At 40.0% G+C, this 125,312-nt stretch overlaps 1 protein-coding gene across 2 annotated transcripts; it reads left to right on the top strand.

Annotated features, from left to right (window-relative positions):
• Window positions 1-23,056: 23,056 nt before the first annotated feature.
• LRRC8C (leucine rich repeat containing 8 VRAC subunit C) lies at window positions 23,057-97,621 on the top strand. Of its 2 annotated transcripts, XM_057713691.1 has the most exons (3): window positions 23,057-23,246; window positions 67,387-67,528; window positions 95,168-97,621. In XM_057713691.1, the coding sequence occupies exons 2-3, from the start codon at window positions 67,391-67,393 to the stop codon at window positions 97,439-97,441; spliced, it is 2,412 nt and encodes an 803-aa protein (XP_057569674.1). In that variant the 5' UTR covers window positions 23,057-23,246; window positions 67,387-67,390; the 3' UTR covers window positions 97,442-97,621. The 2 variants fall into 2 exon arrangements, with proteins under 2 accessions (XP_057569674.1, XP_057569675.1); XM_057713692.1 differs by lacking the exons at window positions 23,057-23,246; window positions 67,387-67,528 and adding an exon at window positions 83,185-83,237.
• Window positions 97,622-125,312: the final 27,691 nt, after the last annotated feature.

Below are 125,312 nucleotides of genomic sequence, written 5' to 3'. Positions count from 1 at the left end.
GGAAGAGACGATGACTTACCAAGTGACTTTGCACCATCACATTAGCTGCTTTTTATACTCTTCTAGAAGATAAAAGAAACTGACCTGTCTCCCTTTTTCTTTCTGGTGGTCCCCCAGCTTAGGAAAGAGCGCCCACAGAGAATTTTTTTTTTTTTTTTTGCAAGACTGGAAATGAGCCAGATGGCTTGGGTGCTGCCTCAGTGAATCAGCAGAGGCCCCGGCTGAGCCCCTGACCAGAGGGGCTGCAGGAAATCAGCTTCTCGGGGTGAGCTGTGGCTCAGGAGTTTGGAGATGCTGAGGATGCCTGAGGCCAGCTCATAGTGGGAGAGAATCTGGCGTCCTTGTGACTTCTAGGATTCGGCATCGACCCTTGCTGTTGCCATTTCCAGTGTGATCTGCGGATTCCAGCGTGCTCAGGGTCCCCGTCTAACAGAGCCTAATGAGAGGGCGAGCTTAGGTGTTCCCTGGGGTGCCTTCCAACTCCAGTATTCTGATCTACATAAGATACTCAGTGAGTGGGAAGTGATCAGGGTTAATACTGAGTAATTTTCTTAAGAGCTTGAGCATGTCACACATTTATTTTTTAGCTTTTTAAATGACTCACTTTTATGGCATATGAACAAGTCTTTTATTCACTTAAGAACCTAAAGCATCATAGCAGGTGAAGGAGGATGGGATGGTTTTAAAGGGTTGCTCTGCCAAGCCTCCCATCAGGAGAGCCAGGTGTGCGGTGAAGAGGAGTCATGTAGGGCAGGTACTCCAAGCTCTTGGGCTTCAAAGCATGAAATCTGAGGCTGATCCATCACCACTGATATGCAGCCCAGAGTCTAACCTGGGGCCAACAGATGCCCCCAAGTTTTCAGTTCTTTGGTGTCTGTTTCATGAGGCTCTGGACCTAAGTGTTTCATCAGCTAACAGGCTCCCAGTTGGAGAGACACACCTCCAGGCTTGGGTGCACTGAGAGATGTCGGCTCCTCCCTGCATTTAGGGTAGAGCCCCAGTGGGGTGCCAGCTCCAAGGGCAGACTCATCAAGGTGATCTGACCCATGGTGGGCAGTCCTGGAGCTGTGTGCTGTATACCTGCTTTGTGCTCTTGTGCCCAGCTCAGGATTGCTCCGGGCCTAGATGTGGGCTCTGCTCTGTCTGGAAGTGGAGAAAGCAAGCCCATTGTCTTGGACAGAGCTGGGCTCTCAGCCGGCTGCCGGGAAGTCTCTCAGCTGCGCCTTGGGTTAGAATCTTATCTCTACCAGTAAGATTTGGGTAACCTTATCTCTCTCAGCATCAGTTTCCTCATCTGTAAAATGTCGACTCCATTCCACAAATATTCAGTACCTGCTCCTACCAGGTGCTGCCTTGTGTACTGAGGATACAGTGAGATCAATGGGGACAAGAAAAGAGGGTCCCGCACTCATGGAAACAAACCTCCCTCCATCTCAGGAGGATCCCAGGCGATTACATACAATGCTCTGCATCCTGTCTGACCCAAGTGTGTTCTCACTACGTTAGCTCTAATGACTTTTCTTCCAAAGAAAAGAATTTAGAAAATCTTTTAAAATGTGCTTTTCCCCACCTCAGTCTTTACACATGTATTTCTTTCTGCCTGGAAGGCTCTTCCATGCTCCATTTGTCTAACTAACTCAGGTTCATCCATTTCTCAGGTTAAATGGTCACTTCCTCAGGGTAGCAGCTGCCTGACCACATCCACGTTTAGTGTCCCCCATTGTGCATCCTCATGACAACTGGCACTCTACTTTGAGACAGCCATTACCTTGGTAACTACTACGTGTTTAACGTCTGTGTTCCTGACTAGACTGTTAACCTGGTGTGGACAGCAGCCGTGGCTACCTAAGGCACCAGGCTTTGAGATTCCCTGTGAATATCTGAGCATCAGACTGCCGGACATGTGAAGGGGATGTCCTCCTCCAAATAACAAAAGTGCATCAGACCAGGAAAAGGAGAATCTGATCCTTCAGGAGCACACGGGCCCTTTCTTTCCTCCCTCTTTTCTCTCATCTAATTTGAAGAGGAGGGACAGCCAAGAGATGGCTGAGAAAAACTGGCCATGCCCTGGGCAGCACCCACATCTCCCTGGAAACCATCAGGTAACCGAGTTACGGTGCAAAGGAAGGTATGTTGGGTTCCCCATTGGTAACAAGCATTTATCCACCACCACTCAGGGCACCACTAAGAAAAGGGCAGTCAGAGCCTTCTTGGAGACCATGTGCCACAGTCATACTCTTGTCTGTTCTCCCACAGCCAGGCAGCATGATTAAAGGAAGAAGTCTTGTCTCTTAAAACTGTAGAGAGAAGTAGGTTGAGAAAATGAAATCCGAGGCCATGTGACTGGAATGATGTCAGCAGCAGAAATGTAACCATGTTGACTTTTTCCTCTGTCCCACAGGACCAAAGAAGCCCCTCCCCCCCCACCCCCACCCTGCGCTTCCGTACCTTGAGAACCAGACACAGTCATGCACATGTGACTCACTGGAAATGCTCATGTTCTTGCCCTTTGGTGCACTGCGGGATTTAACAAAGCAGCAGTGTGACCTGACCCCAGTGGTTTGCTTTCGGCCAGAATCCAAATCCTCGGGGCAGTGCTGGAGTTCCCACGTGCATTCCTATAGGCCCACCACAGGGAACGGCGTGGCAGTCCTCTGTGCCAGGCCTTTCCAAACCTCCATGCCTTTGCCCACGCTGTCCTTTCAATCAGAGGTCCCTTCCTTCAATATAAATTTGGAAGATTGTCTGTCTATCTACCTGCTTACCTACCTGTCAAACCTTCATTCATTCTTTAAGACTAAGACAAAATATTTTGTCTCTGACCACCTTCCTTCCCCCGAGTGGAGTTCAGTGGTTTCATTCCTAACCTTTATAACAACACAGTGAAGGTATTTATAGATTTCCTCCTCGCTAAATTGACAGCAGAAACCAAATCTTGTTCATCTATATATCCCCTTCAGCTAGTACGGTGCCTAGCACGTTGTAGGTACAGAATGAGTGAAAAGCAGAAAGCCAGGCATTGGCAAACCTCATCCCAGGGCCAGTGGGTCAGCCAGAAAAACCTAAGGACAAGCACACGTGCCAAAAACTTCTAGTGGGTATTTTTGTGGACAGACTGTGAAAACAATGTCGTCAAAGGCTGTGGGCAAGTAAACAGCATGAGGAAGTATCAACAGAACTTTTGGGTACATGATTTGAGGGTATAATGGGTATGATGAGGTTACAGTATGCAAATCTTATGCTCATTCTACAGATGAGAGAGAACTGAGGCTTGAGAAAGTTAAATGTTTTACAAAGACACACACGGTTAGTAAACAAAAAATCTGGTTTAGGATCCAGACCTGATTTCAGAATTTGTGTTCTTATATACTATGCAAAAACTCAACCAAATCTGCAAAAACCACCTTGAACTAGCATCCTTGAGGTCTTCAGAGAACATTCTCCCAGCTTGTTAAGTGACTCCAGAATGTCTCTAACCCTGACTAGGCCCATTTCAGTTTCCTTTTCAGTAAAATGAGGAGCATTGAGCTAGGTGACTGTAAGGCCAGTTTTAGGCTTTGAGATGTAATGATTCTCTCTGGAATAAAAATGGACTTCCTAACCTGGAAATCAGCGTGGTCAAAACATAAACACACTCAAAAACTTTCATGGGTTGCAATCGTGACTCCAAAACACAACAAAAGCTACAAAATATTATCTTAAGTATTATCTTAAAGGTCTAGTTATTCTTCCCAAATGGGCACTTAAAATATGCTCAGGCACTAAAGTATGACTGTTGAATTCACAGAAAGCATCTGTTTATCTGAATAGTCATACTTGAGTCACAGCAAAGCTTTCATTCACTCTCCATGGCTTAGGGCCTTTATTCTACCCATAATTCTGTATCATACTGAAAGTTAGTCCAGCATTGTACTACCCGGACGTGTGGCACCCCAGCCCATCACATAAGTCTCCATCAGACATACATGCACTTCACTGCCTTCAGCCTGAATTTTAGGGTAAAGAGCGTCTGAAAATGTCTGTGTGGTTCAGAATGAACTCTGAAATGAAAAGTTCCCACCCAAACCACTGAATAACATCCTGCTGTTTTCATCAGATCTATGCAGTCACTCCTTTGATTTGGCTTTCATTTGGAATGATCTGTTCGATGCCATTTTTCTGAAACATTCAGAACAAGATACAATCTCATTATGGTCAGCTACATAGAGTGGACCTTTCAGAGCATAAAGAAACATCTGTCCTCCATCTGCGGTGCCTAAAAAATAGGACTTTCAATAGAGTACATTGTGGGACTCTCATGATTTTAAAGGGCAAGCATTTCTGACTAAAATCTCCATAAATATGTCTAACAGAATATTTTCATCTTACATACGGTTTTTTCAAAGAGCATTTCAAAGGCCACTAGTGCATAGCATTTACTAAGAACATAATCTTTAGGTTCAACCAGACCTTGTTCAAATACTTGTTCTGTCATGTAGTAGCTGTGTGATCCTGGAAAGTGACTTAATTTTGATAATTTTAGGTTTTCTCAGGGATGTAAAATAGAATAATTGTACCTGCCCCTGGAGACAATATTTTAAAAGAGAACGACACATAGTAGGGCACTAAATAAACATGGGTTGTCATTCCTGCTTCACCATCGCTGTTGTTAATACTCGGGGCAGAGTGGCAGCTGAAAGAACACAGGATTTGGAGTTAGAAGACCTGAATCTGCACCCCATTGCTGCCACTTACTAGTTGGGTGACCTTGGGGAAATCACCAAATCTCAACACAGCTTCCTCTTCTGTAAAACAAGGAAAATAAAAACTAACTTACCAATAACATCTGTGAGGTGCAAATGAAGTGATTTATGTGAAATTTCTTTGCCAACTGCCAAACTCTGTATGCATGCGTTATTTTGTCATTGTTAATATTATGGGCTGAATGTAAATGTCCCCCCGGCAGAATGCGTATGTTGAAACCCTAACCCCCAGTGGGTTGATGTCAGGAGGTGGGGCCTTGGGCAGTAATTAGATTTAGGTGAGGTCATGAGGGTGGAGCCTCCACCATGGGATTAGCGTCCTTGTAAGATGGGAGAGTCTGGAGCTCTCTCTCCCTCTCCCCATCTTAATTCAGCTGTCTGCAAGCCAGGAAGAGGGCCCTCACCAAGAACTGAACTGGCGACATGTTGACCTTGGACTTCCAGCATCTGGAACTATGAGAAGGACTTGTCTGTTGTTTAAGCCTAGTCTGTGGTATTTTGTTACAGCAGCTCAAACAGACTAAGACAATACCACCACCAGAACTGAAGAACACGTCTAATTTTTTTTCAGGAATTTTTGTTTACAAAAATCTTGGTTATGTGCTCAAGTGATGATAACTGACTTCCATTTAGCCTCTGAAGTGAAGATTCTGGGGCTGGACTAAGGCTGCACTGAGGGTAGACTGTCTTCCCCAACAAAACGTCACCATCATTGGGTGCTTGTCTTAGAGCTGACCTCTGTGAACATTTAAAGTCCACAGGTCTGAAGAGGTGCTGAGGCAGAGAAGGGTTGTTGACTATGGCCTCTGCCTATTGCACATTGTTTTTGATGTTATAGTTGTTAGGTTTTTCAGATCTCACCTCCCACCCCCTCCCTGCATTTAAAACAACTGGCAATCCAGCCCCTCCCCACCCTCCTGGGTACCTGACCCCTTTGTCCTCCCCCTAGGGTGGAAGTCCTTGGGCTTGAGGCTTTGAAACCACCCAGACTTAAGTCTGAAGCCTGCCTCCCCAACTTTCTAGCTGTGCTATCTTGGGCAAGTCACTTAAGCTTTCCACACCTCCATTTTCTCATCTGCAAAGTGGGAGAGAATAACTGGTTGGGAAAATTCAATAAGACAGTACATTTAAAATTCTTAGAGCCACATCTGTCAGACAGGGTCACTCATCAGCTTCACCCTCCTTCCTTGAGCTCTCGTCTTACCCCCTGCTTGCTTCTTTTACCTGATTATTGACACCTCTCTGGGGCACCAGACACCTTTGGTGAGATGATCACCAACAGAGTCAGTAGTTATTGTGTCCTTGGGGAAACACTAATCAATACTGTATCTCAGTAAAAACAATAGACTCTATTGAATACATTAGCTGATTGAATATTTGAAAGGGTGTGTGCAAACTTCGATATTCACAATGTCTCCGGTGGATACACACACACGCAAAATGGTAACACTGTATACCCTTTTCTCTGTGTATCTTTTTGTATTTTCTTTTAATTTTGCATCATGTGCATGTAATATCTATTTAAACTTACTTTAAAAATGTCAGTGATGTTGGGATACGTTCTTGACTTAGATACTCTAGAAAGGGTTCTCCCATACCTTGAAAGTTAGCATAGACTCCAAAATTTTCTAATACAGGGAGGGGAATATTGTGGTTCTTGAAGCTGAAAACTACTGTCTAATAACCTGTTAAAGGCTAGAAGAAGAGAGTCTAATCCTGTGGTCTCTTTGCTGTAGAACATCTGTAATCTCTCTTGTCAAGATTTGTAAAGTAACCATTTGTCACCCATAATAGCAGTAATGTGTATGGAGAGTTTACTGTGTCAAGCACAGTTATGCGTACATTTCACACACTACCTCAAGTTAATTTTCACAACAATCTTGTGAATCACATCATTCTTATTCATATTTTACATAGTAGAAATTTGAGGCTCAGAGAGTTTCCTAACTAGCAAGTGACAGAGCTGAGATTCAAACTTGTTAGAGGCTTTTTAATGTTTCTTTTTTATTATTATTTATTGGATAAATTTAAGGTGATCTTTATCACATTACATACTTACAGTACAGTATTATTGTCTATATTCATTATACTGTACATTAGATCTCTATGGCAAATTACAAGTTTCTATCCTTAAACACCATCAATCTTACCCTCCCACCCCCAATCCTCTAACCTCCATTTTATTTTGGGTTTTGTTTGTTTTTCTTTGTTTTTATAGGTCAAACCTGTCGTAGGTTATGATAAAGGGGCATTGGATTGTTTTAAGGATTAAGTTTATTAATACATTTAAAGTGCTTAGGATAGGATTCCTTGTAGTATTCCTCCCCATTAACTGCCAACAGGAACGTTCTGGAGTCAGTAAGGAATTTTGTAAGTTAGAAACATGAGCCAGTCAGCAAAAGTACATGAAGTCATTTTTATAAACAAATATAACGTAAGGTCTCACTTATTCTGTGAGCTCTGTTTTTCAAGATAGTTTTCCCTTTGCTTTTATTTTGTATGCCTGCCATTTCCTAGAAGATCTCCTGCCACAGAGTTTGTTATTTGTGCCCTCCTCCAGCATTTTTATGCTTTTTCATCACAGAGACTTTCAACATAAAATCAGGCAAAGATAATATTTTTAAATGTAGCCATTAGGATGACCACCCACACAAGCAGAAGTTTTGCGATTGGATCTTCCTTCGTGGTTCTGATTGGGTTGTATTTCTACCTGTGGGAGGTAAGAACAGGTGAAGCAGGAGACTTGCAGGGCAAATTGCTGTTCCAAGTGGTTAAGGCATAAAGACAGTTTGAGATCCTGTTTTCCACGTGTACAGGAATAGCAACCACATAACTGCTTGCTATATAAAGCCAAGGAACAAGTAATATCTCAGCCTGACTGACAAAATACACCACGTTTCTGCAGTCAAATGCCAGGCTCACAAAAATATAAAGCAAGAGAGGAAAATCCCTCCCTTTTGCCACCAGAACTACTCTGTCCAGTATGTAGCCACTAAGCTCTTGAAATGGGGCGACTTTGAATTGAAATGTTGTATAGGTATAAAATATATGCCAGATTTCAAAAAATTAGTGAAAAACAATAAAACATACCAATATTTTTATATTGATTACATGTTGAAAGGATACATTTTGAATATTTGGGGTTAAATAATGTAAGTAAAATCAATGTCATTGCTTTCTTTTTATTTTTAAAAATGTGGATACGAGAAAACTTAGAATCACCTGTGTGGCTTGCATTGTATTTCTACTTGGTAGAACTGCTCTGGATTGAAGTCTTAACTTTACTCTGACCTGACCCTTAAGTCTCCAGTACCCTAGAACCATCACTATATAAATTGACTAAATTCAAATCTAGAAACAGGTAAATTTATTGTGCACATATTAAGAATACAAAGATTAATAACACAGAGTTCTTGTCCTTAGATAAAGAAAGTTTCATTGGGTCCTACTTGAACCAGGCCCTGGGCATCCTTGTAAGCTAGATATAATTCCCACTGCACAACTCAACTCCACCTTCACAGTCTTCTCTATTTGGGGGCCCAGAAAGCTTCTCCAAACTGATATGTGCACAGGCATTTTCCTCCCCACAATCTTCTCGACACCTTTAGTCATAAATACCCTCTTTCCAACTCTAGCCTGTGTGTCAGTCCACTCAAGCTGCTATAACAGAACACCGTAGACTGGGTGGCCACACTGGACTTCTTGCTATTCCTCAACAACAGCAGGCAATCTTCATTTCAAGACCTCCACCCAAACGCTCCTCCTCCGATATCCATATCCACATGGCCCATTCTCACACCTCCTTCAAGCCTTTCCCCAGCTGCCGCCTCTCCAGGGAACACTTCCTTGACCCATATATTTTAAATTCGCAATTGCCCATCCCCGAACTCTCCCTTCCCTTGCTTTATTTTGCTCCATCACCCTTATCACCAGCTAACATATTATGCCTTCTACCCATTTGTTTTATTGTTCATCTCCCTACAATAGAACCTAAACTCCACAAAGGTAGGGACCCTGTTTTACTCACTGCCATCTTCCCAGTTCTTAGAACAGTGCCTGCCACAAAATATATAGATGTTCAATAAATAGTCAGTATTTGTTAAATGATGGAATGAAATTCTCAGAGGAGGAGAACGAGGCACAGAGAAGCTCAGCTGTAACCTAAGGTCACAGGACTAACGTGCAAGGGTCAGAATTAGAACTCAGCCGGTGCTCATTTCACTCCCTGAAACTGGTTCAGCGGCTGAAAGGAGGCTCTCCCTCCAACCACAAGAGCGGCCGGCTGTGCCGTGCTGCTGGGGAAGCGCACACCAAGGTTCAAATGCAAATCCTGCTAGAATGACTGAGCTGAAACAGAACCAGGTCTTTTGGCAGCACTGTTGACAGTCTCGGAGATTAAGGAAAGTCATTTGAAGGCATATGCTGAAGCTTTCCAGTTTGAAGACTGGCTTTAACTATTTTTCTTTCAGCTGTAGCTTTCTGGGATGATGAATGTACCATATGTCTGTATCTCCAGGTTCCCATACAAATTAGGAAACTAAAAATGCCCGATGATTAAAACAGACTTCTGCTTGTTTCCATGGGAAATCAACTGCTGCGAAACCTTAGGAAATGGGAGGGAGCCTGTTCAGCTCGAGGTGCTGTCTGGGAGTGGCTGCACTCTGCCTGCTGCCCAGGCTCCAGTCCAGTCCGTTCACAATTTCAGACAGGTGAGGTGCTGTCCTAGGCTGCCTGCCCTGCTGGTGGCCAAGTGCCACCACGAAGATCAGTGTGTCTTGTCCGACTCCTTTGTGCCAGTGCCGAGCCCCCAGCCTCATCCTCCCAGCATGGTTTCAGCATGTGTTGAGCCCACTAGCAGGTCTTCTGGTGGACAGAGAGATGCACCCATAGGGATTCTTGTTTGCAGACTCACTGCTGGCTACTCACGAGTAGGCAGAGTTAATTCGGGGAAGAGGGGGGAATGTTCTAAACACAGCAAGGGGCCCTGGGCAGCTGTGCCGAGGATGTCTCTAGGAGGCTGTGATGATTTCTTGTTGCCACCTGCCCCAGATTTAGCACCAATTTGCCTAAAAGAGAGAATGCTGAGGGAAAAGTCTGCAAAAGAAGATTTCAGTATTGCTTGCCAGTGGCAATCTTTGACTTGTCTGGGGAAAACTGACTCAGGTGCTTACTCTAGCCTAAGCTGAGGGTTGATTAAACCACCTCCACCACTCTTTTCCAACCCCCAGGCAAGTTGAGGATGGAAAAATAGCCTTTCTCTGCTTTCCTAACCCATAGTGTAACTCAGGCATGCCAGGATGAGGCCCAAAGCTCGAAACTGGGCAGTAAAGTTGAGGGTAGAGTTTAAATTTGGATCCAGACAGCTTACTAACTTACTAGCTGGGAGACCTCAGGGAGCTCAGAGCCATAGTTTGAGTGTCTGTGAAGTGGAGATGACAATACCTCCTCCTGAGCAAGGTTACCAGGATGAAACAAGCTAACAAGTAAAAGCACTCGCATTGAGCCTGGTAGGCAATATGTGCTGAGTGCCTGTGGCTTCTCTCTTTCTTTCCCTCTGTTGCTATGTTTTACTGCCAAAATTTGGGACAGATAGCTTGGTGAGCAGTAAAGAGGCCCTCCCTCCTGCCATAACTATTATGACCAGCACTAGCAGCTCGATTCTTCTCAGAATTACTACTGGGGATGCAGACAGTACAGAGGATTCCAAATCCTTGCACATAACATCCCTATTTACTTGCAACTCATCAGCCAGGCTTGTTTGTCTTGCCTAGGTGGAATGTTTCTCAGAGACACTAAGTGGAAAAGGACACTTATGTTGTTTTCTGCCAAAATAAACCATTGGTAGGACCTTGTGGAATTAAGACCACAGATCACAATGCATTCCAAATGCCTTGCCCGAGGCTAGTCAAAATATTTTGACTCCTCTTGTCTTTAAATGACTCACAGGCATGATTCCTTACCATGAAGCCATCCTAACAGGTTCCACGTAAGCCAGATTAGAGGAAGCCGTGTTATCATTTTGTGGTCCTGGGGAGGCTTTTAGTAAATCAATTTTTCCATTACAGCTACGACGTACAAAATCATGCCCTGGTGACTTGATCTATTTCTGTAGATTTCCAGTAATAGCTTCTCAATACTGTCAGCTCTGTTTCTACCCCAACCCAGTTCTGACACTGACTACCCAGAGATGGCACAGATGCCAGAGGTTAAGGAGAAAGTCCTCCACAGGACTGCCCCCACTTCAGATGCCAGCCATGAGTCTTGGGAGGTTGCTAGGCCACCCACTCTTCTGCCAAACTGGCTACAAATTTGGGGGTTCCATGACTCCCTCCATTTTGAAAATTCACTAGAATGACTCAGAGAGCTCAATGATTACAACTTTATTGGATACAACCAAGAGCAGCCAAATGAGATGCATAGAATGAGGTCTAGGAGAGAACACAGAGCTTCGGTGTCCTCCCCCCATGGAGTTAGGGCATGTCATTCTCCAGGCACGTCTATGAAATGATTAACCAGGAAGCTCCACTGAGCTCCAGTGTCCAGGGTTTCATTACGTAGACATAATTGATTAAATCATTGGCCTCATGATTGAACTCAATCTCCAGGTACCCACAATCCCAGAGGTCAGGCTGGTCCAAAGCTCCAACTCTAACTACATGGTTGGTCCTTCTATGTCCAGCCCTCATCCTGAACCTATCTAGAGGGCCAGATGAGTCACCTCATTAACTTAACAAAGACACTTCATCACTCAGGAAATTCCAAAGGTTTCAGAAGCTCTGTACCGGGAATATACAAATACCAAATATATTCTTTATTATACTACAGTCTCATTATTTACAAACCATCAGGGCTTTGAGTTTAAGCTTTTTCCTTTGGGCAGCGGAGAGTCACTTAAAGCGTGGAGGGTGGTCTGGCTGAAGTTAAAATGGGAAAATTGGGAAAGCAGCAGTAGCCGCTGGGTAGCCACGAAGTGGTGAGACCTAACTGGGGGAGCAGACGTGGAAATGGAAAGGGAAGAAAGGGAGGCGTTGAGAGAGATTTTGAAGGAAGCTTTCAACTTATCATCTAAAGTTTTGTCTCCATTACAAGAGACTACACAATGGACTGAGAAGTTAGAATGACCTGCAGAGTTCAACTGTCTTCTAAAGATACCCAAGTATTGACAAAGTGGCTCCTCTGTATTAAGGAACTTCGTATTCTAAACATTAAAAATTCAACTAACATTAAAGATCTTAATGCTTTACCTCTTGAACAAATTTCAGGACCCCTGTCCTGATCTTTAATGCCAGATTCCCATTTGTTCTTCTGAACAAAAAACGTGGACTCCCCTTGTCTTCAAATGGAAGACTTGTTTCTGTTTTCAAATGGATATTGTCTGTTTTTACCTTTCAAAGCCTTTTGAAATTTTTTCACTTCTAAGTTCAAGGTCTTTCCTCTCCTTGTAGATCACAAATTCATGATGTACCCCTGTATAAATCATGTATAAAAGAGAACCCATAATATTGTTGTGTAAAAAACTAGCTATTTCTTCCTGCACACAGATTTCAGTAAACAATAAAAGCAATATTTCAAAATTCTCAGTGTGTACTTTTTCCCACATTAATTATTAAAACAGATATGAATCACTACAGTCACTCATAGCTGCAGAAGTTCTGCAACATGACAGATATTTTAGATAAGAATTTTTCAAAAAATAATTTAATGGATTTAAATTTGGGGGCAAAGAGAAATGAACATTTTAATGTATCATGGGTGATATGTTACACTGAAATAGAAATGAAACAGTAAAAATTATATGTAGTTTACTCAGGCAATAAGCTCTCATTGTGCTTACTTTAAAAGTTTTGTATTATATATCAAGCTATAAGAAGTTGACTTTTAAAAAATTGGCAACTGGCAACTCTTCATGTTTGTCAATGAAGTACTTTAAAAAAAAAACTTGAAGGAAAGACTCCTCCTTTGACACTATATTAAAATAATTAAGTGAACAAGTCATTTTTGAACCTCACCTATGTGGGAAACGGAAAAAAATGTAAAGTGTCAAAAAAGAAGATGTAATTAGCTGTTGAATATTAATAAAAGTTAACATTTATTGCATGTTTACAATGTGTCAGGCACTGTGCTAATCTAATCATCACAGTCACACTATAAATACTGTAATTATCCCCATTAAACTATGCCTGAAGCTCAGAGAGGTTAAGCAGCTTATTCAAGTTCTCACAGCTATGGAAGATAAAAAGATGATTCATTACTGTAAGAGTTTACAGAAAAGAATGTTTTTTAAAACACTTTATGGAGACAGAATTTAAATAGGACATTTTAAAAGGCTGATGCAATTTGGAGGAGCGTGGAGAGATGAGAAAAGAGAAATGAGAGAAAACAGAAGGTAGTGTGAAGACTTGTACAAAATTAAGGTGGTAGCAAAGAGTTACAAAGTCATGTGCCAATGGGATGAGAGTGTCCCCGCAGAGCAAACAACTGCAACACTTATGAAGGTGATTTGGCCAAAAAATGTTTGGTCCATAGGCATTCATATCAGTTACAAAAACACACACAATGCAGGTTAAAATCCAGATAAATTCAAATCCTTTTAGGTAAGGAATTATACTACTTTCGTGCAGCTACTTGCGGTCTCGCATAGATCAAGAGATGAAACCATACTTGTGTTGAGGGAAGTCATTGAGAAGACATCAGTCACCACTGGTTTGACCTGCAAGCTGGACCTGAGCAGTTGGAGGCACCCCATTCCCTCCTGTCCTTGGGATATGTGCTCCACTTGCTTCCCCCACTTCCAGAAGCTGCCCCAAGGATGAAGCCTTGAAATAATAATGTGGTGATGAGACTATCTAGACTGTGTACGTGATTGAACCCAGTTAAGGCCTCTGTATAAACTTGTAAGATTCTGATAAGATTCTGGTGAGCAGGGGCAGAAATCTATTTGTCCTGCATCTGCCCAAAATGAGCCTTGTAAGTAAATCCCCTTATTAAACCTGCCACCTACCAATCTGGAGTTGTCTGCCTCTTTTCTTCCGTCTCTCCTTGCCCTCCCAGTAAGGGAGTCAACATCAGATTACACCAGGGAAGTTCCCAAGGAGCTTTGTGAACCATCAACTCACTCCTCTTAAACCTGTAGATTCACTCCAGATTTGAGAAGCAGAAACTTCTTGCAGTCCTTGACAGAAAGAGAAAAATACTGACCAATCCCCACAAAAGTCATTCAGTAAAGATCACGATGACTCCTGCGTTTTCTTGTGAAAATGGTGGCAGGAGATGCAGTAGCGCATCTTGTTCTTGCAGCTGAAATTTGTGCCATACCATTTGTCTTCATTAGCCAGACGCTGAACAGATCCAGCATCGCAGAGCGTTTTATGTGAAACCTTCCTATCACAAATTTTCGGAAATCATTTTGGAGTTTCAGAGGCTGGCCAGCAATCTACAAATGCTGTATATTAAATGACCTCATCATTCTAAGCAGTAGCCAAGATTTTTAAAATTCCTTTCCCTTTAAATCACTCAGAAGTCCCCTACTATTGCCTACCTCCACGCTCCTTGGGAGATTAGCTGGGATAAGCTGCCAGTCTGATCTGAGGAAAAGCATTGTGATGTGACGTGATTGTTCGCCTAGACAGGGTCACAATGTGCTCATTTGGGGACTGTGGCAACCATGGGCGATTTGGGGACTGGCAGTAGCACCACTCCTAATCATGAAAAGTTAAAGCTTGCCCAAGTAAACAACTGGTAACTTTAAAAATATTGTTGCTTTTTCCCCCTTCTCTGGATACAGACTGAAACACTAACACTCAACATCTATTACATATTTGTTTTAGGTTATTAAAAGATTTCTCAAATGCATCTTGTGTCAGGAGTTTGAGATCCGTCAAAATGGAACATTTCAAGGTGGCTTAATTGGAATGTCTCCCTGCTCAAAATGAGCTACACAGTATCTCCCTTCTCAGTCAACATGGGCTGATGATGGACATAATTCATCCTTAATGGTCCTGAACTAATTCATCATGGAGAAATGAAGAACAAAACACTATATCTGGGAAGATAATCTAAAGATAAAACTCTAAAGAAGCAAGGAAATTGATGTTTATTTCCCTTAAGCATTACATTACCTGCCTGTGTCCCCAGGTTCCCCATCTGTGAAATGGGGTCAGTGATAGTACCTACCTCATAGTGTTGTTACATGGATTAAATGAAATAATATGTGTAAGATGCTTTAAACCCTGCCTGGCAGAGAGCACTCAACAAATGTTAATTTACTACCCTATTTGTGGCATTCACATCACTGTAGCAAGTTATCAGACTACCTCTTAAAAATTCCAGACCAGGTTGCTCACAAACCAATTACTGTTATATTCTAAAGTCCCTGAAACACTTTTGATCAGAAATATTTGTTTCAAAGCAACTAATCAAAAGCATTATCACAAAACACATAATTTTGAGTTCTGGTTTAGCTAATGAAATCAGCAGCTAATATGAAATGCCATTAGATAAGATGTAAATAGACTGTTGTAGGGAGTATCTCACAAGCTGAAAAATGTTGTTGACATTCAAGAAATCTGGATGTTTTCAGTTTCTTAAATGCAATCACTGTTGTTTTCATGTTATGGTAAAATGGTCCTCCCTTTGGCCACATGAAGCAATTTGTCTTATCCAAACTCTAGTTTTTTCCTTTATCTACATTGCTTTTGGAAGAAATCAGTGCAGTTAACTCAGAAGTATTCCCTCCCACCCTAACACACACACATTCTTATTCATTCTTTACTGTAAGACGGTACTTCCTTTTCATTGAAGATTAATTTTTAAATTCCTTTAAAATAAGATAGAACATATATCTTCTAATCATTTTAATGAAATATTATCATGGACAGAAATTCATGGTGCTTTTCCTTGATATCCCATAATCAGAGCACATCATCTCTGTCAGCCCTCTACTGAACGTTCCTCAGAAACAGGACTGGGCAGCTATAAATGTTACAACAGGCCTAGAGGAGCATTCATAGCAAAGTGTGTTCACAACACCAGGCAGGCAGGGACAACACCTAAGGTTGTGAAGTTATTCCACCAATGTCCAATTCACAGGGAGGAAAAAGCCAGTTACTGTCCAGGACTGTGAAAGACCTGAGACTTTATTATTTACAAGCTAAAAAATCAGCCTGTCCCAGTTTCTTGGATGCTGGTAGAACACATGAAACTCCTGGATCAGAGATGGGAAAAAGTTCCTTCCTCACAGCAACAGCAGTAGCCAGAAGTACCAGCATTTTTAATGTGTCTGTTCTTTGAGCTCCAACATATTAACAGTAGGTTGTGTTATAGAAGAAGAACCATGAGCTTAGCAAATGTGAACCCTTTATAACGAGTGCCCATCCTTTGCTCTGGAGAGAGATATTATCTCTATTATACTGGACAGTAAGTATGCTTGCCCTTTGCTCCAGAGGGAGACATTATCACTATCTTCAAAGGCTGTTCACTATAGAAATATCTTTGAAAATCTAGTCTGGAAGAAAGCGCTGTTAGTGTCTTGCTCACAAGATGTGCAAAAATTCTAGAGATCCATGGAGAGTTGTCTCCCAGTGGTCACTGATAAACTATTCTATGCTATCCCTTTGAGTGAGCAGAATGGATGTGTTTGCCTTGTACCACTTTCAACTATTTCTAAAAGGATGTCAAAGAACCTAGAGGCCAGTACAAACATGTAAAGGCAAGGGAATATTCTTCAGTGTAAAGGAACAAGGCTACACTATTACCAGTGAGAATGGGGGCTCTTTGTCCTATTAAAAATTACAGGCACTCTATTAACGGCTGTTCGTAAGGAAAATGCCTGCAGATTGCATCTATCAAGAGGGCTCATCTTCGTAGGCATTCATTAAATTAGTTAATAGGGCCTATAATTCCCTTCTCTTTTGAAAGGGGGAAAATCTTATGAAGGTTCTGAAGTCTTTAACTCTAGAATAGCATTTCAAATATTCTGTTCTGAGAGATTTGATTCTTCTTGGAATGTTGATATATATGACAAAGTAAATAGTTCCATGGTAAATGAAGTTAGAGAAATGCTAGGTTCAGCAAAGTCAACAAGTATGTTTAATGCAGGACTTCTCAGAGCCCCAAGCATGTTGATATGCACTGTGAATCTCCAAGAGGAATATAGTATTCCCCAAATGACTTTTTGACCACAGACCCCTATTTCTCAGCATACTCAAAGGTTCTACAGAATGCTACTTGGAAATGCTTCAGTAGAGGAATCACTCTATCTCACTGGCAATGGATGGTAGAAGACAGATGTGCTTTGGGAAGATCTTGCCTGACTGGTCTGCCCCGCTCTAGACATATTTCCCACAGATAGAAGCAATGGAGGCCTTCCTGCATCTTTGATTAGATGTTGGTGATTATATTCACAACTACCTGAAATCTAGGGAGAATAAATATGTACCATTTTAGGATCAATGTGAAAAGTTCTAGCGCTAAACAAGTCCTAAAAAATCACCTATTCCAACCCCTTCATTTCAGATAAAGAGACTGAGGATCCAAAGATATTAAGAGACTTGTCCTAAGTCACAAAGTTAGTCAATGACAGAACCACACCTGGAATCCAGGTCTCATTAATCCCAGGTTATACTCTTTCCATTACTAGCAATGACCATAAAGGATCATTATCATTGATACTGAGAAGGCAAACCAGGCTGTCTTGTTTCTTGTTTTTTTTTTTCCCAGAGGTAAACAACACGAGTAAATTCAGGAAATTCATTAATGAACTCCCAAAAGGCTCAAGAAAATGTATCTTGTGTCAGTATGGGTGCAACTTTAAGAAGAGAACATCCAGGCATGGTTGTAGCATCTTCTGAGTAAACAAAGCACCGTCCATGATACTCTTCCAAAGAGAGAGTCATGTTTATGTGAGTAACAAGACCGTCTTCAATTTCACTACCCTGATAAGGTGTCTTGAGCCATGGATCTTCATGCCTCAGAGAGAGAGAAAGAACAGCTGTTTAGTCAAAGGAAAGAAGCAATTCTTCAGGCCTGAAATTAGGTGCCTTGTCAGGGCTGATATCACTGAAATTTGAAGCAAGTAGATGTTAAACTGTGATCTGAGATGTTCTAAGGTACATTCTACATGCATAATATGATATGGTGTTAAGTGAAGCCTGAAAATGTTGAGTCCTGGGGAAAAAATGAGTTACCTTTCTTAGGAGGTAAATCCTAATATATTTTGTTTAATAAATAAGTTCTAAACGCTTTGTGTTTCGTTACCTCTAGAATAATTTACTTCATGGTGAGAGCCAGTCATTTGTAGATTTGATTAATGAGTTAATACATGTAAAGTCCTAAGATCAGTGGCTGTACATGATTAATAAGTAGTATCAAGCAAATATTATTTAGTAATGCAGTTATAGTAGTGATATTTGGGTACAAAAAGTCACTCCTGAGAATGTCAAACTTGTTTTTTACTTTAAACTTACACTACATATCTATCATGTGAAAGTTATTTATCCTTGGCTCATATAAACAATAATTCTAAGAATGAGGCTCTCTGCCTGGTATATTTCCTATTGTCTAAACTCAGAACCACAGACACTTCATGATCTTTCATTGTTTGCTTTCAGTCATAAAATGCTTTTCAACTAAAGAGTAAGATGTAAAATCACCCCAGGAAGGCACATTTAGGATATGAGTGCGCTATTGAGGAAAGCACAATGAAAACAATTTCAAAAACTATGGAAAAAGTACATCATTAACCTCACCAATATACTTGATGGATTCAGTTTAAAAATAAATATTCCTTTTCCCTGTGATTGAATAGTGGTTAAGCCTGAGAACTCTGAAATTAGACTCACCTGAGTCCAAATCCTAACTCTGCCACTCGGTCACGTGACCTTTGGCTAGTTACTTGATTACAAAGTGCCCCAGTTTTCTCCTCTCTCAATAGCAGAAAATAACACTGCCTACTAGTGGATGGCCACAGCAACTAAATGAGACAATACATACAAAGCTAGTACTTAGCACATCGCGTGTATCTAGTAAGTGCTTATTCATTATTATTATTTCCAAAGACTATCTCCCAGTTTAGTGGTACCAACCACTTCCGTCTTGTGTGTGTGTATGTGTGCATGCACACATACATGCGTGTGTGTTGAGGGAGGTGTATAAATTATACTGGGCTGGTTTTAGAAGAATTTGACCCAAAGTTTTCTAGAATCGTATTTTTAAGTCCTCAGCAACACCACCCTCTCCTCTGGCACAAATTCTGCTGGCATTTTAGGGTCAAGACCACATTTGACTACATTACCTCTTGGGCAACTTCCGGCTCGCAGGACATTTTCTAGGGAAGGTTTTCCCTGTCCTAGCATTTTTATTGGCATAGAGTCAAGGATTTCAAAACTGTTGCTAAAAGTGCTAAAAGTGGGTTTTATCTTGCAGCTATTAATTCAGAAAGTGCTAATGATTGCAACAGTGTTAACAGCTGAAACTTAAAACAACCATGATTCCTGTTAGCTCAGGATCCTTCCCACAAAGCTCAGAAAAGGTCTGGGGAGCAGATGTGCACAGAGTGGGTAGAGAATGCTGGGTAAGGTTCTTGCTGGTGGTTTTGGTTTAGAATTTAGATTTTACTTTCACTATTACTGGGCAGGATCAACTGACATCACATACAAAACAAAACAAGCATAGCAGGTTAGTCTTAAAAATTAAGCCTAGCATTGAAAAATCAAGATTTAAGTAGATACATTTTCATAACACATAATTTTACTATAAACTATGAACAAAAGGGTTCAGGTTTTAAAGCCTGCAGTACAATACAAATTATACTGAAAGTCAGAACCAGTACAAGAAATTGAAATATTTTTAAGCTTGTTCTTTTGAAATTTAATGCCAGACTCTCTGCTAGGTGTTGTTGTAGAGATGAATATATAGTAGTGAAGCAAAACGTAAACAGATAAATGCAGGATACCAGTAAGTGCTGAAACAGAGGTTCAAAAATAAGTGCTGTGGGAGCACAAGGAAGAGAGATTTACACTTGGCTGGAGCCTGCAGAGCTCCACAGAGAAGGTGACTTTTGAAATATGCCTTCGAGGAATGATATACCCCTGCCTGCTTTTTCTTATAGCTAACAAGAGAATGCAATATAATCACCATTTCCATACAATCCACCAGAGCGATTGCACATATTCTTTCTAAGCCTCACTAGAGTGTTAAAAAGAAGGTACTGCTATTCTAATAGACAGATGGGGAAACTGGGGTTCAAAGATTAAGAAGCTCAGGGTCACACAGCTAGTGAGTGGTGGATGTAGGATTTGAGCCCAGATCTACATCATTCCAAACTCCTAACCATGGTCGTGCATTGCCCAGAAAGGTCTATTTCTGCTCCCTATTGTCAACAGTACATGGTTAACTTGTAACTATGTGGAGTCTAAGTGTGGGAACTCACTCTGGAAACCCATCTGGAATGTCAAATTTTGGCCTAAAGAATTGGGTATTGGGACTTCCCTGGTGGCACAGTGGTTAAGAATCTGCCTGCCAATGCAGGGGACACAGGTTCGATCCCTGATCTGGGAAGATCTCACATGCTGAGGAGCAACTAAGCCCGTGCACCACAACTACTGAGCCCATGAGCCATAACTACTGAAGCCCGTGCACCTGGAGCCTGTGCTCCACAAGATAAGCCACCTCGCTGAGAAGCCTGTGTACCACAATAAAAAGTAGTCCCCACTTGCCTCAACTACAGAAAGCCTGCACACAGCAACAAAGATCCAACACTGCCAAAATTAAATAAATAAATAATAAAATAAATTTAAAAAAAAGAAAAGAATTGGGTATTAAGTGAAAGATCAAGATGGTGGCTCTGGCCCACAGTGCCCTCTCCTTTCTCTGAACTTCAACCACATTTAGTTAAAAACGATTTTTGATTCAAACGCATGCCAGATATCCTCTCTCATACTTCTATGAATGGTCCACCATTCATAGAAGTTGGCTGATTGATTGCTGATTCACCTACTGTTTTACAGAGGGCTTGACAAGTGTGTGTGTTGATTTTGGTTAGGTTGACTGAAGTAAGGTGACTAGACGTAAGTCTTACATTCTGTAAAATAAGAAAAAGAGACGAACGCAGTACAACACAGCAGCTTTCAGACTAGTGCCTCAGACTTTAGTGTGCATGGGAATCACCTGACTACACACAGAACTGTCCGGTTCACCCTACTAGAAAGCAGGCACAGAGCAGACAAAAGCATTGCAATTAAGCAACTGTGGGGGATGGGGTGGGGGAACTCAACTTGCAGGGATTCAAATCCATCTCCAAACCTCACTGCTGTTTCTGGTCATTTTGTTCTCAGGGCAATGAACTGTAGTAAATACAACAGCTACCATTTACTGAGCACTTATAAAGTGTTTGGCCCTGTTCTTAGTGATTTAAGCATGTTATTTCTCACAGCACCCTATAGTACTATACTTATATTGCTGATGGGAAAAAAAGTAGCAGTAACGTCCTTACATTTACACAGGAAGAGTAGGGATTTTCTCCTGGTTCACCTGAGTCCAAAGTCTAGGACTGTGGTTCCTTGCCACTGGGTAGTGAGGGAGCATTGCAGGGATGCCTAAGCTTGAGCTTAGGGTGCCAGTGGCACAAGAATAAAGTCCTCCACAGGACATATGTGCCCTTAGTCCTCACCTCACTGAGCGTTTAAATTCAGATAAGGCATTTAAGAGCTGGAACTACCTCAGCTAGTACCTGGTGGCTGGCAAGGTACTCAATACTTTTAGCAAATTGCTAGTCGGCCTTTGTCTGTTCCCTAGGAATCTTCCAGGAATTTTTCCACCAGCTATCTAGGAGGATGGCCCCACTCTAGAATTTTGCGTTGATCTAGGTTAATTAAGGCTAGTGTTTGGGTCATCTCCTAACGCCTAGGAGGGTTTAAGGTTGTCTTCTGGGAAAGACACCCAACAACAGTATTGGAATTGGAAAAAGTGTAGGAGTTTGACAGGGAAGCGTGGAAAAATCAGTTTAAAAGCCGAAGAGAACAACTTTTGGACAAATTTTAATTTTGGCTTGGAAATAAACATGGGTAAAAGGAGGTGCCTGCTTTCTCAAGGCTTGCTGTGTAAGAACCAACCAACTAGTGAAAGAGGATTCGTTGTCTATAAATTCCTCTGTTGGCATACATCCGTCTCTTCCTGAATGCCAGGACAAGGCAATAGTTTAATTGTCGGTGCTTTTAGAAAAGGCCCTATTGGTAAGGCATCCCAGAAGACCCTATATTACTTAGTAATCTTGTCTATACATTTTTCCACTGGACAGACTTTCCATACAGTTAACTGTCAGCTTTCAAGAAGGCAGAGTTCGCTTTTCATCCAGAAACTGGGTAGGGGAAGGTGGAGAAGAAAATGGTTGGAATCAATTTAAAAAAAAAAAAAAAAAAAGGAAAAAAAAAAATAAAAGGAAAACCCCTCCCTCATACTCTTTAAACAACAGGTGGTTTTGACGTGCCTGGTCAACTCCTTCGTGCACAGCAGGAAATTGTAGGCGGAGCATTCAATTTCACTGTCCCTGGAACTTGCGGCAGAGAGATCCAGACGCCCGGTTGTTAGGGTCTGGGAACTTGGGGGCACCTACTGGACAGCAAGCTGAGGTGTCAAGCGACCGGCTCATGGGCTTTATGTTCCAGAAAAACTGGTTTTTGCCTTTGTCCTCTGTCTCCTTCGATGCGTCCCACCACCCCTTCCCACCGTTCTGTTCTTCTGTGCGGGGAGGATGATAATGAGCAGGGATTATCTCTATCCTGACCCGGGTCCTTCCGAGGAGTTCCCAGAAGGGCTATTTTTAGTGGTAGCTGCTCCCCTCTAACTTACCCCGGGGAGGAGCTGCGGTTGTGGAGCGGGCGGCGAGCGCGCAGGGAAGCCTCGGGTTTTCCGCGCATTGTTAGGGATGGGGGAAGGTATCAGCCCCGGCCGATTCCCCCGGCGCTGGCCGCCAGGTGGGCGTCTCAGAGGCCGAGGTGGCCGCGGCGGGAAGCGGCGGGAGGTCTCCTTCCGTGTTCTGAAAGAAGCCCCCGGCGGCCGGCGGCAGCCCTCGGCGGCCTGCCCGGGCGCGGGGTGGTCTCCGCGGGGGAGGAAGTTCCCGGGCCCGGCGGCCTGCGTCACAGCGGGCTGGGACCGCGGAGCCGAGCGGCGGGCGGCGCGGCGACCCCGGGGCCGGGCGCTGGGCGGCGCTGGCTGCCGCTGGCCCGACTGCTCGCGGGGCGGCGCTGGAGGCGGCCCCGTCCGTGGCCGGGGAGGCGGAGGGGCGGAGGGCTGCGGGGCTGGGGCGTTAGCTGCGTCCCGGCTTGGAGCCCGCGAAGAGGACTAGGAGGAAGGCGCCGCCGTGGCCGCGGCCGCAGTGCTCCGGGCGCGACGAACCATGAGCAGCGGCCCCGCGAGCGACCCCGCTGTCGCTGGCCGCCGCTGAGCCCGGCCGGGGGACGGCTCGCCGCTCCCCAGCACCCTCCGCAGCCGGCACCCTCGCGCCCAGAGGTAAGGGCGGGGACCGCCGAGGGATGGGATGGAGAGGGACGGCCCGCCGAGGACCTAGCTCGGTCCGCTAGGTGCGCTGGAGCCACGACTCGCCCCGCCTCGTTCGCCTCCCTGCCTTCCCCCGGCTCTCGGGCGGGCGGAGTGTAGTCGCCTGCCCAGCGTGTGGTCCCTGGAGCTATCCGCTGCTGGGGCTCGGGGGCTCGCCAACCCCTACCCCACCCATCCCACGGCAGCCCCAGCGCGGGGCGAGAGACCCCAGCCTGACGCCAAGCGCAGCGCGGCAGGTTCTGCGGACTTGGGGGGATGGGGCTGGGGGACCAGGAGAAAACGGGGCCACGCTGGGGCGATCGTCGTGCCTTTCTACCTTAAAAAACCCACGAGACCCTAGGGCCTGCCCCTTCTGGTCTGCTCTTGCCTTGCCACCCCCGAGCCCCTGAAGTTGGCACTTTTGGGGAGAGAGAGGAATTAGAAGGTCTCCGAAGGGAACGAGAGCGCGATGTCTGCTCCCCAGCCGAACCCTAGGGCAGAGAGGGTTTCGCCGGATCGCGCGGGCCCCAGAAGCCAGGTGTCTAGGCCGGCGATTGAGGCCAGGACCGCTGCCTTCGACCCAAACCCAGGCTCGCTGGTCTTTCCCTTTCCGGCTGGTTCTCAGCGACGAGATGGTTAGGGATGGAGTTAGCAACTCAGCAACCTTCGGATGTGCTCTGTAGACGCTAATTCCTTTCTTCTCTCCCTCCGCCAGTTCTTCCCTCCCCCACCCACGCCTGCCGGTGTACATCAGATTCCAGTCCCTTCAAAACCTCGCTCTGTACCTAGCTTTGAACGCCACGGACACCTAGCCCACCTCCCAGGATGGATATTTCAGAGGGTTAGGGCCAAACTTCACTTTCAAATTCTTTTTAAGCATTTTAAACTGGCAGTAAACCAGTTAGGAAACACTTTCAAGTCCCCATCCACCTTAAAGTAGAAAGTAAGAACCAATTAACCTGTGTGGGAGTGCCGGCTTGGGCAGAGGGAGGCTTGAGTGATTATTTCATGCAGCCTTATGGGAGAGGAATAGGTAAAGGAAATGGCAGCTCTGTTTTAGTCACACACTTCTTACAAGCCATCGATAGTTTTAAAAATGTAGCCTTAACCAACGGTCGCATTTCCGGACAGGTACGTAGTGGTTTCCTAAGGCATACGTAAGGCTTCTTCATGGACACGTCATTAAAATACCATCCAGATGAGAGATGAGGATAAGTGGTCTTAACCCTACTGGCACAATACTGCAAAATCGCCAGAGCCAAGCAGCTTTATGTGTTTTTACATTCTCTGTTTTTTTAACGATTTATGTAAACCCCAAAAGTAAGCCAAACTTCACAAAATTTGCTCAGATTCATAAGCCATGTGTTGGGTGTGTGGACATAGATAACAGGTTAGATGTATACAACTCTAATCTGTGATATTTGCATCTCTTGTGACTTGCGTAAATAGGGATGTGACCCTGATTTGCTTTACTTTGGACTGATCAAATACTCTCTTTAGGTCAGCTTGTTTGCTTTTGAGGGAGAGGTGAGGAGCAGCTTTGCAAGGATGGATGTTTTTTGTGGTTCACATAATAGATTGACCACTGATAAGGCCCACTAACCCAACAACCATATCAGAGATAGCAAGCATGTTTAACAACTTTCTTATTAATAAAATTATCACAGCCTTTGTTAATGGTACGAATCTTTTATTTCTCACATTGACAAGGCACTTACCTAATGAAGTGTGTTTTTAGAAGGGAATGCTTTTAGTGAAAATAAAAAGTATTAGGAACTGCAAAAGAAAAGAATGAATAGTTTTCCACTTATAGGAAGTTTATCCTTTAAAAAAACACAAAGTTAGCAATATTTTTAACTTCTAAGGTATCTAATTTTTACCAAATTTTTAATGATTCTTAATAGTCTGTAGTATTTTTAAGTCATAGTCACCAGTAACTTTATACTAAAGCCCAAGTTTAAAAAGAAATAGAGTGGAAATGCATACCTATTTTGCCAAGTGTTGTGTTAATAATTTAACATGGCACATCGCTATAATACAGTCTAGTTGCTGTAGGTGCCTCACACTCATTATCTCCGAATCTGACAACAAACCCTTAAGGTAGACGGCCGTTCACATTTCACCAAAGAAAGAAGCTCAGAGTTTGTGACTTACCCAAGACCATACAGCTAAGTTAATGCCTGAATGAAGCCAAGCCTCTAGTCTTTTTTTTTTAATTGGGGTATAATTGATTTACAATATTGTGTTAGTTTCAGGTGTACAGCAAAGTGAATCTGTTATACAAATACATATATCCAAAGCCTCTAGTCTTAATGATTTACTCTTTTGTTATCCAAAGCTGCCTGTTTTTTTCTTTCCCCTACATAAATTTATTGTTATCTTACTGTAATGACTGTATGAGGAAATGGAGATCAAGGAAGTAAAGTCACCTGTCCAGGGTTTTCCATGTAACTAGTATATAGCAGAATTCAAATTTGGACTCAGGGCCATCTGTTTCCCAAATCCCTGTTCTTGCCACTGATCTCTATTAAATGACTGATTTAGAGCTTAACCCAATGAACATTTCACTCCTTCTCATCAGCTATTCTCGTCCACGTGATAATGATGGCCTTCTGGGCTGCAACACACTCCCAAAGACTTTATACTCAATCCCTGGAGTGCTGTCTGTATCTCCAGCCCCAGAACACTCATGAAAGCATATTGCAACCAGTGAGGTGACATTATTATGCAGGTATCCTTGAATTCACTTAATTTCTCTTAAAATATAAATCCTTCTAGATTGGCATGGGGTAAAGGGCATGGCCCCCAAGTAGGAAAAGCTGGTGTAAATTTTGGCTCTACTGCACAGCATCAACACCAGTGAATGCACATTAGTGAGTTTCTCTGAGCCCCAGTTTCTTTGTGTGTAATGGGGTTACCAGCCTACCTAGCTGGATGGTTGTGTGGATGAAATGTAACAATGCATATGAAGGACAGCTCCTGTCACCTAGTAGGTGCTTAATAAATGGTAGGTGTTATTGTATTCTAGCACTGATCAAAATTTCTGCTTTATTTTATATTTGTATATTTTATACATATACAGCTATTAGTACTGTCAGTGATTCACTCTTGTATAAAGACCTTATCTGGTTTTTAGCATCTTTAACTTTTGAGTCACATCCTTTTTTTGTAGTCTTGACTAATAAATATTTACTCACCTTATGCAGTTTTTCCTTTGCTCACTCTGCACATACTTTAGAATATTAGCAGCCGTATTTCAATGGGATGGAATTTGTATTTTTTGGCAAATGCACTGTTCTGTTTTCTGCATCTCCTGATATCTCAGCCTTGCTTATCACTCAGAGCGCCATGGCAATCCTAGTATCTCCCCACCACATACCTCACCCCTTACTGAGCCTCTGCCAGCGGAAATTCTGTGTCTCCTTCGAGGCCCAGCCTAAATGCTACCTCCTTCCTGAGCCCATAGACCTTCATTTTCTATCTTTTGTTAGTTCACTCAGACCGTATGTACTCCTAATGCTTTTTACATTTTTATGTTTGCCCAGGTAATATCCTATATTTCTTTATATTCTTTGCTTCAAATAAATATAGATGGTTTCAATTTCCAGAATGAAAGATGAGTCATATGTTCAGAGAGAAATCCCTGCGATAATTAGGAGAGACACCCAAATCATTTGTCCTGTTACATGATTATTAGTCGCACCTTCCTCTTTATTCTGAGATTTGTTCGCCCCAGCCTTCTTCACCCGTTTAACTGGCATTATATTCACTGGAACGCCATAGTTCTTAAAAGCCTTGGCCATTAGGTACCATGTAAGATAGCTATGTTTCCTTAATAAATTGCTACCATAGTGGTATAATAACCTCAGTAGGTTGTCAACATATTGAACACATCAACAGTATTTGAGTAGTTTGGCATTTTAGATGGGGCAATGGTCCAGATGGATTTCTTTAACTAGGACTATAATTTACCTGAGGGAAAGGAATGCAGGTTCCCCCTGCTATCTGCAAGCAGAGTTCCTATGAAAACTTAACGTAAGCTAAAATAGTGTAAAGTGAAGAAGCAGTTACCTTAAGATGCACCTTGCTAATGGACGCACAAAGTAAAAATGGGGCTTGATGCTGAGATGCTGAGTGTAACTCCTGGGGAAGGAGCTTGGCGGGACCATGTGCTGCTGCTCTGGGTGCACGTTGCCTCTGTGTTTCTGCTCACTGCAGAACCAACGCTGAACACTATTTTTGCCTTTTGCCTTTTCTCATGAGAGCAAACGTCCTCTCTGGTTTTGGTTAGTGAAAACAGTTACTGATGTGGGTCTTTCGTAAAAGTGATATGGGGTAAAGGGAACTTTTGAAAAGTGGGGATACCTGTACCTGCCTTAGAGAGAAGGTTGAGGTAATAAGCAAGGAGGATTTCAAACCCCTTTGGTTGAAAATAGGACTAATCATGGCACAGTATGGAGGGTACAAACAGAAGTGATCTTCATTAGAGAATTAGCACAGGGAAAAGACCCAGATAGTCTCACCACAAGACTATAGTGTGTTTATATATGTATGTGTGTGTGTATATATGTGTGTATATATCTATAGTATGATATATACATATATAGTGAGATATACATATAGTGTGTGATATACTATATATGTAGTGTGCTATATACATAAATACATATATATGTGATATATACATATATCACACTATAAATAGCAATAATAATAAATAATAGTACTGAGGCCTGCGAGATATGGGTCATTCCTGGACTATGGAAATAGGAAAGAGACAGTGGTGTCAAGGTGGGCAAGAGAGGAGAGAAACTAGTGTGGCCTCAAACATCTAGAACATGAATATACTCCCATTTGCTTCCAGCACTGGCACAAAAGGGCCAGAGGGTAATCTCAGAACTTTGCTTACGGTAGATAGTTAGGCAGGTATACTGAAAATTTCCTAAATATATTAAAAGGTACAGAATAACTGAACTCATTTCCAGTATCAGGCATGAAACAAAAAAATAACCTGGGCTATCTATTTAGAAGTGTAACACACTGTTGCAATTTCTGGGAGTGAATTTTGGGTCCTTTCCTAGTGTTGCGTGGATGTCCTTTTAATATATGATTCTGTAGTCTGTGAATGGCAGTTCATAGAGACATGGTAACATTTAGAAAATGAAGAGACTTAAGAAAAGAAAAGACAAAATTGGCAAAATTCAAAAACCAATTTTAAGAAAAAATGTTTCAAAGCTTCAAGAAACAAATGAAAGTGTTCCAGATGACCAAAGTATTTGAGGTCAAAGGCATCCAGGAGAACTATAGGTTCTTTAAAGGACCCTTCTAAAAACTCAGAAGAACCAAAGCTCTGCACATACTGGAAAGGGATGGGACAGAAGAGCAAGGAGGAAAGTTAGTCTAGCTAAACCCAAACACTGCCTGAAGGCTGGAAGCACAAGAGAGAATGACATCCATAGCAAAGCATTTCTCAATCTTTAGTTCATTACTGCCCTCCCTCCAGAGTTTTTTTTTTAGATACATTTGTAATGCCACAGATACACTGTATACCCATTTACATACTGTGGCCTAACCTGAAGATTCGTTTACCCTGCCCCACAGACCCAGTTTTTGACAGGGACAAGATTGCCCCCCTATTGAGAACACATGGTAGAGCATGATTCTAGATTATGTTTGAAAATCACAAAAGAGCCATATGGAACTAAAAGACCTGAAGAACAGTATATACAAATACATTTTTTTTTCCTTTATAAAGAAGCATACTTTATTGGCTCTTAAGCCGAAATATATTTGTAAACTGTGTCTTCCAATTGTCCCAGTTTCATCTTGGCAAAATTATTAAATGTGTTGTTACCTTCCAAAGCCACTTCTGCCTGTGATCTTTTGTGTCTGGGTTGGGAAGCCCTCCCCAAACTTTAAATGCTTAACATCTTTTATTTACTTACTTCTATTATGCTGGGGAGGCTCTGATACTAAACATTCATTCTTGTGACTGGTCAATTATACATGACTATAAATTAGGTTGTCATTACATTTTACAGCAGTTATTTATTATTATGAAACACTATGTTCCCTATCAAAGAGATTTTAACTCATAACAAGTAGATATTTAGGGGTGGGGGTGGGGCTTATGAAGTCACTCTCAGCTTTTTCACCTTCAGTTCTTTGCTCCTGTTCCCTAGGGAGCGTAAGCCTGGGCTTCTGATGTGGAATCTCAGAGCTGTGAGGGGTAGAGGAACTTGGTTTCTTTATATTTCACCTTCTTTCAGCACTTGGAGACTGTCAGTGTTTGCATGCTTCTTCTCCCACAACAACTCATCCTCTTCTTCAGATTTTATTTTCACCATATTGTTCTTTTCCCTCTCCTTTCCCCTCAAACCTCCAGAAATATCTTTGTTTTTCAACATCTTTTCTCTCTGTTTGATTTTTGGAGGTGCACTGAAAGTCCCATGGGGGCGGAGGCCACATAGGCCATATCTGTCTTGCTCACTTCTGTATCCACAGCACCTGTACAGCACCAGGGACAGAGCTGCTCAGGAAACAGTTGTGGAATAAATACTTAATGATACATTTTACAGTAAGTTTCTAACCTACCATCTTAAAGTGCATCCAGTTCCCTTTCTATTATTTTAAATTCTAGAAATGAAATTTGAGAGTATAATTAGAAGTTATTCTTCTTAATAGGGTCATGAAATATGTATACAGAAATATTTCTATGTGTAATTGGAAGTTTGGAGTACTATATAAAATATGAAGTCAGAACATCAAAACAAATCCTAGATAAAAGTCACTAAATAAGCTAAATAGATGAAAACTTGTGGGTCCTGTGTTCTCCCTGTGTATATGAAGAACTCGTCAAATCAATAAAAATTACTAACTACTCTTTTTCAAATACTTTAGAGATTTATAAAAATTAGGAACAGGTTCAAATATCATTTTTTAATGGGAAAGATATAACATTAACTTCTGGAAAAATACAATGGGGGATTATTTAGCTAATAACACCTTGATTTTTGTTTATTTTTTATTTTTTATTTTTTTAAGAACTTTTATTGAGATACAGTTAACAGACAATAAACAGCATATATTTAGAGTGTACAATTTGGTATCCCAATCTCCCAATTCATCCCCCCCCAACCCTCCCCGCTTTCCCCACTTGGTGTCCATGTGTTTGTTCTCTACACCTGTGTCTCTATTTCTGCCTTGCATTTCCTCTTTCATAGTTGTTAGCATTTGCCTTATGTATTGAGATGTTCCTATATTGGGTGCATATATATTTATAATTGTTATCTCTTCTTCTTGGATGGATCCCTTGATCTTTATGTAATGTCCTTTCTTGTCTCTTGTAACATTTTTTATTTTAAAGTCTTTTATCTGATATAAGTATCACTACTCCAGCTTTCTTTTGATTTTCATTTGCATGGAATATCTTTTTCCATCCCCTCACTTTCAGTCTGTATGTGTCGCTAGGTCTGAAATGGGTCTCTTGTAGACAGCATATATATGGGTCTTGTTTTTGTATCCATTCAGCCAGTTGGTGCATTTAGTCCATTTACATTCAAGGTAATTATCGATATGTGTGTTCCTATTACCATTTTCTTAATTGTTTTGTTTTTGTTTCTGTAGGTCCTTTTCTTCTCTTATGTTTCCCACTTAGAGAAGTTCCTTTAGCATTTGTCATAGGGCTGGTTTGATGGTGCTGAATTCTCTTACCTGTTGCTTGTCTGTAAAGCTTTTGATTTCTCTGTCAAATCTGAATGAGATCCTTGCTGGGTAGAGTATTCTTGGTTGTAGGTTCTTCCCTTTCATCACTTGAAATATATCATGCCACTCCCTTCTGGCTTGCAGAGTTTCTGTTGAGAAATCAGCTGTTACCCTTATGGGAGTTCCCTTGTATGTGATTTGTCGTTTTTCCCTTGTTGCTTTTAATAACCTTTCTCTGTCTTTAATTTTTGTCAGTTTGAGTACTATATGTCTTGGCGTGTTTCTCCTTGGATTTATCCTGCCTGGGACTCTCTGCACTTCATGGACTTAGGTAGCTATTTCCTTTCCCATGTTAGGGAAGTTTTCAACTAGAATCTCTTCCAGTATTTTCTCAGGTCCTTTCTCTCTCTCGTCTCCTTCTGGGACACCTATAATGTGAATGTTGGTGCGTTTAACATTGTCCCAGAGGTCTCTTAGGCTGTCTTCAGTTCTTTTCATTCTTTTTTCCTTATTCTTTTCTGCATCAGTGATGATCACCATTCTGTCTTCCAGGTCACTTATTCGCCCTTCTGCCTCAGTTAATCTGCTATTGGTTCCTTCTAGTGTATTTTTCATTTCAGTTATTGTGTTGCATATCTCTGTTTGTTTGCTCTTTAATTCTTCTAGGTCTTTGGTAAACTTTTCAATCTTTGCATCCAGTCTTTTTTCAAAGTCCTGGATCATCTTCACTATCATTTTTCTGAATTCTTTTTCCAGAAGAGTGCCTATCTCCTCTTCATTTAGCTGTTTTTCTGGGTTTTTATCCTGTCCCTTCATCTGGTACAAAGTCCTCTGCTTTTTCATTTTCTCTTTCTTTCTGTGGCTGTGGTTTTCAGTTCCACAAGACGGAATACTGCTGATACTGCTTGATACTGCTGTCTGCCCTCTTGTGGAGGAAGCTATCTAGGAGGCTTGTGGGTGCTTCCTGACGGGAGGGACTAATGGTGGGTAGGGCTGGGTGGGCGGAGCTCAGTAAGACTTTAATCTGATTTGGTGGGTGGAGCTCAGTAAAACTTTAATCTGCTTGTCTGCTAATGGGTGGGGCTGTGTTCCCACCTTGTTGGTTGTTTGGCCTGAGGCTACCTAGCACTGGAGCCCACAGGCTCTTTGGTGGGGCTAATGGCAGACTCTGGGAAGGCTCACACCAATGAGCACTTCCCAGAACCCCTGCTGCCAGTGCCCCCATCTCCTCGGTGAGCCACAGCTGCCCCCCACCTCTGCAGGCAACCCTCCAACACCAGCAGGTAGGTCTGGTTCAGTCTCCTATGGGGTCACTGCTCCTTCTCCCTGGGTCCTGGTGAGCACATTTTTTTGTGTGCCCTCCAAGAGTGGAGTCGCTGTTTCCCCCAGTCCTGTGGAGGTCCTGCAATCAAATCCCACTGGTGTTCAGAGTCTGATTCTCTGGGGATTTCACCTCCCATTGCTGGACTCCCAGGTTGGGAAGCCTGACGTGGGGCTTAGAATCCTCACTTTAGTGGGTGGACTTCTGCAGTATAACTGTTCTCCAGTTTGTGAGTCACCCACCCAGCATTTATGGGATTTGATTTTAACTCGATTGCACCCCTCCTACTGTCTCATTGAGGCTTCTCCTTTGTCTCTGGATGTGGGGTGTCTCTTTTGGTGAGTTCCAGTGTCTTTCTGTCGATGATTATTCAGCAGTTAGTTGTAATTCTGGTGCTCTTGCAAGAGGGCGTGAACACCTTGATTTTTAAAAATAACTATGAGGATAGCTTCATTAGGAAAACATCGTCAAGCTAATTTGTATTATCTCCCTTGAAATTAGCAAGCTCCAGGATAATGTTCTTAAAGTCAGCAAAGTTAGGAAATACTGTACATCACACAAAAAAGCTTTTCAGGTTAATGCACAGCTATGTGGGTCCCTGTAACCAGAAAATGGTTACAGTTGAGGATCTAGCAGCTGGAGGTGTGTCTCAGGTTTGGATCTGTGTTGAGAGTTTAAGCATTTTATTTAAGGATCTGGATAACATAACATATTATATTTCTGTGAGTGGCTCCATGGTGGATAGAGAAGTACAGTGTTGAATCGAGGATTGGAAATGAGCTTGGCAAAATAAAATAAAAATGAAAGGAAATAGTCAAAACTGAGCAATGAAATTCATTTAGGGAAAGTATAGAATTATACCTTGAAGAAAAATAAATAAACCAGCCATACAAATATACTAGATTTTTGTTTGTTTTGTTATGTTCATTTTTGTATCACCAGTATTGAGAACAGTAGCTAATATGTAAGCAAAGGATCAGTAAATATTTGCTGAATGAATACATGAATGAAATGGAAGATGGAGAAAGACTAGCTACATGCCATTAGGGCAAAAGTAAAATTAATCCTAAGGAGGTGGTGATAGATAACTAGTAGACTAGTTAGAAATGGACAAATCTTTTTATGAGTATGTGTTAAAGTTTTATTTTAGTCTTATATATAAGAGAAAAGATTTCTGGTAGGTCAGTTTCAAAATTCATCCCAACTAGGGACATTTTATAGGCATAGTGGATGTTTAGATATCATAGGTTAGATTAAAAAATGTGGGTTCAGGACTTCTCTTGTGGCGCAGTGGTTTAGGATCCCCTTGCCAATGCAGGGGACAAGGGTTCAAACCCTGGTGCAGGAAGATCCCACATGCTGTGGAGCAACTAAGCCCATGAGCCATAACTACTGAGCCTGCACTCTAGAGCCCATGAGCCACAACTATTGAGCCCATGTGCTGCAGCTGCTGAAGCCCGTGCACCTAGAGCTCATGTTCCACAAGAGAAGCCACCTCAATGAGAAGCCCATGCACCACAACGAAGCGTAGCCCAAGCTCACCACAACTAGAAAAAGCCCAAGCACAGCAACAAAGACACAACTCAGCCAATTAATTAATTTTTTAAAATGTGGGTTCAAGGTCATTAGACTCTTGCCTAACAGTTGACAGTTAACTGATTAGCTCTTTAGCTGGTTTCAAAGGACAAGTCTTATTCTCATTCAGTGTTATAGAGGAGGCTAGCCAGTGCAATAAGGATGAAAAAAATTAAAGACATAGTGATTGGAAAGGAAGAAGTAAAAGTATGTCTCTTTACAGACTTTGTGTTTGAAATCAGGATTCTATATCCCAAGGAATCTACAGAACAACAACTAAAGATAAATGCCGCATTAATCGCTAATTGACATGTGGGTATTTAAAACTTACAAACAAAATCTTTGAAGTAAATCTGTTGACAGTGACTGTTTCAGTCAGCCCTTGTACCTGAACTTGAAGATGATTTTACTTATTCTGAAAGGGTATTTAATAACATAATCACATTAATAGCATTTTGTCTAACTTTTTTTTTTGCTTGACAGCTTTCCCCATAATGTGACTGCAGTGAGTAGAACAGCCTACTGTTGACCTAATTAAGGAATTTAAGGAGCAAATCAATTAAAACTAATTATTTCCAGCATCTCTTTTACTTATGAGTGCCACATCCTGGATTATAGAAGAGGGAGCACACCTTTGGTGCTACCTAGAGGCTGTCTAGTGTGTCTCAAACATGTTTTGAATATTAAAAAAATGCTCCTTTTTTATTGCTCCAAATTTGAAACAATCTCAAAGCAACATTTTAATATATTGTCAGATAAGAATATAGATGCCCAGTGATAAGGCCATATTGGTGGCTGACATTAACTACAACTAAGAAAGTGTTTAAGAAAGCTCAGAATTTTAATTTCTCTAGAGGCCAGGAATCTCTTATTCTGCTTCTTTGTTTTTAGCTGTTTATAATTTTGAAATATCAAAAAGCAGCACAAAAGCAGGAAAGCTAATTGTCCCTTCTGAAAGAACGCATTTGGTTTGGGTGAGTGAAAAAATATCTTTTGTCAACTAGGTAGAATATATGGTAAGTAAATAATTTTACAGCTTCATATTGAGAAAAAATTTTTTTCCTTAGTTACCAGTTATCTATTCTATTAAGCTAATTAAAAAATAATTTTATCTCCTATGTTACTTATCATATAAATTGCATAAGTTAATAAAATTGTGGATGACAGTATTTAATGTGTTACACTTCAGTTTTTCAGATAAAATTAATTTTATAAAGCATGTTATATGACAGTGATTATAGTATTTAAATGTTACAAAGAACAAATTGTGTATAGATATGATACATAGGTTAAAACTATCATGTGATAGTATTTGCCAAAGGTTATTCATTAATTATCTAATTATAATATTAGTCCCAGGTCTTAATATTAATTGGCTTTAATTACAATTTACATTGCCACTGAAAAATGATATAATCACAGTTTATATTAAAAATGTATCAGGGAAATATGACATTCCACTGTTTCACATTACTGCAGGAGTACACAACCATTAAATAAATTGGCACTAGTTATAATTCAGTGGTGTTGAACATATCTGCAAAGACAAATTTTTAGTGTAAATAACAATCTGGGGAGCAGTCTCTCAGAACTATCTGAGGTGCTGTGTCCTTGGTTTTATCTGCCAAATAAAACATAATTCTCAACAACAACAAAAAAATGATCTAACCTATGAGAAATATAAAGAAGTTAGTAACTTCCAGTTAAATAGGCATCCTATCAGAGTACAGATCAGTCATGCATGAACTAAAATACATTTTAACAGCTTTATTGAGATGTAACCTACCTTTTATAACATTTATTTGTCTAAAGTATACAATTCAGAGGTTTTTAGAGTTACTACAGAATTGTGCAGCCATTACCATAAACCTGTTTTATAACATTTTCATCACCCCCCAAAAAAGTCTGTACCTGTTAGCTATCACCCCCCACCATACCCCCACTTCTTCTCTCAAGCTCTAGGCAGTCCCTAATCTAGCCTCTGTCCCTATAGATTTGCCTATTCTGGACATTCCATGTAAATGGTATCATATAACATGTAGTCTTTTGTGACTGGCTTCTCTCACTTAGCATATATTTAACATTCATCCAAGTTGTAGCATGCATCATTACACCATTCCTTTTGATTGCCAAATAATATTCCACTATATGGGTATACCATATTTTCTTTTTCCATTCACCTGGAAAAAAATGGACATTCAGGTTGTTTCCATCAATTGATGCACATTCAGGTTGTTCCCACTTTGGAGCTATGAGGAGTAATGCTCCTGTGAACATTCATATACAAGTTTTTGTGTGGACATATGCTTTCATTTCTCTTGGATTGGTACATGTAGAGCTGGAATTGCTGGGTCATCTGGTGCCTCTGTGTTTAACATTTTGATATAAACATGGTACAATTTTTTCATCATCTCCCAAACTAGAATAAAATCAGGGCTAAGACATTTAGCTGTCTTTTTAATGAAATTTAACAAAAGAGTTTAATTTATCCAGGTACTCATTATCAGCAATGTCAATTGAACTTTGAATTTTATATAATTCAGTCACCGTTTGCAAGGTACTATTAAAGCACTACTAAATCTCTTTGAATTAAAAGTTCTGATTGAGAAATATAGAAAGAGCTGCTGAAGGCTGAGCAGAAGGCTGTTTGCGTATTTTTTAGTTCCTTATCCTTAGTGACCTGGATACCACCCATTACCTCCAAACTTCCCTTCTGTGCTGCATTTTTCTTCCTCCTGTTGTGGGACAGTGGTGAATATTTTTCGTATTCCCTTATTCTAGATATATGTTTATTATCTCCTGCTTGGAATATGTGAATTCATTCGAGTTTTAACAGTCTTGTTAATTTCCCTCTGGAAAGAGGGAAAAGCACTTTTAAAAGTAAAACACCTTTCATTGGTGAACATTCTTTCAGGCACTACTCTTTTGCCCAGGATGGTGATAGAGGGACTATCTTTTTAAATGGTAGATTCTATCTGTTTTGGTCTTTTAGAACTATTCTTTTAATTCACTATCAGACCAAGACCTGGCAGAAATTTCCTTTAATTCTTTCCTACACACCCTTATGAAATCATCCAGGCAGATTTCCCCTTCTCCCTTCATTTCAAAATGAATCTGTTTAAGGAGGTGTTTTTCTAGCACACAAAGGACAAACTCCTGTGACCACTTAACCTTCATTCTTAAAGGTATTCGAAGCAAGGGAGAAGCTATAGGTCTGGTAGGTGCCCAAAGAACTCACTGACCACAAAAAAGCAGAACACTATAGATAACCACTTACAGAAACAGGCAAATATACATAAAACCTCTGAACCAATTCCTACATACAGTTTTTTTTAACAGTTCGACAAATGCAAATATAAGTGCAGATATATATAGAAACAAACCCTCTGTAAGCAAAACACAAGATAAGATTTCTGTGAATGTTGTCAAGGGATAGTTTTCAAAATGTTAAACATGACTAAAATGAATATAGAATGAACATGTCAAAGATTTATTCAACTCCTTAATGAAGGAGCTGGCAAGATGGCAAAACGCTTGGTTTAAAGAGCATTCCAGGAACTATTTTAAAAATGTTAGAATAACATTGCTAGATTAGATACAAAACTAGGTAATGTCCTTCAGGGCAATAAAAACCATATGTTTTGGGTTTTTATTTTCTACCAAACAATAATCTACAAGTCTGGAATGTAATCATTAGTAATTAGCAAGTCAAAATAAAAAGTATATTTCCCTAAATTATCCTTGGGTAGGCCATTTAAACAGTTCTTCAAGGTAATAGTAAAAGGATATTCTGCCCTCCCTTTGCCTCAGTTACAAGTTTTAGATACTTTTTTCCCTAACAATGCTCATCCTAAACTTTCTTTTTAAGGGCTTTGGTTTTTCTTAGTATAATAACAGACATTTGGCCATGGAATGTGTCAAATTCAAAACGCTGGTCATGGAAGTTCTCAGATTTAAAATATGGGATGGAAACTTTGGGTTCTACACTTGACTCCCCTTCTTGGGAGTTCTTTATGTCATTCAGATATCAAAATAGCGCTCTGATCTCATCCTGGGGAGGAGTTCTGCTTTAACTCCAACCCCAAGTTTAACCAATTCTTATGGCCCAGACTGCTCTCCGAGCTCTCAACTTAGATAGTAAATCACCACAAGCCCAGTAGAACAGGAATCCTTTCAGACGGCCACTAGACTTTGACATTCAAGGGCTCAAATTGCCATAGATCAGCAAACAATTCCAGGCTCAGGAAGAGAAGCAAGGGATCTCAACAGGATATATGCCTTGATCCAGGGGCTGCTTTTTTGAGGTAAGCAAATCTCCATGGGACCTCCAAGAACAATTACAACAACAAAAAATTGGCAAACTGTGGCCAGCGTAGTTTGGGTGTGCCATCTGTTTTTGTATGGTCCACTAGCTGAGATTGGTTTTTACATTTTTGAAGGGTTGTTTAAAAAAATTTAAAGAATACGCAACATAGACCGGATGTGACCTATAAGGCCTAAGTATTTACGATTTCTCCTTCTATACAATAAGTTTACTGATCCCTGCATTTAAAAAAAAAAAAAAAAAAGACAACTTTGTTGTTAGCATGTATCAAAGAATTACAACAGATTTCCTGTTTAAAAAAAAAAAGCTCTCTAGTAGGCTAATTCAAAGATTTGCTCTTGGTAGGGACATTTTATAGGAAAAGAAAATGGTTAGAAAACTTAGATTCAACATCAAAAGAAAATAATATTTGGTTAAAGGCTACTGAATTCTTGGTTGACAGCTTATCAACTGCTTGGGTGGTAATTAATTCCTCAGAATTTCTTAATGTCATTAAAGTTCATGAGAATCAATTAAGAAAGCATTACATCAGGAATGTTAATTTCTTTCTGGGAGGAAGTTACAAGTTATATTACACAAACAGATTTGGAACAATTTTTCTTCTATAAGGCAATGTATTAGTATATATCAAAAGCATATGGTAGGTTATAATAAAAGAGAAGTAGACTGTAGGATTCTTTTGACCCCATGCTATTACAGTTTAATTTACACACATAAATAGGAAGGTGAAAAACTTGGAAAAGAGTCAGAAGACCATCACAAAGAGGTTTAGAGCGTTGAAATCTGAATCTGTTTGGAAAAATGCAGGGAACTGGGATATTTCAGCTAAGATGAGGAAGACGAGAAGAAACTTAATAATTACTTCCAGTGGTGTGAAGGGATCTCCAACTGAATCTAAAGAGTGATTACATATCTCTTCTGAAAGGAGACAGAAGTTTAACTTGCAGCATAAAGATTTAAAAAGAATTTTCTGACACCAAGTCATCAGGCTTTCCACAAATATTCATAGAGGCTGGGTCTTTGGTTTCAAAAATTGAGTAGAGTTAGGGCTCTCTGCCCTGGGTTGAGTATGGTTTTGCCTGAAGTTGTAGCCAGATAATCCCTTGAGATCAGCCATGTGTTTTTAGTTCAAGACCACACTGGGTGTAAACCACCACCAGATCTGCTCTCCTTCGAAGAGATTAAAAGACAGCCACTATCCTTCAGGACACACTCTGTGACAGGAGGGGTAGGGTAAACAAATATATATGTGGCAAAGATAAGGGGTAGCACTGCCAGAGAAGAGCAGGGAAGTATTCGCAAGTATTTAAATATCTGGAAAGAGAAACAATAAAAAATATGGCTCATAAGGCAAAGACCTGGAGGAAGGGAGGGAGCCATGCATAGGAGGAGAGAGAGATCGCCAAGAGAAGGGAACAGCAAATACAAAGGTATATCCCTGGCATGATGCAGCAACAGCAAGAGAGCCAGTGTGGTGGAAGGCACTGAGCAAGGGGAGAGTAGTAGTTATTAGAGAGGGTGCTGTAGGCTCCTGAAGTGTCTTGTCCTCCTCTGCTCTGAGTCAAGTGAGGAGCCATTAGAAGGTTCTGAGCAAATGAAGGTCATAATATGACTTGAATTTTAAAAGCATCACTCTGGCTGCAGTGTAGAGAAGCCATTAGGCAAACTTTTTGGCCTCAGGGCCTTTGTAATTTTAAAAAATTGTTGAAGACTCCCAAAGAGCTTTATGTGGGTTATATTTGTAGATATTTACCATATTAGAAATTTAAAACTAAGTATTAATTTATTTTAAAATAATAAGAAAACATGTTAACACAATTAACATAATTTTACGAAAATAACTATATTTCCTCCCAAAGAAAGACGGTGATATTGTTTTTTGTTTGTTTGCTTTCTTTTTGACTGCATTGGGTCCTCGTTGCTGCATGAGGGCTTTCTCTAGTTGTGGCGAGCAGTGTCTACAGCACAAGCTTCTCAGTGTGGTGGCTTTCACTTGCTGAGGAACATGGGGTCTAGGCACATGGGTTTCAGTAGTTGCAGCATGTGAGCTCAGTAATTGTGGCTCGAGGGCTCTAGAGCACAGGCTCAGTAGTTGCGGTGCACAGGCTTAGTTGCTTCACGGCATGTGGGATCTTCCTAGACCAGGGACTGAACCCATGTCTCCTGCATTGGCAGGCAGATTCTTAACTGCTGCATCACCAGGGAAGTCCCAACACTGTTTAAAATTTTACACATTTCTTTAATGCCTGGTACTCAGTCTGTTCACAAATATCATATAGCCTCCAGAAAACTCCTCTGTATACTTACCAGAGAATTTGAGTTAAAAAGGCAAATCATGTGTAGTATTCTTATGAAAATAGTTTAGACCTCACTGATTTTCTAAAAAGGCACACTTTGAGGAAAAAATGGTAGAGACTAGACTATAGGAGACAAGGATGGAAGCCTGGAGACTAGTTATGAACCTGTTGTAATAAACCACATGAGACATGCTGGTGATTGGGGATGTAGCAGTATAATTAATGAGAAATAGTCAGATTCTGGATATATTTTAAAAGTTGAGCCTCTAGGCTTTGCTGACAGAATAGACGTGGGTGCAAGATAAAAAGGTCAAAATTAACTCCAAGCTTTTAAACCAGAGGAACTGTAATGTAGAAGATCGTGGGAATAGCAGATTTGGGGTTGAAATGAAGAATTCTGTTTTGGACTTAGTAATTTTGAAATGTCTGTTCAATATCTAATTGTAAATGTCAAGTCAGCAGCTGGATATATGTCTGGAATTCAAGGGAGGAACTTTTTATTGCCTTTACATCCCTCAGTACTTTTAAAAGAAAGAATGCATGAAGGTGAGTTTTCTGAGTCTTTCAGTGTCTGAAATATATTATTTATTCTGCTGTCAGATTTGAAAGTTATTTTGGCTGGGTATTGAACTCTAAATTGACAGCTACATTCACTAGGGACTTTAAAGGCTTTTTAAAAAAACTTTTCTAGCATCCAGTATTGTTATTGAGAAGTCTAACACTGTTCTGATTTTTGTTTCTTCGTATATGCCCTCTAACCCCCTTTATCCCCCAGAAGCTTTCAGGATCGTCTCTTTATCCTTGATGCTCTGACACCTCATGATGGTATGGTTATTCCTCATGCTGGACACTTTGGTCATCCTGTTTCAAAATATTGAGTCTCATATTCTGCAAGTTGAGAAAATTTTCTTGCAGTATTTTCTGTGTAATTTCTCTACTCACTTTCTCTTTATAATCTTTATGAAATTTTTGTTTTTCAGATATGGGATCTGGAATCTGTATATCTATTTTTTCTTCCCCATTTGCCTTTTTGTTCTACTTCAAGATAAATTTTCTGAACATTATAATCTAACCCTGATGTTGACAAGTTAATTATTTTTAATTTCCAAGCTTTTTTTGATAATATTTGTGGACACAATATTTTCTGCTAGCTCTTTAAGAATATTAATTCTGGTTTAGAGGGGTTTTTTTTTTTGATGTGATTTACTCTTGTCTTTTTATGTTTCTCCTGCTTTAGGTTTGTGTGTGTGTTCATTTGCTCCTTTGATTGTGTATTTGTCTTCTTTATATCTCTCTCAGGGTGGAGGCATTCCCTAAGTAGCTGGTAATTTATAGTTGTCTTCTCATTTCATAATGAAGCATAGAAAGCTGGGAGTTCTGTGCAAATTGTAGAATTTTTCCACTAAAGAGCTTCACAATAGGTTGTCCAGGTGGTAAGTGACCTTTTTTGGGATGACTTCCACTTGGATGTCATGTTCCTGGATTACAACTCCTAGCATCTCTTTGCCTTCCAGGATCATGTCTAAGTCATCTTTATCCTCCATGCAACCCAATAGTGTGTGTATATATGGACACATAGACATGTGGCTCTGTTTCATAAACCTAAAAGCACAGAGCAGTAGGACTTGTATCATATAGTATAGTCAGAAGTGGAGTTAGGTCTAGAACCTTGGACTTGTAGTCAAATGTCCTTTCTACAACTAATGCACCTCCTACTTTCCATCAGAGCCTCTCTCAAGATAGAAGAGATTTTCTGTTTATTTCAGGAACCTGGAATAGAGCTAGAAGCATTCTGTTTGAAGCACCAAATTTCATTTACTATCTTGTATTTTAACTTTAAAAAGCACATAAAATCATGTCCCTGTTGGTTTCAGTATAACACTTTTAATCCAAAATCTTTGAGGAAAGTCTATGTACCTGGAAAATGCACATGTATATCTTATGGCTTCTCATGCTCTCCCCCAGCCTGGGCATTCACCTACTCCAGTGTGAGCACCGCCACGTCTCTAAGAGTTAAGAGTTCAAATGCTGTCAGAGATACCCTCCGCTTCCTCCTAGTAGTGGCTTAAACAAGTAAAGACTTTTTTTCTTATATGAGTAGGTACGTGATCATGTGGGTCTATAATGGCAAGGGTTCAGCCTCCTTAGGTCTTGATGTCCACCATTGCTATCATGTATCCCTTGCTGGTCTGACTGAAGATGATTAATACTAAGCCTACATCCCAGCTCAGAATGAGGAGGAGGGTATGTTGAGGGCAAGCTCCTTTCCTTTAAGGACACAACTCAGAGTTGAATATATCTTTTCTATTTCACTGGCTAGGACTAAGTCATATGGTCACACCTGCCTGCAAGGGGGCTGGAACAGGCACTTATCAATTATCATGTAAAAAGGAGACACTGGATACCAGGAGACAGTAAGTGATCTCTCCTACCATGGCGTTGCCATCTTATAGCTCAGGCCACAAAGAGCACAGGGCCATGGTAGCACCTTGCAAGGAAGATTCAACATGAAGACCCTTTCAGTGACTACTCCTGGAGATGGTGACTCAGCTTCCAGAAAGTCTCTCTTAAGGGGAACTGTCAGTCCTGCAGCTGCAGCTGCTGGCCATCCTTTAGACACCAGAAAGGCAGCGATGTTCTTGGATGGCAGCAGTCAGAGGAACAGCCTTTCTACGGTGGTGTGATTTTCATGCTGGCGGGTCTAACCACCTGAAGGTGGGGGGTGGGGATGGGTACTTGTTCTTAGGAACTGCTCCGTTGGCCTTTTCTTTACTGGTCTTAGCTATTGAGGCTTCCTTAAAACTTTGGGTCATCTCCACAGATGCTAGGTGCTGGGGACCCTTCAGGAGCCACCTAGTCAGGAATGGGGCGGAGTGGGTAGGTGGGGGGGTCTAACAGATTTGCATATCTTGGACCTCTAGATTTCCAGATATCTAGTTCAAGAATTGGGGTAGATTGGCTTTTTCATAGAGTTTTGTTTCAGTATATCCATGCAGCAAAGACAGGTAAAACATATAATTAGAGGCAGTTGATTTGCAGAAACTGGCCTGTCTTGAGGTAAGGGGGAAAATTACCAAATGTTTTAAAGAAGACACCACAATTTGGGGGTACTTTTAGGCATATTCCATGAACGGTCGATACAGAGAAACATACAGTAAATGGAATTTTCAGAATCCAGAAGCTTCCCAGGAGAGAAACCCGGCTAATACTTTCTTAATTAAATAATGATAATTGTCCTATTTACTGCCAAGCCCTTTTCTAAGTGTGCATAATTTATAGAGGTTGCTACAGAGCTAGATTTCAAACCCAGGTCTTTCTGGCTGTAAAATTTGCATTGTAACCACTGCATTATGTTGAACAAAATGATAAGTAGCGATAATTTACTTCTATTTTTACTTTCTAGATTAATGTGGCTGCTTAGGACTAAACTTAGAGTTCTCAGAATACAGATGTTCAGTGAGGTAATATATACCCATAAGGCAATAACAGGAATATTTTTATTAGTTTTACTCTTGGCGTATATTGCTTTGGACTGAGGATTTCATATCAGCCTAAATGTATGAAACTGGAATCAATTCATAGAGAATTTGTACAAATTACCCTGAAGTTTTGTATTAAAATGCTACTAACATCTTGTCAGTGTCATAAGAAGGAACACCCCCACCTTTATGAATGGTTTTGCCTAGTAAGCTCAGTCAAAAGTGGCCATTGTGGTTTGGAAGAAAGATGCTTAGTATGATGACACTGTTTCTGCAGAATTTTCAGATCTGTTCTTCAATAGAAGGGAAGAGAATTTTAGACCCAATCTGGAACCATGCGCAAAAGACCATATCACACTAGAATATTTGATATGCCAAAACAAGAGTGTTTTAGGTGAGACAACAAGGTCTGTTGTTCATGTCAAGCAGCAGACATATTTATAGAGACTAAGGAATGTGAGTATCTGACTGAGAGCATCTTTACGTTCACTCAGCTATATTGAGATTTTTATTAAATTGAAATATGCCATGCTTTTAAAAAGACCCCTTGTGCCTCATGCATATAAGAGCAGAATAGGTCCCTTATATGAGGAGACCACAAATCTTGAAAACAGTGGTGTTCCTTGATGTTCTTTGGCCGCACAACTGTTTGCTTTAACTAGCGTTTCTGGTAATGGAATTGCTTGAGTCTCAGAATTCGTTTGCTTAGAATTTTGTGTTTCTGCCAGACCTCTTCCTGTTGACATATTCAAACTGAATCAAAATTATTTGTGTGACATCATAAGCAGTGTAAGTATAGCATTTGAAAACAGTCTAAGGCCCTGATATATTAATTAATCTATTTGGGTGTGTTTGCTTGGAAACCTGGAATGAAGCCTGTTTCAAAATATATTTGTTTTTAGACTATAATCCGAGAAAGAGTTAGAAATTTTTTAACCTGTATGAAATTTTAAAAGAGTCATTCCCAATCTCTCAACATCTCATACTCCAGCTAAGTCATTTATTTAGTGTGAGTGGGGAAAGTAGCAGAAACACTATCCTTTAAAAACAGCTGTGTCCTCCTTCTGAGAAAGATTAAGCCTAAGCACATCAGTATTTTTATATTGGAATCACCCATGAAGAAGATTAAAGAAATCTTCATTATCTTTCCGAAACTAAGCATTTGATATAAAAATTGAACCTGTGTGTTATCTTTCATTATCAAGTAATAAACTATAAGTTTTCTATTAAAAATATGGATGTACAACAGGAAAATGAACTAGCTGTACTCCCACTTAGCTATTGAATGCGGTTATTATTATCTAAAGTTATTAAGTGCTTGACCAAGAGACTGAAGAACTAAGAGATTTAAAGCCAAAATGTTAGGAGCCAACACCAATGGAAAAGCAAACAGAAAATTAAAGGATAACATCTCTTAATATGTTATATTCTGAATATAATATGAATTTAAAACAAAGCATCTCTGATATTATAGTGTAAGTTAATAGGACATTTTATGTAGTAACACTCCCAGTTTTTAAGAAACGTTCTGTAGAGTAAGGGAAAACACCCTTTCCTGCTAATTCCTAAATTAAATCAAGAAGAAATTCAATTTTCAATTCTGCTGTCCGTGAAATGTTAGGTTTAGTGACTTAGAATAATTGGCTCTAAAAACAGATCACCTTGGTTGTATCCAGGCTTCTTTACTTACTGCTGTGTAAGCCCAGGAAGGACTTGTAACCTTCCAAAGTCTCAGTTTCTTCCATAAGGGTACCTGGAGCCTAGGGATGTTTGGGGATTAGATAATATGATACACGTGACGTGCCCGACACTGTCTAGGCACATAGTAAACCTTAACCCATGTTGTGATGGAGATGGGATTTTTCTTTATTCATAAAGAGATCTTTGCTGGTAAGATCCACACTCACTGTTATTCTAAAATAAAACGCCTTTAAAGTAAAAATGGACCCCATCAGAACTACAGTTCTAGTGTTGGAAGCATCAGAAAATGTCCTGGAGGGGTAGATCACTGCTGTGCCTGTGGAGTTCCTTGTCATTACTCCTCAGACAACGAGGTCAGAGGCTGGGAGAGCCAAAATGAGCAAGGCAGCGTCTGCCCTCACAGAACTTACAGTGTGGGAGGGGAGATAGACGCGTGTATAAATAACCCAGGGGAGTGAAGGAGTGAACAGAGCAGGTAGGGAGAGTGTTGATCTTGGACTGCATATGAAAACACTCAGCCACAGGCTTCCAAAATAGGACCCTGCAGTTAGGGTCATGGCCCCATCAAATGTTACCCTAGAAGCATGCTCTTCCCCGCAGTCTTGATGTGGTGATCCGGGGACAGGTGAGGTACCTATTAACTAAAGACATGATATGAAAATATGAGTTCCTAGAGTATTGAAATCATTTTAAGTGAGTGAACTCTGCTTTGGTAGCTCAGATAAAGCTCCGGTTTTTCCTTAAGACCTCACCTGGTTCATAGGTTTACTTTTTAATCACAAAAAGAGGAAGTAAGAGGTTTCTAGGGAAACAGAGCTCAACCTCAGCTGCATGTTGGAATCACCTGGGCACCTTTTAAAGAAGAAACTTCACGCCTGGGGTGTGTTCTGATTTAACTGGACCTGGTCATTAGTATTTTTTAAACTTTCCAGCTGATTCCACATATTGAGAGCCATCACTGTATGTACCCTGGGTTTCATTTCCCCCAGGATTTTTCTAATAAATTTCAGGAGCCTGGCTCAGCCCAGATTCTGTTTTCCAATGGATAATTCCTAATTTAATATCAGTCCGTGTGTTTTCCCTTTGGAAGCACATGGCACTCTCTGCTGTGTCGGTAAGTGATGTTGGCTTCTGGGGAAATACTTATCTTAGGCTCCGTCCGAGCAGAGCAGCAGGGGCCTTTCTCAGCTAGCACTCCGCCTCCAGAGAGCAAGTCTCACCCATTTGTCGTATCTCCATGGCATGACCAACCCACGGGTTTTGTTCTAGAACCATCTATTGAGTCGTTTAACAACAGGATCTTCCTGTCTACCCTAAATCTCTCATGCCCCAGTTTGAGGCCTGTTTTTACATCTGAAATCAAAGCACTCTGTATTTGGTACCTTAGTCTATCCATTTACTTCTAGGCTCTTGAATCATCTGTTAGATTTATATATTCCTTTGTTTATCTCAATTTAGGTAACATGTCTGTATAAATTCTGTTGCTACTGCTTCATTCTTTCAATCAAAAAATAACTATTGAATGACAGATATGGGCCAGACACTCTCCTGGACATTGGGGACAAAATAGTGTCCAAATCTGACAAAAATTCCTGCCTTCATGGGACTTATGGTCAAGAGGGAGGAGACGAGAAGTACGTAAGTAACTAAGACGTGTGGTATGTTCAAAGGTGCTAAATGCTATGGAGAAAAATAAGGCAGGGCAGGAAGAAAGGGAGTGCTGGGGCTGGGCTGGGGTTGTAATATATTAAATCAGCTTTGCTGTATTATCCACGTGCGAGCTGGTGAAGGCTTGGACCAGAGTGGTAGTGACAGAAACGGTGAAAAGTAGTTGGAATCTGGGTAAGTGTCATCAAAGCCTAAAGAAGGCAAAGGGTTGAGCCTGCAGGTATCAGGAAGAGGGGCATTCCAGGCGGAGGGTACTGCAAATGCAAAGGCCCTGGGGCAGGAGTGAACCTGGGATGTTGAAGGAACTACAGGAAAGAGCAATGTGGCTGGAGCAAGGCAGAGTGAAGGAGGCTATGACGTTGGTGCTGACGGTGGGGAGAGTGCAGATTACATAGGGCCTAGTAAGATTTTTGTAAACATTTTGGCTCTTTCTGAGTGAGATGGAGTTATTAGAGGGTTTTGAGCACAGGAGAAACCCAGTATTTGAATAGGAGCCATTCTGGCCGCACAGTTGAGACAAATCTATATGGGTCAGTGGTAGAAGCAGGGAGACCGGTTGTGAGGCTACTGCAGTAATCTAGCTGAGAGATAATGATGATGGCTTAGACCAGGGTAATAGCAATAGAGCTGAGTTGGAGATATTGAAATCTGGATGTATTTTTGATGGTAGAACTTGTTACTCTTAAATAAGTGTCTATCTCATATTTTTCCACATTCCTCTTGAAAGATGGAACTCAAACTCCAGTAAAGGACTGAGTAATGCTAGTTATAGCAAAAGGTTGACTTGCAAACTCTTGATTACCACCAATTCAGTGTCATGTTTTTTTACAGAACAATGGTAGCTTCACCATAGCTTCCCATATCTTGAGTCTCCCTTTTTCCTGCACTTATGCTTTGCTGGTTATTTGTCAGTGAGACTTCTGACCCAAACTATCAATGATCACTCTTTCCTGCTGTTGCTTACTAAGTACCTGTCCTTCCTCCTTCTTGCAGCCTTTACCTTATTCTACGGTAGGTCCCTGGAAGGTGATTTAGGCAGGCGATGGGAGTAAAGAATATGATACTGCTACCATTATTATATGGGAGCCCACGGTTCAAAATAAATCAAGCTGAGAACACCTCTTTTCCCACTCTTCTCCTATCTTCCCTCTCCCAACTCCCTGAACAAGGCAGAGAAAGATTTTCCTTTTCAGCTTCCACATAAATCTCCCAGGTGGCCTTTTATGCCTTCTTTGCTTCTCCTCTGCCCCAAAGCAGAGTGTGGGTATCATGAGGAAATGCAGAGTGTTGCAGAAAAAATCTGGTGGTTCTCTTCTTCAATGCGAAGTGCCCCTAACTCTAAATTCGGGTATTCATGGAAATATTGCTGTTATACAGGCATACCTCGGAGATGTTGTGGGTTTGATTCCAGACCACCGCAATAAAGCACATATCACAATAAAGTGAGTCACACCAATTTTTTGGTTTCCCAGTGCATATAAAAGTTATGTCTATACTATACTGTAGTCTATTAAATGTGTAATAGCGTTATATCTAAAAAACAATGTACATACCTTAGTTTTACAATATCTTATTGCTAAAAAATGTTATCCAGGCACTGTTCTGCACACTGGGAGGTACGAGTGAACAAAACAAAGTCCCTGTTTCTTATGAAACGTACCTTATAGTGCAGGAGACAGACATAAACACAAGTAAACAAGTAAACGCATATGTAGTACATCTGATAAAGTTAATGCTGTCGATAAAACTCAGGAGAATGAAAAAATGGAATGCTGGGATAGTGTGCCACTGGTGGTGACAAATTAGTATTAATATTTTAAAGAGGGTCATCAGAGACAATGTTATATTAACATATTAATGATATTATGACATTTTCCCAGTAACCTAAAGGAAGTGAGAGAGTAATTCAATCCCACATCTGGTGGGAAAACACTCCTTGCTGCAGGAAGTCCTTAGGTAGTTTTTTTCTGTCTGTATATTTCAAAAGTGACTTCATGCTGTGCCATGGCTTTAATCACTTCCTATACCCTGATGACCCCCAAATTTATATTTCCAGCCCAGATCTTTCTTAACTCTAGCCTGGTATATCCAGCTGTTTCTGGAGTCCCTTCACTTGGATGTCTAATAGATGTCTCATTTTTAACATGTCTCTAACCCAACTCCTCATCCCCCCCACCGCAAACCTGCTCTGTTGTTTCCTTCTCTCTTCGGAAAATGTCATCTCTATCCTTTCTGTTGCTCAAGTCAAAAATCTTGGTGTTATTAGCTTCTCTCTCAAACCCTACATCTGATCCATCAGATATGTCATGAGTTACTTATATTGGGGGAAACTAGAAAAGGAGGAAACTTGGGGAGTTGGGATGAAGAAATTGAGGTTAAATATAATTAGAAAGCAGAGCAGTAATAGAAGGATTTGCAGGTGGTATTCAATGATATGAAGAAAATTGAAGCTAAGGGAACATGTGTCATAGAACTTAGGTTGACATGAAATCACATCATAAATCAGATTCCCCCAAAAGAGCTACAGTTTCAGAGTGGTCCACATGTTTGGATATGTCAAGAATTAGTTGGCAGAACTAAGGCTGTAACCCCATGGATTGGGAAGTGACTTTAGGTACCCATGGGAATTTTTTACATAAAGTGCACCAAATGCATTTTCTGTCCCCTGCTTCTGGAAACATTGTGAGACCTGAATTGGGATGCAAGAAATTCAGAATCATAATTTTTAGAAAGACAGCAAACGCTGGAGCCATTTTTTTAGAAAAATGAATCCTCTTTCTGGGCATATCTGCAATAAAACAAAACATTTTGCTGAAACATCAAGAAAGGGAGGTCTGATAATTTTTTAGGGGCAAGAGATGGTTAATAGCTGAGTGTCTTGACCAAATTAACTTGAATAAGAACAATGAAAAGGAAGTAAGTAGCCACTGTCCTTCTGTTTTAGTTTGGTATATGTTTCCCGGTATTGAAATTCTCAGCACAGAAGGTGCTTGCTGTTTTGCTGCACTGAGTTCCTGAAAGTCACATGTAGATCCCCCTAAAGGAGATTGGAACAATGTGAAACTGGGGTATTGCGTTCTCCACCCAAGGGTTTACCATCAAATGAGTAATAGGTGTAACCAATAGTGTAACATAAAAGACCTTCTGTGGTTCTGGTAAAATTCGGTTTCTCTAGCTATTTACGACAGAGGTATAAAGTGCCATACCAGTTACTCCCTTGTGGAGAGAAGCTGCGTCCTTTATAAACTTTAAAAAGATCTTTCCTCAGATTGGATTTCTATCTCAGTGCCAGATTTTAGGCTACAGTGTGCAAATCACAAATTCGATTGCCCTGAATTCAGTCCTCAGATAGGTAACTCCCCAAATAGGCATTTTTGCCAATGGATGACCGGGCTGAATTTCCCACAAAGGAGGTTGTTAAAGACTGAAATAATTCCTCTCATGGAGTGGAATGAGTTTGAGCCTTGGAATCTGAGAGAGCGGAGTGGGAATTTAGCCGTGCCATTCACAGGCTTTGTAACCTTGGAGAAATCATTTCATCACTCCCGCACAGCTCTTCTTTTGAAGAGCTAAGGTAGTACCTACCTCGTGGGTTTCATGTGGAAGCTCAACAGATAACTTGTTTAATGCCTAGTATTTAGTAGGCATCATAATATTAAATGTTCTTTGTTATACCTTTCCTCTCCCCTTTAACAAACATGATCTTTCAAAGTTTGTTTCTTTTGTTTTATAAAGAATTATTTTTAGTGTGATACCTCAAGTTAGAGCTGAAGGCCTGAAACACCAAGGAATTCTTATTCTGAATAGTAAACTCCCTATCGTACTTATCAAATTGGATTGTTACTCTATTGATAATATTAGTAATTGTCATTTCTGAGTGCTAATTTCCTGCCTAGTATAGCAACTAGTGCTTGCCACAATTACCTCTTAAACACTATCCAGAAACCATGTGAAGGAAGATACCATCCTTTTCCTCATTTTAAAAATGAGGAAACAGAAGGGTTGAATAACCTGTTCGTGGTCACCCAGTTCACACGTGGCAGAGCCAGGATTCAGACCTGGGCACTTTGACTTCAGTGCCATGCCCTGAGTACTGTAATACTAGAGTAATCCTTGAATACTCCAGTACTACATTGATATGAATGCCTCTTCTTGCCTTAATCACCAGGGACATAACTCCTCCAAAAAAGTAGAGATTGGGCATGGAAAATGTAACCTATGCCTTCTGTTTTTCTTTCATTTGCTTTTTCCTATAATAAAACTAGAGCTCTAGACTGAGTAGAGATTCTACACCATTTGGGGAAAAATAAGTGGGTGAAAATAATACACTAAGCTGAACTTTTGAAATCATTTATGATCACGTCACTGAAGAAAGTCTCATTTGATCCCTGCATACCTTTTGCCTTCCCCCTATTTAATTCTGTGAGTTAAAAGAAAAGAAAGGTACAGATTGTTTATTAGATCAGCTTAGTCTTCATTACTGTGCTTCTACTCCCTGGGATATTTTCTTTCTTTAATCCATTTACATGTTTTTTGCCTGTTGCCATGGTAAAGCTCATTCCATGATGTGAGAGATCTTAGTGCCAAAGAAGGCTTTTCTAATGTTAAATCCTGCATTTTCACTTCCACATTTTATCTTGGTGTTACTAGGGCAACCCAAATAATTTCATTTTCTCTTTGAAGTTGATACCTTTTAAAGCTGTTATACCCTCATGCTGACTCATTCATGTTCTTACCATTTTTTTTCTAGTTTAATTCCTGCAGCTACTTTCTTTACACACACGTTTTTCTGTTCTTCTATAGTCATAATAACTGAGGTACTGTGGTGTAGTGGCTAAGTATTTGGGGGATTACAAATCCCATTGAGGACTAGAAAAGAGCTATGGACTTTCTCACCAGAAAAAAAAATGCCAGTTTAAGAAAAAAGGATGAATATACAATGGGCAAAGGATTGTCTCTTTAATAAATGGTGTTGGGAAAACTGGACAACCACATGCAAAAGAATGAAACTGGAACACTATCATATACCATACACAAAAATCAATTCAAAGTGAGTTAAATACCTGAACATAAGACCTGAAACCATAAAACTCCTAGAAGAAAATATAGGGGGTAAGATCATTGACATCAGTCTTAGCAGTGAGTTCTTGATACCCAAAGCAAAGGCAACAAAAGCAAAAATAAACAGGTGGGATTACATCAAACTAAAAACTTCTGTACAGCAAAGGAAACCATCAACAAAATGAAAAGGCAACATATGGTATGGGATAAATTTTTTACAAATCATATATCTGATAAGTGGTTAATATCCAAAAAAAAAAAAAAAATACTCATACAACTCAATAGAAAAAAAAAAAAAAAAAACCTCAAACAACCCAATTTTTAAAAATAGGCAGAGGATTTGAATAGATATTTTTTCAAAGAAGACATACAAATTGCCAACAAGCACATGAAAATGTGCTCAACATCACTAATCATCAGGGAAATGCAAATCAATGGCTATCATCAAAGACAAGAAAGAACAAAATGTTGGTGAGGATATGGAAAAAGGGGAACCCTTGTGCACTGTTGCTAGCAATGAAAATTGGTGTAGCCACTATAGAAAACAATATGGAGTTTCCTCAAAAATTAAAAATAGAACTACCATATGACCCAGCAATTCCACTTCTGGGTATTTATCCAAAGAAAACAAAGACACTAACTGGAAAAGATGTCTGTACCCCCATGTTCATTGTAGCACTGTTTACAACAGCCAAAACGTAGAAGCAACCTAAGTGTCCTTCGATGGATGAATGGAAAAAGTAAATGTGGTATCTATATACAGTGGAATATTATTCAGTCATAATCCTAGCATTTTCAACAACATAGATGGACCTTGAAGGCATTATGCTAAGCGAAATAAGTGAGACAGAGAAAGACAAATACTATGTGATCTCACTTATGTGTAGAGTCTTAAAAAAAAAAACAAAAAACTGAGCTCATAGATACAGAGAACAGACTGGTGGTTACCAGAGGCGAGGTGGGGGGGGGGGGGGCGGTGGGGAGTAGCTGAAATGGGTGAAGGTGGTTGAAAGGTACAAACTTCCAGTTATGAGATAAATGAACTCTGGGGATATAATGGATAACATGATGACTACAGTTAACAATACTATATTGTTTATTTGAAAGTTGCTAAGAGAGTAGATCTTAAAAGTTCTCTCATCACAAGAAAAAAATTTGTAACTATGTGTGGTGATGTATGTTAACTAAATTTGCTCTGGTAATCATTTCACAATATATAATATATCAAATCATTATGTTGTACAGCTAAAAATAATACAAAGTTGTATATCAATTTATCTCAATTACAAAGAAAATGGATGAAAATATTGAATAGTCTCTCTTATCCAAATTTATTTGGTTCTGGGTTTTGAATAGCAAGTTGGAAGAGTTTGTATAGCAAAAAGTCTATCCCAGTCTATTCCAGTTCAGATTGTGAAAGTTAAGGTACCTTTTTATTTCCATTTTTATTTTTATTTCATCCCACGATAATTTCATGCTCGTTTTTATCTCTCTGTCCTTCTCTGACAGGTCTCTTGGCAAACTACTTGCAGCAGTTAAATGGCTAGTTGGTGTGTTTCTTTCCTAAGGCTGGTCTGGCTCACATAAACCCTTTGGGTTTGAATCCATACAAAGAGCTGAGGAGCAAAAAGAAGGGATAACACATTTTGAGTCTCCTTGTTTATAGATCTGTTGCCTACATACTTTACTGTCTTTTCTTATTTATCCCCTGTACTTGACACAGAGTGGTTTGATAACAAATGTTGAAAGAGGGAGAATGGGAGCGATGGAGGAAAAAAGGAAGGAAAAGAGGAAGAGAGAAATGAAGGGAAGAAGGTTCTACCCAAGGGAGGAAAGGAGGGGAAGAAAAGTAAAACAGAGTAAAGGAGACTCTCCTCTGACTAAAGACTGAATTTCCTGTGTGTAACTCAGCAGTCAGTTCCGAAGGAGGAATTCCAGACAGGTTCTGAGTGAGATGACTACTCTGCAGGCTGGTAAACATTTGGATGGATGAGCCTTTGGTCCTCATAGCTGCCACCTTAGAAAAAGACTCCTGGTGAGTCCTGGTGACTTTTTGCCCTTTCAGTCTAAGAACATGTAACTTGGAGCCACCTCTTCTCATGGAATCTGAACCAGCTCAGGCTACCACTACCCTCATGTCTCCAGAGATAGAAAATGTCAAGTCCAATCCTATCGAACAAACAGAAACAATACCTTTCTAATGAGTGATGGGGGGCAAAATGATACATCTCAAAGGGGGAACCAAAAGCCGTCACATTGCAGACCTTTCATTCTGCGCCGAATGTTCTCCTGGCCCTGGCCTCCAACTTTACCAAAGTGACTGTTCCTACCTGTACTTCCTGTTTTCATGCAGATGTCACTTCCTAAACCCCCAGTAGCTCAGGTAGCTCAGTATAATACCAGAGTATCTGAAACTTCCACTTCATTGTACCTGTCACAGTTGTGATTAAATGGTCATTATTTACTATCTGTCTTTCCACCATGATGTAAGATTCATAAGGACAGGGGTTATGTCTGTTTTAATCATTGGTATATCCACATTAGTGAGCTCCATACCTTGCAGATAAAAGCTACTCTAATACTTGTAGAAAGAATGAATAAAGCTGCCAGACACCGTGGTAGGTGCTAGGGATATAAAGCTTTTCAAAGGCACTGCATCTATCCTTTAAAAACTTTGTACCTCTGGGGTAGGTATCTCTAATAATATATCCCTCTCTCAGCCTCCAGAAAGGAAAGACCAAGGATGAATCAAGATTCTGTGGCTTTCTACAATTCATTTCTCTAAATCCCACTTCTTTCCCATAAGAATTTCACCAATTTTCATATCTAAGAACATTGAGTAGAAATGAACGAACTTATCTTCTCACCAATTTTTCTTCCTTTGTTGAGTAGATATTTGTTTTTCCAGAAACAATTTTAATTTATGAGTGTGTAACCATTTTTTAGGGCACTGAAACATTAGTCTATTAAGTTTTTAACATGGGTCGTCTGAAAATAGGATTAAACATTACAGGACAAGTAAAAACAAATTCCCACAGTTGTTCCATAAACTTTGTCTTTTCCTTTGGCCCTAGGCCATCCAAAAGATCATTCACTCATTCGTAAATCCCATTTTACTTCAGAACTTGGAAAGATCTCTCATCTTTGAAATGTTTGACTTTTAAAAATAATGTTTTACTTGTTTCTTCCTCACTTTCTCCTTCTAAATCTGTTTTTAAATGAATGTCTGTGACCTTTCTACACAGTTTTTCAGTATTTGTGATTAGTAATTGAAATCTCCGAATTTAATAACTCTTGAATCAGTTTTGTTCCTTTCAGGTATCCTCAATCTACCTTTTCATCCTACTGATGAAGTTGTTTCAACAAAAACGCTTTAGATAATTAGATGTCACCATCAAGTGAATATATTGCTGGGCTTCAGTATCTTGTTTTCTAGGTCTTTGAACCATTTAAAAATACATTTGGCAGGGTTCAATATCTTTGAAATAGTTTTCTCAGGAAGACCTCATCTGGCCCCAAGCCATCTTTCTTACTAATAATAGCAATGCAATAAACAATTTCAAAATACTACACAGTTTGTCTATAAAGATGGCACTGTTTTGGGTCTTATTCCAAGTTAGCTGTTGGGCTCTTAATTTTTCCCTCTATTTTATTTTTGCTGACAAAGTATTCAAATTAATAATTCTGAGATCTCACACTTGGAACTGTTTTTGGAACTGTTCTTGAAACTTTGTTTTTAATGAATTATTTATTTGTTCGATGAATATATATTGAGCACCAGTTATATGCCAAGACTGTTAGGTGTTGGCAAAACAATGGAGACCAACATTCATCCAGAAACCATACAAATGAATGGAAAATGGTGTCTACGACAGAGGCCACCAAGAGAGATCCACAGTGCTGTGAAAACCTGCAGTGCTGGATTTGACCTAGTCAGGGAGATCAAGGATGGCTTCCCTGAATAAGTAGTACTAGAGCCAAGCTCTGCAGGATGCATAGGAGTCTGAAAAGTGAGGAGAGATTAAAAGAACATTCCTATTGTAGGGTTAGCACCACAAAGTCTTGTTACTATTGCTTGTATCTCCTTTGTAGTGACTTTTCGAGAGCCCCAGGGATCGCTCGACCTTTGCAGTCATGTAATGTGTATCACCAAGTTTCACTATTTCCTTTTTTTTGGGGGGGGAGGGGGGAATAGGGGTTTTTATGTGTTTTGTTTTTGGTAAAAAGTATATCATCTTCATAAACAGGTGTGTTTTAATGAATTGATTTATATTTTTCCAAGTATTTTTTTTCATTTAGATTTTTGGCACAGGCTGGGTCTGAGAGGCAAGTAGCCATAGACCGTATTTCCCTAGAATCTTCATACACAGGTGCTTCTTATGCCCCTTGTCAGCTTCTAGGATGTGAGACTCTAGGAGAATTGAACATCATGTTAGATTTTATTTACCCTTGCTGTGAAAAGTAAGAGTTGGAAGAGGGAACTCATACAATGTCTAACTTGGAAAAGATGGGCCATTAAATCAATATGTTAACTTTAGAGCCAAACCCAACAAATATTTTTCTTTTAGGCACAAAGCCTTGCAATCAATATTTACTGGCTGGATGGACAAAAACCTAATATTCCAATTTTCAGGTGTGTTCATGTCCGTTTTAATATTCTAACAGTAAAATTCTTGTCATTGTAGATTTTCTCCTGTAGTTTTTGTTTTTGTTTTTGTTTTTCTTGGAGGATGGAGGATCTGAACTTCTTCCTTCCATCATGAATTTTACTGAGCACAGCCAACAGAAAAGACAAACCAAGAGCTAACTTCTTGAGAACAACCTTCTTGAAAAGCCCCAAAGAGTTTTATTCAACATTTAATATTTTTCTGCTATTGACAACCCTACCGTGGTCCCTGATCTTAAAAGGGAAACTGTGAATGGTAGATTCTTATACAGATGAGTTTACTAAAAAGGACTATAAAAATGGTAGTACTATACATCCATTAGTCTTTCAATCCTCACTCTAAGCACTGATCTCTTGTTTCCTGAGGAGTGTTACTTTGTTTCCTACTGTATTTAACATGCCTGGAAACTAAAACTTTACCCCATTAAAAGAAAAAGCTTAGTGGCAAAGTTTTGATAACAAGTTGTTTTAGCATCCCTGTCACTCTTTAGGTTGGTGCTCTGTTTTTATACATACCAGTCTATCTATGTGTATGAAAAGGTGTTTGTAAAACACACCAAACTTTCTGCTGGAACAGAAAAGGCAACTTTCCCCCCATAGAATCATCAGGAATTCAATTCAACAAACTATTGAGCGTTTCAGGCCCCAGAGCAAGCAGTATGAAATAAAAGGTGACCCCTGCCTTTTCAGACTACTTCATTTTGTGAAAAATAAACAAAAAACCTTTTAGTTTTAATGTCCTGGAAGGCAGGAATGATCCTGCCTTCTCCACCTCCATCTCCTCCCTGGCCCTTCCTTAGAAAGAAGGTTGTCTTCCAGGTAGATGGCTTCTGGCTTTAAATTTTCTGGCCTGCACTGTATATTCATGATGTGTCAGCTGCTTAGAACTATTGTGCTTTCTTTGTTCAAGGAGGAAAACTGGACTGGAGATAAACCTCAGTCTTTTTTTTGTCCACTGAAAGAAGAAATAAATCATCTTCATACCAATCATTACAGATTTACTCAATTGAAATCTAGACTTGGTTTTTGGATGTGAAGAGTGATAAGAACTGAAACCTTGTCTAAATCACATTTGAATGATATCAAGCATTTAAGGGGAAACATAGTCTTTTCAAGGGTTTAGAATCCTATGGAGTGGGGGTGGTGGGTTAAGTATACACTAACTCCTGGAAAAATGACTATTCCTGGTTTAAAGGAGGTAGAAACAGTGTAGAATGAAGAGGTGACCAAGAAGACCAGTAGGGTTCAGAGAGCTGAAGCCTTATTTCTCAGAGACACTTGATGTATTTAGAATGACAGAGGTAGGGGAAGGAATGAGTAACATTTGATGATAATCTTTTATGGTCAGGTTTTAAGAAACTTAGATCATAATTTCGCCTCATTTTCGAAAAGATTTCTGAGTTTAAATTTACTTAAAATATATAGAATGAGCATTAAATAATTATTAGTGTCATATAGATGAAGCTCTTTGACAAAAATTCCAAAGGAATCAAGATCTCACCAAGATTTATAAATGCAGTATTCCAAACAATTATATTGTAAATAAGACTTTTGTGTTTGGATCTGTTTTCTGTCACTTGTTTCTTAATAGAGTAATGTTCTGATAAAGGAGTCACGAACTGTGGCCATAGGGTACAGGCTGGTGCCTAAGAATGTGTCATTGATTGACACGTCCTCTTTACAACTAGTGGCAGATATTGTACATTAAAATTTCAATGACCTCTGCAGGACATGGAAGCAACATAAATGCCCATCAACAGATGAATGAATAAAGAAGATGTGGCACATATATACAATGGAATATTACTCAGTCATAAAAAGGAATGAAATTGAGTTATTTGTAGTGAGGTGGATGAACCTAGAGTCTATCATACAGAGTGAAGTAAGCCAGAAAGAGAAAAACAAATACCATATGCTAATGGATATATATGGAATCTAAGAAAATGGTGCTGATGAACCCAGTGGCAGGGCAAGAATAAAGATGCAGATGTAGAGAACTGACTTGAGGACATGGGGCGGGGTCGGGGGAGGTATGGAGTGGAAGCTGGAATGAAGTGAGAGAGTAGCATTGACATATATACACTACCAAATGTAAAATAGATAGCTAGTGGGAAGCTGCTGTATAACACAGGGAGATCAACTCGATGAAGGGTGATGACTTAGAGGGCTGGGATAGGCAGAGTGGGAAGGAGTCGTGGGAGGGAGGGTATATGGGGATATATGTATAAATACAGCTGATTCACTTTGTTGTACAGCAGAAACTGACACAACAGTGTAAAGCAATTATACTCCAATAAAGAGCTAAAAAAAATTTTTTCAATGATGCTTAAGTTTGAAATTATGTTATTCCTGACTCTTGTCCTCTTATCAAACAGTCTCTTCAGTAGTGGATGTTCTTTAAATGATCACTATTTACAATGTGAAGCTATGTGGTATTCCCTTATTTACTGTAGTATCAAACTATAACAGAGGATAATAACATAATAGAAGAATTTGGTCTTTACTACAAAATGCTCAATTGGGTGTGTATATCTGTGTGTGACTGTGTGTATCTGTGTGACTGTGTGTGTATGTTTAGGCCTCTTTGAATTTAACAAATATGTTTTAAGGGTGTATTCTAAGGCATTGTGCTATTTTCTAGAAGATACAAAGATAAACAAGATATAAATTCCTGCCCTCAACCTCTTTAAATGAAAACAACGGCCTCTTTAAATGCACCATTGGCACCAGAAACAATAATTCAAACACATGTGCAAAGAAGATCAGTTATAATTCATGCTTTTATAGGAATTTCTTTAATGAACATTCTCCTAGTACACAGGGATGAGGCAGGCACTTTGTGTATTTTGTTCACTTCCATTCCACCAGCACCTAGCATGGTGCCTGGCATATCTTAAACATTATATTTTTTATGTACATTTTAATATATATTTTAATATATATTTATTATAATTCTATATTTATAGCAAATGTATGAGTAAATGAATTATGCTTGTGAGAGAAAAATCAGCTACTGATAATAGGACATAACAAATTTTTAGTGAATTAAAAGCTTATGACTATGCTGAAGATAACTATGGAAACTGGTATGTACAGCAACAGTCTTGAGATGTATGGCCTGAAGCACAGTGGTTAAAGGGGTTTTCTTTAAGTGTGGGAAGGGTATAATGAGAAAGAGGTATTATATCTTTATCGAGTAAGAGAGAACTAAAATTGCCAAGTAGGAGTGATTTTTGCTCCCCACCACTCTTAGAAAAACAGGTTAAGCTCGTTTTGAGTACTTTCCAAATAATGTGATTGGGCCATTAATTTAAGACATGACACAATGGAAATATCCAAGGAGATGACAGTACAGAAGTGTCCATTGGGTTCCAAGTTCAAAACTTGCCTCATGATTCCTTCTGAGTCTAAAGTTCTCATTTATGGGACTATAAGAGCACTATAGCTTAAGAATCATTGAAATGCATTAATAATAGTTTATTTTTCATTTTATATTTTCAAAGAGGGACATAAAAAGAGAAATTCTATTTAAACCACTTGTTTCTTAGTATATTTTAGATTCTTTACGTTCAGATCAGCATGGTGTCGTATTAACTAAGAGTTGTAGGGTAATAGGTAAGATTTGATTAGAAGTCAAGGCTTACCACTAGCTGTGTTCCTTGGGCAAGTTACCTAATCTATCTTGGCTCAAGTTTTTCACTCATAAAACAAGAGTTAAGGAGTGGATGACTTCTAAAAGTGCCTTTCCGGTTCTGAAGTGTTATAACCCATTTATGAGTTTCTTTAAATATATTTCTATAGAACCATGTAATTATGGTCTTTAGTGGATTTTTCTAAAAATCTTTGTCATATACACCACAACTACAGAGTAAAACACAATCCAGTCATGCTCTCCTAAGAAAGAAAGATATCATTTTTATAAAATGAGAAAATTTGGCTTTTTGTCCTGTTTTTTATGTCCATATTTGCACTTCTAGATGACAAGTAATTTGTTTTATAATTGATGTTTTGAGCATATTCTGTTGACTTTATTTTGAGTGGCACCACTGAGAAGAACCCATAAATAAATCATGATATTTCCACGCTCTTCCTCTTTTGCACTCCTTCTCTGCACTGGCCTCGGCTGTGCCAATGTCCCGGCTCTGCGTTGTGGGATCTTCCTCCCACGACATTACTCAGACACATGCTTTGCTTTCATAATCATTATTTCCAAAACGAAAGGCAGTTGCACCCCCTATCTTTATTAAAACTATTAGGTATTCACTAATTTATTCAGAAAATATTGAGTGCCTACTATATGCTGAGCATTATTTTCTAGGTATTGGGACACATCAATATACAAAATAAAATTGAAAAGAAAATTCCTGTCATCATGAAACTTACATTCTTTTAGGGGCGACAGACAAAACATTAAGGAGTATAATTATTTTTTGACAAATTGGATGTGGACTGTAAGAGCTGAAGACTCAAGGATGACTCCAAAAATTGTGGTCTAAGCAACTGGAAAGGTGGAGTTGCCATCAAGGGAGGAAAGTTGCCAGAGGAACAAGGCTTTGCCAGGGATGGGAGAGGTGGGGATTAGGGAACTGGAGTTGGTTTGGGACATAGTGAGTTTAATGTATCTACTGGAGGTCCAGATGGGGATGTCAAGTAGGCAGTTGGGTCCACCCTTTAAAGCATCCTGCGCACAGGGGAGTAAATGAGTTAGGGAGGAGAACTGGACCGAAGACTAAGCACTAGGCGTAGCAAAGTCAGAGGTCAGGGAGAAGATGAGGGAACAGTCAAGGAATTAAAGAAGGAACAGCATGGAAAACGGGAGGAAGACCTAAAGCCTGTAGCATCCTAAAAGCCAAGTAAAGAATGGTCATTTTATGTCAAATACTGCAGATAGAGCAGGTAAGAGGGCTGAGAATTGACCATTCGATTTAGCCACGTAGATGAATAATACATGTGGGTTTCTTTCCTTTAGAATTCACATTTGATGTGCTCAGGAATTATTGAATTTTTAAACTCATTTTTGTAAGGGGCCACTCACTATGTCACTGATGTGATTACTATTATCACTCGGAATTGGCCCTTGTTTCCTTGGGCCGTATTTGATGGTACTGTCTAAAGGTGATGCCATTTTCCAGCTGCCAGAAAAATGTGGGACAAAGCACTGGTAGCTGTATATCACCTGATAGCCATTGGAGGACAGTGTTAGCAATCAGATTTGAATCACAGTAGAATATATTTGATATTCTTGAAGTCGTGGGTTCATAAAGAGAACAGCATTTGTCCTGTGTAATTAATTCTGGAGAAGATATTAAAATTCTCCTGAGAGGGGGAGGAAGACAGACTGCTTCAGGAAAAGCTAAATAAATGAAAGAAATGAGAAGCTCTGGGTTTGCAACTTTTACCAATATTCTTTACCAAAGGATTATATGATGTGATATTTTTGAGAGGTAGTTTTATAGACAATAAAGCCATTAAAATGACCTTTGGTAATAAGTATTTTTAATAAAAGTAATGCAAATGGATTTCTGCAGAAGGATACAGAGGCAAATATATAACATAATGTAAAAGTTGATGTGTTTTTAATGAGGATACCAGAAACTTTTGATTTAATTTGAAATGCCATGTTCCCAAAGACATCATTAGATAAGCTAAAATCTTACATAATAGGTTGGAAATTGGAGTTGGAAGAAATAGAAAGAGAACCATTTATATTTCTAAAATAGAAAAGAATTTTAAATATAAATAAAAATTATCCTGATTGATCCTTAGGGGGAAAAACTGTGTAAACTCAGCATTTATTTCAGAAGTGGCAGCTTCAGCTTGAAATCATAATTCTTGAAATGGTCACAAATCGTTTGGAAACTACGATAGTGAAAGAGAAATTGTGTCACTGTAATGCATAATTTTAAGAGGTGCTGAACTTCGTGAAAGAAGACAAACTTTTTTCAATTAACCAAATCCAAGGTTCATCCACCCTCTCTTTAGTTTTAGAGGTTTTTAGTCAACTTCTCCTTTACTTCCTCCCTCCCCCCCCCCTTTTTTTTGGCATAAAAAGTAATTCCAAGGATTAAATCTCTGCTGGTTATTGGCTTTGAGCCTTTTGGTATGTTAAAACAATAAAGTCTGTGTGTGTGTGTATATTATACATGTGTCTATATACATTTATATGTAGTATGTATGTACATACGTGGAAGGGCACATACATGCACCCGCACATACACACACTTACCCGAAAGAGGTTAGATACATTAAGAGTAGAGTTGTAACACTAAAAGTCTGTTTCATCTTGACCGTTTCTCTGACAATCCATCTTAACTAGGCTGTACCAATTATTAGGAAGCAGTAGATAATACTTAAGTTTCTTAGATTCCTCAGTTTGTCTTTATTTTCCATATCAAGAGAATGATGCCAGTGAAGCAACTCAGCCAAGGTCTTGGAGAATCTCACTATTATGAGTACCCAGGCCTCTGTGTTTTCAAGGCGAGCCATAGATATAGGAAAGAACAGTGAGCCTCTACCTCAGTGGTTCTCAAAGTGTGGTTCATACCGGTCATCTAAACATTTTTAGGGGGGCCCACAAGATCAAAACTAATTTTTAATGCTAAGATGTTTTTTGCCTTTTTCACTGATGGTACAGAAGCAATGGTGGGTAAGTCATCCTAGAGTGAATCAAGATAGAGGCATCAAATTCTACTGTATTCTCAATGGCACACATTTACAATTTAAAAGAAAAAGAAGCCGGTTTCATCTAGTGTCCTCATTGAATCGTTAAAAATTATTATTTTAATAGATCTCGACCCTTGACTACGTATTGTAATAATACACGGTGTGATGAAAGGGAAGAATACACAAAGTACTTCTGAGTTCCAAGTACAGCGGGAATCTCAAGGGAAATCTTTGAGTTGAAAATTGAATTAGCCACTTTATCAAAATGTACCATTTTTAATTGAATAAAACAACTGATTGTTCAGACTTGAGTATATGGACGATACTTTCTCAAAATGAAGTGAGCTTGACATTTCAAGGAGAACAACTGATAATATTTGCTGCCACATGTAAAATTCAAATTTTCAAGTGATGATTAGAATTTTGGAAAATTTGTGTGCACCACCATGAGTTTGACAGCTTCCAATTACTTAAAATATTGTCTGATGAAAGCAGTAGTGATATTAATTAATTTGATTTTTAAGTATAATTTGTCAGCATTTGGAGGATCTGCATAACTAAGTGATCAGTATTTTCCAGATGACCAATGCATGTTGTTACCAAATCAGGCATGGATAAATGATCCATTTAAAGTGCAAGATAGATGGATGAGTTTTAATATCAAGGAGTTTGAAAAGTTCATTGATACAGTTTTCAGTTTCCATGCTGCAATTAACCAAGTTAGTTTGACATATTAGCCAAAGTTAATATCCAAAATTATATGCAAATCTGTTAAGATACTCCTTCCTTTTCTAACTGCATATATGTTTGATTCATCAATTTCTATCAAAACAGCATATCTCTACATCAGAGAGGGGGAAGGAGAAGCTGGGACAAAGTGAAAGAGTAGCATCGACATTTATACACTACCAAATATAAAATGGATAACTAGTGGGAAGCAACTGCATAACACAGGGAGATCAACTCGATGATGGGTGATGACCTAGAGGGGTGGAATGGGGAGGGTGGGAGGGAGGCTCAAGAGGGAGGGGATATGGGGATATAAGTATAAATACAGCTGATTGGCTTTGTTGTACAGTGGAAACTGGCACAACAGTGTAAAGCTCTTATACTCCAATAAAGATCGAAAGGAAAAAAACACAGCATATCACAGCAGATTGAATGAAGAAGCATATGAGAATCCAGCTATATCTATTAAGCCAGCTGTTAAATAGATTTGCAAAAATGTAAAACACTACCGTTACTGTCATTAATTGTTTTTGTTTTGGAGAATACAGTTATTTTTATAACATAATTTAACTTGTAACTTATTTATTACAAACATACTATTTTTAAGTGAGTTAACATATATTATTGAAATTTCTTGGTTTTAATTTCTAATGTGGTAAGTATTGATAGGTATCACCAAAATAAAAAGTGCTCTTTGAGGTCCTCCTCACTACATTTTAGAACAAGAAGGGATCCTGAATCAACAAGTTTGAGAACCACAGCTCTACATTGGTGTATTTTATTCTTGCAATTGTTCCTTGCTTCAAAGAACAAGCCCAGTTCCCTCCGTGATGTCCAGGAACTTATCATGAAGGAGACAATAACCAAATCTACCAAAGGATGTAGACTATAGCACGGGTACCATACTTGTTAGCGCTGTCACTACAGCTGGCTAGGGTCACCCCTAATCTGAATAGGTGAGCATCACTCCATGAACAAGCGTCTGAATTCACTCATCCATTTAACAGACAGCTGTTCAGGGCCTTTGTTTTCCAGGCACCATGGTAAGTGATGGGGGTGCCAAAGAGAACAAGACAATAGCTTCTAGGCAGAGCGGGGGAGTTAAGATGAGTTAGTGTCTGTCTGTGACTGCCACTGGACAACTGTGGCTAGAAAACATTTGGGCCCATGAGATTATAATGATGCATTGAGAAGAAAAAGGTCATGAAGTGTCAGGAAAATCAAACCTCGGACTAGCCTGAAATGTGAACGCTAGGAGTAGGTGAAGTTATTTATTTAGCTTGGGTGGCTTGCCTGCAGCATATGTTTGGAGACCACACATATGCATAATATATAGGTTTTCTCCCTTCAAGAAACTTGCAGCCCAGTGGTGATAATAAAGTGGAGTTAAGAAAGTTGTGTTTTGGGACTTCCCTGGTGGTCCAGTGGGTAGGACTCCATGCTCCCAACTCAGGGGGCCCAAGTTTGATCCCTGGTTGGGGAACTAGATCCCGCATGCATGCTGCAACAACAAAGAACCTGTGTGCCGCCAATAAGACCCAGCACAGCCAAAAATAAATAAATAGATAAATAAATTTTTTTAAACAAAGAAACTGATGTTTCAATAAAATGAGGAAATCGTATCAAATGCTGCACAGATGTCAAGTAGGTAGGTCATAGGTGAAAGCAGCACCAAGCGGTTGAATTTTCAACATTGTGTTAAGACAAATTACTGCTTAAGAAAAAGTTAGATAAAGCAGTGAGATGGAATGGAACACATTATAATAGTTTCCAAACACCAGTGAACTCATAGAAGAGGCTTTGGTTTTCTTTAGGCTGTTTCTTTTACAGCCTTTATTCAGTATTAGGGAAGAGAAGATCCAGGAAATAAAAAGGCTTGGGAGAATGAGCACCAAATGTAGCCTTTTCCCTGCTCTTTAATCAGACTAAATAACAAGGGCAGGTGTAAGAGTGAGATTATTGGACCCTAAGATGGCAAAAGGGAGACAAACTGTCTTTTTGGCCATCACTGGCCACCCTTATTCCTTGCCATGAGATAAGGAAAGAATATTCTCCTCCTGGAAGCCAGATGATTAACTTGAAGCCTTAGATCATAATACAGGCAGTGGGACTGAACGATGAGAAAGGACAGTGTGGGCTAAGAAAAGGATGTGTCTCTTTTCCCCTTTTCCCAGAGCCTCAGTGCACCCTATTTATCTTCTGCCATTTAGATAGAGATAGGCGTTACCAGAGAAAACTGGTTTCTCAGAGGGTAAGCTTAAGGTTCACAGTGAAATATAAGGAGTTTCGGAAATGGAGAAAAAGTCAAGTCAAAAGCACAGGGACCAAAAAAAGAGGCGAGGCAAAAAAAAATTGATGTTCTCCCCAACACCTCCTCCCCACAATGAGATTTTCCCTTTTACAAGAAAAGGACAAGTAGCAAAGTCATTTGCCTTCCCCAGGGAGCAAGCAAAAGACTTTACAAGTAGGGCTTAGTAAGTAATTAATACAAACCAATGCTGAGGTTACACTTAGAAGAAAAACAGTTTGAAGCAAAAACCCAAGATGATGAGATAAATAGCAAAAACATTTTAAAGCATGTGCTCTGCTGTTTCTGGCATCTTCACGTTCTGTTTAGGGTAAGGGAGAGACCGGGAAATAACGGACAGCTCTGATCATGCTCTCTCCGGTCCATCTGGAGCCGAAGGGCACCCGCTGATTGGTTAAGAGTTAGCAGAGGTACATGCTTTTTCCACGTGGGGCTCCTTATTTCCTCAACTGGCGGTTTTCTCAATGACTTGTTAAAACTTGGAGGTGCTGTGACCGTTCCTGGACGGATTCAGACCACTGAATCCGACGAGTTGAAGCAGAATTTCAATTGCTGTTAACAATGCAGTATGTGTGTGTAAAGATAAATTAATCCACCAGTAATCTCTCTTTTCTCAGAAACATGATTCCGGTGACAGAGTTCCGGCAGTTCTCTGAGCAGCAGCCTGCCTTCCGGGTGCTGAAGCCGTGGTGGGATGTGTTTACCGATTACCTGTCCGTGGCCATGCTGATGATCGGTGTGTTCGGATGCACTTTGCAGGTAGGTGCCGGGCTCATGTCAGAAAAGAGCCAGAGCAAGACACTAAGCCGTTGAAACCTCTTTAAAAAGTGTGTGATTTGTAACCATGTATATATTAGTTGCTCTTCTCTACTTGTGCGGGGCATTTGTAATCATGGCAGGGAGCCTGAAGCCTAATTTCCCGAACTTTCCTAATAAGGTAAATATGGTACTTGTAAGATTTAACTGAGCTCAAACAGCAGTTGACTACAGTCAAGTAATATTTGATGTCACGAACATCACAGGGAATCCTTTATCTTTCAAAGTTGGCTTTACAGTAGAATAGAGCATGTATATCCACAGTGCCATTTATATATATATATATTGTTAAAATGGAACTTTCTTCTTTATCTCTTATATTTACCCCTGATAAGATTTTCTGGGATGAGATATTATCTTACCCAATGCTTAGTTCTAAAGTAAAACGTAACTGAATCATGATTTATTCTATATAGATCCTACATAATCATATATTGATCCCCGTTTGTTTGGTTTTTTTGCATACCCATGTGTCAGGCATCATACTTTGAGGATATATAGACCTATAAGCAGTTCCTTTCTAGGGGGAAACTAAATAAGCAATCAGAAAAGGTTGTATTATACTGTGATAGAGGCTTCCAAAAAGCTCTGAGTGCAAAGGAGGGGAACAAGAGAAATGGTTGTATTTAAACTTGAGAACCAGTCAGGAACATGGAGCTGGGGATGAAGAAAGTGCCAGGAAGAGGAAAGAAAGGTCCAAGTCATGGATGTGAGAAAGGACATGACGTCTCTGGGAAACTGGTCGTGGGACTGGCACCCCTTGGGTGTCCTCAGCGTGAGAGTTGAAGCCATGCCTGGGAATGAAATTGGTGAGATGATGTCAGGAATAACAGTAAGAGTGAATGAGGGAAAAGGCAGCCATAAAGATGGGGGTAGGAGGATACCGAGAGAGAGCAGGAGCTCAGGTGTGGTCCGTGACGGCAGGTGGTTCAACTAACACGGGCTAAGGGGAGAAAAGCAGCAACTAGGGTACTAGAAATCTTAGCGTCAGTGGTTGGAAAAGTGAATGGGAATTAAAGGCTGTGGGGTGGATGGAACTTTCAAGCAGATCATCTGAGAGGAAGAGGAGCCTGGAGAGAGGGAAGTAGCTAGAAGTGGTGCAGTGTAGAAATAAACACATTTTTAATGCTGTGTTTTAAACATCTAGTGTTTCCTACTTGTCAGGCACTCTTCTGAACACTTTACACGTTTTAAATCATTTCATCCTCATGCCAACCCTAGGATGTCCTATTATTATCCCCATTTATAGATGCAAAATGAAGGCATGGAGAGATTAGTGAAACTTCCAAGGTGAATAGCAAAACCCTTATTGAAATCCAAGCAGTTTGGCCCCAAAGTCCGTATCCTTAATCCTTAACACCATGCTGCTTTTTACTTGTGGGCTGAAAATATTTCACCCTCCTCCCCCCATCAAAAAAAGGATGCCAATGAAAAACTAGAGTTTGAAAGAAAGGGCATAAATTCATTCATAAATAAAACAAATAGTTGTTGAAGAACCTACTGTGTGCCAGGCACTGTTCTAGGGGCCAAGCATTATCAATGCAGGAGGAAACAAAATAAAAGGCAAATATCCCAGCCTTATAGAACTTAAATTCTATGGGGGAAAAAAAACAAGCAAAATCAGTTAGTAAATTATATATGTTAGAAGGTAATAAGGACAATGGAAAAGAAAATAAAGCATACAAGGATGGTTGGAGATCATAGCAGGTGAGGTTAGGAGTTGCGGTTCTCAAATAGGGTGGCCTCACAGGGGAGGTGACTTTTGAGGAAGGAACTGAAGTCAGTGCAGGAGCAGGCCATGCAGATGTCCAGGGAGGAGCCATCCAGGCAGAGGGACCAGAAGGAGCAAGAGACACAATGAACAAAGTAGTCATGGGACACTTCCCCTTCTGCAGGAGAATTTGACATTTGGCTTTCTCAGCTTTCTAGCTCAGTTTCCCCGGAGCCTGATAAGGGTAGAATGTTGACTGTGTTACTAGGCAACATTGCTGATGGCATAAATGGCTGCTGATTGGCCAACTGCATCCTGGCTGGGAGAATGATAAGCACCTGGTAGGAAGCCATAGATGGGATTTCTGTGATTGCGGGGACTCATGTAACTGGACATGTCCCCTTGGCACATGGAAGATGTATCCATTGAGTTACAAGAGCTATTGGCACCCTTGGAGCATAAGGCATTGAAGCCAGAGTAAACCAAGAATCTGCCCACAGTGGATCTCTTTTTCTTGATCGGGGAGGAAAAACTTGGAGAGAGACTAGCTCCCGGGCAGCAGTGTGGACCACCCCACAGACAGTCGTGAAGATTGCCCCAAAGGGAGAGAGTGTGATGCTGCCTGGCTGACAAGCTGTGACTCCAATCCTGTTTCTTTCCAATGATGCTGGTACCAAATGAGGTTTGTGATAGTACTATAAGTTTGAATGTTGAGATGATCCTAGGAAGACAGCTGGTGATGTTACAGGCCTGAAGCAGGGGTATGCCTCGCATGTTGAGGGAAAAGCCAGGAGGTCAGTGGGCTAGAGTGCAGTGAGGAGAAGAAGGGTAGAAGAATGAGGCCTGAGAGGCAACAGCTTCCGGATCATGGAAGGCTTGGAGGCCACTGTAAAGTTTTTGCCTTTTCTCCGAGTGAGCTGGGACCTGTTTGGAGGGCTGTCATTATCTGACTTGGGTTTTGACAAGACCACTCTAGCTGTTGAGAATACAGTGTGGGGGGCAAGAACGAAAGCAGGGGGATTACTGAGAATGCTGGTGCAACAATACAGCCAAGACATGAATCAGATGGTTTGGACCAGGATTGAAGCCGTGGTTCTGGATATATTTTGAAGGAAAAACACTGAGACTTGTGAGAAGATTCAATTGAGTGATATGTGTGAGAGAAGAAGAGAAATCAAGAATGACTGTAAGATGTTTAGGCCTTGAGCCACTTGGGAAAAGTTTGATTCTGAGCATGTTAAGTTTGAAATATGTTAGATATCCAAGTAGAGAAGCAAGCAATTGGGTATAAGACCTGGGAGTTCAGGGTAACAGAAGAATGGTCATCTTCAGGAGGAAGGAGGTGATGGATCCAGGATCTAGGTGGTATCATCCTTGATTTGGGTGGAGGGGTACCTTCCACAAGAACAGGAATGATGGCTACAGATGCATTTTATTGCGGGAGAGGAGAGGCACAGTAAGACGGGAGCGTGTGCCTTATGGCTTCTGTGAAATAGTAAGTGATACATCTGCTGAGAGATTGTGAGGTAAGAGAGGTAGCAAGATGTCGCAACAAGGCAAGTGGTGGAGTAGGGTTCTCGAGGAGAAGGGCAAATTTTGGACCGGCAAGTTTGGGAAATAGTAGAGGAGGTGACATAGATCCCACAGGAGGACCCTACGTTTGTCTTACTTTATTACTGTGCCACATATGGTGGCACCAGCACTGCCGCGGGACCTGCTTATATTAACAAGCACAGGAGTCGTTTCTCTCTTTTTTTTTTTTAACTTTTTATTTTATATTGGAGTATGGAGTCGTTTCTCTTGTTTACTTATTCCACACAGAGTTTCTATAAGAACTAGTAGCTAACTTGGAACAAAATAAATGAAAACAGGAGTGTGTACCTATGAAAATGTCTGTGATGAACATCATTTAGGGATGTGGCCACAGTGAGTTCAGAAGGGGATTCAAGCACAACTTAAGCATCTCTTCCTGAGCCCTGGTCAGAACCATCCTCCCGGAGCACAGCCCCCGTCATATCTCTCTGCTACACAGAAGCTTCCCACTTAGCACCCGCCCAGCACACTTAGTACCTTCTCCTCAGATGGTGACCTAACCTGGACCCTTCACACACAGGCCTATTACATCCTTACAGCCTTTAAGAAGAACATGGATGCCAGTTGACTGGATACAGGAAGTGTAGTCTGAGATGTCAAGGTTCTAAAAAATGTGAAATACCCCAAAGGAAGATTGCATCAGAATATGAAGGCTACCAGGATCAGAATTCATATGGAGTGGACCATTGGTTCAACAAACATCCCTAAGCACCCGTGATGTATCAGGCATTGTTGGGTGCTAGAGACACTGAAAGAGGAATACAGTACAGCCCCTACCCTCAGACTGCTAATAGTATACACACTATAGAAATATAGAAGTTATGCCATTCAGTGTGTAAGCACCTTAATGGTGGTAGACTTCAAGAGAATTAAATATGATGTCATCTCAGCTACTAGAAGTTAGGGACTTGAGGAGGTGAATTTGTGCTAATTCTCAAAGAATGAGTATACAAAACCAAAATATACATTTTTTAAAAGAGGAATGGAAAAAAAAATCAGCATGAGCAGTAAATTTAGTGTGACCATTTCACAGAGACCTCATTGATGAGTCTTTGTGGCATTTTGGGGGGCATTCCCACAGAATCCAGGTTGCTAATAGCACTCCCACTGAGGGACACTGGTAAGAAACCTGTGCTACTTGTGTGTAGAATCTATATGTATTCATTTAGCTCCCAGAAGGACCCTTGGGAAATAGATTTGTCCCATTTTTCAGGTGAGAACTCTCATCTGAAAGGTTAGGTAATGCCCCAAAGCCAAGAGGAATGCAGTGAGGGTTCAGATGTCAGGTCAGTTCTCCAGCATGTGGCTTTCACCCCTGTGCACCTGCTATGGGATATTATGTAATCATTACAATTGCACAGATCCTGTGGCCAAATTTTGGCTTGTAAAACAGGACTTTAAGTGTAAAAACAAGTGCAAAATGACTAAAAGAGAAAATAAAAAGTTATAAAAAGAATCGCTTTTCTGAATTACAGCTTAGATTCTCTAAACGATTATTTACTATACACCTGCATTGAAAAATAATAACTTCCAACCTATAGTGAACATTAAAGAGACAAGAAATAGGATATAAACCACCCAGTCAGTATTCATATTACAAATGAAAGTAATGTTCCCAAGGGCGAGAATTTAAGCTCTTATTTTAGCTCCGCTATGATAATCCTCTGAAATTGGCTTAATGACTGATAACTTCATAAACGAAAGGTTCTCTGTGAAGCTCAAAATCCTTTCCCATTTCCAAGGTGATCTTACAGTAATCAAAATATGTTTTTTATGTCTTGATTTTCCCTTTATGAAATGAAAATACAATAATTCTTTCTGATCTTATTTACAAAACAAGTTAACTCTTGGAATTTGAAAACACAACAAAGCAAAATCTAAATAGGGTTAGAAGAGCACTCATTGGTGGTAAAATAGGAATCCAGTAGCTTTTTTACTGTTTTATAAATGGCTTCTTCCAGTGGCTAACAATAGTTCATTATTTCTTTATTCCTAAAAGATTGTGTGCATATAGGTTTAACACTATGCAGCTTTGAAAGTACTGGGGGAAGGAGGAAGTTATTGTCTATCAATGGGGTGTTGATTCTTTGTTGCCCTGATGTAAAAGGATTAAAATCAACACTTGTCTTACTAATCTGACAAATATTTATTCACTTCTGAGCAAGAAGCTATTTTCAAGGCAGCCATGGAATAAGAGCACGCATAAAGAGCATTCCTTAGATTATATCAGTCCACTTAAGAAACAAATATAAACTCATTGTAAACCAGGAGAGTGTAAGTATCCTATTTCTGTACAGTCACACACCCTCAAGGACCAATAGCATAAACACCCAATCTTGTGCTATAAACAACACTATTCAAAAATTCAACATACTCAATAAAATAGACAAAATCCTGAAAGGTCAACACGTTGCTTCCTGGAAAAATAAGATTGCTTTAGATCTCTGCTCCGTGACTCCAGGTTATCTGATTATAACCAAACAGCCCACGGTCAGGCCATTACCAAATATAGAGTTAACAGTTAGAAACCAGAAACAGGAACTGGAAGACAAGCCCCCTGGATACCCTAGGGGACTGCTCTGTGACTGCTACACAGGAAAGACGTTTCCTGCTTTCTAAATTAGGAGGGGGGGAAAGCCTAGAGAATGATTTCAATGACTTGAAACACCTACAAAAAAAATCCTTGTGGACTAAGCCAGTCACCAGGAGCAAACTGGCCAGGAGAGTCACACTGGAGAAGAGTTTGGGACATCTGAGCTTATTGGTTGGAGTTGATCCCCACTTTTATTTTTGGTACATATTTAACTGCTTCTCTGATTTAGAACCATCAGCATCAACTCCATGGCAAATGGCCTTCAGCTGAAAGTGCTCACAGGCAGTTCACTGGAAAGCACAGGTGGTAAAAATTATAGACTGTACAGGGATTTCAGAGTCGTTCATTTTAATAATATGTCCTGAATCCTTGCTTCTATAATACCTCTCTCCCCCAATCCTCTGTCCCATACTACGCGGGATCTCTAGTAGATCTTTTTCTTTTGCCAAATCTGCATTTACAGGTAGAGACTCAGAAATTCTTACTTAGATTAAACTATTGTTTAAGGTGAAATTCAGAATCCTAATGAAACAGCAGATAGAGCCAATGGGTAGGCTTAAAATGAAGACCTCATCTAAGATATGTTTTATATAGTTTCTATGTACCCATAACATGTCACCATTCTACTTCAGTCTTTGGGGAGTATGAAACAAAAATCATTTGATGGTGAAAATAATTTTAAAGAGCAACTTTCTCATCTCTGTAGGGTTGGTGGTGGATGCTGTGAGAGAAACACTATTTCAAAATCCCTGTTACATCTAGTAACAAAAATACACCTTAGTTAGGACTTCCTTGTTATGGTGGTTTATTCAACCTGATACTTTTTTCTTCCCTAGAACTTTATTTCTTGTCATCTATCACCTTGACAGCTTAATGTGCAGTGAATTCCTGGCCACAAGAATAATCTATGAGTGCCTTTCAACTCACTCTCTCAGGTGTAACACAGGGCATGAATCTGCGTGCTTTTCTTAGATCATCTGATGCCGTCCAGTGCCAGTCAGTGAATGGGCAACATTTCCTTTCATTTCACTATTACGGATTGTTATGGCCATGTTGCCTATTGATTGTTTAATGATACATCTTTTCCCTCAAGTAACAAATCACTGACAGAGTACTGGATTTTTTTCCTATGTGAAACAGATGAGATTTACTGTATATTTAGTCTCTGTTGTGGATCCTGTCTTGTAAATCACCAAAATCGGTGTTTAAACATCTCTATTAAGTGGGTTTATCATGATACGGAGGGAGATAATCCTATATTTCTAATCAGGACCCCAATTTGGAGACCCTCCCCGATCCTCTCATCCTATCAGGCACACAGATCCACTCGTCCCCTCCTGCCCTTTCTTGGTTCCTCTCTAAGGCCCCTCTTCCCCATTTCATTGAGAACACTGACCACATCTGGGTCCTCTCAGCCGCACAGGGGTCCTATGTAAGGATTAGGCTAACACTGGCACTACATTTTAATTGCAGGGCTAGTAAGTTTCTAGGTTATATCTGGAGTCTTCTGTTTAATATAAATAATGAGTGCTGCTCCTTTGTCCCCTATACTACTGTTTCGGTTTGTAAAATCCTGCATTTTTGTTATTCTTATTTTATAATTCCTATTGTTTTGGAACATCTGGTCTTCATATAGGTTTCTTTTAATCTAGTATTATTGTTTTGTATCTAATTTTTAAACTAGGAAATAAAACACTCCTAACTAGAAAATACATACCAACTAAAAGATTTAATAAAAAATAAGATACCACTCACAATGGCAACACAAACTATCAAGTATCTAGGAAGTAAGCTGATCAAGAATACATAAGAACTTCATTAAAACTTTTAAATGCCTAGTAGATGACATATAAGACAATTTGAATAAATGGAAAGACATTGTATATCTTTGGATGGCACAAACTTGATATTACAAAGATGTTTGGTCCTCACAAATTAGTTTATAAATACAAAGCAATATTAAGAAAATTCTAGTTAGATTAAAAAAAAACTTGGTGAACATACACCAAAATTTATATGAATGCTCACTTATGGTGGTGAAGGGGAATAGAATGGTATAAGGTGATAAAAGGAAAGAAAAGAGAGAGAGGAGGAAGAGGAGGAACTGATAACATACTGTGCATTGAGGAATATGGAAAGTTCAGCTCTCACTGAGGGTCCCTTCTCCCACCACACATGCAACAAAACATGTTGACTATATGAACTAATTTCTTCAGATTTCCTTTATAGAATGTGAGTCAGAAGCTCCATCTAATTCGGATCCCTTTTCCAACTGTAAATTTCTAAATCTCTGTGCAAATATTCTATTTCACAAGCAAGAAATTTCCTAACTCTAAATTTCACACGTGAATAAATGATTAGATCTAAGATATGGCATCCCTTTGTTTCAAAAACAAAACTCTAGTTGGAAGAATTATTTCTAATTGTTAGGAATAGATATTTTGTAAGGCCAGGCCTTGTCTGTAGGGTTCATTACTGTGTCCCCAGAATGAAAGACAGTAGCAGTCCTGTGGTTCATGTCTAAGGGCTCACCAGAGTTCATTCTGTGGAATGAAGGGATGAGTGAGTAAGGAGGAGTGGATGAGACATTTTTGCCATGTGCTAATGTACAGTGAGCGTTTAATGGCCTTGAGAAGGAGCTGAGACCTTTGAATTACAGAGATGCTGTACTTATTTCTGGGTATTTTATACTGTAATTTAAGAAATTATGACCAATATAAAAGAAAGACCAAAAACCCTTGTATGACACCTGGTTGAAGGTATACATAGCCTAGAGTTGAGAAGATTGATGGGACCATGAGAACAGACAGCAGATACTTGCATGGCTGTCATGTGGAAAGTGTAAATGGTTTAAACTGATTCCATGTGTCCTAGAACACCAAACAGAAGTTTTAAGAAGGTAGATTTTGGCTCAGCACAAACCCAACTTTCAAAAAGTTAAGAACTTTCTGAAAATGTCATGTTAGGTAGTGAGTTTCCTATTATTGGAGATGCCCATGTTGACAGTGAACGGCCTGGTAGAGGGGAGGCTACAAGGAAAATCCGTGTCTCCCGAGAACCGTGCGCATATATCCTTTACCTATAATAAATAGTTCCAAGCAGTGGGGTTAGGCTGTCATAAAAATTACAAGTCCATGCCAAAAAAATAAAGATACATTTAAAATACAACATCAGCCATAAGTGCCTTGTGAAAAAGCAGTGTGAGGAGAGAGAGGGACAGGGGTCCTACTTTAAGTAGGGTGGTCAAGGAGGTCCTCTCTGAAAACGTCACATTGGAGCAGAACTAAAGGAACTGAAAGCGGGAGGGAGGTGGATATCTGGAAGAACATTTCAGGCAAAGGAATCACAAGAGGCCAGCGTGGCCGGCATGGAGACAGCACAGGGGAGTGTGGCTTCTTGCAGTGTTCTCTTGCTAGGATCCACCGTGTAAGGTTTGATACCAATATTGACCTGAACTGAGCATTACTGCAAATGACAGGCATCTGAGAGTTCAGCTTCAGACTTGTCAGAGTTAAGATACAGAATTTAATCCTGCAGTGGCTGGAACCTGGGACCTCATGAACCACCAAAGCAATTAGTATTACCTCTTTGTTGACAGTGTGTGGAGGAAAATGTTAAGAACATATCTCATTGCCCATTCAAGACTTCAGGTTGCAAAAAGGCGGGATCTGTGTCTGATACATCTTTGTACCTTAAACCTTTGTGTCTTAAACCTAACCCTCAAGAAATGTGTGTTGAGTGAATGTATCAATGTGCTTCAGCAGCTCTAAGAATTCACTGACTGTCTTAACAATAAAAACAATTGTACGAACATGTAATTTAAAACTGGATCATAAACTGATAGAGGCAAGCTTTGTGTGGGATAATTAATGATGAGGTGATAAAAATCACATCTTACCTGCAAAAAAGTAGAAAAAGCAGCCAGTAGCAAATGATCTTTCTTTAGTAGTATCAGAGATTAATCACAGCCCTCTGCAGAACGGGATAGAAATGCAAGGAGTACCCTTTCTAGAATAATTAGCATAAACCCAGTACCAGAGAAGGGAGACAAGCCCTTATGCTTGAGCAATAATCTTGAAAGAAAAAGTCCTTTGAGGATGTACTGCAAAAATGTGCTAATAATAAATCAACAGTTCCTGACTTGTGTATGTTATGTGCCCTCGCGTACTAGAAAACTACAGCCAGAATTTGTGTAGAAAAAAAATCATGCTGTTATGGCAAAGAAATTTAAGAAACTATAGACACTGAGGCATCTCAGTAGAGCAAGTAACAGAATCATTTCAGTAAGACCAATGAAGCTTATTTTCATAGAACTGAGTTTATATTTTGGCCATATGTGGTTGTTTCATAATAAAGTTGAATGCCATGGTGAAAACCAGGTTTTTCTTATCCAGATGATTGCCCATTCATACAGATGTTGTATGGAGAAGTATATTTCAGGCATCCCAAAGTAAACCACATTATGAGTGTTGATTGAGTTCTGTAACGGTATTAGTACTTGATCTTGTATCCATGGTAGGTTTTATGAACTGCCCTGAGAGTCTAAAAACCTCCATGCTGTTTTGTGGGGAAATGGTTTCTTCTTTCTAAACAAACAGTTTTCAAATGAACTTTTGAGGGCTTGCTTATGTTCATTAACTATTTAGTATACTTTAGTCTTTCCGAGATTTTAAAAAATTCTTTTAAAGTTTAGCGGTTTCTGAGTAATGGTGATATTTTCATGATATTGGTTTATTTTAATCTAAGAAAGTTATAGTCCTGCACTAGTTAAATTTCTTTTAAAAAATAAAAATAATAGAATTTCAGAACTGGAAAAGAATTTAGAGGTGATTTAGTATAAGTTCTCATCCAATATAGAAATCTCTTTTATAGCGTCCTTGACAGGTTAATATCTAGTTTCTACTTGAGTATATCTGGTGATAGGGAGAAGTGTTCTGTTTAATGAAATTTTTGCTATGATACAGCAAATAAATCAGTGCATATTTATTGAATGTTGACTAGGTTCCCAGGACTGTTAGGTACTATTGGGAATACAAAATAATTTTTTTTTAAAGGCCTATTTATTTTTTACTTTTAGGCTGTCATTTTAATTCTTTTTTTTTTCAACATACAATAAACTGCATATATTTAGAGCGTACAATTTGGTATCCCAGTCTCCCAATTCATTCTCCCCCAATCCTCCCCGCTTTCCCCACTTGGTGTCCATATGTTTGTTCTCTACATCTGTGTCTCTGTTTCTGCCTTGCAAACCGGTTAATCTGTACCATTTTTCTATATTCCACAAATATGTGTTAATATACGATGTTTGTTTTTCTTTCTGACTCACTTCACTCTGTATGACAGTCTCTAGGTCCGTCCATGTCACTACAAATGTCCCAGTTGCATTGCTTTTTAACAGCTGAGTAATATTCCATTGTATATATGTACCACATCTTCTTTATCCATTCCTCTGTTGATGGACATTTAGGTTGCTTCCATGTCCTGGCTATTGTAAATAGTGCTGCAATGAACACTGGAGTGCATGTGTCTTTTTGAATTATCATTTTCTCTGGGTATATGCCCAGCAGTGGGATTGCTGGGTCATATGGTAGTTCTATTTTTAGTTTTGCAAGGAACCTCCATACTGTTCTCCATAGTGGTTGTATCAATTTACATTCCCACCAGCCGTGCAAGTGTTCCCTTTTCTCCACACCCTCTCCAGCATTTACTGTTTGTAGATTTTCTGATGATGCCCATTCTAACCAGTGTGAGGTGATACCTCATTGTAGTTTTGATTTGCATTTCTCTAATAATTAGTGATGTTGAGCAGCTTTTCATGTGCCTCTTGGCCATCCGTATGTCTTCTTTGGAGAAATGCCTATTTAGGTCTCCTGGCCATTTTTTGATTGGGTTGTTTGTTTTTTTGATATTGAGCTGGAGGAACTGTTTATATATTTTGGAGATGAATCCTTTGTCTGTTGATTCGCTTGCAAATATTTTCTCCCATTCTGAGGGTTGTCTTTTCGTCTTGCTTATAGTTTCCTTTGCTGTGCAGGAATACAAAATAATTTAAGGCTCCATCTCTGCCCCAAAGGAACTTAAGGAATAGTTGAAGAGGCAAAATTACACATTCATTCATTGTACCAGTTATTCAGTATGCTATGTTATAGGCACTGCACTAAGTTCTGACAACACAAAACTTGGTCTTGGCCCTGAAGATGTTTAAACTGTTGCAAAGATGGACATTCATATACATCCTTCTAAAACACAAGATAATTGTTAGGGGGTGTCTGTGTATGTGTGTGTGTGTTCGTATTGCAATGACCATATATTGCAATAGCTGCAAAAGAGGAAGAAACGTTAAGTCTACCTGGGGAAATCAACTTTCTTGATATTCTATATAGGATGGTTTAAATTATATTCCTGGGGAAAAAAAGTGTTGTGGTGTGTTACAAAGAATAAGACTTGTGAGGCAAAGTAAAATTTAATAAATGTCCACACAGAAGTGTCTAGCAAATAAAGACTTTCAGCTTTTTAAGTGTAACAGCACTTTATTTCTAAGAGTAAAGGAATAAGGCTTTTAAATGTACACATGACTGTTCATCATGTAATAGCAAGTTTAAATCTTTAGCCTTCCTAAGAAGGCTCACTGGCAGTATGCTAGTTATTGCTATGCTAACTGGCCATATTAGAGTTAGCTACTTTAAACTTGAGTTGGCATCTCCCTGCTCAAGGTATATTAGTCTTAAAAGCTGGTGAGATTCTTTGCACTAGTACCTAAAGCTAAGGCTGTATAATCTTAAATTCAAATATGCTAGCTTATGTTTTGGGATGTTGATGTTAACTTTTAAAATGTTAGCGCTGGATCCTGGACTCAGAAAATGCCTAATGCTTGATGAGACAATGTTGTAGAGATCCCTTTTTGAATCACTTTTGTGTATCATTGTACTAGTCAGTTGCTTAAATTTATATGTTTAGAAATTCTGCAGTATCAGCTACAAATCTTTCGTCTAATAAGCAGGCCATCAGTATATCATCATTTTACCTTGTAAGAAACTTCATATGCTCATTGGAAATATAAAATCTTGGTTAATTTTTATAATTTCAGTTAGGTCAAGTAGATTAAAGAAAGAAGTTAAATCTTTCCCCAAAGCTTCAAGCAGAAAACATGGGCTCTGCCATATGATTTTGGGTAAAACACATGGCCTTTCTGAGCCAGTTTCATTAAATGAGCAGGATTGGCATCATTTCCATCTCACAGATTATGAAAAAAATGATGGTAAAATAGACATTTATTATTTTTAGTCTCTTTAACTCTAGACTTCAAATTCTTTCTCTTCATCTGGGGCATTTCCATATGTCACAGGTGTGATTAGTTTGGTCTCTGGCAAACAGGCTGAGAGAAGTCTAAGATCAAGGTCCAAACACCCAATGCTTCCCTCCCACAGCTACCTGCCTTCCTCTCCCAGAGGATCTGCAGGAACTATACAGACAGAGGATAAGGCAGGCCAAAGAACATTTACTGAAAACTAAGCTCTGGCCCCCGACCTCACTATCACTCTCCTGGTGAGCTAGGCCAGAACTCAGATAAGTCACAAGGACTTCCTTTGCCTAAGCACTGAAGGCCTGAACCAGAAGCACAGGAAGCCTCCTTACCTTCTTTCCCTGTACTTTATTCTCTGTCTGCCGAGAGCAAGAAAAGGGGAACCTGGACAAAGAAGAGACAGGGTGAGGAAGGGGTGGGGAGGAGGACATTGACTACTGATTCTCCCTAAAGCCAAGAGGAGAGCTTGTCTGAGCTTTCCTCCTCTGGCCCTCTGAGGGTATAATCCACTTCCAAGAGAGAGGCAGCTCCAGACCCATCCTATCACATCAACTTCAAGGAAGAAGAGAGACTTCAAAGTGATGACTCCTAAGAGAAGCTCTAAAGAGAGACTCCAAACAAACTAATTCCAAGAGACCCCCTGTTTGAACTCAGAGCCTTAACCTCTTATGAGCAATACTTCTCCTTTAATGTTACCATCTCTACTAGCCCTCTTTTTCCTAGAAAGAAGTAAGGGGGAACAAAGAAGAGTCTTGAGTTCTGTCCAGAGATCAGCCATCTAGATGAGTCAGAAAAAAGAAAAAAATCCATAACTGAAATTCACCTTATATGGTAAAAGATCTATTTGCCTGGAACGTGTGGAACAAAATTAATGATATTTCTGGAGTCCAGATAGCTTAACTTCCAAAGAGCATAATGACTGGGAAAAAAATTCTCCTACCGTCCACCACACCTAAATGACTAACTGTCATGACTCTTGCCTTACCTGCAAGCCTTTGTGATGTCATAACAAGGTACAGCTACCACAGCCTGGCAGTTGACATCATTCACTTGCTGAGTACTAGAGCAAATTATTCTTTGATTACTATAGAAAATTGCTAAAATAAATGACTTTTTTTTAAAGATTCTTTTAGTACTTTTTTGTTTATTAATTTGTATGATTCCAGTGTTAGAATTCTGTATCTTTGTGCTGTTTGTACGTTGGTGTGGATAGTCCAAAGGATTTATGTTTCTCTGGGACTCTCCCAATTTCTTTTATCTTACTCCTGCCCACAGATTTATCACTGAACTGCAGGGGTGTCCAGAGATAAGTCAGTTGAGTACAGAACTAAGCTTTCAGTCCCTGGGGGTTGCTTCAGAACGAGCTTTTTCTTCATTATTTCAGGAGCATAATTATAAATATTTCAAATTTTTAAGCAACATAAACAAATTGTCTTGGTTATGAATCACTAACAGTATGTTCCTAATGTTTATCCATAGTTTTTGTATATGCACTGAATTTTCTCGCATGGTTTTGACTTTTTAACGGACACTTTCCACTTAAATTGCCATGGATCTAATAATTCATTAGTCTACTTGGCTTATGGAAAAATGCCATGAAGCAAAAGGAAAACAGTTTTGAATCACATCCACTCCCTCATTTTTCTTTTCTTTTCTTTCTTTTTTTTTTTTTTTTTTTGTGTGTGTGTGTGTGTGTCCTGGAGAAGCTTTCCTCAAAAGAAAGGGGAAGAAAACATAACATAGATACAACTAAAATACAGGATACAGAAAATGAAAGCATCCTCAATAGCTGAAAAGTCTCAGGCTAACCAAGGGTTAAAAGAAATTAACATTCATAGTATGTATAGTCATCCTTACCCTGGAGAAGTTAGTGTATGTTTATTCATAGTGGTAGGAGAACTGTCTTTATTAAGCGAGGTATCAAAATGCAGACAGGATCCTACTGTAGATGTGATGGTTTCTTCTTTCACTTGGGAATGAAATGAATGGATAGTGCCTCCCAAATCTGGTGCTCTCTTTGTGTATCTTAAATGAGTCAGCACTTTGCTCCGGCTTTAGGAATCGCTAGGCTGACATCACTTGGCAATTTGGAGGTTGCATGAAATGAGCTATTTCATCTCAGTGGAAGGTAGCTAGAAGGAAGATTTTTCCAGATGTTCACTGGCATCTGATTTTATACATGTGTGTGCTTGCCATTGTTGTGGTTTTTTTCCTTTGGGGAGGGGTCACAGTGTTTATTTATTCACCTCATATTTGGTGCATACTTACTTTGTGCCAGGCAGTGTCAACAAGGTTGGGGCTTACCTTTAGAGAGCTTACTGGTCTAGGAGGTAAAATAATAGACAGTTACACTATGTTTCCATAGGTGCTACAGGAGAGGGAAAAGCAGGACTTAAAAACTGTTCCAGTCAACTGTATACTTTCATTCTATTAATATACAGTAATGATTCAGGTAATTTTATTTGTTTATTTTATTTTTGTTTTTTTAATTAATTAATTTATTTATTGGCTGCATTGGGTCTTCACTGCTGCCCACAGTCTTTCTCTCATTATGGTGAGCAGGGGTTACTATTTGTTGCTGTGCATGGGCTTCTCATTGCGGTGGCTTCTCTTGTGTGGAGCACAGGCTCTAGGCACACTAGTTTCAGTAGTTGCAGCATATGGGCTCAATAGTTGTGGCTTACAGACTCTAGAGCACAGGCTCAGTAGTTGTGGCACATGGGCTTAGTTGCTCCACAGCATGTGGGATCTTCCTGGACCAGGGCTTGAACCCGTGTCCCCTGCATTAGCAGGCAGATCCTTAACCACTGTGCCCCCAGGGAAGTCCTGACTCAGGTAATTTTATGCTTAAACTTTTTCAGTGTTTAATTCTTCAACCAGACTGATGACATTTGATATTCCTCAAGCAGAGAAATTTCTGATGATGCTTCACTAGAGAAGATTTTCTTGATGTCTGGTTTTTAATCACGTACAGATGAATCCTATAGCAAGTATACTACTGTTATACTTTATCATCAAGAGACTTCGTTAATTCAAAACTCTAAGTTTTAATCAGTTCACCCCTCCAATCCCTTAAATTTTTTTCCCAAAGACATTGCCTCCTTGCCTCAGAGGTGCCAGGGTATGATTTTTTTTTCTTCTCTTTTTCCTGTTGCTGTTGAGTAAATGAGCAACCAATAAAAACAGACTTTTTACTCAGCCCTTGTGTTTATTAATTAGCATCTTAATATTTGGCAGTTTTCTTTACACTGCTGTCTCTCTTTCTTTACTCTCTGGGTCTAAACTTCCTCCATACACAGGGTGTTATTTTCTGACCAATACATAAGTTTCAAACATCATCGTTAAGGAAGAAAGATACCATGTGCACAGCAGGCAGGAAACGATGCCACACCCTTGCAGTTGTGCTTCTCCATTTCCCCTGGAGACAAGGACTTGTTTGTGTCGGTGAGAGTGATGCAGTGTGTGTGGTGCTCATGGATGTCTATTTTTGTGCTCCAGCAGTGATTGCCCCCAAATACACAAGTATTGGACTTGGAGAATAGCAAGCCTTGTGAATAAGACATTTGCTGAGAATGAAAACATTTAAATCTTCGCCCTTTTAGAACCATCTTCTCTGCCTTTTCAGCTCCTTTTCTTTCTCACCAAGATTTTTTGGTACTTCAAATATTTTCAGTAGTTAGCCTTGAAACAAATTCTGCATTCTCAGAGTTAACCCTATCACTGATGAGGGTAAATCTCTTATCTCTTGAGGATAGATGCTTTGTCTTCTCGCATCTTATTTCTGAGAGAACATAATTAATTAGTTTGTACATTAACTGATAACTTAGTGACATGGACGTCAATTCCCTTCCCTTGTATCTCCATCTCTTTTCCCAGGAGAAATGGGTCTACCTCAGGAAAGAAGAGCGACAGTCCATCTTTTTAATCTTTTTACTTTTTAATTAAAAAAAAATTTTTTTTGACCGTGTTGCATGGCATGCAGGATCATAGTTCCCCAGCTAGGGATCAAACCCATGCGCCCTGCAGTGGAAATCTTGGAATCCTAACCACATTCACCAGGAAGGTCCGATCTTTTTCATCTTATTCCTTGTTCTTCCCAAATGCAGCCCTTTGCCTCCTGTTTCTAGACCCCATAGGTTCTGATCTTACCCACCCCCCGAAACCTATGCAGGTCCAGCAGTTTTGAGGCCCAAATGTAGCTGCTCCTACTCCATGAATCCTTCTCTGCTCACTGCAAGTCTTAGCTTTTATTGCATTTACCACATCATTCACTTGGTGTATATACAGCCTTGTGTGCCCTCGTTTGACTTTTCATGTGGCTATTTATGTCTCTCCAACAAGAATGTAAGTGCTTTTAGAACAGTGAATATTAGTTATGCCTCCTTGATTTTCCTGTGATGGTTAGCATAAAATAGATATTCAATAAGTTTTAGTTAATAAAGGATAGTCTGTCCTTAGTATCTCTGAACAAGCCCTGGGGAATAGGTCTTTGGCATCTGTTTCTTGCTAGGTCACTGTTAGATCAGCAGAGATAACTTGTTTTGTTCTATCAGATTGGGGACAAATCTGGACGATCAGCTTCAGGGTACAACCCTTTGGAACCAGCTGTATTTGAATCTATAGAGTGGAGGGAGGGTAAAGGATAAAAGTTAATCACCTTCCTATTAGCTCACCTGCCACTTTGTGGCTCTGATCTGTCTGTATCCAACTTGCCATAACAAAGTTAAAGCACCATCTTTTAAAAGGACAGGTCACAATCTAAAGAATACCCCTGGGTCACATGTTAACATACTGGAATGATGCCTGCTGTTTTATCATATGCAGCAGATTTTCTCACTTCTTTCAATGATAATATAGTCATACCTAAGATTTAAAGTCTAAACCAGAGAAATAATTTGTGTTATAGTTCACAGAAAAAATATTGGACTTAATTGTTGAGGTTGTAGGAAAATAAGTACTCTCATATGCTCTTAGGGCGAGATGTATAAAGAAATCCAGCCTTTTCTTGTAGGGAGAGGAATTTGACATTGCAGGTTTACCTTGTTTGGCACTACCCAAGCAATGCTGAGTTTTCATAATGGTAGTCTTGTGACTAATTTTTATATTACAACACACTGTCTCTTCTGAAAAGATAATAAAGCAAGAGTTATGCTTGAAAACACTCCCTGTGTTCAACATGTATAGCCATGATAAAATATAAAAAGAGATACCAAAAATGCCTACATGGACTCAAAAACAAGGTAAACACTTCTGTGGAGCACGAATGGAATACTGAGTGGGGGCTGAAGCAACAGCCGGGCTCTCATCCAAATGAAGGCAGAGCGGCCAGGAGCTCAGCTCCTGCCAGTAAAGGAACTAAAAACGCACCAAGCAAGATAAGAGACTGGAGCCTGGTCACTGTTTGTAACCAAAGGCTCTCACTCCCAAAAGGAAGCTAAAAAGAATGGTGATTAACTGGCTGCTCGAGCTGATGCTTCAGAGGAAACCATGCATCTGGGGTGCGTCCCAGCCAGGAACTGAGTCAGCCTGCCCATGTCTCCCTCACTGGAACTGTGAGGTCCTGACATCACAGCAGAGCATCAAAACATCATGACAAGTCCTAGTAGGGGACTGGGGGGCTGGGTGCAGGAAACCACAAAAGAGTGCACGAAAGAAAACAATCTCAGAACAAGCCTACCACCCAGAACACATGAAGGAAACCAGGTTAAGAAAGTCTCTTAGCAAAACTGACAGTTGAAATATCAATTCATTCCACTCGAAATGACACTAAGTTTTAAAACAAACAATGAAGTTAAAATAAATACATTTACTAAAAAAGAGTCTAAAAAAATTAAAAGCAGAAAAAATAGATTTACAGTGGTCAAAGAAATAAAGACAAAACATTAAAAAGTAGGTAGATATAAGATCAAAGATAAAAAATTTAGAAATCATGGAACTAAAAAAGCTATGGAACTTTAAAATATCAATAGATAGAATAATGACACTGTCCTCAGCTGCAGAAAGAAGTAATGAATGAGATCAGAGTTCTGAGTTACCCAGAGACCAGCACAGAGAGAGACAGGGATTAAAAAGCACACACATACACCCATGGAAGATCAGTTGAGAGACTCTAACACAGCGCTCCCCAACCTTTTTGGCACCGTGGACCAGTTTTGTGGAAGAGAGTTTTTCCATGGACACAGTGGAAGGGCGACGGTTCAAGTGGTTATGGGAGTGATGGGGAGCAAAGAGGAGCAGCAGATGAAGCTTTGCCCGCTTGCCCACTGCTCACCTCCGGCTGTGCGGCCCGGTTTCTAACAGGCCGAGAACCTGGGGTTGGGGACCCCTGCTCTAATATACATCTACTAGGAATTGCAGGAAACAAATGGAAGAAATGATGAAGCAGCTTTGAAGCAATTATTTAAAGAGATTTTGCTAAAGTTTTCCAAAATTGAAGAAAGTCAGGTCCTTAACTACAGACATTGAGCAGTGTTCATCCACATACACTTCAATTTTTTTTCATGTTCATCACCTTTTTATTTTTTTAGAACTTTTATTGAGATACAATTGACATACAATAAACTGCATATATTTAAAATCATACCCTTAAAATTTAAGTGAAACTCTAGAAGATCTGGGATTAAAGGTAAATTCTTCAAAGCTACCCTAGGGAAAGAGAGATCGCCCACCAAAGAACAAATTTAAGTTGACAGCAGGCTTCTCACCAGCAAAAGTAGGCCAGAAGAAAATGGAATCATATTTTTAAGTGCTGAAAGGGAATTACTGTCGACACAGAATTTTATAAGTTACTAAATCATTATGAAGGAATGAAAGCAGTATAGACATGTTCAGACATATGAGACATATGAATTTTCTACCCACAGACCCTCATTAAAAGAATTATTAAGGGATATACTTAAACAAAAGGAAAAGGAACCCGGGGAGATAAAGGGTCTAAGAAAATAGATGAGCACATGATTTAATAAATATTTAAATAGACAATCAACTATAGGTTATTTTTTTAAATTGTGTGTTTCAAAGGAAAGCTAAAAGAAACTCGGGGAACAACAAAATGGGATAGTTCCGTGGGTAGTTAAAACACACTTAGAAGGGGAGGTAGGGATTGTGAAAAGCTTTGTGTGTCTACATTTTAAGAAATTATAGATAACCTTTATTATAGAAATTTAGTCTACACCTTCCCAACCAGCTGAGGCAGGATGGAAAATAGGAGATGTGGAAAATGTTATCAATGAAACAGAAACAGGAAGGTGGAAGAAAAGGTATATATAAAAATAAAATATGGAAATACATCCAAATATCAGTAAATATCCAAACATGAGTGAGGTGAGCAAAATAATGTAATAGATCAGATTCACTTGTAAGAAGAAAGAGGTGATTAGTTTAGATTTCTTAAAAAATCCATAAAACAGACACCTAAAAAATAACACAAAAATCACAGACAAAGGTACAAAATAGAGATTAAAGAAGGATATTTAAAAAACAGGAAAAAGCCAGTGGAGCTCTCTTAATATGAGACAGCATTTAGCCCTCCCATCTTCAAAAATGCACTCTTTATCAAAACAAGGTATATATTTAAATTTTAAAACATGGCATAAATTCTTATAAAACCACACAGGATACTAAAGAATCTCAACACGCCAAGGAATTCCCTGGGGCTGAACTTTTGCAGTGAGCCTCTGGCAACCATTGGTTTGTTCTCTAGCCTGATTTACAGAATGCCATGTAAAATCAGGCAGCATGTAATTTTTTGAGACTGGCACTGTTTTTAAGTTAAAAATTGCCTAAATGCACATCGTCACTGGAATGTTTTTAATAAATTATAGCACATCCAGACCATGTAATAATGTACCCCTTAGGATGAAGTAGATCCCTATGTGCCAATGTGTTAAGGTCTCCAAAGTTTGACTTTACTTTCTCTTGAAAACACCTCCCTATAGAAAGTCAAAGCGAGAAATTCAGTTTATTTCATTGACCAAGGCATACCATGAAAGTGAAAAACTCAAAGTGAAAGAACAATTCATGTAGTAAGATCCCATGTGTTTATATGTCATGTTTATGTAAATGCACAGATATAGATCCAGAAGATCCAGAAGAGTACGTACCAAGCTTATCAAGGGCTTGCTGAGGAATGGCAGGGGAATAGGAAAGGTGAAGGGAGGATGCTCCCTTCTGTGCTAAATATGTGTTTTTTTAAAAAAGATTTATAATAGCAAAAAATAAAATGTTTAGTGCAGAGGCTAACACAACATTGTAAAGCAACCAAACTCCAATAAAAATTAAGAAAGAAAAATACATAAGGTAACCAACAAGGACCTACTGTATAACACAGGGATCTATACTCAATATCTTGTAATAACCTATTGTGGAAAAGAATCTGGAAAAGAATATATATATGTATATTCTTATATATATGTATTCTTATATGTATAACTGAATCACTTTGCTGTACACCTGAAACATTTTTAAATCAACTATACTTCAATAAAAAATTTAAAAAGTAAAATAAAATGTTTAGGCATAATTTAACAATAAATGTCTAAAATCTATTTGAGGAGAGCTATGAAACACTCGTGGGAGACACAAAATTAGATTGAACAAGTGGAAACATACACCATGGAGAGGAAGAATCAACACCATAAAGATGTCAGTGCTTCTTAAATTAATTTATAAATGTAATGCCAATAAAAATACCACCAAGGTTTTTGTTGTTTTTTTTTTTTTTTCTGGACCTAGACTATAAAGTTGATTATAAAGTTCATTGTGAAAGACAAGCATGAATTCGAGCACTTACAACACTCATGACTGATTCAGTTGTCTCTTCTGTGCTTGACCTTGAAGGGCCCATTGCTCTTGGTATCTCTAACGTGATATCTAACATACAGCAGATACTCCGCAATGGGTGACTTTTCCTGAGGCACACGCAGAACTGCTCAGCACTTGTGTTCTACACATCCTACACCACCTGCATCAATGTCCTTTATATCTCCTGCATGTAATAGATAAGCTGGCTCTTACTTATGTTGCTCTATTTTTGTTATATCAAGCAGTTTCTCTGAAGCTAAGTGGTTTGGTTTGGTTTGAACCTCAGCCCTTGGTGTCTCGTTCATGCAAATGTGAAACATGTTGCCACTGGTCCCTGCTGCTTCTCACTGCAGTGCTTTTCTGGAAACTGCTTAAATTAAGTAGATCTCCTTTTCACAGTATAATAATGGGTGCTATGATTCTAACAAAGGGAATGAGAATCAAATAACCATCATCAAAGATACAATCAAAAATGTAGATGAACATTAATGATTTAAAATTGTGAAAATTACTATTAAAAGGCTCTAATTTTACATTGACCATGCAGGATATTTCAATGTGTGATCAAATATGTACATACTCCACTTAAAATGCATCTCTTTGCTGGTATAAATTTGACAATTACACTTTTAAGTATTTTATTTCTTTTCCTAGCTCTGAGCAGCATTTCAGGGCATAGTTGGGATGGGTTGTTTCCTTTTCTAAGGAAGTTTGAATTTTACTTTCTCTTGAAAACACACCGCCCTGTAGAAAGTCAAAGCAAGAAATTCAGTTTATTTCATTGACCTTAGAATTTTTTTCCAAAAACAGCTATTTGTGTTATCTCAAAATAATTTGCAAATGGGAATTCATGAATCCAACTTTTAGTGAGCCCATTTCTCCAATCACTGCAACCCTTGTCTTTCTTTTCCAGAAATGTAACCTAGATATTATGACAGTCATGCAGAAATTTTACATGTATATTCTTTATTCCTCTAAGAACTTTAGTTGTGAAGTCCTGAGGAGCATTTTATATACTTCTGTTACCTGGATGTCAGCTGCTCCTTAGGTCCTAGAGGATATTGGATCAAATTCCAGTCCATGGCCTAAGTTCTGACAGACTCCTGGAAGAATTAGGTTCTCATGGTCCCAGTTCCTGCTTCCATGGAAATAGTTTATAGATTTTTAGCATCTCAGGCAAACTCTCCTTGTCTGTTCAGTTTTGATCCAAGCATGAAATTTAGTCTCTTTTTGTTGTGATTTCTACAAAATTCATTCATAAAAGGTGTGTGTGTGTGTTTAGCAGATTTTACCAAAGGTTTAGGGAAGAGTGAAAGGTATTTACATCTCAAAATAGAAATAATGAGTGTATACTCCAGCCTCCTACCTTGTTGCTTGACCTATTTCCTTCAATTCCTCCCTCTCTACTCTGCTGACTCACCTCCTCCTACCTCCAAGCCCATTCATCCCAATATAGAGTGGGTGGTTTAGCATCTTTGTTGCCTGGCTTCACCTGACCTTTGCCCTCAGTGACTCATCTCCTTCTATGTCCCTCTCTTCCTCATTCCCAAATTAACTTAGATATTTTCTTTAACGTAGGTGACTTCATTCAATAGTTATTCTCATATCTACTTTTAGGATAGTAACTTTCTCACCTTGCTATATTTTGGATCGGATTCTCTTGTTCATCTTGTTTTTTAAATTTTCTTTTCTCTTAGCCCTGCCCCCATTTCTTTCCCCTCTCTCACCCTCCCCCTACATAAACACTCTGTGTAGCTCTAGTCTCAATGCTTTTCCTTCCAAAGGCAGTCTGAGGACTGTCCCTAGAAGAAAAGGATGGGATTCCTCGTCATTGTGACATATGTGTGGTATGAGCTGGTGGTGATGGTCTGAGCCATGTTTTGTAGGACAGGATGTGGGCGGGAGCTTTCTCCCTGCTCTTGCCCCGAGTCCCTTAGTCCTGCGCCAGCAGCCTGGAACCCATTATTCCTTTGAAATTTGTTTTGCAGCCTTTCCTTAAGGTTTGCTTTGTACTCTAATCTTTAAACTTCTGGATAAAGGTGAAAAGAAGTAAGGTATAGGCTTAACTAGACAAGCTTCTCAACAGAGAAAAGGTGAAACAAAAACTTTCAAGTTCTTACAAGCTACTATTTACAAATATCCCACAAAACACCCTTATCCTTTTTTTTAAAAGGAAGCTTGTCTGCCTTATTTTTTTCTGTCTTCTTTCTCTTTTTTGCTATACCTTTGAAAATATTATTGCTTCTCCCAGTTCTTCTCAGTGTTGCAGTGTTTCCATTAACCATGGAAGATAATTTCCTTCCTCTCTCTTGTGGCTATTTAACTAAGTCCTCACACTCTTAATCGTTGGACTCCGTAAACTGCCCTCTTCCTTTTTGTAGTCCTGGATAGACAACCTGCCATCACATTCTCTGGGAATTCAACTCTGAGATGTGTCTCTGCTGGAATCTTCTTAGGATGTGTTCTCTTGGCAGCATGAGCAGCTATTGTTCTTAGTGACTAAATTCCAGTATCTTTTTCTACTCGGTGCTCATTTCTGAGTAGTTAACAGCTTCTGGAAAATAGATCACTGTCTTTCCCTTCCTTGGATTTAAATAGGCACATTTTAAAAATTACGTCTTTGTGAAGATTGAAAGAAATGTGACATCAGAAGACTGAAAGGAACTTCTGGAGATCATGTATGTGTTACCCTCCTATGTTGGGCTGTTCTATTAAAGCCATGGTAGCAGAAGCTTGGAGAAAGGAGGAGGCTGTCTGGAATGGTGGAAATATATTAGTCTGCTCTGCTGTTTCCTAGCTATGTGAATATGAGCAAGTTATTGAACTTCTTTGAATCTTAGTTGGGTTCTGCTATAGATTAGGGAGAAAATTACCTACCTCTCTAGCATGGCAGATGCTAGCCAATCAGATGTCTTTGTGCAGAACATAAAAAGGCATCCCATGAGGGCACATAGCTGAGCGAGGAGGGCACAGGCAGGATTTCAGCCCACACTTGCCCCTCAGCTGGGCACCCTCGTGCAGGGCATAACCTGAAACCCTCTGCAGCAGCCAAGCTCCAGAAGTTTGTCATCTTCCCCCATGAGGAGCACTCCTGGAGAAGTGCTGGGCAGGGGGCAGTAATGGGGCCACCTGGTTGCTTGGCAGGGACTCAGCATCTCCAGAAGATGCCCGCCTTTTTACCTTCTAGCTGATCTGCTTTCATGCAAATGCGTCTCTATGTTCATCACACCATTAACAATGTCATATTAGCATGCTAACTCAAAGGTGTCACTCTTGGAGAAGGTTCTAGAGAAGCATTTCTTTCCATGCGGGTCTCTAGCCCCCACCTTCTGCCTATTTCACAGATTACTGAGACATTAAATGAGACCACAAATGAGAAAACATCTAGACCATGACCCCAAACACTGAATTTCTTACTTTTTCTCTTTATTTCTTCAGGATAGTCTGGCATCTGTCTAGGCTTTCTCCAACTATTTTCTGTTCCAGAGGTTTCCAAGGAAGAGTGCTTGACACCCCCTAACCCCCCCCCCAAGAAATATAAAGGATGTCCCATTGAGATATGAGATTAAAATGAAAACTTTATTTTAAACTGAAAGGAAAAATCATTAAGCTTTCTAATATTTGACATATGGATTGGCAGTGCTTTATGGATATAATTATAAATAGACATATATATACCCACAAATCTGGGCATGTTTAACATTTTTTCTCTGTTAGAGGTAAGTGATTAAATGTTTAAAGACCTTCTCCTTCTCACACCTCTGTAGCCACTGACCCCTCCGAATGCAATTACATTTGTTTTTCTTCCCTGCCTTCTTTTGATTTACATAGTAAGTAGTAGCCCCTTCCTATATCTTTTAGGCTGGAGCCTTTATAAGTCTTTATAAATAAAACTTCCTCTCACCTCCTAACCTCATTCTTTCATTGTTATCTGCATAGGATATGGGAAGAGATAAGCTTTCCCCCTAAAACATGTATAATTTATATAAGGCAATTTGCTACTTAGGATAAAGTCAAATTGAGATCTTTTTGGTTTAATCCTAGAAATTCAGTAAAATAAAATAAGAATGTGGGCTCTGGGTCCAGGTGGCCTGAACTAGATGACATTAAGCAAGTTACTTAGCCTTTCTGCGCCTTAGTCTCCTCATCTGTGAAATTGGGATAAGAAGAGTACCTGCCTAATCAGGTTAAGATGACAATTAAAATAATTAATTAACACCCATGGCATTATTAGAATAGGATTGCGTATTAAACACAGCAGAAAGTTTGTTGCTGTCATCACTATAATCACCATCCTTATCTTCATCCCTAGGAGAGGTGTGATCCACACCCAGACCTATGCAACTCTGAATTGGAAGGATTAGGTCAGTTCCAGATTCATTCACTTTCTCAACAAATATGCACTGGTGGTCTCCTGTGTATCAGACACTGAGCTAAGGTTTGGATGCTCCATTGCATTGTCAAACCTTGTAAATACTTCTCTCTGGGTGGCTGTATCTCCCATGTCACCAGCTTGTGGTCATATTCTCATGCCATAGCAGTCTACTTTGTAATAGACTCAGTTTCTACTTCTAGAATCAATATAAAGGGCTTTGCTGTTGCAAAATCATTATACGCTACGGATTTTCAGCTGTTTGACATTTTAAGGTACAAATAGACTTCCCCTGCATTATTAATTCCATGTTATTGCTGTTGATTTCTTGGTTATTATTCTTTATCTGAACTGTTTGCTTATCATTCAGATAATTCCACTTATGTGTACTTCTTCCTGGGGATGATTCCTCCAGGTTGATTCACGATGTATTTTGCCGCATGCTACCTCATCTTCAGAAATGATGTGTTCTCTCTTACCCAAATTGCAATCTTAGGAGACTAGTGGACATTCTTAGGGCTTAATATTGTTTTCAACAAATTGAAGCATTGGTAGAGGAATAGAAGTTGATGTAATATTTTGTGTGAAAAGCAGCACGTTTAGACATAACTATTTTACTATCAAATGTTTCTGTATTCTTTCATCTCTCTCTGAAGAAATAGTTTTTACAAAACTTAGTAAATTCTCATCTTATTAAAACCATTCACATTCATCTATGCATGTCTAAGATATGGGTAGAAAGAAAAGAGGAAGCGATAGACAGGAATGTCTCCTATATTTCCTCCTTTTAATGTTTTTACTTCTCATGCAGAAACTAATAGAATCTTGGAAGCCATCCAATTCAAGACTGAGTCTGATAAGACCAATGACTGATTCTCTGAGGCTTCAGTGAGAGAAAAAAATGCAAATTTTTAAAAATACATGAATGTTCTTTAAATATTTATTTTGTTGTGAATTGTTCTGTGTCCTAACAAAAGTGTAGCGTTTTGTGTCATGAGTTAGACGTGGTGAACAAAGATATATCAATACACTTCATTTTTCCAACATGTGGGCTAAGAATAAAAATCTCGGTGCTGGAATTGAACGTTGTATTCTCCAGGCAAAGGAAATGGACATTTATTGGATGTTATTGCTGCTTTCTTCGTACTAATGACATTATGAAAGCTCTTTGAGTAATATAATTTGAAAACATTATTTCTTTGTTTCAGGTCATGCAAGACAAGATAATCTGCCTTCCAAAAAGAGTGCAGCCTTCTCAGAACCACTCTTCCATTTCGAATGTCTCTCAACCAGTGGCCAGTACCACCCCACTGCCTCCACCAAAACCATCTCCTACTAACCCGGTGACTGTGGAAATGAAAGGACTGAAGACAGATCTGGACCTTCAGCAGTACAGCTTTATTAACCAGATGTGTTACGAGCGAGCCCTCCACTGGTACGCCAAGTATTTCCCTTACCTTGTCCTCATCCATACCCTGGTCTTCATGCTCTGCAGCAACTTTTGGTTCAAATTCCCTGGCTCCAGCTCCAAAATAGAACATTTCATCTCAATCCTGGGGAAGTGTTTTGACTCTCCCTGGACCACACGGGCTTTATCTGAAGTGTCTGGGGAGGACTCAGAAGAAAAGGACAACAGGAAGAACAACATGAGCAGGTCCAACACCACCCAGTGTGGTCCCGAAGGTAGCCTGGTCAACTCTCAGTCTTTAAAGTCAATTCCTGAGAAGTTTGTGGTCGACAAATCCACTGCAGGGGCTCTGGATAAGAAGGAGGGTGAGCAAGCAAAGGCTTTATTTGAGAAGGTGAAGAAGTTCAGGCTGCATGTAGAAGAAGGTGATATATTATATGCTATGTATGTTCGCCAGACTGTACTTAAGGTTATAAAATTCCTAATCATCATTGCGTATAACAGCGCCCTGGTTTCCAAAGTCCAGTTTACAGTGGACTGTAATGTTGACATTCAGGACATGACTGGATATAAAAACTTTTCTTGCAATCATACCATGGCCCACTTGTTCTCAAAACTCTCCTTTTGCTACCTGTGCTTTGTAAGTATCTACGGATTGACGTGCCTTTATACCTTATACTGGCTGTTCTACCGTTCTCTGAGGGAGTACTCCTTTGAGTATGTCCGGCAGGAAACTGGAATTGATGATATTCCAGATGTGAAAAATGACTTTGCTTTTATGCTTCATATGATAGATCAGTATGACCCTCTGTATTCCAAGAGATTTGCAGTGTTCCTATCTGAAGTAAGTGAAAACAAATTAAAGCAGCTGAACTTAAATAATGAGTGGACTCCGGATAAACTGAGACAGAAGCTGCAGACAAATGCCCATAACCGCCTGGAATTGCCTCTCATCATGCTCTCTGGCCTTCCAGACACTGTTTTTGAAATCACAGAGTTGCAGTCTCTAAAGCTTGAAATCATTAAGAATGTCATGATACCAGCCACCATTGCGCAGCTAGACAGTCTCCAGGAGCTCTCTCTTCACCAGTGCTCGGTCAAAATCCACAGCGCGGCGCTCTCTTTCCTGAAGGAGAACCTCAAGGTCTTGAGTGTCAAGTTTGATGACATGAGGGAGCTGCCCCCCTGGATGTATGGCCTCCGGAACCTGGAGGAGCTCTACCTGGTTGGCTCTCTAAGTCACGATATTTCCAAAAATATCACCCTTGAGTCTCTGCGGGATCTCAAAAGCCTTAAAATTCTCTCTATCAAAAGCAACGTTTCCAAAATCCCGCAGGCAGTGGTTGATGTTTCCAGCCATCTCCAGAAGATGTGCATACACAACGATGGCACCAAGCTGGTGATGCTCAACAATTTGAAGAAGATGACCAATCTGACAGAGCTGGAGCTGGTTCACTGTGACCTGGAGCGCATTCCTCATGCCGTGTTCAGCCTGCTCAGCCTCCAGGAATTGGACCTCAAGGAAAATAATTTGAAATCTATAGAGGAAATTGTTAGCTTCCAGCACTTGAGAAAGTTGACAGTGCTAAAACTGTGGCATAACAGCATCGCCTACATCCCAGAGCATATAAAGAAGCTCACCAGCCTGGAGCGTCTGTCCTTCAGTCACAATAAAATAGAGGTGCTGCCTTCCCACCTCTTCCTATGCAACAAAATCCGATACCTGGACTTGTCCTACAATGACATTCGATTTATCCCACCTGAGATCGGAGTTCTACAAAGTTTACAGTATTTTTCCATCACTTGTAACAAAGTGGAGAGCCTTCCAGATGAACTCTACTTCTGTAAGAAACTCAAAACTCTGAAGATTGGGAAAAACAGCCTATCAATACTTTCACCAAAAATTGGAAATTTACTATTTCTTTCCTATTTAGATGTTAAAGGCAACCACTTTGAAATTCTCCCTCCCGAACTGGGCGACTGTCGGGCTCTGAAGCGAGCTGGTTTAGTTGTAGAAGACGCTCTCTTTGAAACCCTGCCTTCTGATGTCCGGGAGCAAATGAAAACAGAATAACTTATTTTTGTTTAAAGTTTGACTGAAACATGCTTCTACCAAATACAGTATAAATAATTAGGTAGTCTTAATGCCTTTCCTATTTTATTATTTTTTTCTTTTTCACACAAAACAAAATGTACACAAAGATTGAGTAAGGAGTATGTATTTTTTAATAAAAATTTAATTGTATTTTTTCAATATTAATATTTTAAAGTTTTATTTGTCCTGGAACCTAAGGTATCTATTATTGTTTTCTACTGACAGAAGCAGATGGTTCCATCTGTTTTTTTGTCTTAGTTTTTTTGTTTGTTTGTTTGGTTTGGTTTTTCAGTTCATTCTTGTGAAAGGAAGGGAATTTTAAGTTGCATGCTTTTGGTAATTTTTAAATCGATGAAGATATTTTGCCAAGGTCGTTTTTAGCTTGTTTACACCTTTACAGGGTCCTTATTTTTGTTTTCATTGTATGTGTACCAAGGAATCTGTGCTAGTTATTTTAATACCAGCTGCCTTTTCCATTGGCCAAGTATTTCATTCTATAGAAAACTCTCCTCTGGAGTATAAAGTCACAAAAGTGCACTGTCATAGACTATTAGTTTCAAAATTTCCCCTTGCCTCCAATGGAACCCTAAATTATATTCGTTCACATACCTGACGGTTATTTATCCTTAGGCAAGGATTTTGTTAAGTGAGTAAAGACAATAAAATTCCATGGTTGGCTTGCTTGAATTGGTCATTTATAATTTAACTGTTTGACATTTTTTACCAACATTTTAAAAATATCATTGAAAAAGGAAAAACAGAGGCTCCTCCCCTTCAATATCAATATTGCTATGTAGTACTGGTGAACAACCTTAGAAAAGCTAATTTATTTTAATTAAAATAGGTAATTAAATTTAAAAATCAGAATCAGAAGCCTGTTTTTGAGTAATTTAATCATCTTTGATATCTTGATATGTGAATACATCCAATGGAAAAAAGAATATGCTACTAAAGCACTCTGCTAAAGAGCTGGTGCACTCCAGTCAGGCACACTGGTTCCTCTGCGCAGTGTGGCAGTGGTGATCTCTATTCAAATTCTGCCTGTTACACGAAATAATCCATGTATGTGTATATATATTAATTGATCTCCCTCAAACCTGCCCTTGCTGTGAATGCTAGTGATGCAAGCACAGAAACTTTATCTGCTCTCTTTGGCTTAAAAAAAGCATCTCATCTAAAATGATTCTGCTCCTTTTTTTTTTTTTTTCCTAAGTGTGAATAAGTTGCTAAGGAAATGTCACTTAGAAATAACTTTTGACTGGTGGTCAGCAGAGCTTTTATTTATCTCTGTACTTAAAAATCCAACATAGCATGGGTCTTGGGCAAAAGTTTTTACTGCCTATTAAGCTGTATAGAACAGGAAAATGAAACACTATTTGTGCCCACAATCCAGGACCAGTGCTACCTATCATGGGACTTTTGTTTTATGCTCCAAATTCACACTGACTGTTTTTGGAACCCTAGTCTGATCTAAGGAAGTTTTGTGACTTAACAAAAAAAAATTAGGAAGATGGTTTGGGGTTTCAAAATGCTGCTTTTAAAATTTATTCCTTGATCCTGGTGACTTTGTTCAGTGCTACTTTGAGTCACACATGGAACACGGCTATGGGAACTACTCAGCAGAATTATGTACCTCAATTACGTTTTAAATGTTATGATACATCTTGGGGTGAAGGATTTGGGGAAGAGGTGCTTTTCATTTAGTTAGTAATTGAATCATGTAGACCAAAATGCTTTGCTGTCTCTGCTCTGTGTTTAAGTGTTAGAATGGTGATTTTGTATAGCTGGTTTATTTCGATCCGAAACTGAAACAAAATGTTTAAAATAGTACCATGGTTATACTTGTAGGATAAAATATTCAATTCTAGAATGTTGTTAGGATCCTGATTATGAACACTGTGTTGTATTTAGAAACATAGCCCTACCTGTTTTAAACAAACAAACAAACAAACCTGGAAGATTGTCCATGGCTGAGCATGACAAGAATATCCCTGTTGAAAGGTGAGCTTTGATAACTACTGGTAAAACACTGGGTGCACTATTTTTTGGATAAAATTTATAGTTGTTTTCTATATCACCCTTAAGAGGGATCTATCTATTCAGGTTAAAAAATAATATTTATGCTGAAATCTTTATCTGGTGTTAATGCATAATCTCATCTGGGTTCATAACTGAAGTCAGTAATAATTAGTCTTTGTGACAAGTTGCTCAAAATGCCAGAAGAATTTGATTTGCTTTCTTAATGCTTTCACAGGCTGACTCCTAACCTAAGTCCTAAATAACATCCAGTAAATCAGTATAGTTCTATAACTTTATGGTTTAACTAGGAAGGAAAATTCATAGATATTTCTGTTAGATTTTATAAAAATTCAAAATGTTCAAACTTCATCTTGAGTCTAAATTTTCCAACACTGACCCTTTTTAATATTGTATATTTTTGTTCACATTCTTAAGTAAAAAGCATTTAATTACTCTTCAGCCTTTAAATGGGAAACTCAGGTAAATGAACTGCTGACTTTTCTAAAGTTCTTTAGTGAATCAACTCAGTGTTAAAAGGGGTATTTACCTAATCCTTTTCATATTTTTACAAGTGCTCTTGCTAAAAAGGAACAACTAGCTCTATTTCTCCTACTTCTATCAGATTCGTGCAAAACTGCTTATGGAACTATAAAAGCATACATACTCTTAAGTCCTCTGGCTACTAGACACCCATATTGAGTATGCTTTTCGGTCCGTTTCAGCAGTCACGTGTAGAACAGACAGTTGTCTGGGGATGGTCTGGTTGAGACAGAGCATCTAAGCCTATCCCAATGGAACTCACCTAAGAAGGCCACACCTCAGAAAACTAGCTATGTGTTGGGTTTTCACTTTGTTTTGTTTTTAATACAACACTTGTAATATAAATGTTCTTGATACAGTGAAACCTGTTACTTACACTGGTAAATTTTCTGATTGTTCACCCACTTTTCCCTGCCTTAGGTTTCTTATGTAGCTATTATAACGAATTCTAACAATTGCCATGGCATCCTGTGTGCAGGTACTACTTTTTCAGAAAGGCTTGGGAAATAAGCCTGCTGTATTTTGTTCCTTTAGAGGTGCCTCCTTATCTGCCTCGCAAGCCATCTTTATAGAGAGGGGCTTCAGCAAGCTAGAATCTTTCTTGGGTTACTTGGGATGAGGAAAGCCCACATTTTTGCAATGATTTCTGTTACAAGAGAAGAAAAAATCTTTACATCTCTTGTTAACATGCCCCCCAAGAGTTTGGCTGTTGTTTATGTTCCTAATTCTAAGAAAAGTCCATTTTCAAGTAGTATTTTACTCTCTAATCTAATTTCATACCAAATACCTGATCAGTAGTAATGATATATTTACTTAAACAGTGAACATTCATGATTTACCTTTATGAAAACTGTCAGCAGTATTTAGTAGTGAATAGTTAAGGTAAACTTAGGAACAATTTCAATTTGTGTTTAGAGACTAAATTAAGATTCAGTTTACATTCTCCTATGAATCCTAAATGTGATAATGCCATTCAAACCGTTCACATTTTTGGTAGGATCTCAGTAACTCAGGGTAGGTAGGATTCCATTGCAAAACAGCACAGTTATTAATGAGGGGAATGCCTCAAGTGTCTGTAAGAGTTTTTCATTTTTTTCTTGTCTATTCAGGCACACTGTCAGAAAACTTGCACAGTCTCAACCAGACCTGCCATTGATTTTTCAGATTTAGGCCTCAGTGACATGCTTCTAATACAATTTCATACCAGCTTTCCAAACTAGCTATCCACTCTTACTGCATCTTCCCAGAGCCTTTCACTGATAAAGGTAACATCCTTGAATTTATTTTGGGGAGAGGGAAGAGGGTCTCTGCCTGCCCCCAAGGAATTGTTTTTTAATTAGAAGACCTTAAAAAGGGGTATATAACTTCAAACAACTTAATTTCTCGGCCATGTTAAATAACAGTTCCTATGCATGGTTTTGGACGTGGTATATAGATTTGCTTTCTGCTGAATATCATTCCCTCTCCCTTACGATTCTGCCTATTTTTTACTAGGGTTGAAACTCAATGCCTTATGTGGTCACTTAGTTTTCCTTCTGCTGCTTGTTTTCTCTCACTGTATGTGCTCAGATGTGTCAAGTGCTGGCAAAACCTCTAAAACTGTCAAGAAAATGCTTGAAAGTTGATTTGTCATAGTGTAATTCATGATACAATGTCTTAATGTTATTTAGCTATGTAGTACATAGAAACAGAAAATAAATTAAATAAAATCATTTTTGTAATTTAAAATTGAGATTGATCCCTTTCTTATTTATTTGTAGAAATCATGTTTCTCTTTTGCATGTCTCTTGTATTTTTGCATATTCTCTTAGTAAGGCTCTCTGTACTCTGCAGGAAATAGGCTGCATGCATTCTTTCACTTTGTATTTAGCTAGTTTCTGCAATTGTGACTAATTATTTCCTTCCTTAATTGTCTGTACTGCATTTACCTAAGGTGCCCCTGGAGTTTCATTTGGGTAATTAGTGCCTTACTGTGTAATCTGGAGTGCAATTTCTGTACATTTGCCAGATCAGATTGTACAATGGCTGTCCAGCCCAGCTTTCAGTAAATACTTTCATGGTAATGATTGTGGTTACTTAAAGAAATCAGAATGGTTCTGTATAACTAGAAGGCCTCCCCTAGTTGAACACATACACCACAGACTTAAGGAAGCCCTTAATAAGAAAACTTTATGTACCGCTTATGCATAAGAAAATTGTGACTGGTAACTTTTGAAGCTAAATTGCCACTTTACGTATTTTTCTATAGTTATTTATGACTCAGTTATTTTACTGATAATCAACTGATAGTCCTTTGGAGAAGAACTGTTCAGATGAGGAAAAATTGTGAGTGTGGTGAGAGGAGCCTTGCGAATGTATGTATAAGAAACTGAGAAGGGATTATGTGAGAGCCCTGGAGAAACTTTGGAGATGAGAGCCGAGATGGGCAGCAGATTAGACACATCTAGTGATTTCAGTGCAATTTGCACATAAGAAAATGTCTCTGTCCACTGCTACCTTCCACTGCCCCATCTTCTAGTTCTTTCATTTGTACAGAATATTGAGATAAACACTGAAATTAAATTGATTCAGTTATTCATTATTATTGGCTAGCAAGATATAAGCACTTTGATTTGGATGGAGAAGTAAATGAAGAGAGAAGTCACTAAGGCCAATGTTAGACTCAGTGGGATACCTAAATAGCCATAGCACAGGTCTACATATTTCTGAATGTACATTTGAATGTCATCCCAAATATCCAAGTAGGAAAAAGTGAAAAGCTCTTCATAAGCTGCACTCTTTTTGTGTGTAAATCTTTGAATACAGATTATACTTTAGATTTCATATTTAAAAATTTTTGAACTAAGCAAGGTACAAGTAAACATTTATGTAATAAAGCATACCATAAGTGATGAAGTATTTTCAGAGTTCAGATATTTTGCATAAAAAGCACAACATTAGGCAAAGATTTTATTACCAAATGTCTGAACCAAACTGACCATTCTGATTATTTTGATTTAGAGATTCTTCTTTTTTTAAAGTTTGGGAACAATTAGAAGATGGAATTTCTCATAATTTTTTTAATCCTTTAAGGAATTAATTCTTTTAATTGAAGAATAGTTGATTTACAATGTTGTGATAGTTTCAGGTATACAGCAAAGTGATTCAGATATATAGATATATATTCTTTTTCAGATTCCTTTACATTATAGGTCACTGTAAGATATCAAATATAGTTACCTGTGCTATACAGTAGGCCCTTGTTGTGGAATTGCTTTTATTTCAACTCAGGTTACATCTAGACATCACCATTAAAAAAGTGTTTAGCTCCATTCTTACCAGTCTCATGTAATACAGATCTTGGAGAAAATGACACAAAGAGGCAACATGTAAGTTTTGCAGTTTATATCTCCTCCATAGTTCTTCTAAGAAAAAAAATCAACTACTCAGCAGTGATTTGGATGTAGGAAAAAATTACATTTCTTCAGTCTGAATTATAAGGTTCTTGGGATTCTGTTGTAATTTCACATAGACTATGTGGAATAATTTTGTTAAAATAATACTCTAAGTAACATTTGAAGCAGCTTTTAACATCCCAGGCTGGGATTTCCTAGGTGGCACAGTGGTTAAGAATCTGCCTGCCAATGCAGGGGACATAGGTTCGAGCCCTGGGCCAGGAAAATCCTTCATGTAGTGGAGCAACGAAGCCTGTGCACCACAACTATTGAGCCTGTGCTCTAGAGCCCATGAGCCACAACTATTGAGCCCATGGGCCGCAACTACTGAACCCATGCGCCTAGAGACTGCTCCACAACAAGGGAAGCCACCACAATGAAGAGCCCACACACCACAATGAAGAGTAGCACCCACTCGCTACAGCTAGAGAAAGCCCATGTGCAGCAACAAAGACCCAATGCAGCCAATAAATAAATAAATTTTAAAAAAAATCTCAGGCTGATTTAGTCCAAGAATAAATAAAATCAATGCAAAAACATGAAGCTATAATCATTGTAAGTTTGAGAAATGCCCACAAATTTATGAAGTAGTTGATGTGTTCCGTTTATGCCTATTAAGTTGTATGTATAAATTATATTTCTTAATGATTTAAATTGCCTTATGAAAAATACTTTATGATGTAGTGAATCTCAACAAAAACCAGAGGCCATGTATATTAATGACCTCTAAGTGGTGTTAAAGAAAAAAATTAATCTCACTTGTTAGAATGGTAAGGAAGACTATTTTCAGGACTTATTATTTATTCAGGGTTTCTTCTTAATTCTCCCCAGGTTCTAGACTCTGGTGATGAGACATCATATACTTTCTTGGGAGTCACATTCTAAGCCTTAACAATATCAGCATGCTAACAGGTTTAATTGTTTTATGCATCCAGAAAAAAAGACAGGATGTTGACTGCCCTTACTTGAGAGAGGAAGTATTTTTCCCCCGCTTTGCTTTTTTGTTTGTTTTAATTGAAGTGTAGCCGATTTACAATGCTATGTCAGCTTCATGTGTACAGAAAAGTGATTTAGATGTATATATGTCTGTGTGTGTGTGTATTCTTTTTAAGATTATTTTCCATTATAGGTATTACAAGAAGTGAGGAAGTATTTAAAATGTGCTTCTGCTTGTGAAATTGAAAACTAGAGATTCAGCTTCAATCAAAACTACTCAATCTAAAACAAAACTACTCAATCTAAATATTTAGCTACATATTTTAAGTCCCGATAACCTCTCAAAGAAATTAAATTGCTGTCAAATGGGAAAAATGAAAAAATATCAGAGGGATTAAATTCCTGATTTATATTACGTAAGGCTTTTGTTTGTTGTGGGAGGTAGGGCGAATAGAGGTGTGATTCGCTTAACTGGGAGCCTCCTGATAAAGGATGCTCAATGCACTTTCTAAACTTCAGGCTGATTTGTTGCCCTTTAATTCTACCAACAATGTTAAAGCAATCAAATCTCAAGTATGCAAAACCAGCTAGACCATTATTTTCAAATAGCTTTTCCTAACTCAGAAACTGATAAAATAAATAAAAATAAACTAAATAATTTTTTAAAAAGAAACTACTAGTGACTATTGAGAGCTTTAATTGTAAATCTGATCAAGAACTTGCATCAGGGGATAAGGTGGGGAGGGATAAATTGGGACATTGGGATTGACATATACACACTGTTATATATAAAATAGGTAACTGATAAGAACTCTACTCAGTACTCTGTAATGGCCTATATGGGAAAAGAACCTAAAAAACGAGTGGATATATGTATATGTATAACTGATTCACATCGCTGTACACCTGAAACTAACACAACATTGTAAATCAACTATACTCCAATCAAATTTTTTTAAAAAAAGAACTTGCATCAAAAATGCCTGAAAGTTGGCTCCAAAACCTTGTAGTAAATTTAAGACAGAAGTTGCATTCTAGGTTATTTTAAAACATTTAGACTCATACACATTTTTTTCTTCTGTGTACAGGGAGGAAACAATCATTATACAAAGATGTATATAGGACTCTATAGATGCTTTAAATAGACCTGACAATAAAGGGGTTATACTTTATCTATGTACTTTAATTGATTAGCCAGGGACTCACTGAGTGTTAGATATTCATAGAAATGCCCCTTCTATCTTCAATTCTGTCCATCCAAATTTAGTTTTGGCTCTAGTTATACTAAGACCCCAGAGAATTTTTAAAAGAATTTTAAGGCTTATTTAGAATTTTTCTTAACACTTTCTACACGCCTCATTATCTAGGGTACTTATCGTTTGTTCTATGGTTATTTTAGGACTTATCATATCTCTCCCTCCAGAGTCAGAGTTCCAATGATTGCGGAAACCAAGACTTAATTTATCTTTGTATTTTTCTATAGTGCTTCCCATTTTGACTTCTATGAGATGAGCCCTGAAAAAATATTGCTCAGTGAATCAAGAGGCCTAACTTCCGTTAACTGAGGGCCTTGGAGCTATGAAGGGCCATCATTCCTGTTCAAACCGGTTCTCGAATGTATTATATTCCTATAGCTGCCGTAACAAAGTACCGCATACTGAGTGGCTTAAACAGAAAGCTATCATTTCACTGTTCTAGATCAAGGTGTCAGCAGGGTTGGTTCCTTCTAGGACTGTGAGGGAGAATCTGTTCCATATGTCTATGGTTTGTTGGCAATCTTTGGTAATCCTTGGATGATAGATGCATCACCTGATCTCTGTCTTCATCTTCACAAGGCACTATCCCTGTGTGTGTCTCTGTGTCCAAACTTCTCCTTTTTATAAGGACACAGTAATATTGGATCAGAGCCCACCCTGATGCCCTCATCTGAACTTGATAATCTGCAAAGACCTTATTTCCAAATAAGTTCACATTCACAGGTACTGGGGGTTAGGACTTCATCTTTTGGGGGGACACAATTCAATTCATAACACTGAGCAAGATAATTCCCTTTCTTGATAAAGCTATTAAATTCCAGGTTTCTTAGAAACACAGAATTTGGAGTCCTTGTTTAGTCCAGAGGTTTTCAAATAGTATTCCAAGAGGCTCTAACTCTCCCACAAAGTATCTCAGGAGGGCTCAGGGACCAAATAGGGCTCCTGGTTTCATATCTGTACCAACTACTATTGTCTTGCAACAAACCACTCCAAAACTTAATAGGGTGAAACAATTATTTGATCACACTCGCAGACCCTGTGGATAAGGAATCTGGAAAGGGCACAGCAAAGGCAGCTTATCTCTGCTCCACAATGACTGGAACCGCAATTGGGAAGCCTTGGCGTCTGGAAGCTAGAGTCATCTGGAGACATCTACTCCCACATCCAGCATTTGCTTCTGGCTGTTGAGTGGAACCTCAGGTGGACCTCCCCACACAGCCTGGGCCTCCTCACAGAATGACACCTTCAGGGTAGTCAGAGATCTTAGGTGATAGCTTAGAGTTCCAAGGTGACTATTCCAACAGGCAGAAATTACACTGCATCACCTTTTATGACCTCACTTTTATGACATCACTTGAGCCATATTCTCTTTGTTGAAATAACTATATATCTTGTCCAGTTCAGGGGCAGAGGAGAGGGCACGCAGACACCCCACCTTTCAATGCGAGGAGTGTCCGTGTCACATTGTAGGAAGCATATGTGCAAGAAGAGATATTGTTCAGGCATCTGTGAAAAATATAACCTGTCACACTATCCACACCGTCCTCTTCCACCATTGGGCAGCACCTCTCCATAAGTGATGTCCACTAGCAATTAATGCTAAGAAATGCAAGGTCCATAAAGGCCAAGTGCACTCCCAAACTTCACACAATATTTCCGCATAGCTAGCGATTATTGGGGGAAAAAAAAGAGAGAGAGAATTGAGAAAGCTAGTATTTTCTTCACTCCATTTGTTTCTAATTTCTTTGGGCAAGCTGGGAGAGCCTGGCAGAATTTCTATTATGAAATAACTGGAATGAAGCCATCATTTCATTTTAGTGAATCATCTTGAAAATCGTCAACTTTTTGACAGGGTATAAGCAATTTTATTTGATTATCGTATGTTTCTCCCAATGTTAACCAAAATTTCCTCAGTTGCTCAGGGATGCGTGTGTATGCATACACCCTGGGTCTCTTACTTACACAAATTAATAGGAGGAAAAGTCTCATCAGTGTCTGTGGGGAAAAAGTGCAGAGACGTGGCATGGTCCCTTAGCCGAGTTCCTCAGCTTCCGTTCTTTTCCAGGCATAGAAGTCTGCCTCCCGCCCTAGCTCACTGCCTGACAAACCCTCACAGTGACCGCTGGAAAGGTCCCTGAAGCCCCTGGCCCCTTGTTGGCAGCAGCCTTCTCTGTTAGGTCCTAACCCTCTAGCTCAGGAATAACATTTGGGGGCTGGAAAAGTTTTCTAGGAAACAATTACTCATGAGCAAATGGACCAGAAAAGTCCCAGAGATGTTCTCCAGCAGACAATTTAAACTAATGACTCACGGCTGGGCCGCCTGCCCTGCTACAGCTGATGTGAACTGTCTATGTAATGCTGCCTTAAGTTCTGTGTTCTCCCTGCAGCCTACTAAATCTCCACACCAATTCACTGAGGGCTCTCCTCGCTCATGTTCACTCTCTGAAATCCACCAGCGTATTTAGTTCATTCAGAAGGGATAACTATTGAAGGGCTTGTCTTCCACCTGTACCACGGGTGCCAGCTGGAGTCTGCATGTCTCAAGATTTAGATGAAATTGGCTATTCCCCCCCATTCCATGCCCTTTGGAAGTCCAGTGCCCTCCCCAAAGTTCACAAATTTCTGGTATGGCTGTGGATTCAGGCCACTGCCCCTGAGCTTCTATTTCTATAGAATGACTTCCACTCCCCGCTCACTATTCCCCATGCTTGATCCCTGTTCTAGGCCTGAAAGACAATCTGCCCTTTCCGTGATATCCCCCAATGCACACGCCAGGCTTCGGTGCATTTCAGATTTTTGTGAAGGTTTGGAGAGGGGCAGAGCATTCACCAGGGCCACGCAAGCCGCTTTAGAGCCTCAAACGTGTAAAAAGCCCTTCAACTGGTCTATGCAGTGATTTGGCCACCCACCTCCCACCTCCCTCATCACCCCTCTCCCACCCCCACCCCTCCCTCATCCCTTCCTCTCCCCAGCCCTCTGGTCTTTTCTCTGTCCCACCACAGCCCTAATCTCAAATTCCTCACTTCCAGCACTTCCAGTAGTTTAACTTTCTCCCGCTATCTACTTCCTCACTCTCACCCCTGTCACCTTGGCAGCTTATCAAAGTTTTTCTCTGCGTACTTCCATCCCATAAGAGGAGTTCTCATGTCTGCTAAGTTATCTTATCAGCCAATTTGTTACACGTCGTGGCTCTGAGCTGCACCTCTCTGGCTCTTCCACCTGTCTTCGAAATTCCCTGCCTTTCTCCTTCCCTCTGAAAATGCCAAATCTCCACGTGTAATCCTCACTCCTACATCCCCCTTCATTCTTACCCCAGCCATTAGTGAACTCATTTTCTTTCAGGGCTTTGTCTGCAGCCTTTCTGTAGCCACTCCTAGATCTCTGCCTCTAGTGACCACTTCTCTTCTGCCTCTCACCTCCAGCTGGCTTCTGGGCGTTTCCACTTGTCCTGTCATCTCAAGACACATCTTAATGTGTCCGAGAGCAAATCTCATCTAAGCGTAACTGGTCGTGGCAGCAGCCTCCTAAACAGTCTCCCCACAAACTTCTTGTCCCTCCAACCCTCGCTTTCTCTTCTCCATTGCTAGACTAGTTTTCCAAAGCGTAGTTCTGATCTTTTTGCTCCTCTGTTCAAAAACCTTCTCACTGTCTTCTTAATACAGTCTTAGACTTCCTTTCAAGATCTACCACAATCTAGGCCTGACCTGCATTTCCAATACGGGCCCTGGAATCCAACAGGAATTCAAACCCTCACTCGCTATTTACCTGATGTATGACTTTGAGAAAGTTAGTGTAAACTCTCTGGCCTCCGTTTATATTAAAGCTATCCATATTTTGGCCCTTCCTAGGAAGTACTAAAATATTACATATCCTAAGGCTGGTACCAATTCTACTAAATTTCTAAGTTCTAAATTTCTTCTTTTTTTACTTTATTTTATTGAGGTGTGGTTGATTTGCAATGTCGTGTTAATTTCTACTGTACAACAAAGTGATTCAGTTATACATATATATATATTCTTTTTAATATTCTTTTCCACTATTGTTTATCACAGGATATTGAATATAGTTCCCTGTGCTATACAGTAGGACCTTGTTGTTTACCCATTCTACATATAGTAGTTTGCATCTGCTCATCCCAAACTCCCAATCCATCCCTCCCCAACGCCCCCTCCCCCTTGGCAACCACAGTCTGTTCTCTATGTCTATGAGCCTGTTTGTTTCATAAACAAGTTAATTTGTGTCATATTTTAGATTCTACATGTAAGTGATATTATATGATATTTGTGTTTCCTTTTCTGTCTTACTTCACTTAGTATGATAATCTCTAGGTCCATCCATGTTGCTGCAAATGGCATTATTTCATTCTTTTTTATGGCTGAGTATTATTGCATTCTTGTACCCTGAGCCACAAGTCATAGCTATTTTCAAGTTCTCTATGATACAACATAAAGTTTGATAGCCAGAAAGTAAAATGAAATGACAATGTAGTAATAATGCAGTCAACCAAGTGGCTGGTTAGCCACATTTAGGAGCAGTTAGCGGGGGCTATGAGGAGAAGTGGGTTGAGTTAGGGAAGGAAGGGTTGTTCCCCTTTCTTGGAAGTTCAGATACTGAAAGGTAACTGGAGATATGGGGAGGAAGGGCTAGGGCCCAAATGCTGGCTGCCTCATAGCATCTGAATTCAAACCAGAGTTTACATCTCTTCTCTGTCACTATCTGGCTGTGAATATTGGAGCAAATCACTTAGCTCCTTGAGTCATAGTCTCCTCATCATAAAATGTGTGTGTGGGGCAGGGAGCGGGGGTGGGTAACGGGTACCCATCTTAACGGCTGTTGTGATGATCAGTTGTGTGACGTGTAAGACATGCTTAGCTCAATGCTTGCACTCAAGAAATTTGCTAGTATTATGATGACTATGGACAGAGCTTTGAATAATGTAAAAAAGTAGCCTACAACACTGCACATTTTCCTAAAGTCAACACTTATCTAGCACCTAGAATGTGCTAGGCATTGTCTTAAAGGCACTGTCCTTTGCCCTCAAGGAGCTGGAGCATCCCAGGAGAGCCACAGGTAAGCAGTTACCATTGGGCAGCGTGATGAGTGGTGTAGCAGGCGTGTAAACACAGTAAGTCATCCTTCGATATCTGCAGGGGATTGGTTCTGTGGACCAAAAAACATCCAGAAGGCTGCAAATAGGAAAAGAGTTTATTTGGGGTCTGAAAAGTTGCATTTTGGGAGACACAGATTCAGGTAAAGCCAAAAGAGTGTTCCAGGGAAAAGAAAGTGTCAGAGGCTTATAAATGCAAAAGCCATGAGGCTGTACCCTGACATAAGAAAAGAAACATTTGTCCTTAAGGGATGGGCTGTCACCAGTTGTTTTAAGGTAATGGTTGGGTAAACATCTTAAGTTTCTGGCAGTTGTTCTGAGTGTCTGCCTTAAGACAACAAGCGGTCAAAAGTTCAGATTCTACGCAGGCAAGATGTGTACAAGTCACACTTCCTCAGTGGCCTCCCAGCTCCATTTAGAGAGCTCTCTTAGCAGCACTAGTGTCATTTTGATTTTCCTTTCACAGCTCCAGGACCCCACTGCAGATACCAAAATCTGTGGATGCTCAAGTCCCTTATATAAAATAGTGTAGAATAGTGAGCCCTCTGTATCCACAGGACCAATTGTACTACTCTGGAAACACAGGCACTTTCTCCACCAACCAGCATTTTCTGAGCACATTCCAGGTACCAGACAAGTAGGAAACGGCAGCCATATATCCAATAGCTACAGTGTGTTCCAAGAGCTCACCGCGATGCCCAGTCACACTTCATGTGAGTACAGGGAAGATGCGGTTATACTCACCTGATGATAGGAAGGGTTTCAGGAACCTGAGCTGAGCTCTGATGCAGGCGAAGCTCTGGCAGAACTGAGAGTACTGTGGAGAAAGCTCTTTGAGTGGGCACAGAGGCCTGAGAGACCCTTGATGTCACTGGAGGGCTTCGGGGCAGGGGAGGATCAAGAGCCATTGAAACAGATGGGAAGTAAGGATGGATAGATAAGCTTGAGGGTGCCCTGGATATGCCACCAACACCAGAGAGCTCTTTGGTTTATCCTTCAGGCAATGGGAAACAGGAAGGAATTTAAGCCTATCCTAAGTTACACTCCAAGCCTGGATAATCTTACAGAGGCTGTCTGAGACCTTCCTTTCTGTTTTCAAATCCTTGTGAAAAGAAAAAACTACCATCTGGTCTTGAAGAAAACCAAAGGCTGCAAGGAGAAGCCAAGCATGGGCAGATTGACAATGCCCAGAGTGAACTTGGCTGTGCGTAATGAGACTCGTAAACAGTAAAGTGTTGCTTTAACTTGCCCTTGGCACTGGGAGACCTCAGGGAAGCCACCCAACCGATTCATTCTCCTTTGTCCCTGCCTCTTCCTCTCCTTTCACACCCTAGTTTCTCCCCTTGCTTTGCTGCCATTTTTTTAATAGGCCAGCTGATTGCAGGAAAATTGCCCTGTTTAGAGTCTGAAAAGTCATAAAGGAAATCACTCAGTTAAACTGAACTCTGAGTGTCGCTTTTAGGGCAAAACCTCCCCGCCCTGCCCCTGCCCCTTGTGGTTTTGGGGTGCTCATTTGGAGGTGCCATTTGTCTCAGGGCACAACAGGATGTACAGTTTGTATCTGCCCATCCTCTCTGAAGCCTGTGCCAGGCCGAGCCCCAGCTGCCTTCTTGAGTCACGTGGGCTGGATGGTCCAGACCAGAAGATGTGGAGGAGGACGTGGTTGGACTCAGCCAAGTGTCCCCATCTGACCTCTTGCTCTTTTTCTGTCCCCAGAGGAAACATGGAGATTTCTGGCCCACAGAACTTAATTTCCTTTTCCCATTCTTTACAACGTTGCATTCCTATCCTGTCCTCTGGGGAGAATGGGACTTGGTGTTTCATGTGGACACCACTCTGCCGAATCCCTTTTTTTTTCTTAAAACCAAGGGCTTTGATGGGCCTACTGGGAAAACTGCAGGTTGAAAAGCCATAGGTCCTCCCCCTCCTCTGCTGGTACTGTTTCTTAGTTTATTTGCACTTCCTGCCTCCCTCGAGGTGAGGCTCAGGTTCTGGCAGGACCCTGCGAGCCTGCCATGGTGGGAACGTCTCTGTAACCCTTGTTCGCCCTGACTAGACCTGGGAAGCTCCTCAGTCTTCCAACCCCTTTTGGACCCAGAGTAAGCACTGCCCCGCCGAGTGTGACTCCACCCTTACGGTGGCTGCTGTCCAGAGGAACTGGGTGACACAACCTGGCAGTGAGGGGAGTCCATGCCCTCGGGGTTTGCTTGAACCAAAGAGAGAAAGGAGACCCAAGGAGCCTCCCTGCTGTGAATCATCCTGAGGCTCAGTTGTCTGGCCTGCTCTGCCAGAGCCGTCCTGTGTCATCAAGAAGTCAGCTGAGTTTTATCGTGAAGCTGTGACTAACTCCTTAACAAGTATTCACTTTCCTCCTTCCCTGCGTCGCTTTTCTTTTTCTCTCATTTTCACAACCCTGCCATTGCGCCGTCCAAAGAAGCGTTAGCAGGTAAGCTTTACCTCAGACTGTTCTCTAGGGAATAACATGGACCATTCATTTGGTTGGTTTGTTCCTGGGTTGGCCTGGGCAGGTTTATAATGGCCTCTTCCTTCTGATGCCCCCAAAGAAGATCATTCCTTGTTTCTGCCTTGGAGGAGAACACATTAAGCTCTATAAACCCATGGAAAGCATTTAGTCAGAAGGAGAGCCATCACAGCACAGTTAACAAGAGGGAAAGAAAAAGACAGAAACAATCTAAGTTTCCAAAAAGTAGACAGTATTATTTTAAATGCTAGATAGACATTTAAAATAATGTTACAGACATATTTATTGACAAATAAGCTTATTTATGATGTGTTAATTGAAAAAAATTAAAATTTAAGCACAGTGTGATCTCACTTTTGCAAGAAACAAAAAAGAATATCTCTTTGTAGAGATAAATTGGAGAAAGTTATACATCAACTGCAAGCAGAGGTTGTCATCTGGTAGTGGGGTTATCAGTGAGTTCCTCTTTTTATTTTTTTTATTTTTTTTTGGCGCACGGGCTTAGTTGCTCCGTGGCTCGTGGGATCTTCCTGGAGCAGGGATCGAACCCGTGTCCTCTGCATTGGCAGGCAGATTATTAACCACTGCGCCACCTAGGAAGTCCTCCTTTATTTTTTATATGTATTAGTATTTTAATTTTTTTCCTCTAAGAAATATATATTAATTGTGATTTTTTTATTTAAAAGGAGAAAAGTACCCCTGGCCTGGCACTCATAAATGCACATTCTCCAGCAATATTCTATCACTTTAGAAGGAACAGGAGAAGAAGACCCCAGAGAGACTCTGGAAGACTAAGGATAACAGAGAAGGTTTTATTTTTGGTGAGAATTATTAAGAGAACATGCTTTGTAATTATTCCAATGATGTATATTTGTTGAAGTGTAAAAGTAATATGTCTATACCTCTATCAAGAGAAAGGTTATAGTATTGCTGCTGTGGCTGTCTTTCATGAGGCGGTTCATAAAGCATGCGCATGTGTTTCATTACTTTATCGTAGTTAATAATTGTACTCTTCCTAAAATAAATACATTGTTCCTTAAGTACTTGTTTTGATATACTTTTTTGTTCTTGAGACTTTTTAAGAGTAGACCATTATATTTGCACAGGGTGGGACAAATGAAGGGCAGATCATTTATTCAGCATACACTGAGCTTTGTCCATTTTTCAGAAACTAAGCTCGGTCCTGGGGAATCAGAAGTGGAAGACATACTCTTCCCTCAGTGAGTTGATAGGGGACAAGGGACCATAGAAACAACACTGCAGTGGACTATTGTGGGCATTCTATGCCCAGGGCTCCAATGGGCCACAAAAGGGCATGTAGTCCAGGCTGCAGGGTGTGAGTGGTCAGGAGACACTTCTCCATAGCAGGTGATATCTGAGCTGTATGTTGAAGGATATGCGGGAATTAGCCAAAGAAAAGGAGAGGGGCATTCCAAGCAGAGGCTAGGAGGTATAGAGGCGAGCAGATCTAGGGACTGGGAAAAGTTAAATCTGTTGATAAGTTGTGTCCAGAACTGTCTGCAATGATGGAAAAGTTCTATACTGGGGCTGTTCAAAAAGGTAGCCGCATGCTACACATGGTTATTGAGCATTGAGGAACTGAAATTTTAATTTTATTGCACTCTTAAATTTAAATAGCCACATGTGGCTGGTGGCTATTGTGCTTTTTAAATCATGTTACTAAGGTATGATTGACATACAAAAAGTTGTGCATACAACTTGATAAGTTTGGAGATTAAGTGTACACCTGTGAAATCATCACCACAGTCTATGCCATAAACAAACCCATAACCTCCTAAAATGTCCTTCTGTCCTCTATTTATTAGCCCTTTTGTGTGTGATGAGAACGCTTAACCTAAGATCTAGTGTGTATTGAACAGCACAGCTCTAGAAGAAATCTGCTGCTAGATCATGTACATTGCTTTTTTCTAGTAAGTTTCATTTTCAGCCCGAAGGTGAAAAGTAGTCCGTGGGAAATTTCAAAACAGAGTAATTACATGAGTAGACTTAGGAGAAACATTACCTGCAAATTTGGAAGCAAAGTAAACTGGACAATTTTTAACATACATTCATTTTTTCATGACCTTCTTAGATAAGGTGACAAAAAACAGACATTGCCATAAAATTCATCTTTGGAAATGATCTGACAGTGGAAACTACCTAACAATTAGCTCACCTACAAACCAGTAAGTAAAAGATAGCCGTCACAGTAGGAAACTGAGTCCATGGCATCAATGAACCATTCCATAAGGCTCGCATACAAATGGCCAATTAAACATGTAAAACAGTATTTAACCTCACTCTTATTCAAGCAAGTTTCCATGAAAACGAGAGTCTCATCTTTTCAATAACCAAATTAGTAGAGTTTTATTTTGAAGATTGTATATTGTTGAGAATGTAGATAAGCAATTGGTCTCTTGATCATCTTATTGGTACATTCTCTCTGGAGACTAGTTTGGCAGTATTTTAGCAAAAGACTTGAAAATGTTTAAGCCCTGTCAGCGAACTATTCCATTTCTAGGAATTTGTCATAAGGAAGTAACTGAGATTGCTTGCAAAGATTTATGTACAAGGCTGTCTGTGTCTCTATTACATACAACAGTGAAAAAAGCAACAACCTAATTGTGGTTCCCAATAGATTTATTAACTAAATATGATACATCTACACAACTAGACACTACGTAGCCATTAAATGTCACATTGTGTATGAGTACTTACCTGCCCAGAGGAAATATCTGAGATATATTTTTTTAGTGGAAAATGATCAAATCCCTATTAAAATGTAGGATTTAAGTTGAATATTAAAAAATGTGTAAATAGAAAAAATACTTGAGTGATATTCACCAGTATGTTAATATTTATCACTTAGTAGTGTGAATATGGGTGATCTTTGTACTTTTCTTTATGTCTCTCTGTATTTTACCATTTTTTATAATGAAAACATATGGAATTTAAGATAGAAAAGCATTTTTTAAAAGTTGAGGTTGTTAATAATGTGGGTAGAGTTCAAGTGTGACAGAAGTAATCGAAAGTATGTAATTGCCACACTTCTGCTATGCTAGATAAAATAATCAAAGTGGTGGCAGGCATGTGCTTGTCTAGACTTGTGGACAGTAGAGATTTTAAAGAGGCTAAGTGACTTGGAGTCCTTTCCAGAGACTCTTGCCTGCTGTTGGTAGCAGCAGAAGTGCTTTAATTAATCAGGATAAAATGTTTTCCACCAGAGATAATTATGAACGTGAAGATGATTGTGCAGCCAAATATGTGGATGGTTTATAAAAGAGGGGACTTTTCCCTTGTTAGGTTCTTCCTAATATTTTAACCGAGATGTATCTGGAAAAGACGAGAAGAGAGTGGCAAAGAAAACTTTAACCAGAGACCAAATAACCAGAAACTTCAGCTAATCAGAAACTCTTTTGCCTTTCTTTGATTTTTAGGAGAAAATGGGAACTGGCAAAAAATCCTCTAAATTGAGGATTGCTCATAACCAACTTTCAGGACATTTCTCAAGGATTTATCAATTCAGACTAGTCTGTAGACTTCATACATCAATATTCATCATTCTATCCAATGAAAATAATTCCTAACAGTGAATTTAAATTTCCAGAAGGATTTTCATTCTCAACTAAAACAGATTAAATTATGTTCTATATACTCTAATTAGTACTCAGAAGGAAGGGAGGAAGGGATGAAGGAAGGAAGGAAGGAAGGGAAGGAGGGAGGAATTTAACGGTTTTCTCCCTCCCCATTTACCCAACTTATCTGTGGCTATAAATAGATACCTTGGAGGGACTTCCTTGGTGGCGCAGTGATTAAGAATCCACCTGCAAGTACAGGGGACACGAGTTCGATCACTGGTCCGGGAAGATCCCACATGCCACAGAGCAACAAAGCCCGCAAACCACAACTACTGAGGCTGCGTGCCACAACAACTGAAGCATTGCACGCCTAAAGCCAGTGCTCCACAACAATAGAAGCCACCGCAATGAGAAGCCCATGTACCTCAATGAAAAGTAGCCCCTATTCACCGCAACTAGAGAAAGCCCACGCACAGCAACGAAGACCCAATGCAGCCAAAAAATAAATTAAAAAATCTTTTAAAAATAGATACCTTGGAGAATTCAAATGTACAATGTATAATATTTATGTAAGTTCCATGAATGTCAGAATTTGTATCCCCCAAAGCCTGGTGCTCAGCACATAGTTGATGTTCAATAAATATTTGTCGAATGAATGAATGTGAATAATGTATGTGATCACCCTTACCTTATGTGGCTTTCTCCACACTGATCACCTGACATGAATTTCCAAATCCTGCCCCCGTGGATCTCTGCCTTTGCCAGATGAAATGACTAGATCTGCTCTCGGATGAATTATGAACTTAGTGTAAGGGCAGTTCACCAGATGTCAGTCCTCTTAAGCAAGCCTGTTGCCCGATGGACCGCTCTGCTTCTGCTCAGTGCCCTGGCCGCGTTCTGTGTGGTCTCCCGTAGCCCAGTTCCTGGCAGAGCCTCCCGGTCAGGCAAAGTCAGGGCGGGGAGCTGGTGGTGACCTGCGTGTTCTTGCTCTAGCCCCAGATTCCTTTCCGAAGACAAGGAGACCCCCGAGCTCAGGGCTAATTTATCCATTAGGCGGAGAGGGCCTAAGGCCCATGAAACTTTTTAGAGACCCACAAAAATGTTTTCATTTTCTTTTAAAATCATGAGAAAAATGAATATAACGCATGTGTAATAATGATTCCAGTCTAGATTATAGTCATCTTTATACCAACACAGTCATAAAATAAAATTCTTTTTTTTTTTTAATGGAGGAAGGGGCCCGTGAGAATCATAGTGTGGCCTTGGGTGTCCTGAGCAGAACAGCGGAACTCGCTGTCCCGGGAGGGCTGCTCCCTCAGGCACCTTCCCAGAGAGAAGCAAGCTTCTCCATGTGGAGGCACAGGGCTTCCTAACCTCCTCAGCCTCTTAAATAAGGCAGATCCTAGCATGGTGTACCCTCTCCCCTCACTCCGGAACCCAAAATACGGGAAACGGCAGCGTGATCTCACTCTTCTCCTAAAGAAGACAAACCCAGATGTGACCTCCTCCCCTGACTCTCGAGTAGAGAAATCTCATCAATGACTTCACCTCCTTCCCCCGCAAAAGTCAAGCTTAACCATGACCTCCTCTCAAATCCAGCAGGAGTGATCAGGCATGACGTCACCCCCAAGCCCATGTCCCTCTCCCACCCACCTGGTGGATGACACATTTTCACCCTGAGGATGGAGTACGGCTTCGCAGAAGTGGCTCTGCCTGAAGGGGTGGGTGTCCGCCTGGCTGCTGCATCCTCTCAGCCCCGGGGCAAGCCTGCCAGCCCAAAAGGCAGCCAAGAGTCAGTGAGGAGTCTCAGGAATGGTGACTCAGCCTGTGGCAGCAGACAGGAATTTATTCATGGCTCAACATCCAATAAGGAGTTTTTAGGCAAGTCTGGAGGGCAAGATGAGCCGACTCACAGTGAGAAACTGAAAAGCAAAAGGGGAAACCCAGGGCTGAGAAATTCCTAGAAAAAAATGCATAACCTTGGCCGGGAGGAGAAGGTTGCTTGAATTGACAGGCCTACGAGCCAGGGATGGCCTTCGACCTGCAGCAGCTTGTGGCCCTTCAGGCATTCAGGAACACAGTCATCTGTCCATCCGTGTTTCCTGTGTGTCCTTCTGACCTCCTCTGCAGGCACTGTACCCTCCTTGCAAAAGAGAGAGAACAGCTGGCCCCCTGATTGACAGGGCAGCTCAGGTGTGCATCGGGGCCTCAGCATCCGGGGAGCGATAGTATTTGAATCTGCAGCCCAGATTTAACACATGAGAACGGAACCGGACAGGGAAGAAGTTACCTTTGCAAAGAAAAGACTAGCTGGACGTCAATAGGTGGGGAGGCTGGCGGGCTGGGAATGGGGGGGGGGGGGCGGGCGGGGGAGGAACTCTGTACTATCCACTCAATTCTGCTGGAAACCTAAAACTTCTCTAAATAATAAAGTCTATTTTTTAAAAGTTGGCTGAGTTTTTTTTTTTTTTGAAGTCTTAGCTCTATGGCCATAGAACACTGCCTAGCATCACGCCAAGGTCTGTTCTAGCTCAAGAGGGAGATCAGGTAAGCAAGCCAGCTCAACCATCGTGATGGTAGGAGCCACAAGCAGTGAAGACTTTCCTCTTTCGAACACCTTTGGCATAGCCACTGTGATATAATTCCTCAACTGTGTACCACTGCTTTGCATTGTACAGCTAGGCAGGAAGTTATGGCAAATGCTTCTGGGAGAGGTAGACTCTGGCATAATAGCAGATAGATCTGTTCTTGAGAAAAAGTTCATATATTCTCAGCCTCAGTTTCTTTATCTGTGAAATGAGGATAGCGGTATAATCTGCCTTACAGAGATGTCATATGGATCAGCTTCCACTGTTGCCATCCACCCTATTTAAAATAGCCACACCATCCCCTCGTCAACATACACCAGCACTTCCTAGCACCCTTCCTCATTTTGTTTTTCTACAATGCATTTGTCATCATCTTTAGGTCATATATTTTACTCTTTAAATTCTCTGTATCTCCCTTCAGAATGTAAATTCCATACAGAAGGGATTTTTGTCAGCTTTATTCTGTATCCCCAGCACCTGGAACATCTTCTAATATATAATTAGTCCTAGCAAATATTTATTAGATAATATTATTCAATTTATGTAAAGTGCTCAGCACAATGCCTTGTACATGCCAAGTATGCAATACACATTAACTATGATTACTCGTATTCTTCCATGCTGTAAAAAAGAGTAAAGAATGATGAAGTTCCAGAGAGGAGAGAAAGGGGTGCAGATAAAAGAATTGGTGAGGATCTGGGAACATAAAAACAGACTTCCTAAACGGCATAGTTTTACTTTGGATTGGGTCTACGGATGTGAGTATGTGAATGACTGCAGGTCTGGCCCCCTAAATAGCACAAAATAGCCACATATAATGATGATTCGTTGTGTCTACATCAGAGAACCCTGAAAACAATGCATGTGTGCTCTTTAGCCAACTAGTGCATCTCTTTTTGATTCTTAGAGCAGAATCTGGTGTGGGCCGGTAGTACTTTCCACTACAGTTTTAATCACAAGCATTACATACTTCCAGAATTTCGTTTGATGCTTAAAAGGAAATATGAAGAATTGTCCAAAACCGGCGTCAGTTAGCCATCCCATAATAGCACCACCAGGATGCCAGGCTATAAGGACCAAAGCACAAGCTCAGAGGTACATCAGAGCAAAAGGCTGGAAGTGCTAAAGCAGATGGATCTGAGCCATGACAGGCAGCAGGAAAGAAAGAAGCATCCTCAGTAGATACTCAGCTCTCAGGGAATTCTGATAAGGCACGTTCCTATTCTATGAGCTCACAGACTGTATGGAGCCAAAACCCATCAACAGTCGGCCCTTTTGGTTCTTTCAAAATGTGCTTCTATCGCCTCACTTCCTACAACACACACACACACACACACACACACCCCAAATCCTGCTCTATCAAGTTCAGTTTTCTCATTGAAATGCTCTGCTGAAACTCAACAAGAAAAGGAGAAACTCTTCAAAATCGTGGTGATGTATCATTGTCCCGATGCTTCAGGATGACTTTCGTCCTCTCAGCTCTTACCTTCCTCACATGGAGGTGCACTCAGGCTCCAGACAAGACGGCCAGGAGCTGAGCTTATCTGAGGGCACTCTGTGAAGTCCAGGCACACCACCCTGGCTCAGCTTTCCCAAGTGAAAACAACAAAACATGTGAGACAGCTCCAAGCAGGTGATTCAAGGGGTGCAGCCACACAGCCAGTGCCTCCTCCAGACCCTTGGGTTGGAAACATTTTGTATTCCTCAAGGCTGAAGCACGTGTGAGCCCAGTGAGAGAAGGAGGGCTATGTTCCTCCTTGGTCAGACATCTTTGTGCAGGACATAAACTGCATACGTGCCCCTGGCGGCTGGCTATGGGAGAAGCGGGTATTGGAGGGCTAAGGGTAATGAAAAATGATGCCTGACCCCTCCTATATGCACCCCAAGGATGAGGCCCTTTTCCTTTGCAGCTGGAGTTTAATCTGTGGTTGGATCTGCCCTAGCAGATGCTAACCTCCGCGTCTTTCTCCTGCATACTGCCGCCACCACTCGCCCCGCTCAAGGCCCGTGGTGTCGACACTTAAACTAGGCTGAGCTAGGCAGGATGAACAAATAACTTAGAAGGCCATTTGGAGAACGGCGATGTGGTGTCACAGGAAGGCCTCAGGATATGGAAGCAGCTGGCCTGGCAGGGTGACTTGAAAAGCATCAACTTGGTGAGGCCAAACTGCATTTCCCAGAGTTCCCTTCCCTGCACGTGTCCCATTAGAGTGGCCACAGGAGATGTTCTTGTGGGAGCTGTGAAGGGGAGAAGCAAAGCAATGGTCATTTTGTAGCTCACACATGTTGCCACTAACCTTCTGACTTGCCTCATCGGCCCCAAACAGGTGTCTTTTATTGCTGTTCTTGCCTCCCCAGAGCGCTCCAGCATGAGAGCAACTGCAGCTGGCGCCCCACCTCCCTGACCCCGTTCCAAACTCTCTAGCTAAAATCTCTTGCATGCTTAGCTGACAGCTAAGTAAACCGACCCTATTCCTGTCTACTGACCTCCCTCCCCTCCCAGGTAAAATGCCAGCATTTTCTCAGGGGCCTTGAGAGACAGGACTTCTGTGCAACGGAACGATGGGAGCAGAGATGGTAGGCACCACACCAGGCTGGTAGGGGAGCTGTTTTGGGGTGGTTTCCTCCAAACCCCACAATGACTGGCATTCCATACTCTATTTGGATTCACAATAAAGGTGATTATTTATGACCTTATTAGCAGAGACTATAAATACCTCAAAGAAGGCCTCCACTGTTTAAACTCCTTTCCAGTTTTAAGGACACGCTGGAATACGGAACAATTCGGAAAAGGAGGCCTCTCACCCTCCCTGCTGCTCTACCCTCCGCTCCACCTGCACCCTCCACTCCCGACATCCACGCCTCAGCCCTGTACCCCACCACTCTCTCCCTTTCATTCTGCTGTGTTATCGCCCTGTCCTCCATCTATCTTTCCAAAAATGAACAAAGGGGTATAAGCTACCCTAGGACGGCTTGACACGGAAAAGATGTCTTTTCAAAATCCCGGAATGTCACGATGAACTTGTCGAGAAACAGTATGATGGACTGTATCGGCTTTTCCAAAGTCAGTCTCTGTGGAAAAAATGTTGAACGCTTGACTCATTCACTGACAATCTGTGACAGTTAAATAGGGGAGGAAGAAAAGAGAAAGGAAAAAGGAATAAATAAATGGTTTCTTTTTATCCATAGATATCTGATTCAGGTGCCAAGGCTCATGAATCTTGTAATACACTCAGCTACAATCATGGGTGATTCTCCAGATGAAGGGACCAAATATTGGCAAAACAAAAAGCAGACTTGGACCATCACATTCCTACTCTACTGGAGGCTGAGAAATGGACACAGTACAACCACCCACAAGTTTCCTAGCACTGCTGCTGTCATTGCAAAATCCTGGCTCCTTCAAAGTATCATCTCTTGCCCCTGCCAGAGAAAGCCAGTCTTTAAAAGAAACTAAATCCAAGGTCACTTACTTCCACATAAAGAGAATATTTTGTCAACTGCCAAAATTCATTTTTCTAACGTACTCTTACCCAATAACTTAAGCCTGGCGCGTTGGGCACAGGCCAACTTGGGTAATTCCATCCTCCCAACCAAATTCCCCCAAGGAGTTTGAGCTGGACATGATATTCAATATTATTCTTCACTTCTTCAGCTATCCCCTTATTAATCAAACTAATGCTTTTCATTTCCAAAGTATGATGTAGATATGGGGATAGAATTTCTAAAAAGGGATTATTCTTAAGAATTTAGTGATGAGAGGTTCCATTATATGAATTCAGTCAAGTTCTTTGTAAGTCAAGTCTGGATTCATTTATTCAACAAATAGTTGTTAAAGTATATGCCAAGTACTATTCTCAGTATTGCCAATGCAATGGTGCACCAGAAAATGTTTCTACCCTCAAGAAATAAATGTTAGACCAAGCATATCAGATGAGGTTGGAGTGAAGGGCAAGAATCAGACAATTTAAGCCATGATCTAGAGTTTGGATATTATTATAAGGACAGTTGGAGAGGATTAGTGGAGTGGTTAGATTTGGGGTTTTTTTTTTTTTTTTTTTAAGATCACCATGAAGGGGAGAAGCCATTATACAGAATATCTGTGGGCCAGGGTCCTAGTCTTCTGCTTTTTTCCACTGGAATTGAATTATTTGGGGGTCAACAACTGTGACCATATTCTCCTCCTTGCAAGCCTTCAAACAGCATTGAATCTTGGTTAGCTGAAAGGTCCAAGGAGGCCAGAGCCACAGTTTGGCCAGATGGGCCGTCAGCATTGCATTGTTCTGTGACAAAGGCGGCTTCCTTCCTCCTCTCCTGGTTGTTGTGTTTATCTCTGGGAATTCAAAACAGTGAGAAGTAGGTGTTCAAATAACATGTGTGGAATAGAATTATCTAATAATTTGTTCTGTAAATGGGTCAGAAGTAAGTGTGAAGCTAAGTGGATTGTAGATTTTACAATCTCCCTTTAAACCTCCTACACTGGTGTGGGAATGTAAGTTGGTGCAGCCACTATGGAAAACAGTATGGGGGTTCCTCAAAAAAACTAAAAATAGAATTACCATGTGATTCAGCAATCTCACTCCTGGGCATATATCCAGAGAAAACTTTAATTCAAAAAGATACATGCATCCCTGTGTTCATAGCAGCACTATTCACAATAGCCAAGACATGGAAACAACCTAAATGCCCATCAACAGATGAATGGATAAAGAAGATGTGGTACATATATACAGTGGAATATTACTCAGCCATAAAATAGAATGAAATAATGCCATTTGCAGCAACATGGATGGACCTAGAGATTATCATGCTAAAGTAAGTCTGAAAGAGAAAGACAAATACCATATGATATCACTTACATGTGGAATTTAAAATATGACATAAATGAACCTACTCGTGAAACAGAAACAGACACTCAGACATAGAGAACAGACATGTGGTTGCCAAGGGGGAGTGGGGGTTGGGGAAGGATGGACTGGGTGTTTGGGATGAGCAGATGCAAACTATTATACATAGAATGGATAAGCAACAAGATCCTACTGTAGAGCACAGGAAACTATATTCAATATCCTGTGATAAACTATAATGGAAAAGAATATTAAAAACAGTATTGTATATAAACTGAATCGCTTTTCTGGACAGCAGAAATTGATACAACATTGTAAATCAACTATATTTCAATAAAAAAAAGAATCTCCCCTTTTTGTTTTCAGCCCTTCTCCAGATTCTGGATGATTCCGCTTTCCTTAAGTTTCCTCAGAGATGACCTACAGTCAACTTTTCATTTTCTGGGGTTGTTATTCCTTTAGTGCAAGGATCTACAAACTACAGCCCAGCACAAATCTGGCTAGCTGCCTGTTTTTATAAAGTCTCATTAGAACACAGCCACACCTATTCATTTCCAGATTATCAGTGGCCGCTTTCACACTACAAAAGCAGGCTTGAGTAATTGCAGCCTAGACCACATGACCCACAAAGCTGAAAATATCACCTTTGCAGAAAAAAATTTGCCAACTCCTAGTCTAGGGTAAATTTTTGAACTCATTTAAGACAGCTATGTGATTTCTCTCTGTCAGCTCATCTATATTTGGATGTTTTTTCTTTACCCATCTTTGAACTGCCTTTACAATTTGAGATGTATTTTTTCTATTAAAGAATTCAGAACAAAATAGACAGCTGCCTATTATCGTCTGCTGACATCTGCCCCATGCCGTGTCTCTTCCACATTTGGTACTTTTTATAATAAAGTTCATTTATTTAAAACAAAAATCACTTTCTCATTTTTTAAGTTACTCAATTTTTTCTTTTCTTTTCCAGTTTTATTGAGATATATGACATAGAACATTGTATAAGTTTAAGGCGGTCAACGCAATAATTGGATATAGGTCTATGTAGCGAAATGATCACAGT

Source organism: Hippopotamus amphibius, chromosome 1 (genome assembly GCF_030028045.1).
Source record: "Hippopotamus amphibius kiboko isolate mHipAmp2 chromosome 1, mHipAmp2.hap2, whole genome shotgun sequence".
Lineage (NCBI taxonomy): Eukaryota > Metazoa > Chordata > Mammalia > Artiodactyla > Hippopotamidae > Hippopotamus > Hippopotamus amphibius.
Note: the sequence above shows the minus strand (reverse complement) of the source record. Positions and strands in the feature narration are given on the sequence as shown.

Bases quoted from the DNA above. Each gene is read 5' to 3' on its own strand.
- LRRC8C (XM_057713691.1), top strand. From the start codon at position 67,391: ATGATTCCGGTGACAGAGTTCCGGCAGTTCTCTGAGCAGCAGCCTGCC. The intron at 67,529-95,167 runs GTAGGTGCCGGG...TCTTTGTTTCAG, and splicing joins TGTTCGGATGCACTTTGCAG to GTCATGCAAGACAAGATAAT.